The 144179-nt window shown below is 42.3% G+C and overlaps 1 protein-coding gene across 3 annotated transcripts; it reads right to left on the reverse strand.

The window, feature by feature from the left end:
- Positions 1 to 19480: 19480 nt before the first annotated feature.
- On the reverse strand, positions 19481 to 80793 carry LOC121441961 (centrosomal protein of 120 kDa-like). Of its 3 annotated transcripts, XM_041643388.1 has the most exons (21): positions 80617 to 80793; positions 80397 to 80462; positions 76237 to 76393; positions 74651 to 74765; positions 73378 to 73519; positions 68392 to 68540; positions 63984 to 64181; positions 61723 to 61950; positions 60540 to 60756; positions 59145 to 59322; positions 56639 to 56788; positions 55861 to 56043; positions 52561 to 52657; positions 52323 to 52475; positions 51496 to 51585; positions 46875 to 46967; positions 44925 to 45086; positions 41869 to 41991; positions 35109 to 35207; positions 22450 to 22595; positions 19481 to 21220 (listed from the first exon to the last, which is right to left on the reverse strand). In XM_041643388.1, exons 2-21 carry the CDS (start codon positions 80443 to 80445, stop codon positions 20983 to 20985), a joined length of 2967 nt encoding a protein of 988 aa, XP_041499322.1. In that variant the 5' UTR covers positions 80446 to 80462; positions 80617 to 80793; the 3' UTR covers positions 19481 to 20982. The 3 variants fall into 3 exon arrangements, with proteins under 3 accessions (XP_041499322.1, XP_041499321.1, XP_041499323.1); XM_041643387.1 differs by having other exon boundaries at positions 80397 to 80793; XM_041643389.1 differs by lacking the exon at positions 35109 to 35207 and having other exon boundaries at positions 80397 to 80793.
- Positions 80794 to 144179: the final 63386 nt, after the last annotated feature.

Consider the following 144179-nt stretch of genomic DNA (forward strand, 5'->3'; position numbering starts at 1 on the left):
GAGCCTCCAATAAATAAAACTACAGTTAATGTCTGCGGAGGATAACCTATTGCAGGATAATGGAAAGCAGTCCTTTGTTGTTGTTGTTTTAAACAATGGAAACAGTGTTAATACACAAATATGTGAGCTTTCCACCCCAGCAGTGGGCCATTAGAGGGAAGCTACCAATGAGCAGTTCCTTGTGGAATAAATGCTGACTCCAGAAGGAACCAGAGAGCCAACACTATATCCCGGGCTTTGGGCTCCGGGCTCTAGGCTCCAGGCTCTAGGCTCCAGGCTCGAGGCTCCAGGCTCAGGATGGAATTAAAACTGCCTTGAGGTCGGGGCTCTTGCCTCAACCCTCACCTCAGGCTGCAGAGCAGAGAGAAGCACAGCAGAATTTCTCTCCTTTCTTCTTTCTTGTCCTCATCACTCCGCGGTGATTAGCACCTACCTTTTTCTCCTTGGAGGAGACTCACAGGTGCCAATTAACTTGCCAAGGACAACAGTAGAGAGAAGGATTTTACTCTCAGGGATATTAAACCCCAACACAGGTTGATAGGAAAGTGTGTCAAAACATTTCCTCACCAAGTGTTTGAAAATGGGGGGTATCTAGAATGATTCTGAGGATAAAGATTTACCTGAAGACCTGGTAAAATATCTTTAAATGCAAACGCGCGTGCGCGCACACACACACACACACACACACACGTGTATATGTACTTATGCTTTTCATGGTGCAGAAAAACTGTATAATCTAAGTCGACCTAAAGAAAATAATCACTATCTATAATTAATTGCACAATCTAAAAAAAGTCACATTTTGGGCTGGAGAGATGGCTCAGTGGTTAAGAGCATTGCTTGCTCTTCCAAAGGTCCTGAGTTCAATTCCCAGCAACCACATGGTGGCTCACAACCATCTGTAATGAGGTCTGGTGCCCTCTTCTGGCCTGCAGACATGCACACAGACAGAATACTGTATACATAGTAAATAAATAAATAAATATTTTAAAAAGTCACATTTTATAATTGGGTGGATTTCCTTCTAAAAGTTTTCTTGTATCTACTCCCCACAGTCATCCAAACAATGACAAATTCTCATTAAATTCCTGGTGATAGTCTATGAGAATTTGCTGTTCTATATGTTTCTTGTACTATGATAGGCATCTCTTTAGGTTAGGGAAAATTTAACATTTCATTTGATTAAAGTACCCATTTCTTCTATTGTATCTTCAATACCTGAAATTCTCTCTTCCATCTCTTGTATTCTGTGGGTGAGGCTTGGCTCTGAGGTTCATGTTTATGTTCCTAAATTTTTCATTTCCAGATTTCCCTCAGCTTGAATTTTCTTTACTGATTCCATGTTCATGTCTTGAACTGTTTTCTTCATTTTCTACAAACACTGTTTGTCTGTGTTTTCATTGATTTATTTAAGGGATTTATTCATTTCCACTATCACATTCATACAAGCAGTTTTAAGATCTTTTCCTTGTGCTTCAGCTACGCTGAAAACTTCAGGGCCTGCTGTGGTAGGGTTGCTGGGCTCTAGCGTAGATATGATGTCCTGGCTGTGACTGATTGTGTTTACGCTTGTGTCTAGGCATCAGGATTTGGGAAGATTGTAATTCTAGGTGTTGCTATCTGGTCTTGTCTATTTTGGGGGTTGTTGTTGTTGTTCCTTGGTTTCTATTGCCCTCTCTGGTTCTTAGGGGAGTGTGGTAGCTATGTGTTGCTTCCTAAAGAATTCTTATGGGGTCCTGTGAGGTGTGGCCACTGGGGGTTCTGGGTACAATGTGCTTTTAGATATTGGAAGCTGACATTTATGAATGAGGATGGTCTAGGAGAGGGGAGGGGCCCACATGATGGAGGAAAGTAGAATGTTCCATCAGGATACACTTATTCTCCTGGGGCAGAGAGTGAGGAGTCTGCTGTAGTAATAGGAGCAGTGGGGCTGCGTCCCCAGCACCCCGGCAGCCTGGCTAGCTTATGCCCCGAAATAACAACACACAAACTGTATTCATTTAAACACTGCTTGGCCCATTTCTATCTAGCCTCTTCTAGGCTAATTCTCACATATTAATTTAGCCCATTTCTAATCATCTGCTGTAGCCCACGAGGTGGCTTACCAGGGAGATTCTAGCCTACATCCATCCTGGGTCAGAGCTTCATCGCGTGTGTCCCAGAGAGCAGAGCTGTTGCATCCTTCCAGGAGAGGGAGCATGGCGTCTCTGCTCCAGAGAGCAGAGCTGTCGAGTCTGAGCTCACTTCCTCTTCCTCCCAGCATTCTGTTCTGTTTACTCCTCCCACCTATGTTTTAACCTATGAGGCCAAGCAGTTTCTTTATTTCTTAACCAATGAAATCAACAGATTGATATATGACACTCCCACATCAGTCTGCTACCGATTTAGAGATGGGATTGGGGACCGGCTATGAAGAAGAGGAGGGAGACGGAAGGTCTGAACCTTGGCTTTGCTGACCTGCCTGCTTCTCTGGCAGGCTGGGCTTACCAGGTCTTAGGGAATGCCTGTTGGAGTTGGGGGCTGGGATAACAGTGAGTGGGAAGGAAGGTTGGTGGAAAAGATACACGTGATCCATTGGAGGTGGGGCAGAGAGGAAGTGGAGACCACAGCAGGTGTTCTGTACAGAACTGGGCATGAGACTGGGGGATTGGATGTGGAAAAGAGGAGGGAGAAGCAAAGATCTGCAGTTGGCACACCTGCTTCCATGGCCATAGCGCGAAGGTTTTTATTCACATTCTTCCTCTAATGATGAGAAAACAGAGGCTTGGAAAGTAGGAAGACATTTTGTGAAGAAGGGATTCCCCAACTTTTTTCTTGGCAAAATTCAGTCAATATAAAAGTGAAAATAAGATTAGGAGGAAAACTCCTAGTCAAAGGTATCATGCTGTCTCCAACTTCTTCGTGGGCATCGGTTAAAACATTCAGCTGGATTAACCTATAGCTGACGAGTAATGATTCCTGAGTGTCTGGTAATGGCTTATGCTTTAGGCAGCGACTGTACCTAACACAGTTGGTATTCACAGCGTACCACTCGAGAGAAGGCCTCGTCTGAGTCACTACCACTAGAAAGGCGAGAAAGCAAGGCTGCTAAGTGGTTAGGTCACAGGGCTTCAAACCCCACCATCCACTCTTCTCTAAGCAGTAAACATTTAGAGATTTCCCTCTGGGAACTGACATCCTGCACCCCCAAGGTCCTTGTCATTGCTACTGTGTGCTCTGGTCACCTCTGACCTTTTCAGTCAGTCACATACTACATCCCAGACTATTCCTGTAATGACTTCAGCTGCCTGGTACATATTAGACAAGAAATGCTCTCCATGGCCTAAAAACTAATCCAGTTTTGAGCGAATGCTCAACACACAGCTGTAACATTTTATGATTTGTCTTGAGCGCAAGCATATGATTATTTCTGTTTTGTGTCAAATGTATCGTTGCAGATATGATTCCTCAACACATCACTGGGATTGCCTTCATTGTGGAACTGCACACATTTATATAAAAACTGGCTTTACTTGGGGTTCGAGAGATGGTTTGGTGGTTATGGGGTTGGAGAGATGGTTCAGCGGTTATGGGGTTGGAGAGATGGTTCTGCGGTTATGGGCTTGGAGAGATGGTTCGGCGGTTATGGGTGGGAGAGATGGTTCGGCGGTCATGAGTGAGCACTGATCTTGCAGAAGACCCAACTTAGGCTCCCAATGCTCACATCAGTTCTAGAGGATCTGAAACTCTGTCCCGGCCACCTCAGGTACCTGCACGTGTGGCACAAATAAATTCACATGAATATGCTCATATACACATAGATAAAAATAAACAAATCTTTAAAATACCTTCATTCAATTTAGAAAACTACAAAAATTTTATTTAGTACAGTCGGGGACTCTCCTGGAGGAGAAGGCTGTCACTTTTAAACTGCCCCATTGCTGGCACTCCTGAGTTTTCTGTGGGTGCTTTTCTTCCCTGAGCACCCCACCACAGTCTCTGGTTCCACCGCAGCACTGCTTCCACAGCGTACTGGGGAGCAGCTAATTGCACACACTTCTGTTTAGGTTAGTCTCCTTTCGAGTAAGATTTGTTTCTTACTCCTCTCGCTATATCTAGCTGATTGCCTGGCACAAATCTTAATGAGAGGTAATCAACAAAGGCCCAGGTATTGAATAACTGGGTATTTCAGAGGGCATTAGTGGTTTACATAGTTAGAGCACTCATCCACATAAAATAAATAAACAAATCTTTTAAAAAAGCATTCTTTAAGTTTCATATGTTTTTCTCCATTTATATGATTTCAACATTTTCTGATTCCATGGTCAACATCAAAGATTTCAGTGAGCAGTAACGCAATCCACATGCATATTTGGTTGTATTATTGACCAGTAGTGCAGACATAAATGCGATTAAAAGAACAAAGTCATTTACATAATTTACATGGTTCTTTCCATTTGATAACCTCAGTGAAATATCACAACGCAAAGTATGCGTGATCTCAGAATTGTGCTCTAGAAAGGATGCAATCCTTTCTAGAATGTGTGGTTTTATGAAAAATACCTAAAAGATTATGACATTCAAACTACATAATTTCATTATTTATCTACAAATGACATGGAAGGAAAATATAAATTGCAGCTATACAGTATGTTAAGGTTCTTTCCCATCCTGCAGGAAATGTCAATTTGTGAGTGTTTTTTAGACGCTGTCTGTATGTGAAATACACTTTCAGATGAGACCGGGCGCGTTCAGGGTGGTATGGCCGTAGACTGAAATACACTTTCAATCTATTTGAAAATACCCATACAGACAAACCAGGAAACTATGGTGTTCCCTATAAAATGCTGGAAGTTATTTTATAATGATATCGAGACCCATTACTATCCAGATGTGGCCTTTAAATAATGGTTATTGATAAGCAATCTCTATACCACCCAGATCTGCAAAGGTTAATACTGGACTTTTAGTTTTGTTTTGACTTTGAAGCACTAAAGAGTTGGAGACTCTGGTGGCCCTCTTTAGCCTTCCATCCTCATCTGTTTCCTTCCTGTCCATTTGCCTGGATATTCACATGTCTGTTTCTGTCCGTTTTCCTGGATAACTTGCATGCGTGTGAGACGTGAGACAGCAACCTGCATCACTGTTGTATGGATACTGGGTTCCATAATGAGATTGCAACTGGTTTATGAAGCAGTCTCTACTCAGATATAAGCATCAATCCATTTTCTTCTTCTGGAGCGTAGAGCTCATCTGAATGTAACATCACCCCACCAATCACCACGGTCACTTCAGCTCTAGCCTGGGGAGCCAGGCATGACCTCTCTCACTCTCTGCTCCACATGTAACTCCACGTCAACATGGGAGACAGGGCCCTCCCCTGCTGATGAGGACCATTCTTCTGTTCTTCTATCCGAGATGTTGATCTTTGGTAAATACATTCTCTGGGTCCATTTTCCTGGGTTTTTTTTTCTTTCCATTACTTCTCGCATTGTGTTCTGTGAAATCTTTCTTATATTCTCTACAACCTGGATAGGTGTCAGAACTGACTAGTCACTTCCAATTATTGAAATTTTCAATCCTATTTAGTTTAAAACTTAAGTGCTATACTTTATGATCCTTTAGAATATAATTTACAGGGCTGTAGAGATGGCTCAGTGGTTAAGAACACTGGCTACTCTTCCAGAGATCCTCAGTTTAATTCCCATCAACCACATGGTGGCTCACAACCATCTGTAATGGGATCTGATGCCCTCTTCTGATGCAGAGAATCAGAAATATATATATATATATATATATATATATATATATATAAATAAATCTTAAAAATAAATAAATGAGGGGCTGTAGAGATGGCTCAGTGGTTAAGAGCATTGCCTGCTCTTCCAAAGGTCATGAGTTCAATTCCTGGCAACCATATGGTGGCTCACAACCATCTGTAATGAGGTCTGCTCTGCTGCCCTCTTCTGGTCTGCAAACACACACAGATAGAATATTGCATACAAAATAAAAAATAAAATAAATATTTAATAAATAAATAAATGAAAGCAAGATAAAGATTCTGAGACTTCAAAAAAGAACATGATTCACACACAGTAAGATCCACAAATATTAGGATGACAGCTCAATTTGTTTGGGCATAGGCAGGCCATTGTGATCAGCGCTGGAATCAAAGCAGAACATTGAGGTCACTTCTAGGAAGTCCCCTTGTTCCTCTCCAGGTATTATTGTGGTCTGCTCTCCCAAAATGTAAACACTGTTCTCGTTTCTGTCATGGATTGCCTTTGCCTGTCCTTGTATTTCATGTAAAGAGAGGTATTGTGTGTTCTGTGTGCATATTTGGCTTATCTCACAGGCTGCCGTGTTGTTGAAATCCACCCGTGTTTCACCTATCAGTAGTTGGCTCTCATTGCTGTTGAGTGAGGATGTCCTTCCACAGATCCCTAGTTCATGTCTGAGCAGTCACAACCTGTCTACCCTTCTGCAGGCAGCGGGTTGTCATTTCTCACTTCCTGCAGTTGTGAATCAAGCGCCCAGGATCTCTGGCACATCTTCCCATGAACATCTGCATCCAATTGTATTGAGAAGGTGAAGCCGAAGAGCCGTAGGATAATAAATCTTTTCCTTTGCTGCAAACTGCTAAGCACTCCTAGAAAGTGTTCTCCAATGTCCACTCTCTCCCGGCGGCAGCACGTGAGAACTTCTGTACCACTTTCGTGTCGACACCCCACAGAATCAGTCTTCATCATTTCGCTCTGCGCAGACGGACGGCAGCAGAACACTTCGGCCACTGTAGCCTTTAACGTGAGAAGAGACAAAGAAGACATGGTTCATGCTGACTGTTGCTTTCACCTGCTCAGAAGATCTCTAGAAGTGTTTTCTAGAATCAAAACATACTCATTTTCCTTTGAAGATTGCAGAGCCCCTATTTAAGTAGGACATGGGTGTGAAAAATACTGTGTTCTCCTGCCCTGGGGTTGTGTCTTCGTGTGTGTGTCGAGGAGGCTGTTGTGATTTCTTTGACGTGGCCGCTCTTTGATGTGTTGTCTGTCGCAGATCCCAGGCAACTTTTTTTCTGGATTTTGTGGGGTTTGATGAGGGGCAGTCATGACTGGCTGACTTGTCCGTATGTTCCTGAGAAGGGGAGTAAGAACTGAGGAAAGAGACAAGAGACAGACGATAGTGTTGGGAGGGCACCCAGTGACCACTGTAACAAGCCCCAAGTTTATTACTCACAATCCTTATGTAGCCCAATCAAAAGGGGAGGGCGAAAAACTTCCTTACCATGATACAAGGAGCAAGCAAGATTAACTACCTCATTACATCTCAAAACACCTAGTAACCATGCCCTATCCTGCTGTCTGGCCTTTGAGGAGCAAAGCATCCAGTAGCCACATCTTTGGTCAAACGTCCTGTTGTTTGTCCTTGATGAGCAAGAATAGGTTTGAACTCTCTGGCCTTGAGTCAAGATAGAATGGATTCAAAACTGTAGGTTCCCACAAGGGATGAGGAGTAAGGAACCCATGGAATCTTACTGTCTCTGATGTGCAATACCCACCCCTAACTTGGCTTCCTCAACCTCTGCCATTCATGGACTTGGTGAGTTCTAGAAAGCTGACTGTAGGTCAGCATCCTCCATGGTCTCACTAGGCCCACTGGGTCCCCTTCAGGCTACTCTCTGTCCTAACCCTACCCCCACTCACCACATCTCTCCTGCACTTCTCAGTAAGCTGCAATAGGTCTAAAGCCTTCCAGGATGCTCAGGGTAATGAGATAAGGATCTAAGTATCCTCACAGTACCTCCTATATCCGCATAATCTCCTTAAATGCCTTCACTTCAAGATTCCCGATTGTGAGGGAAGGGAGGAAAAAAGCCTTAGCCAGCAGTAGGTCATGTGGGTCATGGCATGGCCACTGGTCCAGGACTCTGGGTAGCTTCTTAAGTACTAATTCAGTCTCAGGAAGCCCCGGGAGTTAGAAAAGGATATTCTTGGTGTCACACAAAAGGACACGTGAACTAAGAGAAAGTAAGCTGATGACAGAAGTTACAAAATAATCCCACATTAGTTCAGAATTATACATAATAAAGGGTTATTTATTTAGGGGAGACTCACAGATCACAGTCCTAGATCACAATCCTCTGCACAAATGGGGAACAGGAACCGAGTCAGACAGAAGCCAGAGCAGGAAGCAAGAGAGCAAGTGCAAGCTTTACAGCTGCATTTATAGTAAATATATATATATATATATATATATATATATATATATATATATATACACACACATACCAAGTGGGCTGGTACCTTAAAGGCTATTGGCCAAATCTCCCACAGCAGTAAGCCTTCAATTTCCTGTTTCAAACCAGTCTAGTAAATACTGGTCTGGGCTCACAAGAGAGCTTTTCTAGGCCTCAACTTTTAGAGTCCTTTGGACACAGTCTTTCACTTGAAGCTACATGGTGCCCCTGACCTCTCATCAGCATAGCATGACAGCATTCTGAAGACCCCTCAGGTTGCAGGAGCTGTGTGCCAGTAAAGGGAGAAAGGACAGAGACCTTCTCTGCTTCTGTCATCTCAATAGGGGTGGCCAGTTCACTACAGACTTGATTTGCATTTCCTCTATAACCTGTGATGTTAAACATCCTGTATTTTCAGCCATTCATATAACTACTGCAGAGAGAGATTTCTGTAAGCCTCTTGCCCACTCTAAAATTGGGTAGTTATATTATTGTTGCTAAGTTGTGCGAATTTGTATGTGTTCTGATATATGACTTGCAAACATTGTCTCACCCTGTATTTTACCTGAATCACATCCTCCCTACAAAGGAGTTTCTCTGTGTGGGAGTCTAATTTAGAAACTATTATTTTCCCTGTTGCCTTTTTTTTTATGTCATATTCAAGAAATTATTGCCAAACCCAATGTTGTAAAGATTTCCCATGTATCATCTTCTAGGAGCTTTATAATTTTAGGTGTTTTACTTGGTCTTTGGTGCATTGTAGTTAATTTTTGAGTATATTGAAGGTGAGAGTCCAGTTTTGTTTTTAGGCTTGGGGTTGTTCACCTTCCCCTGCATTGTGTACCAAAAAGACTCCTTTCCCTCATGAAGACACCTGGTCACGTATTTCTGGTTTCCAGATCTACTCCATATACTGTGCTGAGCCCCATGTATGAGGCTTTATTTCTGGATAAAATACATTCCAGACTCTATTTCATATGCTGCACATATTCAGTTTGCAAGAACCAATGTTTTGATCACTGCTTCTTCGTGGTACCTTTGGAAATCAGGAATATGAAAACTCCAGTTACTTCCCTCTTGCGGATTATTTTCATTCTTCATTGTCTCTTGATGGTTGAGGTTGGGACTTGGTCTTCACCATGATGATGCTGAGAGGCGTGGATTTTGGCAGGCAACTAAACAAGAAAGCAGAGTCTGGACTCTGGGAAGAGCTCCTTATAAAAGGACTCAGCCTGAAGGCAGCCCTTCCCCACTCTGTCATCTGAAGACACAGCATGTGTGCACTCTGAAGGACCATCAGCCAGGCACTGGCTTGAGAGCCTGGAGAAAGCTGCCTTCATTGGACAGCAGATCTACTAGTTCCTCAACTCTGAACCTCCTATGCTCTAGATCTATGAGAGATATGTTTCTGTTCCCTAGGAGTTACCCAGCTTCTGGTATTTTTGTTATGGCAGTATGAGGACTGAAGTAGGGCCCTTTGAAATTCCACATGAATTTTACACATCTTTTCCCAGAAAGCAAAAATAGGTTTTGACAGATATGGCATTAAATTTGTAGATCTCTTCTGACAGCATTAGCCTCTAAACAATATGGAGCATTTCAATCTATAACCATGGAGCTGAGAGCTTGTATCTGATCCAAAAGCCTGAGCAGAAACAGAGAGCTAACTGGGAATGATGTGAGTTTTTGAGACCTCAAAGTCCCCCCACTCCAGTGACACCCCTCTCAACCTCTCCCTAACAGTTCCTCCAACTGGGGACCAAGCTTTCAAACATAAAAGCCTGTGGGTGCCATTCTCATCCAGACCACCACACACCAAAGCAAAGCAAAAAAAAAAAAAAATCGTTTAAATTTATTTAGAAAAGAAACGGAAAAGGCTAGAGAGACTGTTCAGATTTAAGACCCACAATGAGCAACTCACAGTGACCAGTAACTCCAGTTCCAGGGGATGCAACACACTCTTCTGGACTCGGAGGGCGCTGCACTCACATGGTCGCAATGCACACATGCACAAGGGCATTCACACAAGGAAAAGCGCAAATATAAAAATCACTTAGATGTATTTTGTGGTCTAGTATGTATTCTATCCTACATAATGCTTCATGTGCCCTTGAGAAGACCGTCACTTGCTTTTGTTGGCTCAAAAAAAGGTGAAAGAAAACCATCTATTTAGTGTGTGTGTGTGTGTGCGTGTGCGTGCACGTGTGTGTGTGTTCAGCAATGCAGTTGCGCAAGTCGGTTTTCTCCTTCCACCACGTGAGTATAGGATCAAATGCAGATTACCAGGCTTGTAACAGGCATTTTTATTTGTTGTGCCATCTTTTCAGTTCTAAACGGAACATTTTTGATATATCTGTTAGGTCTAGTTGTCTACAATGCCTTTTCAGATCCGTTATTTCCTTATTGATCCCCCCCCCTTATTCACCCATTCATTATCAAAGTGGGGGTACTGCGTCTGCTCTCATTAGTGCTGCCTTTCACTCCTCCCTTTAATTCCTCATGTATTTAGTGACCCTCGTGTTTGGCGCATGTTTATAAATTTGTTCTTCATTTTTTTTGTGTGTGTGTTGTTTCATTGTGTGTGTGTGTGTGTGTGTGTTATTGGAGACAAATCCCAGGACCTAATAGTAATAAGCTATTTTGCCAATAAGCTACATTCTCAGTACCTCCAACCTGTCTATGACCTATCTATGTCTTTAATGGGAGAGTTTATTTAAATCAGAACAATGACAGATACTGAACGTCTCACTGCAGCCATGCTATCATCTACTCTTCATGTCCTAAGGTTTGCTTCCACCTTTTCCTCCCTTGGGAATTTCTGGGTGCTCATATGTTTTGGTTACTTTCTTATTTTATTTTATGTAAATCCCAGAGATACTTTCTTCACTGTTACACTGGGATTATGTTAAAATTGAAATCATCCCATTTTTAAAACAATATATTTTTCTGTATGTGTACATGCCTGTGCAGCTCATATTAGGGTGTGTCTTCCCATCCCAGTTAACTCAGCCTGCAGGTCCCTCACAGATGCTCCCAGAAGGCTGTTTTTATGGGGATATTGAAGCCCAACAAGTTGACAACCAAAATTAATATCACAGATGGCATTTAGCTTCTTGGATTTGTATGTTCACATTTTCTCAGCTTGTAAGTATTTAACCATTGTTCATATACACTCTCTGCTTCTGCCTGTTTCTTCTTTCTCTGGTACTTTCATACTAATACTGTATTGGTCTGCAGAGTGGTGTCCCATAAGACACATTTCTTCCCATACTTAGGCTTGACAATTGTAACTGACTTTCAGTCTATGAATTCTTTCTTCTGCCTGTTTGACACTGACAAACTGCTGGTGAACGCTTCAACGTTATCATTTCTGGCTCTAGAATGTCTGTCTAGGTCTTTTCAATATTTTTACCTCCCTGTTGATATTGTCATTTTGTTCTTTAATGCTTTCCTTTAGTTCCTTGCTCACGCTATTCTTTGGCTCTCATGCATATTTGAGATAGCTGTTAACATCTTGGCCTACAAAGTTTGAAGCCTGTGTTTCTTTACAGAATTGATTCTTGGAATTTTTGTCTTTTTTTTTTTATTTTAGTGGACTATGCCTAGCTGTTTATTTTCATGATTTACGACTTTCTGTTGATAATTTGGCATTTGAAGGAAGAACCATTTCTCTTAGCTTGCAATGTGGCTCCATCTCAGAGGTTGAAAACCATTGATAATCAAGTTGGCATAAAGACTTATAAGGGTCCTTCAATAGTTTTTAAAAATTTTGTTCTTTTCGCTCATTATTATTATTATTAATGTGTTCTTCCTGGCATGTGAATGCCAGCCCTCTTCCTAGTTACCTTGTAAGTATGGCTGTATCCAAGTGGGTCATTCCAGATTCCTTCCCCTGCTTCTTTTCGAGATCCTAGATGTTCCTTGTGTCCTCATGCCCCTAATCCCATCTCCAGCAGTAACTCCAGTAGCCTCCAATGTGACCAGATCGACATCAGTCCTTCTGAGTTCCTCATACAAACCCTATTCTTTTCCTTCCATCCTGAGGCAAAAGAAATTGAATTGTCCCTTCCTGCCCAGACCACTCTGTATTGGGGGTGGGGTGAAGTACACATAGACAAACTGTCACGTTTCTGAACATTTTGGGTTACAATTTTCCTGATTGTCTGTTCCCTTGGCTGCTTCAGACTCTTGACTGGTTGCCAGAGCAACCACAAAATCATGTCAGTTATCTGTTTACTTGATGTTTTCATGAGAATTTAAGCATTTTGGACTTCCCTGTTCACCGCCTTGCCAATGACACTGTAACGAAGTTTGGCAAATGCCATTTGAAAATTATTTTATTTTGTGGAGATTTATAATTTGTTTTGCCATCTGTTTTTCTCTTTGCATGTGATGAGATCCTTTAGGCACTTTTGATATTTGAAAAGTTATTATAATTGCATTAATTAATTACTTATGTTCACATGTATTCATGTGCATAACTGTGTGCCATGGAGCACCTGTGGATGCCACAGGACAGCACGGAAGCTGAGTTCTCTTCTTCCCCCATGTGGGATTGAACTCAGATTGCCATGCTTAGTGGCAAGCACCTTTACCAGGTAAGCCAGACCACCTGCCTCAGTTAGGTAATCTCTATGTTGAAGGATCTTTTGCTCTTGGAATTCTTAGTTTGTCCAAGTCTGTGTTTTTTTGTTTTGTTTTAGGTATTTTAACACTTTCCCTGGCCTAATATAGGCTCAAGATTTCTGAATACTTGGGCATAGTTTGAAGGTTTGCTATCTGTGTCTGTGTATAGAATCCCTATATCCAATTATAGCAGTTATTGCTGTTTCAGTAATCTCAGGCCACTCAGCTAGTCTTTTCTCCTTGCCATAGGTATTTGATTTGTTTGGTCTTTTGGCAGTTCTGTGAATGGAACCCAGGTCCTCACACATGCTATGCCAACTCCCTGCCATTGCCCTATTCTCTAGCTTTATGTGACATTCCAACAATGTCAGGCTGGACTTCTGTCATGTGACGCAGAAGTTAGGACATTAATCTCGCTCACGAATGTTTCCCTTAAATTTAGTGTTTGTCAGGTGTACTTTCTCTTCTTCCTTCAAAAGCTTAATTTCCTTCCGAATTAAGCATAATTTCACAAACTGCTTCAATTTCCTTGCAACGGGAAGCAGAGTATAAACCCGTAAGTCCTATCAAACAATTTCTACAGACAGTATTTGCCGTGGGGAAGCGTCTCAAGTTTGGTGTGGTCCCTCGTTTGCTGCCTATGCTGTCGGAATGCTGTTCACAAAGCTTCTCCCTGCCTTAAGCTTTTTTGAGCTGGTTTTTGCCTGGCACTCTCCTTTTAGCTTCCTGCGCCCTGATGCCGTTTACTGCAGAGACTGTTTTGATCCAATGCGTGTTTTGCTCCTTGTATTCATTGCTTGTCTCACCGCTGTGACTAAACAGCTGACAGAAGCCATTTATCAGGGAGGGTTTTACTATGGTTCTCAGTTTGAGGGTTGTGGTGGTTTGGGTGAGAAAGACCCCCAAAGGCTCATGTTTGACCACTTGGTCCCTGAATGACCATGAGGACATAACTGCCCTAGGTAAGGTTGAAGAGACTGGTTTTACTGTAGATATGAGAGAGAGAACAGCTAGAGGCATCTGCAAGAGTCCAGACTGACCAGGGTGGCAGGGGGAGGAAGAGTAAGGAGGAAGAGGAGCATAAGCAAGCAGATCAAGAGAGGAGCTGTGGACCAAGAGGCCAAAAGAGGAACCAAAAGAGCCCTAGCCAAAATGGCTGGGTTATATTGGGATCAGAAGCTGGGGTAAGAGAAACCCAACCTGTGGGCTGGTGAGGTTTAGGGTAGGAGACTGTGAAAAGTTCTGGGAGAAGCCACAGGTATTGACTGAGATTTGACCAGATTTCTTTGGAAAACTGACAGCCCCTAGTTGGTGGAACACTATTTAGGAAAGAATAGGAAGCGCGGTTTTGTAGGCGTATGGCTGGGAGTGGGCTCTGAGGTTTCAAAAGCCTATGCCGTTCTCACTTTTCTGCATCAGACTTAGGCCCAGTGCCACGCCTGCCTATTTCTGCCATGCTCCCCACATGATGATCATGGAATGTAATTCTCTAGAACTGTGAGCCCCCAGATGAAATCCTTCCTAAGTTGCTTGGATCACAGTGTTTTGCCGGAGTGGTGGAAAAGTTAAGGGAGACAAGAATGCAGTCCAGATCGTATGTGCCCGTGTGTGCAGGAGGAGTGTAAGGAGTGTCAGGGAGCAGAGACACAAGGGAGTGCTGTCAGCTTGCCTCTCTTATTCAGTTGAGACTCCAGCCTATCAATGATGTTCCCACAATTTTGGAGGGTAGGTCTTCTCACTTCCGTTAACCCAGCCTGAAAACTCCCTTGCAGACATGGGATTTGTTTCCATGGTGATCCTAAATTCCATCAACTTGCCAATCAAGTTGAAGCATCATAGTACCTGTTTAAATATTTGTGGATTCTCTATTCTATTGTCTACATGTTGGTTCTTATGCCAGTACCAGGTTGTTTTGTTTACCATAGATTTGTGGTCTAATTGGGAATCGGGTATTTTGATGCCTTCAAGCTTTGTTGGTTTTACTCAAGATCACTCTGGTTACGGGGGGGGGGGGGGGTCTTTTAAGGTTTCATCCGGACTGTATGATTTTTTCCTATTCTTGTACAGAATGTCATTTCCTATTGCTATACACGCTTTAATCCCAGCAGATATTAGATCTCATTGTGGCAGACAATGCAACTTTTACTGAAAAAAAGCGAAAAGCCCATGGGTTAAAATGTTTTTAAAAACTATTCTACACACCTATTTCTTATTCGACACTTTTACTTTCTTTGTGCAAATTTTATACATTTCAGTTAGTTACCTAAACAAACTTCTGCCAGAAGCCAAGAAAGGTCCATTAATCTCATCTGCCAACAAGGAATCTAAATTAGGAATTGAAATGTCCTTCCTCAAAGCAACAATCAGATGGATATAGCAAGCAGTCCACTCAACTATCTCCTCCAATCTAAACTGGGAGAGGCCAGCTATGTGCTGAATACTAATGCCTCAAGGTCTTGCTCTGATGTGCCACATCCAGGACGCTGTATCTTGTGCAACCTCAATTCAAGTTGTGTAAGAATAATATTGTTAGAGCAGTGGTCCCCAACCTTCCTAATGCTGTGACCTGTTAATACAGTTCCTTATGCGGTGGTGACCCCCAACCATGAAATTATTGCCGTTGCTACTTCATAGCTGTAATTTTGCTGTTATTAATCATAGATACGTGTTTTCTGATGGTCTCAGGCAACCCCTAAAAAAAGGGTCGCTCAATCCCCCCACCAAGGCAGCTGCGATCAAGAGGGTGTTAGAGAGTCAGAATTTCACTAGAGAAACTGGATGGGAATTTTACCGAGCAAACCCTTGTCATCTCATTAGATAGCCCTGGAAATGCCTTCAGTCCGGCGTGGTCTGCTAGGGTGAGAACGGGCTGAAGCGTCAGAGTGGACTGCACAGCCTGTGTACTGTGCCAACCCTCCTACAACACTGGCATCGTCACAGCAATGCATGATGCTGCCGCAATGTTTTCTTTGTTCTAGCCAACTTTTAATGTACTTCTCACCAGTCAACAAGTTCCTCGGGAGAGAGCCATGCTGCCCAATTTTTATAAGTTATTTGAATTTGTGGGTGAAATGCTTCCAGGAAGAAATGACAAATGGGTCTCATTTTAGGTCCCTATTATGAATGACAGGTTAAACAACATTCTTACAATCTTGAGAATATAATGACCACATCTTTAAAAGCCTCCAGGGACTATGGCACATTTAGGAATGAGTCCATAAATTATTTATCTATACATTAATCTCTCTAAACCGATCTCCAGCCCTTGCAGTTTGAAAGCTACACTTCTAAGTCTCCGTTTAGGCAACATGGTATCTGAAGGGCCTACATCTGTACAAACATTTCCAGTGAAAACACCAAGACAACCCCCAGAGAAGCAAATAGAAAGAGGTGTTAAGTTTAGGGTGGCCCTCCCACTGCTACATTCCTGACCGTGGTGGATTCCACCTCCCTGCCAAAGGTTATGTAAGAGCAGTGGTTCTCAGCCTTCTTAATGCTGGGACCTTCGCATTGTGGTGACCCCTGGACCATAAAATTATTTAGTTGCTACTTCAAAATTGTAATTTTACTACTAAGTCATGATGCAAACATCTGATATGCAGGATATATATATATATATCTGATGTGTGACCCCCCCCCCAAAGGGATCTTGACCCACAGGTTGAGAACCACTGTGTAAAGAGTGTCAATCTTGCTTGCTCTTTAAGGTTCAGTAAAAATGAGGTCCTTAAGCAAATCTTTCTCACTTACCTTAAGATGGATGAGTTCCATCTCTGTCTCCCTAGTCATGGATCTGCTGCTTAAGATGGATGAGTTCCATCTCTGTCTCCCTAGTCATGGATGCAGATGGTCCACCAATTAGACACAACTGTTGTGGAGAGGGTGGCGGACAAAATATACACTGTAAAGTGCAGGCTCCAAGGCTATGGTCACCAAGGGACAGACATCAGTGTAAGCTTTTAAATCCTAAGGAAAAGTAATTGCAGATTTTGTCATTCCCACCCAAATCATTCTGACAGTTAAGACCAGCAACCAACAAGATGTAGACAAGAGGTCTACATCTAAGACAGACATCTAAAGTACCACATCTAAGGCTGACTACTGGTAATATATAAGAAAATTTTCTCTCAAATTAATATTTAAGGTCTAGACTGCCTGCTATACTTAAAAAGCAGCAGTTTTGGTTTTTTTTTTTTTTTTTTTTTTTGCTTTTTCTTGTTTCCAGGTCTTTAATGTTATATAGCAGGAAGAATAGAATTCTCAGTTTTAGGCTTTTGTTCACAGAGGTACTGTACGTGTGTGAAGGGCTGGCTGGACAGGTGACACCCGGGCAGAGATCACTCGGCCTGGAAGCAGGATATATGAAGGCAGGCAAAACTCAGCAGGCATTTTCAACTGGTGTAAAACATACACCATAAGCTTGGCATTTCCAGCATTTTACTGTGCTGTCCTGCAGCTAAGGAATACTGAGTTGTACACCTATTTCCGTACCGAGAGCAGCAACTCTGCCCTCGTTAGCAGCAACTCCCAACCCTCTGGAAAGCCCTCTTCTGTTTTCTGTGTCTATAACTTTAAAACTTTGATTTTTACCAATCTGGTAAACAGAATCCCCTGAACTCGCAAGGGCAGTCATTCATGCCACAAATTCAGGAGAACCTGAACCTTAATAGGCAAAACATGCATGATTGTCTCTTTATTCACCCCCATAGGGACTTGGCAATGCAGTCCACTTCTGTATCTAACGACTGTGGATCAGAACCACTGAGAAGCTGCATCTGGACGGAACATCTGGATGCTTCTTTCATTGTTCATTTCATGACACAGCAGAACAACAAATTACACAGAGCTTAGTTGTATTAGGGACATATCTTCTACAGGGGAGTTACACACATGGAAGGCCACGTGACAACTTAGTTGTATTAGGGGACATATCTACAGGGGAGTTACACACATGGAAGGCCACGTGACAACTTAGTTGTATTAGGGGACATATCTTCTACAGGGGAGTTACACACATGGAAGGCCACGTGACAACTTAGTTGTATTAGGGGACATATCTACAGGGGAGTTACACACATGGAAGGCCACGTGACAACTTAGTTGTATTAGGGGACATATCTTCTACAGGGGAGTTACACACATGGAAGGCCACGTGACAACTTAGTCGTATTAGGGGACATATCTACAGGGGAGTTACACACATGGAAGGCCACATGACAACTGTATGTGAACACTATACCACTTAATACACGGAACTTGAGTCTTCACAGATTCTGGTACTAGCGTGGCTCCTGGAACCAATCTCCCATGGGCAATCGGTAAGTGTCCTGTCTCTCTGAGACCCGACAAATGGCAAGAACTAGTTTAGTGGGGGCAGAAAGTAAGATAACCCGGTCCCTGCCCTCACAGGACTTACGTTCTGACTGAGTGTCCTTCACATAACCCACAGGCTACAACATGGCAAGTTCGCAGTTCTGGTTGATGGCAGTGGCTGCACACGTTTCCTATCTGTAGCCTAGTTCCAGCAGCAGGATGCTCAACCACGCTATCTTCTTTGTAGTAGTGACGGTTGATATTCAGATGATGGATAAAAGAGCAGTTGAGCCTACTCATATGCCAGCCTTCTCGGTGCGTCTAGTAGTTAACATCTGATGTTTTATACTACAGGAACTACTTTTAGCAAATTTACACTTTAGGCTTGTTAGTATCTTTAGCATAACCTTGTAAACATACAAAGCCATGAAATTATACACCTTGATATTATTTTACATGGAAAATGAACTTTATCAAGTAAATATCATGTTGGAGGGAACTGGCAAGACGGCTCAGGGGACAAGGGTGCTTTCTGTGTAAGCCTGGCAAGCTGAGTTCAACCTCCAGGAGCCATGCAAGGCACAGAGAAAGGAAAGACTCTATGCAGTTGTCCCCACAATGCTCCAGCATCGCAGTATACCACTCCCCACACATCATGCAAACACACACTATTAAATTTCAAAAGCTTTAAAAAATCATCGGAGGTAAGCCAGATGCAGCAGTAGTGAGACCACAATTTAAAAATCCACAGACAGCTATTAGAGACAGGGAGTCCTGCCCATAAGCTGTAATGACCAGGTCAGTCTAGCCTCGGGTGTCTTCACACACACAATAACACCGGAACAAGCTGGGAACTCCTCTGACCAGTCAGTAGAGAAAATCGTTTGGTCAGATGACTGTCACCTCCTCCATTCGTACAGAGCCCCAGAACATGCTCAGACTGCCCCTACACACCGTATCTGCTCCACTGGGATAGCCCTGTAAAGGAGTTCTCAAAGTGCATACAGGCACAGGGCTAGCTCCACCGAGCAAACACGACGCACCCCCTCAGTATCATCTGTGCACAGCTAGAGACTTTGCAAAGACATACTCCTCAGCTGCTGTAGTCATGCCCACACACTGACAACTACTTAACCAAATGACCCGAGTGAAGTGGGAAGCCTGCTGACAGTGTCACAGCCACTGCCGCAGGAATGGCATGTGTACCTCTCGGTCTCTCCTCGCGTGAAGACATTTCAAATGTGCAGCAGAAGTACCTGGGAAAATGGAAATGCAGGAAGAAGCCAGCACCGTACCCACTCAATCTAGAAACAGAGACCACAGAACTCAAGGATCACACAGTTAGGATTTTATTTGTCAGATTACAGTGACTCAGAGATGGCTTTCTAGAAGGCAAAAGCACACACACTTTAGCCAAGTCCTTTCTGTTTACTCTAAGGCACCCTCTAGTGTCTGGAAAGCTCCAGGCTTCTTAAGATCCTGGTGGAGGAGCCAGCGTTGGGCCAGGATCTTCCAAAACAAAAATACTTTTGCTCCATCCATGTGTCAGGAAAAATCAGGAACATGTAACCATAATTCATATTTCAAATCCGTGCTATGATTATCTGTCTCATCACCCTCGCTTCCAGTTACCCTTCTGTTATTTACTCCTGGGTTGCTTTCAGAAGACTAAGACTTCGTTAAAGAAAAGAAGCATATGATGCCTATAGGGGTTTCAATTTCACAAACGAGAAATATACTTAAAGAACACTACCATGTAACCTACTTTGCATTTGTTGAAGTTACTGGTAATTAGTACATCCTTCCTTAAGTATACGCTTAAATCTGTTATATTTGGGAATCAGAATTTTTGAACTTTACATATTTTAAGATCTGACCTGAACTGGGAGTTTGCTGATTGCCCTGCTCAGTGTCAGGTGGAGATAGTGGTTAAGTGCCGCCACGAGGCTAGAGGTGGCTCTGGAGAAGACGATACAAAGGGACTCTGGAGGCTTACAGGACATGGCTCTGTATAAAGTTACTCTCAGGTGTCTTTGAAAAATGACTGTAGAAAGAATAAAAAATAAGCTCAGCTTCACTTGTCTTTTCAGCTAATGCCTTTAGGTGTCTGTCCCCACATTCTATTTCTGAAGCTGCGACAGCGCAGTGAGGAACAAAGGCAACCTATAACTTTGCTAACGACAACCTCACAGTCGTGAGCAGGAGCCCGTAAGGGAAGGTCGGATCAGCTATTACTATATTCTTAGAGTACGATGAAATCTGGTATTCAATTGTTCTTAAATTTACTCTGCATGAACTGCATTTAAACAAATGACTCATTTGTCACCCAATATGCCATACAGCTTCTCTGCCTGAGACTGCAAATGAGGGAAAAGACTGGTCATATACAATGACTTTAAAGAATGGCTACATTTAGAATTGGCTTCAACTTGAAGTTATCTACAATTGAAGGGAGCAGGGCACAGTATTTTTAAAGTGCAACACATACTCATTTGGCTCAGTATGAAAAATTATACAGCTGGAAATTACTGCAGTCAGTTCTCCCAGAACAAGTTGTGAAAAGCTGTTGGTATAGCCAGACGACAGATTTTAAACTGAAGAACACTGAAAAGTCATTTTAAGTGAGCATGTAAAATACAATTACAAATGAAGTCAGCATAGGAGAGGTAGCGTAAGTAAGATCAAATAAATACTATATACAGTAACATATAAAATTCAGCTTATAAAAATTAAAAAGAACATTCCAAAATAGTCATTTTCCTTGCTTTTGAGGATTTTACAAAAAATTAAAATTCAAACCTAGAGTACCTGCAAAGATTTCCCAAATGTTATGAATTACTGGCAATGCTTTTTGCCAAAACCTCTCTGATCTGCCGGTCCAGTTCACTGATTATCCGGTCTTCGTGGTTATACACACCGGTTCTCATCAGAGTGTCCCTTTCTTCTATCAGCCGAGTCAGATAGTCATCCAGGCCATCGTCTGGCGCGGAGCCCCGCGGGCTGCCCAGCTTCCCACCTGCAATCTCTCTGCAATCCTGGTACTGCTTCTGCTCTTGCTGCCTTAACCTGAGGAGTCAAGAACAAACACCACTCTAGCAGACAAAAAAACTATTTTAGCCTTCCTAATAGCACTATTTAAAAGCAAGGTAGTTCACAGGTTTTACTAGTGTTTTCAGGAAGAAAACAAAAACTAATAATTCCACTTGACTGGTCAGAAGTGATACATTTATAAAAACACAGTTGTGTTTGCACTTAGAGAATGCAGGGAAACCGTAAGGCATAGTGCAACATGCCCAAAGCCCCGCATCTGTCAGGGAGACCACAATTCCAGTCAGCCTGGACTGTAGAGCAAGATGGGTTCAAACATAAAAGCAAGGGGTTGGGACATAGCTCACTGTCATTTAAGTCCCTTGGTTCAGCTCCTGACACTTAAAACAAACAAAACAGAATGTAAACACAGACACCACGAAAACCATAGGAGTTATATACCTGTATAAAGAAGAAAATGATAATGATCTTCAATTTTATCCAGATATTAAAAATGAATATTTTGTTCCCAATTAAGATGCATTTATCTACTTAATTTAAAAATATTTATTTTTAATTATTTGTGACATTTGTGTCTGAGTGTGGGGCGTACAGGAGTTCAGTTGCCATCAGAAGGTGTCAGACGGCTGGAGCTGGAGTTACAGGTAGTTGTGGGCCATCTGATGTGGTGCTGGGAGCAAACGCAGGTCCTCTGGAAGGGCAGTGTGCACACTGTAGACCACTGAGCCCTCTCTCTGGCCCCAGACCGTTGCAGTGATACTTTATATGCAGTGCTTCGTCTTATCTTTTCACTTTTACCTCAACTATTGATTTTGCATGGCTGGTCTTCTAAAGCGCTTCTTAGTGCTTGCTCCATCACTGAGATGCATCATCATTTAATCCTTTACTCTGTGTCTTTAGTTGTAACTCAACCTTTGCTATCTGAACACAGCATTTTCTTTAAATTTACTCATCAAATAGCTACTTATGCCAAACAATCTTGGGGCACAAACCTTCAAAACAATTTAAAAAGCGCTATGCTATATGTGAAACAATATTTTGGTAAATGAGGACTGATATTTTTCTATGAAATTTGTAGATAATACAAAAATGCATCTTACTCTTTAAACATGCTTTATATCACATCAACACAAACATGTGCATGCGTGTATTTGTTCAGTACCCTCCTTAATTCAGGAAGACCAAACTGAACGGCTGTCATATCAGACCCATGTTAGTGACAAAGGAATCCTTGTGACAATGGGTACCTGTTCAGTTCGTTCCGTATGTCCAGCAGCTCCTGTTGCTCAGTTTTCACCGTCTCTTTCTCCTCGGCAGCCAGGTAACGCAGCCGCATCTGCTCCAACTCCTCTTGCTGCTTTTTAAGGCGAGCCATTTGACTTTCTTGCTCCCTCTTAAAAGAAACAGAAAAGCTGGCTTGTATCACTGGGAATGCGCCCATTTCTATGACTTGGACTCGGGATAGGACAATATGCTGCCAATTCTGGGTCACATGATACTTAGAAATGCCCCACTTTTCTCCTGATAATCTTTCTATCCGTCTCTCTTTTTGACATCATAAAGCATGGCCAACGAGGATGGGGGTTTGCTGAAGAGTTACAGTGTCTAAGACTGTGAGGTAGGAGCAGCTGCTTGTCAGCACAACAGATTGCAGAAGGACTTGCATCTGTGAGCATCTAGGATCCGCACCTATGCACCACTGTCTCTTCAGAACTTTGGCAACAGTCTCTGATCATTAAACCCAGGAAATTTGGTTAACAATTTTTTTTTCTCTAGGCTCATATGAAATTCTAAGCTCATATTCTTTTTTCAAACAAAACTGGATCAAATGATATACCTTAATTGCATTTAAAAAATTAACAATGAAAGGAATGTAATACTCTATAGGATGAAGATAGTCCACGATTTATAAGGGAGAATCTACCATATAGAGTGCTTCCATAAGAGCCTGTACAATGTAATATGGAGCTTCTAAGTCCACCCACTTATTTCTCTATAGACGAGTGCTATTCTTTCCTTAGGGTAGTTCACACAGACAGCAGGGGCAACATGGCATCCTTCGCATGTGTGTTGTCTTATTGTTGTTTTGAGAAAGGATATTACTATGTAGCTCTGGCTGACCTGAACCTCAAGAAATACACCTGCCTCTGCCTTCTAAGCACTGAGATTAAAAGTGTGTGCTGCCATGCCCAGTTCATTTTTTTCTAACTAAAATAATTTCTGATTATAGCAAATGGAAAACTGACTAGATGCAAGGGATATTTTGCTGAATTTACAATGTGAATTACACACATAAGGGGTTTCCACAATTCCTGAGTCTGCCCTTCCCCATGACACACCCTCTCCAGTCACTAAACTAATAGTTTCCAAACTAGCTCTAACACCATAAGTAAGTGCTGATCGTTCTGAGTTCTGTGTAGGATTATGAAGTCCAGATTACTCTGTGTTGGGCTTCTGTCATTTGTACTGCCCTGTGCGGCTCATCACTCACAGTAATCCACAATCTTTACTCAGTGGACACACAGTTCCAATTTTATAGTCTAAATATGGCAATGTTAAGATGACGATGCATTTCACCTGGCTCTATACCTGGGTCAGAAAACAACAATTGCAGGATTAGGTAATATTGCCCAACTGTGGACAAGGTGGTCCATTACTCAATAGCCAGTGTGAGAGTTCCTGGGCCATGTATTTTTGACCAACACTTAGAGATCTTTTTTTCTTCTATTTAACAATTCTTTTAGTGGTTTGTCCTGATTTTATTTTGCATTTTTTTCAAAGAGTTTCAACACATTTTAATGGCATTTGGATATGCATATCTATAAAGTCCTAACTAAAACCGATAGCTGTTTGTCTTACTGGTGTTATATTTTGAACATTTCCCAGTGCTCTGTTTTGCCTTCTCACCCTTCAGTGGTGTGTTGGGATGAACAGAAGTCCTTCATCTCAACATAACCCACATGGTTCCCTCATTTCCTTCCTAGCAGGCCTTCTCTTTCTTTGCTCTTTGACTTGTGTCAGTCTTGAAGATATTTTCACATCTACTTATTTGTGGGTGTGGGTACGTACTGTACATGAGTGCAGGTGTCCATGGAGGACAGGCCAACGTGTTGGATCTCCTGAAGCTAGAATTACAGGCTGCTATGAGACACCTGGGATAGGTGCTAGGAACTAAGCTTGGTCCTCTGGAAGAGCAGCAAGTGCTCCTAAAAACTGAGCCATCTCTCCAGCCTGGAGATATTCTTTTACAGTACCTTCTGAAAGCATCATTTAATCAGTATGTACACAACTGGCTTTAGGTACAGTGTGAGTTGAGACTTGTTTTTTTTCCCTAAACAACTTAAGGACAGTGTTGGCATGATCCCCTGCCCCATGTGTGAGGGCACGGACAGTGTTGGTGGGGTCCCCTGCCCATGTGTGAGGATGTCTGTGGATGCACAGACAGTGTTGGTGGGGTCCCCTGCCCATGTGTGAGGACGTCTGTAGATGCACAGACAGTGTTGGTGGGGTCCCCTGCCCATGTGTGAGGATGTCTGTAGATGCACAGACAGTGTTGGTGGGGTCCCCTGCCCAAGTGTGAGGACGTCTGTAGATGCACGGACAGTGTTGACGGGGTCCCCTGCCCATGTGTGAGGATGTCTGTGGATGCACAGACAGTGTTGGTGGGGTCCCCTGCCCATTTGTGAGGATGTCTGTGGATGCACGGACAGTGTTGGTGGGGTCCCTGCCCATGTGTGAGGATGTCTGTGGATGCATTGAACCAACACACTTCCTACCCATGCATTAACACAATACTCGACTCCAGTATCTGACAAAAGTCCATCCTTTAGCCTCTGTCAGGCTAAGTTATACCTTTGGCAGTCTTCAAAATTTAAGACCGCATGAGTAGTTGTAGAAAGAATTCAGGGGTACGATCGTAAGACCACATGAGTAGTTGTAGAAAGAATTCAGGGGTACGGTCGTAAGACCACATGAGTAGTTGTAGAAAGAATTCAGGGGTACGGTCGTAAGACCACATGAGTAGTTGTAGAAAGAATCCAGGGTACGGTCATAAGACCGCATGAGTAGTTGTAGAAAGAATCCACGACATTCACGATAATACGTAGTAAACTAAGAGCAAGGGGTCATTTCCTAAATTAAAAATAAATGTTCGCATTAAATCTACAAAAAGCTTCTTTAATAATTTGAGTCCCCCTACCCCTTCAGAACTCCATTTTCTACTGAGAGCATGTTAGAAGTGTTCCAGTGTCGTAAGAAAGAGAGCTAGGGATATAGAAGGGCTGGTGTGTGCCTTACCTAGTATGTACTAATGAGAGAGAAGAGAGAAGGAGAGCACTACAAACTGGAAAGGGAAAGTAAGATTGCTGTTTTCCGTAGAGGACTGTTTCTACAACTACTCATGCGGTCTTGATGTGGGAGTCCCCTCTGTATGCTGTGAATACCATTGGTTAATAAAGGATTGCTTTGGACCTATAGCGGGGCAGAACTTGGCTAGATGGGGAAAACCAAACTGAGTGCTGGGAGAAAGGCGTAAGAGAGGTCATGTAGGCCCACCAGACATAGACATCCTATCCTAACTTTACCCATGGCAATACACAGATTACTATGAGCTAAATTAAGATATAAGAGTTAGACAATAAGAAGATAGAGCTCATGGGCCAAGCAGTGTTTTCATAGTGTCTGTGTGATTATTTCGGGGCTGAGGAGGTGGGAACCAACAAGCGGCCTCCTACGACACTGAACCTCCTGCATTACTTTATACTTTTAGAGACAGAGTCTCTACATAGGCCTGGCTGTCCTGGAACTCCCTATGTAGACCTGACTGGCCTTGAACTCACAGAGATCTGCCTGCCTCTGACTTCAGAGTGCCAAGACTAAAGGCATATACCACCATGCCCTCCTGTATTGTTCTTAGGTAGTCAATAACCTCTGTGTTTAGTATGCAATCCAGGGTTTGACTTCCAGGTTCTGTATCTATTTGAGACTAACTGGCTGGTTTTGCTTCTGTAATTTCTAAATCTATACAGATTAAGATTTAGGACCATGGCTACTGTGCTATGGTCTCTTATAAAAAAGTTCTTATTTGTTTTTCAATGGGGTTAGAGTTATTCTTACACTGGTCACTTAAATTCGAATGTTTGAATCAAGTATTTTTTCTGTATATATTACCCATTACAATTTGTCTAACAGCTATACAATTATTTTTAATTCTTGAGTCATTTTCGTAGGCAGTTTATCAAATCCACTTGCACTTGCTCATAGCATCCTAATCTCTTCATATGCTGGCAGGATCTGGGGTCCTCACTCCTTTATAACATTCTGCTACTGATAGGGAGCCTCACTTTTCTAAGACTTCCTCTCAAAGAAACAACTTTGTATGTAGCAGAGGCAGACCTGGGGTGTGGTCCAGGGACCTTGTATTTTGAGCTGATACTGAGACTTGGGGCTCACTGGTAGGCAGATCTATGTGGTCGGTGTGGGACAAAGACCTGCCTATCTCTGCCTGCCCAGTGCTGGATTACAAGCACATGCTACCATGCCAGGTTTTCTATATGGCTGATGGTGTTGAAACACAAGGCTGTCAGCATGGAGGGTACTTTACTGAATGAGCTATCTCCCTAGCTCTGTCCAAAAACCAGACTCTTATTTTGTAACCTGCTACAGTTAATCTCTCTCTAGGCTCTAATATACTGCACTTTATTGTGTTGCATTTTTATTAGTTTTGAGTTCAAATATTTTCTAATCTTACCATAGTCTTGAATTTAAAATGGGTAATTAAATATAAATTACTTATGAAATGTTTCATGTTATTGAATTTTATTAAAGTTTCCAGCTCCGTATCCCTGTGAGCAAGGCACATTCTAAACTACAATCTCTGTGAGTTCAAGGCCAGCCTGGTCTATCAAGCAAGTTCCAGGACATCCAGAGCTGTTATTTAAAAAAAAAAAAGTCACCTGCTGCCCTTACCCTTGCTCGGTAAGACGTGTGCTCCTACCTACCCGTGCCTTAGGACAGCCTTCAACAAGCTGATTTGCTTTTGGGCAGTTTTAGTATGATGCTTGTAGGTATGGCTTCCTATACATTCATTCTGTGTAGCATTTATAGATCTCCTTGGATATAGGAGGAGGACACACACACACATATATACTTATGTATGTATATAAAATCAAATGCTTCCACATGAAGACATTTCCCTAGTCCTTACCCTGCACTTTATGCTTTCTTTGCTGTAATCACTAGTTTTCCTTTCTCAGTTTCTATACTTGTATTAACCTATCTTCTAATTCCCATAGCCTGTTTCTGTTATGTTAATAATATGCTCTTAATTCTTGTTTAGTTCTCAATTTCACTTACTTTTTTTAAGAATGTCTAATTTCTCCATTATGTCACCTATTTCCTAGAGCAGAGTAATTGTATTTTAAACTTATCTGATGACTCCAAAGTCTAGATTACTTGACACATTTTTATCAAACAAGTGACAATCAGATTTTCCACTGATGAGGACTACTGTGGCCAACGAGCATATAAAAAGGATGCTAATAAGTCATTAGTGAGTAGGAGCAGAGTAATACTTTTGCAACTTTATCAAGCCGAAAACCTAAAGACATCTATAGCAGGCATGGACCGACAACAGCGTGAAGGGAAGTTATGTGCTACCATGTGCTGGATTTTGCAGTACTGGGCTTGAGCTTGCCTTACACATACACATAGGCAAGTGCTCTCCCAAGCCACATCTGCAGCCCTGTACAACTGCTGGAAATTCACAATTGGCACAGTCACTTCGGGAAATAACTGAGCAATGTTTAGTAAAGTTTAAGTTAGAAAAACTGAATGTATTCTTCTAGTATCTGAAATTCTACCTGAAAACTGTTACTTGTGTGAGAACTGTTCGGGACTGCTTTCCATATGGAAACCTGTAAAAAGCAGTTTCACTAAAGATTACATATAGAAGCTGCATAACTGTGGTGCCTTTACACAAGACTACAACATGAAACTATTTCATGAAGATAAATAACGCTATTTACAAAGGTTTTTAGAACTTCAAAATTGATCACTGCTAGGCATTAAACATGGAAGCCCAAGCAGGCTAGGCAGTTTATTCCCACTGCCCATGCAGAGATGACGGAAGGGGTTGACTATGTTGCTCTTCCTCTCTCCTGCTTCCACTCACTGTGGCAAGGCCTCACTAACTTGCCCAGGTTGGTCTTGCAATCATCTTCCTGCCTCATCATCGCGAGGAGTTGGGATTACAGCTCTATGCCACCAGGCTTACCTGAATATACTTTTTAAATGTTTTACATGCTGAAGTGATAAAGATTAATAATAAATGTTAAAATTCAGGGTAATGGTATTCACAAGAAAGCAGGAAGGCACAGCTAAGGAAGGCACAACCTAAAAAAAAGAGCAGCTCGGTCTGGAAAGCGCTGATGCCAAGCCAAAGTGTGTGCACTGGCACTACCATCCTCTTCATTAAATGCCAGGCATGGCGCTGTGCCACAGTGCTGGGAAGCTGGAGAAAGGAGGATCCCAGGGGTTCACCAATAGCCGGGCTAGCCAGCTGGTGAGCCCCAAGGTCACTGAGACACCCTGTTTCAATAGAAATGAAGTGGAGAACAATCAAGGCAGACGTACGTGTGACCTGAGCTTTGACAGTTGCACGCATAAACGCATGTTAGAGAAGTTATTTTAAGAAAGGAAAACGACACGGGCAGACACACGGTAATGATTCTCTCCTACATTACCGAGTGTGGCATCTACACTTGTCTGAGCCAGCATTCTCACTGCATAGTCTCACTAGAGTCCCGTCTCGCCTGGCACTTGTGCTGATTGATTCTATTGCCTCCGCCTCCAGAATGCTTGATTACACATATGTACCACTATAACTGACAAAATCTGCATAACAAGAAAAAGTATGACTAAAAGGAGAAAAAAAAACAGAAGTTGACTATTTAACTTCAGGCTCCTGAAGTTGTTCATAAAATGAACTTCTTAACAACACCACCCAACTTGAAACATTTTTATTCTAAAACATACCAAAAATCTTTGAAATGCCTTGAATTTTAAAGCAAGCATGCCATACTGTTAATAATTACATATGCCTGCAAAAACTGCAAAAACAAGGGCCAGGGCAAACGCTTCCCACTGCCAGGTGCTCCGGGTTAAAGGCTCCTCAATCAAGTGAGTATAATCTTTATTTTGCCCTGCCTGCCTATAAATCCAGAAAGGAGATGTAAACATGCATACACTAGACTAAACAGCGGCTACAAAGTGGCCACTACTTACTCTCCCACTCACACATACCATCCAAGTCTGTGGGAAAAACGCAGAACTAAACTAAGGAGCTCAAGTCAAGTTTTCTGAAAATAACCCAGAGCTGACAAGTCAGTAGGAGGGCCTGGATGGTTTCAAGACACAGTTTTTAACCAAGACTTGGACCTCCAACTGTTTTCTTAAACAAAGATTTACATCCCCATCCTTGGCTAAATTACGTATAAATTAATCAAATTAATTACTCTGAGTGGATACGCAGGAGGCTGGACAAGATAGTGCTGATGTCAGCCGATGAAGTCTGCCTTGCTTTAACTAAATATATTGGCTTAGTTTTAAACACATCTACTGTGCACAAATATGGTAAGGGACCCACGTGCTACTAAATAAAGTCTTAGCTCTGTTTCCTGTCCTGGGAACAAACATACAAGAGTTTAAATATGTAACATAGTGAAAATGTTCTATTTTTATGACTAATTCATATTTCATAATAATGATTCACTAATTTTTAAACAATAGCAGCCTTTATTCTACTTACAGATTGACGTTTAGAATATGAAGACCGGTGCAGACAATCTCGGGGATTTGCTACTATTCAAGCATTTAGGTACCAGTTTAAAAACAGCTCTACAGCGTATTTCCACTAAGAGAAAAAAGAAACTAAATTGCCTCTGCAAACCAAACAAGTACTCCTAATGTCCCAAACCCAGAATAAAAGAGTATCATTTCCTTGTTTTTAAATAGGGTCTCATTTCATGTCATATTTATTACAGCTGCCGCCATCAATTACTAAGAAACAAACAAACAAACAAAAAACCTTTAGAAAACTTACAACTTGGATTGAGGCTGAGAATGAGAAGGAAAGTTTTCTTCTAAACAACTGGAGGACTACAATTTTTTAATTCACAAATTGACTATACTAGGTCACTTCTGAGTAATGGAAATGTCTCTTTAAACATTGTTCTGGCAATGGGCACCAAGCATTAGATCTTATTTCCAAGCCTTACCAGCTGGATTTTGTCATTAACATTTATTAACAATCTAAGATATGGCTTTCACCGTCTAATCCGTACTACACGAATGTTTTCTGTGGCCCTCCAGAGGGATTTGATATGACACATTACTGGCAGGGATTACAGCCTCGTGGCTATTCACCAGAGGCAATGTAAAATTAACATGGTACTAATCCAATTTAAACAAAAAAGCTGCACAAACAATTCTCTGAACAAAAGCAGAGAGACACTTCCAATTTTATATTCAACACAAAATAAATGTGTTTTTAATAAAAGAGTTTTATGGAAAAAATTAGAATTTTCACACATATGAAATGTGCCAATTTAATGAAGTTATTAATTTTAATCTCCCAAAACCAGTTAGTGGCATCGCATAATTCACTATGAAGACCCCAAGGGCTATTGCTTTCCTTAAATTACTGCATCTCAGTATGGTCTGCAAAACATCAGAGGTTCCTAGCGACCTCAAAAGTTGTTTATAATATTGTTTCTAAAGCAGAAAGTTTACAGGATAAGGGATAAAATTAGTCTAAAATAAGAAAGTACTAAACACACTGCACTCAATCAGGGACTGCTATTTTTAAATTAATATTTATTGTGTATGTATCTGCCGTGTGTGTATGAGATGCATACATGTGAGCAGATACCCATGCCTATGCACGCACATGTGCAGGGCAGAGCAGGGCACCGATTCTCTTCCCCTGGTGTTCTTTGCCTTATACGATGAGACAGGGTATCTCGCAGAACCTGTAGAATTCGCTGGTTTGATTAAGGACTGCTGACCAGCAAGCTCCCAGGAGGGACTTATCTCCTCCCACCAAAGTTGGGTTCCTGGTACACATGCCATGCCACTTTTTATATGAGTGCTGAGAATGTGAACTCAGGTTCTCACAAGTAGGGCGGGTGTGTTTACCTGCTGTGCCCTCTCCCCACCTCAAGGTGGTAGCTTTCAGTTTCTTTAATGGACTAAGTTTTGGAGAAATTCAATAGCTTTCTCTCTTAATAAATTTACAGCAACTCAAGAGAAAGAAACTGAATGTGATATCCTCTCGTATTAGAAACAAATAAAAAATCATTTTGCCAGTTTTTTTAAGACAAAGTGAAAATACACAGGAAGAAAGAATGAATAGAAAATAGAGTATATGTGAAGATCTAGAAGATACCAAAATGTGAGGATGCAGGATTAGCAAAGAGGAATTTAGGGGGTGGGAAGTTTTCATAATCTTTGGCTTCGTTTCTGTTCCTTTTTTAGGGCGTGTTTTCATGTATGCCTGTGGAGGCCAGAGGTTAACATCAGTGTCTTCCTCAATCATTCTCCATCTTTTTTCTTTGGGATAGAGACTCTCAAAGTGAACCTGGAGCGTGCCAATTTGGCTAGACTAGCTGGCCAGAAGCACCGAGACCTTCCTCTGTGAGCTTCTCCAGGGCTGGGCTAACAGGCGCCCTGCAGCACCTGGCCCTTTTCAGAGGAATGCTGGTGTTAAAGCTCAGGTCCTCATGCTGGCTCAGCAAGCACAGACTAAAGGAGCCAACCGCCCTCCCCGACCCTTTTACTTTTGGGACAGGGTCTCTCATAATCCCGGCTGAACTTGGACTAGCTATGACTGCACACATATTCAATAGCCTTTTAAAAGGAGCGACTTCATTCCTTTTTTTTTTTTTTTTTTTTTTGGTTTTTCGAGACAGGGTTTCTCTGTGGCTTTGGAGCCTGTCCTGGAACTAGCTCTGTAGACCAGGCTGGGCTCGAACTCACAGAGATCCGCCTGCCTCTGCCTCCCGAGTGCTGGGATTAAAGGCGTGCGTCACCATCACCCGGCGACTTCATTCCTTTTACACTGCATTCCTTTTACACTGGAATATTGAAGAGTCAGGCATTTAGATGTTAAAGCATAACTTACTTATTTTAAAAACAACTTCAGTTAACACACACCGTCGATGCCAGCACTTGGGAGGCAGGTGGATCTCTGACTTTTGAGGCCAGCCTGGTCTACAAGAGCTAGTTCCAGGACAGCCAATGCTACACAGAAAAACCCTGTCTTGAAAAACAAAACAAACAAAAACCTACTTCAGCCTGATGTGGTGGCTTAATACCCATAATCCTTGGGACTTGGGAGGCTGAGGCGGCAGCACTGTAAACTCAGCGCCAACCTGGGGCAGCTTAGGGAGAGCCCTTTCAGAAGGAGCGTGTTACTTTCCGTGCTCCCTGTTCCAGAAGGCCTCCTCCCTACATCTAAAGCCACTTAAGTATCTTGGTATCATGACTATAAGGCCAGCTGCTTCTTCCTCAAAGACAGTTTTCATCCCAACTGCTCTCGCTAACAGACGATCACCTTTTTTTCTACTAGTAGGTGCCAACTCATTTCTTCTGCTTTGTGGAAAACCTTGTCAACTATGCACTGAAACTGAAACAAAAGAGTCTGGACTTCAGTCTTAGTTTTCCCATATTGTATCTCCGTGAGCCTACATGACAACAGTAAGCCTCATTTCTTCATCTGTAAAATGGGAATATGATCGGCTACCCAGGGATTTTAGAATTAAAATGAAAATAAAACAATCTGAGATTTATTTGGTACAGGGTAGTACTACGCCCTTAGGAAAAAAAACACCGTCCCATCATCATGTTGCTCCCTAGTCAAGGACTCCCTCGCTTGAGTTCAGATTTTTAAAAAAAATGTGTATTTTTGGCTACTTATATACTTCTAAATCTAAAAAACTAAAATGCCCACTCATGTTTGCAAATCTTATGTCCTTCCTCTGCTCCAATTAAGAAAGAGTCTTGTTATGATACCCTGGCTGACCTGGAACTCATTACATAATCCAGACTAGCCTCACACTCATGGCAATCCTCCTGCCTCCACTCCCAGAATGCTAGGATTACAGGTATACACTGCATACTTAGCTCCAATCAGCTTCTTTAATTGTATTTCCCAAACCGGAAAACCTTTCCAGAATCTATGGCTGAGCCCTTGGCATCATCTTTCATGAATGATCTTGTTACATTTCTATCACTACAATTAAAGCTCCAAGCGTCCTTACCGGAGATGCCCTGGAAATTGGGTTCTCCTCTATGTTTTAAAATGCTTTCTCACTTCGTGATTCTTTGCAGTAACCACTGCAGTCATTATAGCGACTACTACTTTGCTCTGTCACAACCAATTTTGCTATTAATATCCTAATGACTCATCTCCAGGGGAACTCTACCCTTCTGACACCAGACACCGTCCTAAGTCACAATAAACAATTTTCTCTTCTGTGTGGTGCTCAGGCAATGGTTACAACTGTTTCTTCCTTATTACTAATACTAATTAGCAATAATACTAAATTCTCAGCTCCCTGAGGGTGAGGCCCATGTCTTACTTATGTACATACACTGAGCATGGTGTCTTGATTTAGGAAGACCTTATTACTATGCAAAATGTCTATGCTAAAGTGCCAGCATTAAAATAATATATTGCTAATTTGAAATGCAAAATGTAAAAAGCTCTAAAATCCAAAATTTTTGAGCTCTAGTGTTCATGATGGCACTACACAGGCATAACACTATAAAAAGAAAAAAATTTACCCTTTGGCTATATAATTACTGTAGAACTGAAACACAAACAGATTAAGTTTACACTTAGATATATATCCAAGACATCTCATTACACATATGCAAATATTATAAAATAGGAAAAAAATTCTGAAATCCAAAATATTCCTGGTCCAAACAATTTCAAATAAGACACACAACTTGAGTAAATCCACTCTGTGTACTATCTAATACTTTGATATCTACCTATAATGCATACAATCTGAACACAACGATAAGCTACACTGGCATATGGTCTAGTACTCTTTTAATTCCCATATAGTCTAGTAGTACCCTATAAAAAGATCATAAGCGTTAGCATAATACAACAGATATTGAATAGTATTTGATGTAATTTTATGAAAACATACTAAATCTATAAATCCGAAAGACATTATATACCAGGTTTATTCAGAAATAAAGCTGATACATTTTTTTAAAGTTGGAGTAAATTAACTATTCATGATCTTTTAATAGGTTCAATTAATTATATTCAAAGTAAACTGATTCATATGCTCATGGATCTTAATCATTTGAAAAAACTATAGCCCAAATTAAGATACATTTCTCATGAAAATAACTTTCTTGTCTAAGAAGGGAAAATGCCAACAAGGATTTTCAGAAAACTATTAAGTCTTTTAAACCTAAAATTATGCAAAATTTCTCAATGACAGCTATCACAGTTGGATAATCATGTCTTCCTATAAAAATCATTTTAAAATATGCTCTTAAATGTTAAGAAATGGCAAATTTAGTTTATCCCAAAAGTGTCCCTTTCAGTGAAGCCTAATGAGAATGAGTTCTAAGGGAAATCAGTTGCTTCCAAGTGAAATTAAGTTGCTTATTTCAACAAGACAGCTGACAACTAAGAATAAGAAAGCTTCAGCTTTTAATTGTGAAAAGGGGATTCTGCATATAACACATTAAAATGCAAACCCAAACAGCCCTGATCTTCAACCAGCACTGGAGAGGCCACAGAAGACTTCTAACACATAATGTCAAACATGAAACTTACAAAGTAGCCAGGAGAAGACAGAGTCTGCTCTCAACCACATACCTGCTTGAGTCTGGCAAGTTCTTTCAAAGCTCGTCCCCACTGCTGCTTGTAATGCAGTTTAGACTTGGTTGCAGATTCCAACTTTCTTTCAAGTTCAACCTAACAGTGATTAAAATCATATCAAGTGAAACACTATACCACTGTGTGCAATCACTGAAAGATAATATATACAAAGAGTCGGGCTTAAGAAAAGAGTTTATACAGCATGACATATGACACAGTCTAAAGCTGTTATATAATTTACTATAAATATTATGGCACATGAACATTTTCTTGTTTAAAATATAGTATTATTTTTATTGCCTTGCAGGCTAGACTAAAAAGAACTGAATTAGTCTTAACCTCCAGACAGTTACTATAAATGTATTTAAATGTGTATATTACACAGAGTGAAAATACATTTATTTTTAACAAAAGACAGCTCTGACTGCTAACATTCCTCTTCGGCCTGTGCTCTGATCTCAAAAGGCTGATCTTCCTTTTTGAAGGCCTATGATTAGGTGGGATTCTGTCTTGTAATAAGGAGAGCTGAGATACTTTAACTTTTGGCAAAAAACACAAAACACTGGAAACTGTGCAGTGTTTTATCAGAAAGCAAATTACTAAGAGATGCAAAGTCAAAAATGTAAAAATATTTTAAGAATGTTAAAATAAACCCAAGAGGAAGAAAAATAATGTTCCTTAATAACACACATCTCACTTTTATTTTCTATCTTTCCTGAAATATATAAAGAAAAACACTAAAGTGATTCAATTAAAAATCTGGTTATTTATTTTTGCAGCAGGCAATCTGTTATGCATGAACTAAAGCCAACTTGGCTATGTTCTGGAATGTACTCACTCAGTGCTAAAAACCATGCACCAAACAAATTCATGCAGCCAGCAGACAGTTTTACTATTAAGTGATAATGTAATAACCTGCTTGAATTACAGTAAAATATTGTTACTCTGAACTAGCTGGCTTTTTAAAAATCAAGTTTAGTTTTTCCCATACATACAACTCCTGATGTTTTATGAGAAAAACAAAATGAAGACACTATAAAAATTCTAATGTTGGAAAATTCAGAGCGAAATAAAATGACAGGAAAAGCAGACTGCCAAGTCGCCGTCACAAAAGACCAGAACATTCTCTGCAGTTATATATGACTACTAGGACTGGAGGTCTTTCTGTTTTACAAATCCCTAGTGCCTGGATTCAGATGTGTTGACATTTCCCAACAGACTCAAGCATCTTGAGCTGAATGATATTGCTGAGATTACTGGAGATAATCCCTCCACTTATGCCCGTGATTCATACACTTCACTTGGTAATATAACAACAAGCCGTACCTCAGAGGAGCAGAGACAGTCTCTGAGAGCATGCACATGGGCCTGGACAAGGTCTGCATCCTGGACCAAACCAAGGATGAGGCCTAAGGACCTGCTCCAACAGTAAAAACTAGGCAGTTCTACCAGTTTTGCATAAATATTAAAAAATTCATAATTTTATAGTTATGTATACTAATTGAAAACACATGTGTTATTCTGCATATAGTATTTTTATTCCTAAAAACTTACTGGCACATCTGGGGCACAAATTCATTCCTATCAATAATCCCTAATTTTTTTTAATATTTATTTATTTACTTATTATGTATACAATATTCTGTCTGTGTGTATGCCTGCAGGCCAGAAGAGGGCACCAGATCGCATTACAGATGGTTGTGAGCCACCATGTGGTTGCTGGGAATTGAACTCAGGACCTTTGGAAGAGCAGGCAATGCTCTTAACCTCTGAGCCATCTCTCCAGCCCTCCCTAATATTTTTTTAAGAGTATAGTGCTTGGGGGCTGGAGAGATGGCTCAGAGGTAAAGAACACTGGCTGTTCTTCCAGAGGTCCTGAGTTCAATTCCCAGCAACCACATGGTGGCTCACAACCATCTGTAGTAAGATCTGGTGTCCTCTTTTGTACTGCAGGATACATGCAGGAAGAACCCTGTATACATAATAAATAAAAATCTAAAAAAAAAAAGAATATAGTGCTTGTGACTCTAAAGAATTATATGGACCCAAATGCTAGAATAATATATACAGCCCAAAATTTTAGGTTTATATTTAATTTTATTATTTACTAAAACTAAAAAACTAAAATATACTTTCAATACTTCTCTCTCCTCCCTCTGTTCCCATATCCCCTCTACTCCCTCTCATATTCACGACCTCTTTTCTTTTACTGTTTATATGTACATGTGCATGCATGCGTGTAGAAAACAACCAGGTGAATCCATTTGATGTTGCTTGTATGTATATGTCTAGGGCCGACCACTTTGTATTGGATAACCAATCTGGGGACCATCCTTGGGAAAAGTGATCTCTCCCTTTCTTATTAGTCTTTTGGTGCCTACTGTTCTTTGTTTAGGGGTGGGACCCAGCAGGATTCCCCGCTTCCAAGTTAACATGTCTGTTTATGCTGCCTTTGTTCAGGTTAGGTAGCCACAGTGTTGAGGTGCATGTGGTTAGGGAAACACCTATCTCATTTTTAGAACACGTATTTTTAGAAGGATAATATAATTTCAGGGTATTCAGAAGTCAATTAAAAGCCCTTACTGTTAGTGGTTTCTGGAAGTCTTTTTTTTTTTTTTTTTTTTTTTTTGAGGCAGGGTCTTGCCATGTGGCATCAACTGACCTTGAATTCTTGACCTCTTGCACTAATGGTGCTGGCACTACAGGCGTGCACTACCATCCCTGGCTTGCACCTGTACTTTTACTTAGGGCTTCACTGTTCCAAGACTGAAGTGACACACCATAAGCTAAGTTAAGTACCCCCAAAATGAGATAGCTCAGGTCCCAAGTCAACCCAGACTGCAGAAAGACAAAGCCGCTAGCAGAGACACAGCATTCCCAGGTCTAACTGCTCAAAAGGAGCACTTTCAGGGTTCCCTTTTCTACTTCGGTTGCTACCTGTGCAGCCCAAGCTCTCCTCGCTCTGACTATAACAGGGTCTCTCTTGTAGCATCCCGGTTTAAATATGCCTGCAAGTCTGCAAACTGCTATCGGCAGCTATTCGCCTAGGATCCATAGTATAATTTCTGTACTTTCTGCTTAACCTGTTTCTTCAGGACTTCTCACAGACAATCCAGCCATGTTTGTGCCCCTGTGCCCTACGACCCTCCTCACCCAGCTTCCTGGCCTGCCAATCCTTTTTTTCTTTTCTTCTGCTTTCCTAAATCTTAACGTTCATCTCAGATTTTACCTCTATGAGGTTGTCTTGAAATCTATTACGTATGAAACACAAAATGGTTAGATCAGTCATGGCCATTTATGGCTCAGTCATCTCTGAAACCAAGCACTATGATGAAAGGTAAAGAACCCAGTGCAAACTATGCTTTCTGCCTCTTCTACTGCTCCTATTGGCTCCACAGTGTTCTTCAGTACTACACAAATTTTAGCAGGATTAAAAATGCTGACTTTTAATATGTTGATCTTTCAAGCTCTATATGCCCTACTAAAATATACACTTTCCATATTTTAGTTTTTAAAGCCCCAATAATTTACAAACTATGCAAAGAGTATTTTCTTTCTAGTGAAAGAAAACTCACAAACTTGGGTGCAATGGCTTGCATATATACTTTCAGCAACCAGGACGACCACTAAGTTTGGGGTCAGTCTAGGCTGCTAGACCATCTTGAGGTAAAGTATAAGACCCAGTCTCAAAACAATGAAAAAGGTGGGTGGGGTGAGGGTGCCGTGAGGTGGCTCTGAGGGCAGAAATGCTTGCAGCCCAAACCTGACGCTGAGACCAACAGCGCCCACAGTGGAGGAGGAACCAACTCCCAGGAGTTGTGCTCTGGCATCCACACACACCCCACGGCATTCAAGTGCCTGCCCTCACACATCACACACACCACAGGAAAAGGAAACTGAAAAAAAAAAATCACAAAACTACTTACTTTTGTAATAATAAAAGGAATCATGATTTGGTAAAACTCTATCTTTGTGTTAATTTTAGACTCTTTCGATGAAAATGGATATGCTATGTTAAGAACAGTTAGGCAGGCATGGTGTGACACACCTTTAATCCCAGCATTAATAGGGCAAAGGCAGGCAGATCTCTATGAGTTCAAGGCCAGCCACAGCTATAACAGTGATTCTGTCTTTAAAAAGAAAGAAAAAGATTAATAATAAGCTTTTCCTCAGACTGGTAAGTCAGTTGGGACAGATTCCTTGGCTGGCATTTCTATGCTTTTATCTGTTACTATTTCAGAATAAGATGCTGCCCTCTTCTGGTTCCCAAAAGACTTACAAGGAATTTCCAGAAAGGCTAAGAAGTTGTTTTACTGTATACACTTGCAGCATGCTGGAAGCAGCTTTGTTCTAACAGAGACAGCTCACGGCACCACTTCTCCCAATCCACTCCCGGTACTCTTAATACTTAATGATTAATGACTCTTGTCTACCTGGAAGTTTATATTTTAAATGAATAAATATTCTAATAAACTTCTAATTTTGTTTTTCAAGCAACAGTTATCTAATTAATAACACTTTAACTGTGGATAAGAAACATGTTTTTTTTCCAGAAACGTCTGGAAGGGCTGCGAGAGTAAGCCATTTAGAACTGCTCCTCAAAGGCACACAGGACAAAACTTTTGAGTAGGTCACTGTATTAGGGTCTTTCTCCAAAGAAGCAGGTCATAGGCTCCTCTTCTTTAAAGCAAAACAAAAGGTCTCTGGCTGTCCTGAAACTCACTTGTAGATCAGGCTGGCCTTGAACTCTCAAGAGATTCCCCTGCCTCTGCCTCCCGAGTGCTGGGATTAGCGTGCACCACCATATCAAGCCTGTTCATATCCTCTTAAAGTTGGATTTCTTTTCGAAATGTGAAGATTCCTTACTCTTCTAATTAAAACCCTTGAATAATATTATCCCATCATTTACTTTTATGCTTTTTGTTTTGAAAATATGATTTACACTTTTTTCATTTTAAATAAAATCATTTCTTCTACTTAACTCACAAATAAAAACACAAAGCCACTTAAGGAAGCCATTCCAGCATCTGCCCAGTCACAGGCTCCGTCTCCGCCAACTGCTCTGCAGTTCAAATGGCCACGCGGAAGCCATGCAGCCTCGCTGAGAGCTTCACTCTTTTACCACCACGTCAATTCTCACTCACTTATCAACCACAAGAAAGGAACTACGATGAAAGTCAAGCTAGAAGGAAAAGTTAGCTTTCTACCCTTTCACGGCACACGCACCCTTTGCTTGCACTCCGGCCCTCATCATTTCAAACTTGTCATAAAACATAAAAAGTGACAGCAATGTTAAAAGACAGATTTTAAATAAATAAGTAGAAAATGCCCAGGTTCTATGCTAAGCACTTTGTTCATTTTATTACCCTGTTTAAAAATATGAAATAAATAGGAGAAGCTATCCACTGTGACACAGCTAAGTAGCTGGGCCAGAATGTGAGACAGTCTTGCAGTTATGTGTCCAAGATGGTGACTGCCATTATGCACGACTTAGAACGAAGCCTAACTCCCTTCATGGCTTTAGCAGCCCGTGTTTTAAACCTACCTGGTACACGCTACACTCTAGGCTGGCCGTCTTTCTGAGTTCTAGAGAGTTCTCGCCTTAGCGCCTCTGAAGGAGCTCCCTGGACAACTTCTCACAGCTCTCTGCATTGCTGCTTCCTCCTCTTCTCAGATCTCAATGCATATGCCCACCTTTGGATGGCTGTTGGATATTCACTCTTTTAAAAAATATTTTATGGGGCTGGAGAGATGGCTCTGTAGTTAAGAGCTCTTGCAGCTCTTCCAGAGGACCTAAATTCAGTGCCTAGCACCTGTGACTCCAGCTCTGAGGGATAAGATACCCTCTCTGACTTCAGTGGGTACCTGCACATTCACAGTATACACTCAGGCATGCGTGTGTATGTATACACATTAACGCTCAATCTGATAAAATAGTGTATATGTGCACGCATGAATACCAGTACCCACATGCGGAAGCCAAAGGAAAGCTTGCAGTAGTCATTTCTGTCCCTCCTCGAGCTTGAACTCAGGTGATCAGGCACCTTCTTCCACTGTGTCATCCTGGTGTTCTGAATCCATACTTGGTAAAGCCTAGCCACTGCACATTCTATTTATGGGAGACGGCAGGCACGACTACATCTGAACCACAGAACAAAGTAGGATGAGTGTTCTTCCTTCTAAGCTAAAGGCGTGGGAACGTGAGGATCTGCTCTATGTGAATGGTCCTGTGCAGGACATCGAAGCCAGAAAGCATAGACACAGAGCAGTCACAAAGACCACGACACTCAAGTTCAGCACTAGAGCTCAGACCCTAAACATACCAACAGCAGGGGCAGCTGAGTAGACTGGGACAGGACACTGGCGGGACTGAGCCTCTAAACACACCGACTCACATTTTGGATACGGTTCTTTCACCTTTGACAGGTTTTTTTTTGAGACATTTCTCTATGTAGCCCTGGCTGTTCGGGAACTCTCTATGTAGATCAGACCAGCCTCGAACTCGCAGAGATCACCTGTCTCTGCCTCCCAAAGGCTGGGATTAAAGGAGTGAGCCATCACTGCCCAGCCCTGAGAGTTTTTGAATTCCTTTATCCCTACAGTAGTCAGTTCTGTTCACAATTCAACCCATGTCACACATCTTGCATTCCCTGAAGAGGGCAGCACAGTGTGTACACACGGACCACCAGTGACCACCCAGTGACTTGTTAAGTTGGTCACTGGAGCTAGTTACGCAGACAAGAGTTGACACAGGTACCTTTTCCAAGGTGAGGAGATTTATTTCTGACTGCAGCCGTATTTCTGGTTTGTTGCTTTGTTGATCCTTGAACTGGTGGAACTCTTTTTCCAAAATCTTGTACTTATTTTCAGCATCATTAAGCTGTATGTACAGATAAAGTATATTAGCACCATAATATGTAGCTGTTTGAAGGCAATCATAAGCAAATCTTGACACTGTACAACCTGATTAACAGTGTTATTATTATTCTAAAACATGTTATGGTAGAACATTTGCAAAACTCATGAAAGGAGGAAAAAGAAAATGGTCAGTACTTAAGAATCCAACAAATTAACTAACAGAAAGCTTAAAAATTTAAGGTAAAAAAATTAAGGATCAAGGGGCTAAACACCTGAAGGAATGCCAAAGACCCAAGAATAATCAGGAGCAGAGGCTTCTCATTCTGCAGTACTGGCTCTGATGAAATCTCCCAATACTCTGTAAGTTGGAGAAGGGGGAAGGGAGTGGCGACTTAATTAAGTACTTAGCTGAGGGCAGAAAGATGCCCGTCAGGCTGAGCATGGTGGCTCTGTAAGCTATGAAATACCTGTAATCTTCAGAAGAAGCTGCTGCCCCCGCAACGACAAGTTTCCACCTAACTCAGTCTTCCAAGGTCAGCAGACACCATTCTGAAGTGATCTCACTTTTTACAAGACTTTTGCTCTGTGTGGACGTGTGTGGAGGCCAGAAGTCACCATCAGTATCTCAACTACTCCCCACCATATACTCTGAAAGGAGCTCTCACAGATTGACTAATGGGGTGGGCAGCAAGCTCCAGGGCACCTCCTGTCTCTGCTCCCAGTGCTGATTATAGGTGCATGTTACCATGCCCAGCTTTTTCCATGGGTGCTTGGGACCCCAACTCAGGCGCAGATGCTTGCCTTGGAAAGCACCTTCTCTGACCAAGCCAACTTCCTAGCCCCTACTTTTATATTCTAAACAAGAAATATACTAATAGTATATTTGGTTCTTCACCATTCAGGGACACTGTCATAAGCAATTATGCTGTTACAATCCAGTTGTAAGGTAACAGCTGTTAGGGCATGATGGACTCTGTCCTTGGAAAGGCATCTCTCACTATGAGTTCCAGAGCCTGCTTTTACCTATCGGAATACAGATACTTTTATCTTCATAAGTTCTCTTTATGATTAACTGTCTCTTCTACCAGTCTAAGCAGAACAGCACATTTAATATATGAAACCATGTCAGTGTAATGCCCCGAATTTCTCTTACGCATAAAATGTGGCATGTCAAGGGCTTTGCTCCTTGAGCAAACTGGAAATTCACCAGGCTCCCTCCTGATGAGAACTGTGCATCAAGAATAAAGATGTGCCTTGAGAATTTTCCGGAATTCCTTTCTCGCCAATACTCTTGCTACAGAACTGTGAGTCAGTGACACCACCTTGGGATGGTGTGGGTGTGATGGGGATGGCAGGGTGTGTGCCAAGCACTCCCTTGACTCTGAAGCCTTTGCTCTGGATGACTAAACCTTCTTGAGCAGGAAGAAAAGGCACTATGCTGGTTGAGTCCCATGACAAATACCTACTTTTTGTATGTTAAATGAGACCCACGATAACAACCAAATTCCCATTCACAACCGTGTAAACCGTGGGTGAGAGAACTACTATGGACACTATTCATGACAGACGACCCTGAAGCAGTCAACAGACACATCTAATCTACACTAGAATTTTTCAAGAAAAATACGCTGAATTTTTAACAGCCTGATCTTTCCCTCCCTTTTCTAGAAATATTTGAGTCCCTATCACTGCTGACACCGGGCTGGGCTCCAGGACAGAGCTATAAACCAAACAGTTTTTACGGAGCAACAATCTGAAACTGATTAAATGATCGTTAAATGAAAATAAAAACTGGAACATTCATTGTAAAGAAAAAAGAAAGCGATATTACAGAAATAGATGTAACATAAGCTTGACCTGGACTTGGAAATATTTGGGGTAAGTGACATTTTGCTGAAAGTAAATGGACACAGAATTTACAGGGCCCGTGGGAAACTGGACACAGTGAGGTCTTGTGGGGGAAGCACGCAGGGTGTGTTGACAAGAGAACAGCGATTAGAAAGTGCACAGCACACAGCAGAGGTGAGAGTGGGGGATGATGTCAGACAGATGACTAGAAACTACACACAGGCTATGGGCTAATGATACCCATCACCACCTATGCACGGTGAAAAGGCAGTGGAAGGCTCAAGAATAACCTGCTTCCAAAATTTCACAACTACTGGCTGCAACACAAGCTCAGACAGCCCATCATCCACACAAACACTCAGAAAAGCAAGGTAAGTAAGTATATGGTAAGACACTGCTTTAAAATGCCTTGAAAATATCCATGTAAGGGTATCAGAAAAGCAATCTGAAGTGGAGGTCTAGAGTAGAGAGAAGATCTTGACTAGAAATGTGGAAAAGCAGAAGTAAGCCCTGAGCTTGGAGAAAGCTGGAAGCAGAACGGCCAGATAAGGGAGCAGAGGCAACTACAGGACGGCATGGGAGGAGGCCTGGGGGTGGAGGAAAGTATTGTGTGTGTGTGGGGGGGGTGACAACAGCTAAAATAGAATATTCAACACTGAGAATAACAGTGTTCAGCAAATGTGGGCATAAAGATGCCCATTCCACCTAAGTGACCTGGCTATAGGGGCCTCCAACAACTGCCTGGAAGGATGGGCACATAAAGGGTCTGTAAATCGAGGCAAGGGAGACACTCATCTTACAAAATGTAGGTTCTAGAAAGCACTGGATTATTTTAGTAAACTTCTAGCATTAAGGTCCTAATGAATGTCTATGTTGCTAAAAGGAGATTTACAGAAAAACCTTTTACGTTGCAAGTTACCTGAAATCCTGTAGTTTCACACAAATGGTTCTAAGAGTAAGAAAATTACACTAATACAGTCCTTAGCTTTAACTTAAAAAAAACAAATCCCACTTCAATTGGGCTCTCTGCAGTGAATACAACAGTCCCATCCCAGTGGGTGCCATGGCTCTGTGGGGAAGCAGTTCTAGAACCACTAACTCCAGCACCTGCTGCTGAAGCCGGTGCTTGTCCTCTTCCAGCTGCTTCAGCTTCAGCCTCTCCAGCTCCACCTGGTGAACACAGTCATCTCTGGCCCTGCGGACAGAGTCCTGAAGTTCTTGAAGGTTCCGCTCCCGTTCTGATTGTAGCTCTTTTCTCTCTCTTTGAAGCTGAAAAGAAAAGCACCATTGGGAGGCTGGCTGGTCGCTGGCTGCACAACACTGTTCGTCTCCTAGCCTTAGGTTAGTCAGTGTTCAAACACTTACCAGCTGAGCTGGGGAGATGGTTCAGACCACAAAGGAGTGCCTCCCAAGCACAATGGCCTGAGCAGGACCCCAGAACTCACCTAAGAAAGCACAGTGGTGCACACTGTGCTTCCAGAGCTGGGGAGGAGGAGACTTGACAGATCCTGGAGCTCTACAGCAAGCCCAGCCTACTTGGTGAGCTCCCGGCTAACGAGACCCTGTCTCAAATAGTCTGTGGGATTCCTCCTAAGAACAACTCCAGGCTGTCCATTGGCCTCTACATGGGATTCCTCCTAAGAACAACTCCAGGCTGTCCTCTGGCCTCTACATGGGATTCCTCCTAAGAACAACTCCAGGCTGTCCTCTGGCCTCTACATGGGATTCCTCCTAAGAACAACTCCAGGCTGTCCTCTGGCCTCTACATGGGATTCCTCCTAAGAACAACTCCAGGCTGTCCTCTGGGCTCTACATGGGATTCCTCCTAAGAACAGCTCCAGGCTGTCCTCTGGGCTCTACATGGGATTCCTCCTAAGAACAACTCCAGGCTGTCCTCTGGGCTCTACATGGGATTCCTCCTAAGAACAGCTCCAGGCTGTCCTCTGGGCTCTACATGGGATTCCTCCTAAGAACAGCTCCAGGCTGTCCTCTGGGCTCTACATGGGATTCCTCCTAAGAACAACTCCAGGCTGTCCTCTGGCCTCTACATGGGATTCCTCCTAAGAACAACTCCAGGCTGTCCTCTGGCCTCTACATGCACAACAAAGAATACCTACACTCTTACTTCATGTCCTCTTTAGATATTAGACTTCAATGTTTATATATACTAATTTTTCAATTACTCAATGCTAATAGTATACAAGCCACACACAACTCATATAAATTTAGTTGAAAAGATCCTAACCACTTAAAACTCTCATTTTTATTATATAAAAATGTGACTTGAGTTTCTTTCTTCAACTACATGTTTCTAAATGCCTAACCATTTAGAAGATAGATTTGAGTAGGCCAATACACCTAACTCATTTAAAAACTCCAGCAATGTAAACAATAAAGTCAGAGTATTTACTGATAAAATCTTAAACATTATAGTTAGAGAAGAGACATATAAACAAAATGGAAAGATTATAGTTACTTTTATGTTTTATATGCTTATAATTTATGTGTATTACACACTTATATTTTACAGAAAAGTCCTGGAGTACAAGTCTGTTAAGACCTCATGAACTGCTGACTGTGTTTAATACTACAACATATTCCCATATGTCTTGAGATCCAATTTATTATTATTATTATTACTGTTGTTGGTGGTGGTGGTGGTTAAACAGCCCATGCTGTCCTCCTACCTCTACTTCTTGAATACTAGGATTACAGGTTCATGGGATCGAACCTTTAATGAGGGATATTCTTTTCCCTCTGACACCCATTTGGGTATGTACCCTCAATAGGCCCCACTTGCTCTTCTCCAAGCAGTGAAAATACTAATTCTTACACACAATGGGAAAGAACATAAACCACTGTTGCAGGGTGAGAAAAGTGGTTGAGTGACAGCCACTCTTCTGCTGAATCTGAGCATCCTAACATGCTTTACCCAGCTCTACAGTGCTGTCTCCATGTCTGACACAGTACTCATCCAACGCCTGCCACATTCTGCAGCGAACAAGTGAGAGTACGGACTCCACAACCCAGGGAACCAAGTTCAGAGAGAAGTGGTACCTCCATTTCCGCACTGACAAGCTGCTGCTCTCGGTTCTCTAGCTCAGTTAGGGCTTTTTGAAGTTTGCCTTCTAGGATACTGTACTCAGCTACCTAAAACACAGAAAAAGAAAAATGATCTTCTTCATGTTCAAGACAACACATCCTTTCAGTAAATAAGGATCTGAGAATGAGAGAGAGACATAAAACATGTACCAATTCAAAGCATAAATTCTTCCATCTCCTGAAAATGGAATCTTCTGCAAGGACATCTGCACTGGGCATTCTCCTACTGAGAAGCCAAGGTGCTGGTGAAGTCCTGTGCACGGGCACTAGCGGCCCAAGACCTGTATTTTCGTTGAGACAGGTCTTGGAACTTGCTATGAACATCAGGCTGGCCATGAACTCTCCGAGTTTCAGTCTCCCAAGTGCTGGAGAGGCGCACACCACCACACCCAGGTCTGGTTTTGAGAATCGAGTTCTATTCAGAATAAAAAGCTACCAGCTCAGCTTACTCAGTGTGGAGGAGTTGCCATTCTCTTAGTTGATCATCTGTCTCGGGGACTTTCCAAAGCCATTTTTCTGCCCTCGTTATCACCCAGCCTCTAGAACCCAGGCCTCTCCAGACCCCTCTTCCCCAAGGCAGGTAAGTGCCTGCTGCAGTGCCTCTCAGAAGTGGAAGGATTCTACACTCGGATAGAGAGGAGAACTCTATCTCCACATATCTGACGCTGTGACAGCCTTCTCTTCCCTTCTGGGCTGTTCTTCAAGATCAACACACACTGCAACTGCTTCACATACTTTGAGTTCTACATTCTTTAACGCCTTGAATCTAATGGAAACAGACTCTAGGTTCTGAACTAAATCTTTTAAAAAAATATAATATCCAGATGCAGCCTTACTGGTTCAGGCACCAATAACTGCACTGCCAAAGCTTAGGGAAGGCTGTGTCTACAGGCTCAGTCTATAATTAATCCCCTTTGCTACTTAAAAATGCTAGTCACCACACTGGTGGCAAGAAAAATTTCCAAAATCTGACACCTCAACACACCAACCAAACTCCCATCTCAATGTTTAGCTTTGACCTATGTAAACTATGGCAAGCACAACCGAACCAAATCATAATCTAAAAATACCGAAATATCTCTGTTCACACCAGCATCATCTCAGGATGCTTGTCCCTCTCATGCAATAACCTCTCAATGGCACCTAGCCCTACTGGCCCATATACCAAGGCCTCCCAAACTTATATCATGAAGTCAAGCTTCTTATAATTCCAGATATACAGTTCTACCTTAAACATATCAAACTCAAAATTTGTATGAAAACTTCAAATCACAATCTTTTATTTTAGTTAGGTATATATACCTAACATATACTGGGCAAAATAAAGTCAAGTGGAATCTGTGTTCTGGGGAAGACAGAGTATAAACAAGTGCAGACCTAGTGCTAGTCAGGATCAGGAAGAAGCACAGCCTAGCCAGGAGAGATGTGGTGTCTGTGGCAGGAAAGGGCACTACTGGATATGGCAGTCAGAGAAGGCTTCGCTGAGATTATTCAGAGTAGACAACAAAAGCATCTTCAGGGGAAAATGTTCCCCATATTCCTAGAAAAGGGGGAGACTTATCAAGTGTTGAGTTACAGGATGCCAGTGTGGTGGAGAAAAAAGCAGTAGAAGAGGAAGCCATGGTGCAGATCATATAATACCCTCTATGTTCTGCTAAGAGCTCCACTTTATCCTACGCTGAGTTTTCAACAGAGGAGAGTACACAGCTAAAGATGTGCTCTTTGGCTGACAAGAACACGACAAGGTAAAGAAGCCAGGAAGGAAAAAGAGACACTAAAGAAAAGGTAAACTGTAGTCAGGTGATGGTGGTGTGTGTCTTTAATCCCAGTGCTTGGAAGAGGCAGAGGAAGGCAGATCTCTATGAGTTCGAGACCAGCCTGGTCTACAGAGCAGGGTCCATGACAGGCAGGGATACACAGAGAAGCCCTTTCTCAGGAGAGGGAGGGGGGAGGGGGGAGGGGAGGAGAGGAGAGGAAGAGAGAGAAGAAAAAAGGTAACCTACAGTCTTAGAAGCAAGACATGATAGCTTTAACCAAGGAAATAGTGAGGGATGGGAGGGAAATTGGTTATTTTCCAAAACATCTTCTGATTGTGAAGCCAAAGGTGTGCTAGTGAACTAGGCTCAAAAGAGAACTAGCGATGACTTGCTTGAAGTCTCAACAACCAAGGAAAAGATAAAGTCATTTATTTTTACATGGGAGTCAGGTGGAGCAAACCCAGAGAGAAGGCTGATGAAACCGTGGCTTTAGATATGTTGGACCTGAGATGCATCCTAGACACTCAGCAGTCAGCGCAGCACAGGCAGCTAAGAGGCCAGGGCAGAGGTCAGCAATGGAAGCAGAAAAGGCAGAGCTTGCACATGTGTGTATAATGTACACATTCTGATACACCAAACAGGCAAGAATAGACAGAACAAAGAACACGCACAAGGATGGGGCCCTGAAACAAGTCAATCAATTCCAGTATCGAGATATTGGAGCTGGCATGAAAATCAGGAACCAGACGAGTCAAGAGTAGCATGTGAGAGACATACAGAGAAGGAAGCCCAGTGTCTCCACAGACAGGAATCGCTCAGACAGGGAGAGGATGAACAGGCTCTGTCTAGTAAGAGAAAAGCCATGGCCGTAAGGACTGTGGGAGTCAGCGAGTGGACTGAGTAGAGGAAGCACTGAGATTGTAGGGCAGCACGAGGACCCCTTCAGCTCTTAAAAAACTCATTCCTCCTTCTCTTCTCCATAACTCATTTACTTCTCTGGAGGCAGAGGATGCCGTGGGTGAATGTGTAAAGAACGGAGGAAGCCCTGGGATGTGATTGCTGACATGGACACATGTCAAGGACCCCAATGCATTAACTAATGATTGGCCAGTGTATACAAAAACTAGCAATCTCAGCCCCCTCCCCCTGGATGACTACAGCCTGAGACTGCTCCTCTACAGAGACCTCTCACCTTTCCTCCTGGGCTACACACAAAAGGACCACGTGGCTTCATCAGAACAAGCACAGCCCACCCAACCTCTGTTTTTGTTTGTAGTTCTGTCATTTCCTCATTCCCATGTCATCCTAGTCTGGTTTCTAGGACCACACCATTTAGGATGTCATCTATCAGGATAACTATTCCCTTAAATAAAAACTGAATTGCCTATATCTTTATACATATATTTTTTTTTTAAAAAAAAAACTTCATTTATAGAAGGTTTTCTAAAATCCCCTTTTCTCAACTGGGGTCATCATCCAAATGTCAGGAACATAGACAATACAGTTACTGTCTTCTGTTCCAGAATGCAGAATAGCAACTGATGTACACCATTCATTCAGGTAAACTATAAAAGTATTAAAGAAGTTATACACTGTTAAACTTTTTTTTACCTAGAAAAAAAATGACAGAAAAGCCTCAAACATTCAGTACATAAAAATACTATAGTGAACTTTCTCAAAGAAATTAGCTTTAAAGAACCTCATACCAGAGAAAAGATGTTTGCCCCCCCCCCCACACACACACACACACTTGATTTTACGGTGGTCAGTACAGTTTTTAAGACCAATCACAAATCTTGGCGCTTCCTAGGTCACAAGATGCTTCCACAATAGAGCACTTTAAGACAAATAAAATCTTTAGTTTCAAAAATGTACTTAGGATGAAAGGACAACCACTCCACATCTGCCTTTAAATGTGAGGAGTACAAGGCAGCACTAAAACCTACTTGCTCTTATTTCCAATTTCATTTCTTTATGTGTGGTGTTAGAGAAGGAACCCAGGATGCTAAGTCCCTGCTACACAGGTGCTCTACTCTAACACAGCCTCTGAGTCGGGGCTTTCTGAAGAGTTACTAAGTAGCCCTGGGTTTATACACTCAAGCTCAGGTGCTAGTCATGGTAGTTTACATGGAAACCAATAAAAACGTCAACTGAAAAGAATCTGTACCACCAACACAAGAGCAAACCAAAACTTCCCAGATGAAGCTTTCTGTCCTGTGTTTTGCAATGCTGAGGACTGAACATGAGGCCATATGCATGCTAGTCATGTCTGCCTACCACCGCACTACGGCCTGGTTGGTACTACTAATTTTCTCATTTTAACTTCATGATATTTAAACCAATTTATTTAAGGAAGGCAAAGGCAGAAGCTGGATTTATTCCATTGTGGCAACTTCATTAATTTCTCAAATTAGTTTGAATTTTGCAAACTTTAATATTTAAAAAATTCAATAGCATAAAAAAAAATGGTCCAAGGAAGAACTTAGCTTGTCTTAAAGTAAAACCTACTGTCCAGCACTCTTGAATTAAATAATAGGCAATACATGAGTTCCATCCACAATTCTTATTATATAAAGTTCAAAAATAAAGGAAGACAATATTTAAGACATGTGCAGGCCCGTTTAGATGAACATTTCTTAGGAAAGTAGACTTTAAAGTGTCTTTTTCTTTTGGCTATGCTCAAGGCTCCTTAGTTACTCGTCTGTCGTGTGCTGGGAACTAAAAAGTTTGTTCCTTCCTAAGACTGCAACGCATCTAGAAGCTCCTAACACAAATGCTTCCGTCCCCTCCCTCAGTTTTTACACAAGTTTTTTCTTTACCTTTTTCTTCACTAGTGACTCTCTTTCCCGGTCTCTTTTTTTCCATTCTTCTGCAAGAGCTTGCATGTGAGCCAATTCTTTCTGTTTTAACTGTAATAGGAAGAAAATAGTCACTTGAAAAGGGCAAATATTTCAAATAAGTAAAAAAAGTTTTCAGTTTAGGAACTAATACTGATTATCAATGTCATTTAAAGCATTCTATTTTATTCTTTTTTTTTTTTTTTTTTAATGTGTGTGGATGTCCTGTCGACAAACTTGTCTGTGTACCACATGCCTGCCTGGTGCTCAATGAGGTCAAAAGAGAGTGCCAGGGCCTCTGGGCTGCATAGTTTTATATCAACTGAAACAGCTGAACTCATTTGAGAGGCAGGAACCGCAGTTAAGAAAATACCTCCGTAAACCTGGGATGTATGTAAAACTGTAGGACATTTTGTTAATCAGTGAGTGAGGTGGACAAACCCAACCCATTGTGGGTGGTGTCATCCCTGGTGTCTTGGGTTCTATAAAACAGCAGGTGAGAAAGTCATGTACAGCAAGCCAGTAAGCAGCTCCCCTCTGTGGTGCTGGAGAGAGAGCACCATTAAGAGCTGAGATTGCAGCTCCAGGGGATCCAATGCCCTCTTCTCGTTTCTGTGGGTACTCGTGTGCACATACCCACACCAACACACATGCGTACATATAAAGAATAAAAATAAATCTTTTAAAAAAAAGGTTTTGTTGATAGTCAAAGAAAGATAGACAAGAACATGGAAAGAAGAACCAGTTGTAAAAGGAAAAAATAAACTCGGTAGATGAAATAGAGATTTTAGAATACAATTTCAATCTACCTGAGTTTCAAAAATGTCTTCCTGCATCTCTTTCCACATCTCTAGCTCAAGTGCAGCCTTGTACTCTAAGGTCTCGCGAGGCTCCTTCTGGATCTCAGAAGGACCGGGAGCTGGAAGGGGGGAAGATGGCTTCTGCTGCACAGCAGACAGACCCTGCAATGTGAAAAAAAAAAGCGTACGTGGCACCTCCATATACACTGAGATCCTGGCTAGAGAAACTGATGACACCTGTGTTTACCTGAGATGAATCGGACACAAAGATCTCACGCATTTTCACTAGTCCATAGTCTTCCAGGGTCATCGTGTAAGAAAGATCTAGTATCCTGTTGTTTGACCTACAAATAAAATAGGAATTTTTCAAGTTCACAGAAACTTATTTTTCTTTCTATTCCCTTAGTCTGTAGCACATGGGAGTAACATTTCTCACATCTCACTTTTGCTGTTCACACTGGGCCAGCCTCCCTGGCCTTCGGACTTCTCAAGAGTGCGCTTTTTACTTGATCAACACAATATCTTAATACTTACATTTACGGTTATGTATTTGTTCTGAAAAAATGAAAAGGTGAAGTAAAAACCGGAAGAGTCCACTGATAATTATTGCTAATGGATATTTACTAGCCTTGGCTGGATTGGAGCTTGCTATGTAGGCCAAGCCAGCCCTAGACTCACAGCGATCCACCTGCCTCTGCCTCCTGAGTGCTGGGACTAAAGGCGTGCGCAGCCATGCTGCACCTATTTCCTATCCTCTGTTCCTCTGCAGATGTACATGTATGCTCACTCACAGTTCTACCTTTTTCCTGTTTGAATTAGGAGTGGATTTCTCATGTCATACACATTAAGTAAGATTTTTCCTTAGTTTTGTTTTGTTGGGGAGCGAGGGACTTATGCACACAACATTCTTCCACTGAACTACACCCGGCACAATGATGGGTTTATGCTGCCTCTAACATACACTTACTGGATTTACACAGTGAGATGTACTCAGCAGCCCCACTCTTGCTTATGTAAGTTATTCACAATTTGCCTCCTGTCTGGAACGAATACAAACATCTATTCCTGGATATAAGCAGTGCTTCAAATTAAACCATTTAAGACAATTATATGCTATTTGTCATAATTAGCATCTTCTGTATCACAGAACTATATTATTTATAGCAACTAAAAAAAGTAATATTGTCTAAAAATGAAACTCTGATAAACTTCTCATACAATCAATGGCCCTTTAAGTAACCAAACCCACATTTTGTCTTCCAATTTTACTATTTAAAACAAAAAAAAAAAAAGAAATGAATGATGTAAAATGAAGTACTCAGGCCAGCAAAGACGGCCTAGCAGGGTCAGGCACTTGCACCAAGCCCATGACCTGAACTGAATCCCTGGACTCCAGAAGAAAACCAACTCCACAAAGTGGTCTTCTGACCTCTGCATATACGCCATGCCATACACAAAGTAAAAGAAAAAATGTTTAAGCAAAACACTATTATGTTCAAGGAAAAAGCTTCAACACAACTGAACAAGTTCTCAGGTGAATCTACAACTTCTCTCTATACAAGGCAGAGCAATAAAAAACAACTACAGAAGCATTAAGACAGCTTCAACTAATGACTCGATTAAATACTTCTTATGACAGCAGAAGAGAAGGCCGAGCTTTAAGAGAGTTTTTTCTGTAACAAGAATGAAAGTAAAATGAGCTCTCTGTTAACAGATAACTGATTCTCTGGGCGCTGTTCCATATCCACAAAGGGAAGGAAGCTTTCCACAAACCTTCCAGTCTGTGGATATGACTCTGGGTGGAAAAGAATAAAAGGGAAATTTTTAGCGGTACTTTTAGATCTCAAATTTTTGCTCAATCTTATTTTTTCTTTTTATCTTCTCAATAGGTTTTTATCCAAAGGAAATTTTTTTTCTATATTCTCACTAGGTTTTTATTTAAAGGATAAATGGTATATAATATTAACTTGGACCTCAATTTTTATTGTTAATTCAAAAAAAGTAATCTGACAAATTCCAATTAAAATATGAAAACATGTTTTCACTATAGCAATAAAGTTCAAGTAAAAGAAACATTACTCTAGTTTGCTTTCTGCTTCTATGATAAAACAATAACCCAAAGCAACTCGAGAAGGAAAAGGTTTATTGGCTGACAGATAACAGTTCATCTTTGAGGGAAGTCCGGGCAGAAACTGAAGAAAATACCATGCAGAGTGCTGCTCACCAAATCTTTCTCTCATGCTCAGCTAGCTCTCTTATACGCTCTAGGCCCATCATCTTAGAGATGTACCACCCACATGGGCTGGGCTCTCCTATCAGTTAGCAATTATGACAGTGCCACACAGATATGCCCACAGACCTAGCTGACCAGAGTCCTTCCTCCACGATGGCTCTAGGTTGTGTTAAGCTGTCAGAAACTAACCAGAGTATTATTGTTTTTCTTTCCTAGGTTTTGGTGACTGAAGCCAGGGATCTGTGGACGCCAGACAAGTGTTTTATCACTGCTATATCCCAAGCCATTCATGATAATATAATTTAATAACTGTCACTGAAAGCTAGCCTTTATATCAGTCTTTAAACTTCAGGCAAATTTTAAAACATTTTCAAGTGGAAAAAAATCACAGCTGAGGAGTAGATCTGCTGCGTTGTTTTTATCTTGAGGATATTAATAAAACTTAGGTGAAGTTTGACCTTTTCTGTTTCATAGTTGATTTCCTCAAAGTGCAATAAACGTTATATAACAACAAAAAAAGATCACAGCATTTCTAATGAAAAATAACACAAAATATATCATAAACTTACGTTAAAATAAGGAAATCAAAGAGCAGATCTTAATAACTGGTCTAGAGCTCAGGAGCAGAGCTTCAGCTCAATGTATACAAAGCCCTGGACAAGCCCCCAGCATTCTAATAGTGAGAACAGATAACAGGTCCTTTTTAAAATCATCAGGCTAAAAGGCTGGAGAGATGGCTCAACTGTCAAGAGAACTTGCTACTTGCAAGACCCAAGTTTTGTTCCAAGCACCCAGATCAGGCAGCTCACAACAGTCCGCAACTACAGATCCAAGGAATCTGACGCCCTTTTCTGGTCCCCACATGTGGTTTACACATATAATCAGACCCACACACATATATAAAAAAACAAAAAACAACAACAAAAAAACTGCTGGGCTAGGGGCAGTGATGGTTCTGGGAGGTTCTATACACAGGACTGACAATCTGAATTCAATCCCCATATCCACAAGTGGCAGGAGAGAACAGACTGACCTCTATACACACACACATGTACTCCTTTTCTCTCACAAACAATAAGTAAAATTTACAAACCACTCAGCAGTCTGAATAAGAATCATGATATCATATTTACAAACATTCTTATACTTTTCTAAGTAAATGGGCATCAAAAAACTAATAAGCAAACAACAATAAACACAGCCCCAGGTAAAAGAAAAGCAGCCAGAAGGAAGATAGGCAGGACCAAGGGTGTGGGTTCTTAGGCAGATGCATCGCGAGCATGAGGAGCACAGTGGGCACCGCTGTCGGCTTACCCCTGGGCCGCGATAACAGGCACGCTCTCACTGTAAGTCTGCCGCCAGCACTGTTCACCATTAGCGTCCAAAAACCGGGTCTTTTCTGCAGACAAGACGTTAGAAAGCTGGATTCTTGCAATCCCAAGGAGTAAGTCTTTACTCATTTTATCCCTGTGCCACAATTCCACCAGCAGTGGGATCCTAGGGAGAGAAACCGTGTCCACAATTACAACTCTGAAGCAGTTCCTTCCCAATGACAGTCTTTGAATGCCTTCATGTACTTAGACTTTGCTACCTGGGAAGTTATTTAACACAATGGCTAAAGGTTCAGCTCCCCAGAGAACAAATATTTGTCTTTGTATCTCTAAATAATAAAGAAAACTCTTTGAACATTATTATTATTTTCATAAGTCATTACAGAATCTGAAGCTAACCTTCATTCTTCCTTTAAGAACATGATACTCTGAGAAAAGCAGATTTCATAGACCTAAATTTTCCTTGAAAAATCTATTTCCCATAACTAAAATGAAAATGAAGAAAATACACTATGCTCGGTGGCTCAATGGTCAAACTCAAATATTCTTACTCCGGGCGAGGCTCTCTCGTTCCTCAGATTCCCCCAACACTTCAACACCTAAGCTGGGACTTACAATAAACCATGTTAAGCTCTGCACCAGGATAGATGTTGCTGGCTCAATAAACTAATTCCTGGATTCTCCAGTGCAGCTATGACTGTAGGTTTAAGATTGTACAGATTCACGTAGCAAAGGCATCTCATTTGCGAGGACTATGTTACCGTAGGAAGGTGTCCTGCAGCTGGTGAGGCATAGTTGCAAAATCAAATGCACAGTAAGACTGGGGAAGAAAAACTTCCATGTTTTTCCGAACTTCTACAGGAGGGTTAGTCATAATAGGAGCCGCACTGCCGAAGAAGGGGTAGGAGTACCTAGAATGTAGGAAATGCAAAGTCTTGGTATAGTCTACAGATGACATGGAAGACCAGATGTTTGTAAAAGTATATATTATGAGCCAATATAAATTTTAAAGTAAGATAGAAACACCAGACTGACTGGTTTAAAGCATATCCTTTTTATCTTGACAATCCTAGGAACAAGCAAATTCTGACATATAGTAGGCACTCAAGAAATGCTTGATATACTGAATGATAACATATATTAAAGGCCTACTTTCCTTTATACAATAATGTCCTGTTATGTATGGGCTAAAAAGCCTGTAGGCCAATGGTTCTCAACCTTCCTAATGTTTTGACCCTTTAATACAATACAGTTGCTCATGTTGTGGTGACCCCTCCAACTATAAAATTATTTTTGTTGCTACTTCATAACTATAATTTTGCTACTGTTATAAGTCGTAATGTAAATATCTGATATGCTGGTTATCTGATACAGGACTCCTATGAAAGGGTAGTTCTACCTGCAGAGGGCTGTGACCCACAGCTTGAGAACTGCTGTCCTTAGGCAATGCCAAAAGGACACTTCTTAGTACTCTGTCTTTGAACAGAGAATTAAGACAAACGAGATCAAACCTATTATGTACACACCAAATGAATGACACAGTTTCTTCTTTTCATCATAGAAACCACATGAGATTAAATGTAAGCCTTACTCTGAATTCATACACAAATTTACAGATATTGTAATGCTTGCTTAAACTTCACCCTGCTGCTATTCTTTAGTTCATCTTGTTATTTATATATGAAACTATAATCAAACAAACTCAAATAGTAAAAATCTGATTTCCCTACAAAAACTATATCCTGTATATCACCCTAATCCAATATAATTATTGACCCACTGAAGCAAGTTATCTCAGAGTTATTTATGTCCTGCGATTTCAACTCCTACCATCCCACTATAGAAGAAAAGTATCCCAGCAGACCTGCAGGTTCCACGTATTTTCAAATAGGAGTCTTACCTCCCAAATCCCATTACAGCTGCATATGTAGAGCATAATGATATAGCTGTCAAAGGGAACAAACAAAAGGCCACTACTCTAACGAATCAAACACCAATCCAGCATCCGGTAACTCCATGTCAAGTGCCAAAGAGGTCATGACCAAGTGCTTCCTGTTTGGAATAGTATCTCTCTCTTTCTTTACCAAATGAAATACTATTCTCCTTCATGTACTGGCTCACTTCTAAATGTGCCATCCTACTAAACTGATCAATTTCTCTTATGTACCCTAATACCAGATACATCATTGATATAATGTGGGCAGTTAACCATTAATCAAATGATCCTGACAGCAAAATGCAAAAATTACTATTAGTGCTTTCTAAATGGGACTGTGTAAGGCTCCTTCTCATATATCTAGCCTTGTACCTATGTCTATGCCCTTGGCCAGCATCCTCTCTGGGTGTACTAAAACCATACTCTGCTGCAGCAGCAAAGATCTTAAGACAGCAAAACGAAAAAACAAAAAAGAGAAAAAACAAACAGTAAATAAGTAATAATTCTATTTCTAAAATAAAAAAAGCAAACCCTTTGAGAAAAGCTGCCTTTGAGAGACAATCTTTTGCCAGTCTTCTGTGTCTCAATAGGTGCATCTTAGTAATAATCCCAAGCATTCTGTATATCAACTGCAGAACTGAGCAGAGGTGGAAAACTTTCATTCATGAGTTCACGACCACACCCAGTGCTGGGTCTCTGCTTCTGTGCATCGTTCATAGCCAAGGATGGGAGGTGCAGAAGTAACTTGAGTCAAATGAAAAATTGCACTCAAGTGTAAACTGATTTCTGCAGCTGAACTCAGGCATGCCTCCAGTCACAGCACTGTATGTTTAACTTCTATCACAGTCTGAAATGCCTATGAATACGCAGCCTTAAAATAGACGGTGGTATAAAGCCATTTAACTGATTATATGCAGTAATTCTTTCTATTGAATGGACATACTTCATTTCAAGTTCAAGCATGGTTTTTATACTCACAGCTATAAGATGCAAGTGTCAGGAAAACAGCATCCACTGTAATACAGTCTTACAGAAAAATCAAATACAAACCACAATTTCCACCTGTAGTGCCTCTTTCCAGAAAATAAGCAACCAAAATTATATCTTAAATGGCAGCATCAATAAATGATTATAAATGCCTATAACTATTACAACAGAATAGGTAAGCCTGGTACCCACTCCCAGAGCCACTCCAGTTCAAACCTAGTCATCGGGATGCTTTACTGCCATTTAGGCCACTGGTTTCACAACAGCTGCACTTTCTTTGGCAACATTTCTTGGCACTGCTTAAAGATGAAAGGCATTTTTCCCAGAATGAAATCAAACCACACCTCAATATGCAGTTGACTGGAAAACTAATCTCTAAGCCATGGATGCTTCTTAAATCTATTGAAAAGCAAAAGTGATGTGATGTTGCTGGAACAGCAATCTTCTGTCCTGATGTCACCACTTCTGACGCGTTGGATGTGGCCACTGGCTGGGCCTGTGAAGCAGGTACAGAACTAATGCCTAAAGGAAACATTAAAACAATTAAAGCTGTCATCTTATATACCATCAATCACAGAATGTGACAGGTCTGCTTTGTGAACACATGAAATGAGTCTATCACGGGCATTTTAAAAAGTGGTTTGCTCTATACTGCCAAATTCCTATTCTAGAACTACATAAAGAAAAAGTTGGGGTGAGGCATGGTAGAACACTCCTGGAATTCCTTCCTCAAGGGCTGAGGCAGGAGGATCACAAGTTTAAGGTCAACTTGGGTTTCACAGTGGGAGTAAAGCTACTCTCAACACATACTGCAAAACCTCGGAACAACCAGAACAGAAGCAACAATGTCTGCTCAAAGCCTGTCAGGCAAAGACTACGTTCAAGAGGAGCCTGTGCATGGACATCCAATCACTAGAAGGGTTAGACAAGATTTACTGCAGATATAATTTTAAGACTTTTTACAAACTAATTGGAGTGATTTGCACATAGAAAATAGGTCAATAAAAGTTATATCTTAGAAAGACAAGAGCTATGTAATCTAATCCTATTGTGGACCAGAGATGCTTAATGCGTGACTAAGTCACACAGTTACTCAGTGATGGAGGTGAGCTTAGACTCCTAGTCCACACTGCCTACTTATACAACTGGTTATAACTATGGAGCCTTAGTAATGGAAACAACATCTTTATGAAAGTAGAAACATATGGTGATGGAGAGATAGCGCAGTGATGGTTAAGAGCACATACTACTTTTGCAGACAAGTTCGATTCCCAGAACCCGCTGACAAGTGCCGGTAACTTGGGGATATGATGCCTCTGATCTCTGTGGGCACCTGCACTCATGTGCAGATACATACACAAACAACTATACATAATTAGAAATCAAATCTAAAAAATAAACTACACAGATTCTCAAACTCTCGTATTACAAAGTTTACTGTGAAGCCATTAATGGCTCTATTCTCTAAAATTTTAGTATAACAAAGCTACTTGAAAGATATATATTCTTTTATTTCTTTTGAACCGACTACTGACAATAAAAAGCAGAGATTTATCAAACCCTTATTTAAAAGTTTAGTAGGCTAAAGTGACATTAAAGTGGAAATTCTGTATCTTCACACATTTGATTCCCAAATAAAGTTCTGCAGTTCTCACTAAGCCAGCCATGAATGTTCTCAGCCATCTATCAAATGACGGCAGAGTCCAATTCTGTCAGTGCGTGCGAAAAGCACGCCTTACCCTTTGCGCTTTGCTTGGGATCCTTATCGTACTGCAGGCTCTCCACTTCACTTTCTGTTGCGTCATCCTTAACTGGAGGAGTCTGGTTTTGAGGTGGCAGAGGGGACACACTTGGTGATTTTGGTCCAGCGAGTGTCTTCTCATTTATGAGGGTTAAAACTCTCTTCTTTGAATGCTCAGGTTCATGTCCATTCTGGGTCTTTAATTCAATTAAAGACTAAAAACAATTTTTAAAAATAGAGTATAATTTGCAAAACACTTTCCTTCATAATTAAACAAAAAACTTGGCGTTGCTTTTTTAGAAAGTACATGCTTCCTTTCCCAGTCTGGACATTCCTAGTCTATTTTTCTTCATAATTTGCAAATTTCCTTAAAGCATCTAGGACCAGAAAAAGGAAGATGAACAGGAAGGAAATATAATATCCAGAGCTGAGTACCAAAATGCATCCTGATGGCTAAGAGGCCTACAATGTGACCCCAGGAACAGTTACTCCTACCTAGACAAGCAATGGCAGCAAACCCAGACATCTGGGGTGACGTTCTCCCACTCTTTTGTCCCTCTCCACCCTTCTTCTCTTTACATGTGCACACTTTTTAAACTCTCATTTCAGTTTTCCTGTCTTTATAGGCAATATAGGTTATATGTAACCTACATATAAATTCTTTGAAAGAACAATATAGTTGTTTATACGGATAGACACAATAAAGTTCATTTGGGTAAATTAAAAAGAAAGAGAGAGAGGGAGAGGGAGGGAGGGGGGAGGGAGGGAGGGAGAGAGAGGGGGAAGAAAGAAAGAAAGAAAGAAAGAAAGGAGAAAAGAAAAGAGTCAAGGAGAGAACAAAGCTCACACTGTAGCCGAGGCTAGCCCAGCAAAGGAGCACTACTACAGACTCCAGACCACACGCCTTCCCTCACTGGCTGCTGTCTGGCACAGTAAATAGCTCTAAGCTGGGAGCAGAAGACATGATTTCCACTACAGAAGACTGTCCCTATGCACAGTCACAAACTGCCAAGCAGAGTCACCATGCTTTCCGAAAGTTGATGCAGAAAGAAGATACAGTAATATGTGGGCGCCAGTGAAGAATAAAAGACTTGTATGCCAAGGAATTCTACAAAGGTTCAAATGTGTAATCATGAGTGACAGTGGGGAAAGTGACGAACGAAAGCAGAGTCACCACCTGCCTGGGAATCGATGCCTTCTCTCTGCAGAGCCACTGACACACCCACTGTCGGGGCCAGCTCCAGAGGAACAGGCGCAAGCTTCTGCTTGGCTCGGTTCGGAGGGTCAAGGGTAAACGCACCCTCGACTGTGACTGGATGCTGGTTGATTTCTGTACTGCCCTTCTTCAGTAAGCCATTTAAAGGTATTTCTGTGCTTCCAAGTGACTGATCTCCACAGCAGAGATGAATCTATTATGAGGGGGAAAAAAATCAAAACATCACTTTATATTTTCCCCTTTTCCTAAATGCCATAAACTTTAAAACAGGTCACAGAATGAGAGCAGGAAGTGGGCTACCTTACTGACCTTCACAAAATCACTTCAAGTGATGACGATTAACACTGGTCCTCCTGCTTCTGTCTCCTGAGGGTGGTAACACAGATGCGTGCAACCATAACTGGCCTGCATCTCAGTCTTGTGTTAGTGGGTTTAACATCTTTTGTGAAACACTGTTTCTCGTTCTCAGAGTGTGTGGAGGGCCAGCAGTAATAAACACCCCTTTGTGTGGGTACATGAGTCTTGTGTTAGTGGGTATAACTTCTTTGTGAAACACCGTTTCTCGTTCTGAGTGTGTGGAGGGCCACCCACGTACATGAGTGCAACTGCATCCACCTTCATCAACTTCCACCATGTTCTTTTGAGGCAAGGTCTCTCCTTGAACTTGGAGCTCATGTTTTTGGTGAGGCTAGCAGCCAGCAGGCCATAGCGGTCATCCTGTGCCCACCCCCATGGTAAAATTACAGGGTGTGAAACCACTAATGACCTATCTGGGAGCTGAGACCCAAACATGGGTCTTCATGATTGTGTGGCAAAGCAAATGCTTCTAGCCACAGCTGTCTCTCATCTAGGTTAGCATCTTCTGAAGAGTAGAAATAAAGTCACTACTGGACTATTATGGAGTCAATGTTACTGAATGATTTTTTTTAGTTTATTCATTGTTAGTGTGTGTGTGCCCACACACACATGTGTGATATATATGTGGGTATATGAGGGCAGAGGAAAGTTTCATGGAGACACCTCTTGTTCTACCTTTACGTAGGTTCCGGGGATTTAAATCTGGATGCCAGGCTTCAGAGGAGAAACATTTCTCTCTGAGCAACCTCACCGGCCATACACCAGAAACAAAATATTTTCAAACATGAGTGTGTCTGTGTGTGGGTATGTGCACACGTGAGTGCATGTGCTGAGTCTAGAAGACGACATGGGGTATCCCGGAGCTGGAGTTCCAGGCAGCTCACAGCTGAGAAACACACTCTTAACCACTCCAGCTCCCAAACAAAGCATCTTTATAACTTTAATGGTCCTTAGAAGCAGGTAAGTCAAAGGTCTTGGTAAGACTATGATACAGAATAAAACTAAAAGTGCTTTTTCTCAAATTTTAATATGTTATACAGTCTCTAGTCTTCCAGATATCTTGGGTTTAACAGAACCACCTTTAAAGTTTAGTACCCTAACATGTAATGCCTCTTCTCATGAGCCACCCAGAATAGAGTCTAACAGCTGAGGCTTTATAAATGGCTGTGTAACTATGCATGGATCGCATACCCTACTCACCTGTTTGATCAAAAGCCAACAGCCATAAAACAGAGCCGAGTGACTTCTACTACTCTCAAGATCTGTATTTAAACAGGATCCAAATGAAATGTACTTATAAAAAAACACTTGTGGGCAGGTTTTTATAAAAATGTAAATTCTGCCACCAAGAATCAATCTGTGAGGGGTGAAGAAATGGCTCAGAGGTTAAGAGCACTGGTTGCGCTCCCAAAGGGCTCGAGTTCAACGGCCAGCACCCACATGGCAACTCCAAATGTCCACAACTCCAATCCGGGGGATCCTGCACCCTCACACAAACCTGCATGCAGGCAAAACACCAATGCACATAACAGTAAAAGAAAAAAGAATCAATCTGTGTACAGACAGCTACCACCTCCACTAATAATATAAACACTCTGCCTACAGGCACAGGCTCAATTAGCTTTAAGTAACTACCTCTTATTATGTAACACTGATAACCGATTTATCTCTTAGTAACTGAGTAGTAATGTGTTAATCCATAAATTGTGAAGCAACTGTGATTTCAATAATTTCATGACTTAATAACTAAAAAATTAAAGCAAAACCATCTCTGCTACTAAAACACAATACAGGTTAGGGCTAAGCTCAACTTTATGTTTAATGCTTTAAAAACATCTCCAGTAGGAAACAATTTGCTGAGGCACTGACCTGCAGTTTCGAATGGAGAGCCAGGTACACACGCAGAACCTCTACATTGCTGCGTATGCGAACAGACGCTCTCTCGGGCTCAAAGTTTGGGTTGATCAAATCGTTGAACGGCTCATTTGTAACATCATTTCCCAGTAAAGAATAGTAAAAGAAAAATTCAGGTTGCCTTTCTGGAAGCTTCATGGTACATGGAATTAACTAAGCATGTAAGGAAAAGAAGAACATTAGAATCTAGGGCACTCCACATGTGTCTGCTGTACTCTAAAAAATCTTTCCAAGAATGTTAATTTCAAGTCTTAAAATTAACCATACAAAATTTCAAAGTCTCTGCCAAATTACCTTTTTTCCCTCTTTCTTTCTGGCTAGTGGTTTCTTTCGATGGTGCTGCTGGGAGCCAAACTAAAAGTCTTAGAGATGCTAGGTAAGTGCTTTACACCTGAGTCACAGCCCCAGTTTTGGTTCTTTGTGAGATATGGTCACAAGCTGCTCTGAAACTCACAATCCTCCAGCCTCAGCCTCCCGAGTGGTGGGTTTTAGGCATGAGTCATACTGCTTACTTCTCTAACTGCTCCCAAATTGATGGAGGTGGGTTTTGTATCTTATCTGTTGCTTTCATTGGTTAACTAGTAAAGAAAATTGCTTGGCCTGATAGGACAAAAAATTAGGTAGGCGGAGTAGACAGAACAAAATGCTGGGAGAAAGAAGCCGAGTCAGGCAGTCGCCATGATTCTCCCACCCGACACAGCCGCAGGTTAAGATCTTCCCTGGTAAGCCACCTCATGGGCTAACAAAGAATATTAAAAATAAGTTAGATCAATATGTAAGAGCTAGCCAATAAGAGGTTATAACTAATGGGCCAAGCAGTGTTTAAAAGAATACAGATGCCATGTAATTATTTCGGGTATAAAGCTAGCCGTGCAGGCGGCCATGTGCCAGAAACACAGTCCACAGCACCTCACAACACCAAATTACTAAGTTGATTAATTTTTAAATGATTTATTTACTTTCACCTTATGTGTGTGAGTGTTTTACCTACATGTATGTAAATGCACCATTTGTAGTCAATGCCCATGGAGGCCAGAAAATGACAATGGATTCCCTGGATTGGAACCATAGGCAGTTGTGAGTCTTCTCCAGCCCCTAATCTTTTTGGGGGACGGGGCAGGGTCACACTGTGCAGTGCTGGCTGGGCTACAACTTCCTGCGTAGACCAGGCGGCCTTGAACTCGAGAGATGCGCCTGCCTCTGCCTCCCTGATATTGGGATTACAGACATGTGTCACTACACCCTGTTACCCAACTTGATTTTTTTTTAAATGTGCAAATAAGTTGTAAGGCAAGCCTGTAATTCCAATACTTGATGGTGAGGGCAGGAGTGTCAAGAGTTCAAGGACATCCTCAACTGCACACTGAGTTTGAGGCCATCATGGGCTACAAGAGACACTAAATAATCAATTAATTAATTTAACAAAAGAAAAGTCCAAAGAGACAAAAGACTTGTTTTCAGGTTCTCATTTCATTCAACATGAACATGTAGAAGTTATTTTTGAAAGGAGTCAAGTATTTTAAATTAAGCTTTTCTTATTATCATATACTTTATATCTGATTCTTATTCTAGCAAAAGTGGCACTGTATAAATGAGAAAATGTTAAAAGCCTTAATCCAAACTAGTCAATATATTAACATCTTAGTTCATGTCCTTTATTTAAAAACAAACAACAAGAAACAGCTTTAAGACCAAACCATTGGTAGCTGCATAATGTAATAGGAATGTCACCTTTTAGAGCTAACTTTTGTGGCTAAAAGATGGTATTTTTGTTTATAAGAGAGAAAACATCATCCTTCTCATCTTTTGTTTCCTGAGATTGAAGGGATCAATATTAGCTCAGGACCCCAAACCAAGTTCTCAGCACAAAGGAGATTTGCCCCAGAGGGACAAAGGGAATGAAATAAGACACAAAGATCGGAGATGGAAGACAAGGGAGAAACGGAAGGGAACAGGGAGGGGAGCAGGGTATTTCTCCCAGAGGAACAGAGATGGGACAAAGCACGCAGGCAAACGGTGATTTATAAGGGAAAAGGGAAACCCCACATTAGGATGAAGGGTTTGATTTTAACTGTGCATGTTAATTAGGTCAGCCAGAGGGGGCTTCTGATTGCTGGGCTTCAATACTTTGATAGCTGGACCTTGGTAGTCAGTCTAAGAGGACAAAGTGACCAGATACAGACCTTGGTAGGCAGCTTTAGGAATTAATCTAATGGTTTTTAACAACGCGGGGGGGAACAGAGGAGAAGGGCAAGGCCTGCCACCAGGGCTGTGTTTGCCATGCTTGTGCTGGCTAGAGGCCCTTCAAGGTTCTCACGCAGCCCCAGGCTGGTCTCAACTTTGCCTCAGCCTCCCAAGTGCTATGATTACAAGCACTGATGAGCCAGCATATCAGGCAAGATATAAAACATTTTCTAACAAATTCTTAATATTCATTATGAACATTTCATGTCTCAGTAGGAAATGCCTTAAATACAGTCAGATATCACAGAAAATGGAGGATAAATTACACACTGTCATGAAATGAAACTTAAGTAAAATGTACTGTTAGGCTAAAAAATTATAATACAGGGTTAGAGAGATGGTTCAGTGGTTTAGAGTAGCCATTGCTTTTCAGAGGACCTGGTTCAATTCTCAGCACCCACATGATTGTTCCCCATTACCCAATCCCAGGGACTCTGACGCCCTCTTCTGGCCTCAGCAAGCACACAAATGGTACATGGACATGCACACAGGAAAAACACTCTTTCGTATCAAATAAATAAATCTAAAAATTATTTTTAATGTTATAATATAGTTCATACTTGAAAAAAATCTAAAAATGACAATTCTTATAATTACAGCACAGCATTGGAATCTAATATTCAATAAAAGTACACTGATTATTTTAACCTACATTTTAATATAATTTGTTTAATCGAGAAGATTTTAGTCACATGAACTGAGATATAGAACTGTAAAGAACATCAATTCTGGAGTCAGACTCCAGCATCCACGCCTCAGGCTAGCTGTGAAGCCTGGAGAAATGGCTTGTTTCGTCTCCGTCTTGCTCTAACAACACTGAAAGGGCAGCGCGCAGGACAGCGCCCATCTGAGCCACGGCTGCCTGTAAGAACAAAACAGTGTCTGGAGGACCTCGCTACTTCTCTTGACAACGATTACCTCAGGGGAGTTTAGTTAAGTGAAGAAGTATTTACTTTCTTTCACTGATGAAAAAAAGATAAAAATGTATTATGGCAGCTTTTATATATTTCATAGTACATTTAACTTCCAAGTAATTTCTACTACAGGCAGAGAATGAGATATTCTTTAACATTCTAGAATTCAGAGACACTGAGGTTTATTCAAAGCTTTCAAGACTTTAAGAAGGAAGGACGATTAGTCATCCAGTCCTGAAGCAGCCGCCCTCTATGATCCTGAGAGCTCTCGGCATAACCTTCCTCAGCGGCTGCTCGGCCTCTGCAAAGGCAAGCTTGTTTGTCTAGATGCGATCTCCCTGCCTTTGAGTAAGTGCTGAGAGAAGACACTCAACACCTTAGAGTCACCCAACTGGAAACAAGGTAGCCAGGGAGCAGGCACAACCACTTTTTCCCTGTTCCTGTGCACAAAAATCACCAATCTGCTTCCTACCAGCAGACCTGGCACTTCCTCTCATGTCCTCCTGCCACGATGGCCTCCTATCCCTCTGGAACTTTAAACCCAAATAAACCCTCTTCTGTAAGGTGCCTTGCTCACGGTTTTATCACAGAATAGAAAAGTAACTAAGGATGGGTAAGAAAGGCTGAAGAGAATAAACCAGATTTTCTGTTGTCCACTCTGCTGAGTGTAAGAAAGTCCTCTGATTCTGACAGAACACCTTATCCTCTACTAGCGCCCCTGACGATAGGCCAACGCTTGCGATGATATAAACAAAGTAAAATGCAATCCCCGACCCAAGTGTTCCTGGCATTGCTAATTTCTTCAAAAAGTCTATTGTTCAACAAAGCAAATGTAGCCAGGTGGTGGTGACACAGGCTTTTGAACCCAGGCAGATCTTCGAGGCCAACCTGGTCTTCAAAATGAGTTCCAGGACAGGGTCCAAAGTTACACAGAGAAAAAAAGCAAATGTAGAAGTCCCTTTCATCACAAGTACAAACGCTGCCTGATGGTCAGTCTCTGCTGCTGCCAACATATTGAAACATATCAAAATCTATAGCAAAAAATGTTTGCTAGCATGAAACATTTTAAAAGACTTTTGTACTTATTTGAGCATGTGTGAGAAGTGTTTGTCTATGTGGGTTTGCACATGTAAATACAACTGTTCACAGAGGTCAAACCTGATTCCAAACTCCTGATAAAATCATTAATCTGAGGGGTACCGTACCTGCTCCAGCTGGGTGGCAAATGCTATGGTCACTGACAGAATAAAGGGATCAGTACAATACTCTGCTGGTCCGATCTGATGGTAGCCTCCCTCCTCATTCAACACAGCAACAACGTCCTTCGGGTCGACTCCAGACAGGCCAGCAGGAACTTTACAGACAAAAAAACAAAATTATACTAGACTGTAATTCCCCATAACTATTTTGCTTCATTATTTTTAGATAAGATCTTGTGATATAGCCCAGTTTTGTTCAAAATTTACTATGTTACCCAATCTGGCCCAGAGCTTATTATGTAGACTAAAATGGCCTTGAATTCACAATCATTCTGTCTCAACCTCATGTGTGCTAGGATCACAGGTCCGTCTCACAGTGCCTGGCCCATCAGAAACATTTAAAAGCTTATTCTACTTATAATTAAGAAATTGGCCATTTTCATGGACACAGTATTTCAAAAGGATTCCTCTAGGAAGCTTTAATTTTATTTTTCTGTACATAGAAACAGTATTCTGAAGTAAAGTGTTTTTTAAGTCACTTAATGGATCACACAGAGAAGAAATGTACAGCTCATTTCTTTATCAACTGTGCACTGTGGAGTGAAGAGTATGCTTGACTTGGCTGAGGGCTGGGTAAATGAATAGAGACCATAGGACTGGAAGGCATGCTCCACACAGAGGGCAGTATGTAACAGAGCCAGCACGGGCAAGTTAACAAAGCCAGAGAAATGAAGGTTGAGGAAGCCTCGTGAAGTAGCTTAGAATCCCAGATATAGAGGGAGCAAAAGGACTCCATATCCAAGGCCTGCCTGCCTGAGCCACAGGGATAGTTTAAAGCCAGCCTGAGCAACTAAGAAAATGTGTTAAAACAAAACAATACAAAACCTGGGCTGAGGACACAGCTCGCCAGCAGGACACCTGCCGAGAATGTGCAGTGCCCACTATTAATACAAGAACAAAGAACTGAGGCAGGAGAGACAGATCCCCGAGTGAGGACTGACTACAGAAAGAGCTATGGAGACATGAGGACAGAGCTTGGCACACTGAGTTTGCTCACATAATTTTTATGGTTTTGTTTTTTAAGAGTATGGGAAAACCATCAAAAACTTTTGAGAAGAGACCATCCCAGTCAAATGCGGGTCAGTGCGAAAAAATTAGATAGTGTTGAGAAACTTGTAAACTGATTAAAGAAGGAAAAGAGCAAGATGGTCACAAACTAAAATTAGGTAATAGTGCTGGGGAACGCAGGAAGTGAGCACTCACAGGGGGAAATGTCTCATGGCCGATGAAAACCTATGTTCTCAGACCATCCGCAAGCAGGCCTCTCCTCTAGGGGCCCACCCCAAAGGAGTGTGTTTACTCAGCACTGGCTGAGAATGGCCCATGATTAAGAGCACAGACACTTAGCCAAACGCTGAAATTCCAATCCCAGGGTCTTTTAGTTGTATCAGAAAACTGTATGTTCTTCAGTCTTTGTTTTTCCCTTCCACAAAGCTTTTTATGTGGTTGTTGAAGATCAAATTAAACGCTGAAAGCAAAGCACTTAGCACGCTACTGGACACATGAAGCACTCTGACATGGGTAGTCATGGTGAGAGAAGCCCACAGAGCTCAGGAGGTAAAACAGAACTGGTAATGGGCTTCTCTGGCTGAGCACAGCGGCTCACGCTCTAACCCCAACACTAGGACGCTGAAGCAGAGCTGTTACAAATCTGTGGCCAGCCTGAGCTACACAGTGCATACCACACTGCAAGACTGTCTCAAAACAGGAGAAAAATAAAAAGAAAGCACAATCAAAGTGACAACCTGTATGTTTGGAAATAAAGACAAATGAATCTTATGACACAGAAAAGAATTAAAAGTTTCAATTTGAATACAAGCTATGCAATATTAAAAACATGAATAAATATATACAAAAAGGTATTATGTAAGTTATAGTTCATGTGTATCTCTTCCAAAATTCAGGAGTTGAAACTTAATGATGACTGTGATAATGGTATTAAGATCACAGTCTCAGTCTCAAGAGAAGCTCACTGGTTAAGAGTATTGGCTGTTCTTGCAGAGGACCTGGATTCAGGCCGTATCACAACCGTCTATAACTCCACTTCTGGGGGATCCGAAGCACTCTTCTGAAAACGAAGAACACTGCACATACATACATGCATGCAAACACTGACACACATGCATGCAAGCTAACATTCACACACATACATGCAGACAGACACTCACACACAGAAAAATAAACAAATCTTTTGAAAAAGTAATGAGATGGAGAAGTCAAGACAGTTCCTTCAAGAATGGAACTAGCTGTGTTCATAAAAGGGCTTGGCAGAGGGGGTGCATTTCCTGCCTGCCTGTGACTCTCATATGAAGAACATCAATAATCCCCATCAGATGCTGGTATCTTTGCAGCCTTCCAAGCATTCAGAAATGTGAGAAATTAACCAGTCCATATTCTGTTCCAGCAGCACAGACTAAGACTATTTACGTATTCAAACAAATGCACATGTCTATGTGTATTAAATGCATGTATACACATTACATAACTTAGCCCACAAAATGGGTCTGAGAGCAATAACAATTTTCTTAGTAAAAGGAAGTGAAGATCCTTAGAGAAATGGCTGAACTGAGAGCTGAAACACAGGCAGTACAAGATAAAAACCAGCCGGGTGGTGGTGGCGCAAGCCTTTAATCCCAGCAATCGGGAGGCAGAGGCAGGCGGATCTCTGTGAGTTCGAGGCCAGCCTGGTCTACAAGAGCTAGTTCCAGGACAGGAACCAAAAAAAAAAAAAACTACGGAGAAACCCTGTCTCAAAGAAAAAAAAAAAAAGATAAAAACCAGATTATCTTCCTGTGCCAGAAAATATGATTCCAGGGTATGACATGAGAGACAGAGCCACACAGACAGCAAGAAACATCGGAGCTGTCCTAGTACACCTGCTGTTACTGGATCACAGTACTTGAGACTAGAGAAGTTAGAAAAAAAATGCCTGACAATGCTCATGGCAGGAAGACATGAGGAGACTTTTTTTTTAAACTAAGACCCTTATTAATGGGGATTCTTCAGAGTCCTTAAGGCAGTGTAGGGCAGAGTACTGGGAAGGAGTTCGTGACAGCAGAAGTGACTTCAAAGACAGCCCCACTCTAAGGCTAACCCACCCCCCTGGTGACACAGGAATCCATTGGTCATGAACAGAATCCATCGTTCATACAGCAGAGCCCTGCAGCAGTCTGTTCTCAAAGGGCCCAGCTCCAATTTCCTTCAGGTCTTTGGAGATTAAGTATCCATCACATGAGTTTTCTGGATGTACCTAAACATGACCAGGGACCTGAGGGAAAGGAAGGGTGAACAGGCAAAGCTCAAAGGACACCAATAACAGTGAATCTCTTCTGAGTGTGACTTCATGGGATATGTAACATAACCAGAACCAAAACCCACCGACTTAGCATGCAGTTACTAAAACCCAAAGAACAGACACTGCCAAAAGTAAAATCCAGGTCGGAGAGATGGCTCCGCACTTAAGAGCACTGGCTGCTCTTGAAGAGAACCAGGGTTCAGTTCCCAGCACCTAAGTGGCAGCTCATAACTGTAAATCCAGTTCCAGGGGATCCAACACCCTCTAACTTCCACTAGCACCAGGCACACATGGAATACACAAACACACATACACATACACACATACACATATACACACACACACACACACACAGACTTCTGGTGAAAATGTACCAATGACGTTTCATCAACTGCACCAACAATCGAGTGCTGAGCTGTCGTGAATGAGTTATCCTGAGGGTCCATACACAGGGAACATTCTGCACTCCCCAACTCTGCTATGATGTTAAAAGTGCTCTATAAGGGTGCCGGGTGTGCTAGTATATGTCTCTAATCCCAGCCCTCAGGAGGCAAGGGTAGAGGCAAAGACAGGCAGATCTCAGTGGGTTTGAGGCCAGCCTGGTCTACATAGCAAGTTCCGTCCAGCCAGGGCTACACGGTGAGATTCTGATTCTAAATAAATAAATAAATTTAAATTTAAAACATGTATTAGGCTTTGCTAAACTACAGTTAAATAATAAACATACTATAGTTGAGAGCTTTTCTATGCTCATCCTGGAAAGAAAATGTTTCTAAGTAACAATTTTTAAACGACAAAATTCTCTGTTCAAGTTTAGAAACTAAAGCTTTCCCAGATTCTAAGATTTTTAAATAAGAGCTAATCTCTGTAAACAAGTTTGCATGTTACACGTGTTCACAAGTGCTGGGGGATAATGCTCTCTTGTACACTGTAAAGATTTTTGTCACTCATATTGGTTTAATAAAATGTTGATTGGCCAGTAGCCAGGCAGGAAGTATAGGTGGGTGACCAGACTGGGAGAATTCTGGGAAGAGGAGAGGCAGAGACACGGTTGCAAGCCAGACTCAAAGGAAGCAAGATAAGAATGTTTACTGAGAAAAGATACCAAGCCACATGGCTAAACACAGACATAAATTATGGGTTAATTTAAGTTGTAAGGGCTAGTTAGTAATAAGTCTGAGTAATAGGCCAAACAGTTTATAATGAATATATAGTAATATAATAATTATATTATGTTAATATAATTAATATAATGTGTGTTTCTTTGAAACTGAACGACTGCAGGACCAGGTGGGACAGAAAGTTCTGTCTACACACAAGATCATATTTGCCTATAAACAGGGTAAATCAGCTTATGTTCCTGTACACAGGTCCCATGACATCACCCTTCCTAAAGTGCTAGTGCAGAGGAACTTGTGCAAGAAGGTCTCTAAGGGAAGATGCACATAACTACATGTGCCAGCCCACACCTATAACACAAACAATCGAGAGGAAGAGGGAGGAGGATGGAAGCATAAAGCCAGCCTCAGTTACATGTGAGGTCCAGACCAGCCTGGTCTACTTGAGACCCTGTCTCAAAACAAAATAAAACAAAAACAAATCAACCAAAAACCCACAAGAGACAGAGGAGAACAAACCTTTTCCATCCCGAGGAGGGGCTCCTTTTGCTTTAAAACTCTCCACCTGTGCCTTTGTATCTGTTTCCAAAGTGATACTTATCTGTATCTCAGACTTGAACTTGGTGTATTTGTTACTCAGCAACTGGTACCACTTAGGTGCCTAGATAACAAAATAGAAGGCATGGTGAAACTTAAAGGGAAAGTACTCAGCATGTTACTTAAGGTTTTCACTCTTTTCCTACAGCCTTTTCAGTACCTTTCATCTCTTAAAAAACAAAGGCCAGGCCAGGCATATGGTGGCTCAGCCTTTAATCCCGGCACTCGGGAGGCAGAGAAGGCAAATGTCTGAGTTCTAAGTTAACCTGGTCCACACACTGAGTTCCAGGCCAACCAAGGCTGCAAAGTTAACACCCTGTCTCAGAACGCAACAAAATGTCTTTCCATATTTTCTTCAAAACAAATGAATTCCATTTAGGAAGCCAGCAACTAAGTTTCCCTCTGAGAAAAATACTGAAGCCCTCAGACTGTCTTCTTTGCTCTCATTCCAACATTTCACAGGGGAAAAAACAACACACGTCTATCTTCAGTCTCCAATCTCACGACAACCTTTAATAACAAAAGCGTAATTAATCATCGGTTTCTTTAACTCCTGATATTAGGTCTCTTCTTGTTCTTCATATCAATTAAGAAAAAAGAAAATGTTACTACTCGTGGTGGTTTGATAAGAGTGGCATCCACAGGCTCATAAGTTTGAATACTCAGTCACCAGGGAGTTGAACTGTTTAAAGGGTTAGGAGGTGTGACACTATTGGAGTGGGTGTGGCCTTGTTGGAGGAAGTGTGTCACTGGGAGTGGGCTTTAAGGTTTCAAAAGCCGACACCAGGCCCCATTTCTCTCAGTCTGTGGATCAGGAAGTAGCTCTCAATTACACCTCAGAACCATGCCTGCCATGCTTGCTGCCATGCTCCCATCACGGCAATGATGGACTAAGCCTCCGAAACTGAAAGCAAGCCCTCAGATTAGATGTTTCCTTTATAAGAGTTGCCAGTGTCTCTTCACAGCAATAGATCAATGACTAAAATACCACTAAGAAATAGCATAAAATGTCAAGGCAAAGGACCAAAAGTTGTGCTTCATGAGCCATTGACTTGGCAGACGCTGACAACAAAGACCTTCTCAGAGGACACGGTAGGTTAAACTACCTGACCACCCCACAAGACAGCACCCTCAGGAATCCCAGGGACCAGACCAGCCAGAAGACATGGTCAAGCCACAATCAAAAGCACAATACCTGCTTTGTTTCTTGAGCGGTTCTTAAGTCCAAAACAATGTAGCCTATGGTTTCCTTGGCAGAAGACAGAGGGTCCAAGGCAAAGCACTGCAGTTTGATAGGAGTGCGCTGTAACCTACACGAAGATGTGTGTGAGCAATACATGAGTCTTTCTAAAGTTATGTTTCTAGCAGCCTTAAAAAAACTTTATTGTCCAGATTACATGTCTGTCGGGCCAAGCATTATCTAGTCTGTATTTTCTAAAAGAGTCTTTAACTAGAAGTCTTTTCCTACACACCTGTGATGTACTTGGCCTTCCGCAAGTCAGAAATTATCATGAATGTTTAAGAAAGACAAAAAAATTATCTTTCTTATACAGTACTATCACATATAAAATCTTGGCAATGCTCTGTGAGCTGACAGTGATGGCAGTGCGGACTCTGTGCAGCAGGGAAGCCCTGTCCAGTCACGCACAGAGCTGAATAGATGCTGCCATCACTTAGCTAATGGAGTCACTGTTTAACACCACGTAGTACTAAATCCACCTAGGAATTCTTAGCCTAAATAACCAAAGTAGTATATCACATGGTACTAAGACAAGTACAAGAACACAGCAAAATCAAATATTCTGAATGCCAGGAAAAAGACAACATTTTAACATTCATTAAGAATTTAATAGTCCTTCAGATAGAATCAACGTATAATCCTGCAATAAAAATAGTAAGAATTCTGTTAATTTTGTCAATTTTCTGTCCTGACTTGATCGGACTGAAATGATTTGTGGGAGTTTGGATGGTGGTGGTTTTCCTTTTTTTTTTTCCTTTGAGACAGAATTCTAAATAACCCAGGCCAGCCCTGAACTCTTTTTGCCCTTACGTCCAGACTATTGGGATTAGAAACAAACCATACTATGCCCTGTTTTTAGAAATATATTTTTAAACCGGGTAGTGGTGGCACACACCTTTAATCCCAGCACTCAGGAGATAGAGGCAGGTAGATCTCTGTGAGTATGAGGTCAGTCTAATCTACAGAGCTAGTTCCAGGACAGCCAGGCTACACAAAGAAACCCTGTCTCAAAAAACAAACAAAATGAAACAAAAAAACTGTTTTAAAAAACATAATTTGTCATTTAACAAATAAAAGTACTTCTGTTCTTGACTATATCTAGTCTTAAAGTTCATTGAAGAAAAGATGATGTTACACTTCAGATCCATCTGAGGTGGGAAGACTCACCCACTGTGGGCAGTACCAGTCCTCAGGCAGTGTATCCTGAACTGTTCAAGAGTGGAGAGGGTGAGCTGAGCACACGCATGCAGACATTAATGCATTGCTGTCTGCTCTTAACTGCTGATGTAACATGACTGCTTCGTGTCCTGCAAGCCTGTCTTCCCTAAAGCGACATCTGTGACCCGGGATTTCCCTTTCTCCCTAAGGGGCATTCACCAGGGTGCTTTATCACAGCAGCATGAAACGAAACAGAGAGAGAGCCTGTCTCAAACACACACACTCAGCAAACACGATGAGCACCATAATCAGGAAGTTATAAGATGTACTTAAAAGCTATAAACAAGGACAAAGATGCTGACACAAACTGAGCGGAGCCTCACCTGTGCTGATGAAGAACTTTCCTGTCGATTTCCCAGGCTAACTCGGTAGCAAATTCGGGCTGGTCAGTGTGGTCGACAGGATCGGTAGCCAGCTGCTCCCCATCAAACTTCGCTTCTACCACCAGCATATGTTTTGGACGTTTGGGGAAATGGCGGCCTGAAGAGAGAAGATACGCACATACAGATCACACAGGATCACAAAGCACCTTTTAAATATTGGTGCGTGTCCAGGTAGCTGGCTTGCACACTGCATACACTACTCCCAAATGCACCTGCACTTGCTTCCATAAACTGAAAGCCGTCACTTAGCACTGAGTGCTTCTCCTCCAACACTAATGTGCATATGAATCACCTGGGGACCCTGCACCAGGGCGGAAATCAGCAGGGCAGGTCCAGTGGGCCTGAAAGCCTGCATTTCTAACAGGTGATCAGACCCTGCAGCATGCTTGTGGCCCACAAATGAGTACATTAGAAAGAAGAAAAGCAAATGGTAAAGTAAGTGGCTTCAAAAAGAAAACAGGCACTTAGCCAAAAAAGAAAACCAAGGGTCTAGTGGAAAGAAAAATTTCAAAATTGGAAGAAAGTAAACGGCAAATAAGAATCCCTAACAATCTTGTGCCGAGGTGATTACTTTGATTTTTCAGTCTGGTGAGGGGGATCATATGGAGGGAATTTTAACCATTATTAAGTAAGCAGCCAGCCCCCTGCTATTTACCCCGATTAAAGCTACTTGGCGAGGAATAAGATGGACAGGAAAGGCTGGATTTGATGAGCTGGTGGCACACATAGATAGCCCCAGCACTGGGGAAGTGGAGGAAGGAAATGGACAGGAAAGGCTGGATTTGATGAGCTGGTGGCACACATAGATAGCCCCAGCACTGGGGAAGTGGAGGCAAAGAGCCTGGATGACATGACAGCCCAAATCAAACCAAAGCCTCTCTGGCCCCAGCAGAAGCAAGCTGAACCGTAACTGCAGTGTTTGGAAGCACTGCGGCAGGACACACACTGCGCCACTGCTGTGACCCACGGGCCTTAGGAAGTCAACCTGTGACCGACATGGCCTAACCCCCGGCGGAGGAAGTAAAACTGGAGTAAGAAACAAAACAGCACAGGACTCCATCAGTGAGGTGCCTGAGACTGCCCAGGGATGGATTCCATGAAGAACACGACCCAAACCCAGAGGGAGACTGATCCAGCATCCAGTTCACCTTGACAAGTTCAACTATCGGTCATGAATTAAATGCTCTGGTTTGAAGAAGAAAAAGAGCTGAGTGCAGCTGACTGCAGCTGAGGGACAGGGACAGCGAAGAGCAAGCATACACTCACACAGATACAAATGAAATAAACACGTCTGAAAGTGTCCTTTAAAAACGTCAGCCAGAGGCTCTTATTTAAACTCCATACTGGTTGGTTTCTTGCCAACTTGACAGAAGCTGGAGTCATCTGGGAAGAGGGATCCTCAGTTGAGAGAACGCTTCCATAGATTGGCCTGTGGGTAAGCCCGTGGGATATTTTCCTGACTAATGACAGTTGGGATGTGGGGTGCACCACCCCGGGCAGGTGGTCCTGGATGGTATAAAAGAGAGCACGCTGAGGAAGCCGTGGGGAGCGAGCATCTTTCTCCAGGGACTCTGATTCCCACAATGACGTACTGGGACTGGACTGTGTAAGAAGAGATAAGTCCTTTCCTCCCTCCAGCTGTCCTTGGCCACAGCCTTTTCACAGTAAAGTAAGACAACAGAAGCCTTGTTTTGTTTTGTTTCTTATCTTGGAACCGAGCACACCGTGAGCACACACATTCTAGAAATGTAGCTAGGAAATTCTAAGTAGCTCGATCTAACTGGAGTTCTGGTACACAGGAAACCTAAACGGGCGGGCAGAAGTCGTACCACAAGGGCCCACGCTTGCTACTCTAGGAGTGCAGACATATGGGAACTCTGAAAGGTTTTAAGACAAGATCTGTGGATCAGAAAGATCACTGTCAGGAAGTTCAGGGCAGTAGTTGCTTCTGGAAGAAAAGAAAACCTTTAGGAAACAGAGACTATCACTACAGGCAAGGTGATGAAGGTGTGTAACCAGGCACACCTGAGCGATTGTAGCACCTATAATAAAATCAACAATTGACAATTCTTTGGAGGACACTGATGAATCCCAGGCTCCCGGCTTAACTGTAAGCACTACCAGAGCCGAGGAGAGGACCATATGCCAGTTTTAGGTGTGTTTGTGGTAGCAACCTAACTGACATCCCTGACTCCAGGTCCAAAAGCTAAGACGAGTCAGGCTCCTCCTTTTAGTTAGGACCACAGCCACCAACCCTCTCAGAAGAACAACTCTAACCTCCTTGGCTTCCAGGGTCCTCCAGAGCCGACTCATTCTAGTTCTTTCTGACCGAGGACAATATTCCTAAACACTCACCTTTCTCTACCACAGTCGCCTTCTGGCTTCTCTCCTCCCACCCCGTTCATTCCTGTTACCTTGGCTTACCTAGTCACCCGTCCGTCCGGCTGAAGCTCTGGGCGGAAGGCACCTCAATCACTACTTCTATTCTGCTGCCAAAGCTACACTGACGCTCTGTATCAAGTTTTGATCACAGTGCTGCCCAACATACCATGTCTTACAACACCAATCTGTCCATGCCAAATAAACAGACCCCTCTATCATGAACAGCAGGAAAACCACGAGATTTTTTTTTCATAGAGAAAGCCCTGTTCTAAATTTAAAAGCCTCTAACAACCAATTAGAAAATTATTTCTGGGAGGCAGAGGCAGAGGCGAGACAGAGGCAGGTGGGTCTCTGTGAGTTCAAGGTCAGCCTGGTTTGCAAGAGCTAGTTCCTGGACAGGCTCCAAAGCTATAGAGAAACCCTGTCTGGAAGAAAAAGAAAATTATTTCAGTCTTGGGGGAGGGGGGGTTGCTTATTTGTGAGGGCTTGGGTTTTTTTTGTTTGGTTGGTTGGTTGTTTTTGTGGAAGGAAGGAACTCACTAGCAGACCAGGCTGGCCTTGACCTTGCAGAGATCAGCCTGCCTCAGCTGAGTGCTGGGATTAAATGCAGGAGCCAACCACTCCCTGCTTGATCTTGTGTTTTTAAGCAGTGAAAGAACAATTACAATTGTCCCTATTATTTAATAGTTTCTGGTCAATTTTTTATTCCAAAACTCAGAAACCATTTTTACCCAGTTTTTCTTCCCTCTTCTCAACAGCAGCAGACCTCTCCTGAGGGGATGGGGTCTAGCCAACACCACCTGGGGATAAACTCACACGATGACTTCGTGTACTGACAGCTTACTCCAATTAACCAAACAGCTCCTAGCTCCTCCACTTTGCTGCAATCAGCTAACTACACTGAACAGAAGCAACGTTTGTGGCGTGAGTTTGAGAGCAAAGCAGGCCTCCTTTTCCCACACCTTAAGTGTGCTTTGTAGCCAGACCATCAGCCCAGCCTTTGGTCCTCTGACCCATCCCTTTAAGACCCAAATAAATGTCATCTCCTCAGGAAACATCCCCCAGAAGAGGAGGCTGTGCCAGCGTGACACACTCCCCCCACTTAACTCTCTCAGTATCTAGACTTAGTGCCACCTGCTTTGCCAGCACAGAACCTGACATTCAGTAGGTTCCCGATAAACAAATGTCATTCACTCGACGAACAAGTAAGGGTCATTTAATGCCTTACCGACGGTAGTTCCCTAGGTACGCGATCAAGACGCGTAACGGGAACAGATTCAGCAATACATGGAAATGGTACGAGGCTTGTGCTCAAGTCAATGGCAAAGTTCTTACGAATGGCATTAGCGAGGACCTGCTGCACCGAGCGTGCTTTGCAGGCACTTTTAGCTCGTATATAAAAGCCATCGACAGGCTGCTTCTGATGGAAATCGGTTTTTTTCTACATTCTCTGGGGCTACGGCTAGTCACGCTAAATATCACTTATCCCTAATAGCACTCACGCTCCCCGGAGAGATGTTTAAATCAATTGCCTAACAGCCCTCGCTCCATGCAACTGAACAAGTCCTCGGGGACCACAAAAGCAGAGATGACAAGGTTCGTAAGGTTAACAAAGCCGCAGTCATACACTACTCGGCTGAGGTCCGGGAAACAGCAGTTGCAAAAGAAAAAGAGAGAGAGAGAGAAGAAAAAAAAAATAAACACCGGAGGCCGCTCACCTTCTAGGATGGATACAACGATGAGCAGCTGGTCGGATTTGGAGACCATGGTCGCGGCGGCGGGGTCTGCAGGGAAGGGAACCCCCGTGATGCGTGCAGCCGGACCCCGCAGGCCCGGGAGCCTTCGCAGCGCCCGGCCCCGCTCCCCCCGGGCCGCCGACCAGGCCCTAACCCTACCCCGGCTCGGCGACCGCGCCCCACAAGCCCGCAGCCCCGGCACCTTTTGCCGCCTGCTAAGCCGCTTTTCAAACGCCCGGGCAGCCGCAGCGGACGCCACCGCGCCCCGCTTCCGCCTAGCAACCAGGCCCGCAGGCCCAGAGCCCGGGGGAGGCTGGAGGACAAAGGGCGATAGAGACCAGGGCAGTCGGGGATAGAACGTCCACCAGCCCGCCTCACCTCCCGCCCTTTGACGCTCTTTCCCGGAGCCCTAGGGAGACACGACTGCGGTCGCCCGCAGCGTCGCCTGCTGGTCACCTGCGGAAATGCAGGAGAGTTGAACCCCCGCAGACTGCGCAGCCGCACCACTGCCCTAAATGCTTCCTGGTCCTGCGTAGCTAAACTCTCTTTAAGGAGTGGGACGGCCGCGTACTGTAAACGGTATGCTCAGTTTTAATCTGAGAAATAAAACGATAGTTTGTTTTTTAATGCTCAGGCACCTGACATCAAGACAACTGACCATGTTAAGTCACAGAAAATTAATGACCCGAGTGTAAACTGTTCTTGCGCATCTCTTTAAATATTTGTCCTATGACCGCAAGTCCTGTCAATACGGTAGTTACTGTAACTGCAGACGCTGACGTAATCACTCCCAGAATAGGCTGTACCTTAGAAATACCTCTTCAAAAGGAAAACAAAATTATCACGTGGGCGAGAATGTTTAAAGGTGTAGGTTCTACCCAGACGTAGGAAATTAGCAAAATCAAGGCTGAAAGTTAACGTCTGAAAATGCTGTAAACCCACATTTTCCCTCCCATTTTCAAGATTTGAGTTTTTTTTAAATGCAAGATTAGACATTTTAAAGTTTTCTCTAGCTTAAAACCTGGAAAATTGAATGGATTGGAGCCTTCGTGGACTCGTTTAGCGTTCAAATTTGTGGGAATTTCTCTTGGAAAATCAAAGGCAAACCACGATATATATAAGAGGGCAAAAAGTAAAACAGCTGAGCCGAGATCTCACGAAGCAGTGGGCCTTGGTGTGCTGACTCTGGCTGTTTTCCTTCTCTGTAAAGCTGGGAGACAGTTGGAGAACAGTTACAACAATCTCTGAGCCCTGCTGCTATTTCTGCTCCTCTGTCTTTCTCTTCTTTGTCCCTTAAAGAAGAGGATGTGGAGGCTAGACCAGATTGTCTCTAATGTCCCTTCAGGACTCCTGAGAGGTTTTTCTGAAATGTGCTCTTTATACAAAACTAAACTTCATGTGCATTGCTGGGCACTGTATTCTTTTCTGAAAGATCTCTAAAAGTAGACAGGATCATACGGTGGCCAGGTGAGTAGGTTTTTTTCTATCAAAGGTGTGATGTCAAATGCTATATGGTTATCTTTTTACATGAGTAATCTCATCACTTAATAGCTATAAAAACAGTTTTTATGATTTATAACTTTTTATTTGAAAACAATACACTTATTTTCCTTTAGGATACCCAACAAGGCTGAAAACCCAGATTAGATTATCACTAATGCCGGAAAAGTCTCATCTAAAACATCTGTAAAATTAATCAATGAACTAAGATGAGGGAATAGAGAGATGGCTGAATGATTAATATAGTACTTGCTGATCTTCCAGAGGACCTGAGTTCAGTTTTTAGCACCCATGAAGGCAACTCACAGCTATCGCTAATTCCTGCAGGTTGGAGACCCAGTGACCTCTTTTGACTTCCTCAGACGCCTGAACATATGGAATACACACACACACACACACATATACACATACATACACACAAACATGCATGCACACACCCACACCCTTTTTCTTGTAGAAAAATTTTTAAAATAACTCTTTCCAAAAAATATTTTATTATGTTTTATTTATGTGTGTGTTGTGTGTTATGGGGGGGGGGTCACACTTAGAGGTCAGAGGACTGCTTCTGCAAGTCAGTCTCTCCTTCCACTGTGTGGGTCCTAGGGATGAAACCTGGGTCACGAGCAGGCAGATGCTTCTGCTCGCTGAGCCGTCATTGTCCCTGTCTGAGGTCTCGGCATCTGGCTTTCTTCCCTGAACAACACGATCATGTGTGAAGTCCCCCACTGGCCTTGCAGAAAGCCTTCAGTAGCATTTGCATGATGCCTTTGTTTTCACAGACTGTACAAAATGGGTGATCTGAAAGTTGCCGTCTAGAAACGGACTGTAATTCCATCATCCTCTAAACCCATGGTCCCGTAATCTAATTCCCGTGCTCTGGTGCTCTGTTAGACGGCAGCAGCTTCAGGTCCAGCGTAAAGCATCACGTGTTAGTTTAAACTCATGAGGGGAAATGTTATTATAAGTTTATGAAGTACCAATTACTGTCTCCAAATACATAAGAAAATGTTTACAGCATATGTAAATTGTATCTATGAGACAATGGAAGATTCATTGCACTAGGAACATGTAAGTATGCAAATTTAAACTGACAGGTACTGAATTCATTAGTTTGCTAATCATATTATGTAGCTTTCTATTTCTATAAATTTCTGCAAACAAAAGGGCATCTTGGCTCAGATCGAACATTTCTTTTCCTATATCTATTTCACATGTTGAATAAACCCTACTTTGTAGTATTTTTATGTTTCATTTTCAACAACTTCTATGGCCCACCTCAAAAGAGATTGTAAATTTTATTATATTTCCCTTCTTTATTTCATCTCCCAATATATCAACAAGCCCAAATATATACTTAATAAAATTAAAACAAGCTCTCAGGACTAATAAAATCAACATGCTTATTGAATAGCTGCTATTGTAAAAACATAGTACCAAAATTTGACCTTCAAAAACTGCTTAGATAAGCAGCCTCCATTTGGAAGATGGAGTGAGCTGGGTGTGGAGGAATATACCCTTTTTTTTGGATTTTCGAGACAAGGTTTCTCCGTAGCTTTTTTGGTAGGAATATACCGTTTTATTCCTAGTACTCAAGAGACTGAGGCAGGAGGATTTCTATAAATTCTAGGCCAGCCTTCACAGAGTGAGACCCTGACTCAGAATCAGAAAGACAACCTCTCTGCAGCTTAGGGAATGTCACTGGAAAGAAGAGGGAGAAAATGGGAGAGCTGGAGAATAAGGTGGACAATGTTGTCACGTATTGGAATGACATAGCCATGGCAGCCATGAGCTCGCTCCATTATAGCTACCTGCAGCAGACCTGCATAGGGCCAGGAGACAACATTAGCCAGCATTCTGGCAAGCGACATTAGCTAGCCTCCGTGGTTACAGGTAAAAGACAGACAGACAAGAAGGGAGGGGGGGGCAAACGTATCAGAGAGTGTTGGGAGGGGTGAGAGAGGAGAGTTTGGCATACAATCAAATACATCATCTGCATGTATGAGATTATCCAAGAATAACTAAATGATATGCAAGAAAGAAGGAAGGAAAGAGGCAGGAAGATGAAGACTAGGGAGGGGAGGAGGGGAAGGATGAAAGCAGCACTAATTTAGGGCCAAAACAAAAGGCCCTTTAAAACAGGATCTTGTATAAATGAAAGCCGTAATTTCTCTCATCTCACTGTTTCGCCTGTGTATGAGTGTGTGGTGTGTACCAGTGTGTGCGTAGTCATGTGTGTGAAGGGGCGTGTACACAGGTCCAGCCCCACACATGTGTGGTTTACCTTAGACTGTGAACAAGCTCCGTGAATAGGCTTCTTGCTCGCTGGCTGGCTGCCTAATTTACTGAGTCTGGGTCCCTCACTGAACCTGAGCTCACTGGTTCTGGCTAGTCTAGCCTACCTGGTCTTTAGGTGTGCTCTGGGGATCCGAACATCAGTTCTCTTACAGTCGAAGCAAGGGCTTTATCCACAGAACCATTTCCCTCAGCCTCACATGACCACATCCCTTCTGGGAGGAGCCCAGGCAAAATTTAAATCTCTGAATGTGTTAGGCTTTTGTTTTAACGTCAAAAGGTCATCTGTTACAGAGTTATCGTCAGTTTTATCCCTTTTTCTATTAGGGCAAAGATAACCAAACTCTTTATATTTTCTCATGTTGGCTTAGTCCCATATTCTTGGGGTAATGTCCCCCAAACCATGGTTCTCTCTGGCTTTTATTTTTATTTTTTGTTTTTTTAAATATTTATTTATTATGTATACAATATTTTGTCTGTATGCCTGAAGGCCAGAAGAGGGCGCCAGACCTCTTTACAGATGGTTGTGAGCCACCATGTGGTGGCTGGGAACTCAGGACCTTTGGAAGAGCAGGCAATGCTCTTAACCACTGAGCCATCTCTCCAGCCCTTCTCTCTGGCTTTTATGAAGCCAGAACATCTCCATAGGTCAAAGCTGGAAATGAGGGGTGACCGGGCAGGGCCTGAGCTCAGACGGAACACCATAGCTATGTAGGAGGTGGCAGGGCCTCAGCCCTGGCAAACACCACATCCAGGTAGGAGGTGGCAAGGACACCACAGCTGTGTAGGATGTGGCAGGGCCTGAGCTCAGACGGAACACCACAGCTGTGTAGGAGGTGGTTCTACTCCAGCTGGCTGTTGGCACACAGTTGTTTACCGAGATCTTCAAGTTTTCATGAGAAGCCAGAATTATAGTTTCTGTGGTGAAATCATCCAATTTTTAAATGCTGGGGATGAGTTGCAGTGTAAAACAGCAGCAGTAACAGCAAGGTGTGCTGCATGCAGGCTGGTTACCTCTAGCCCAAACTGACAGAAGTGCTTATTATAATAACCAGGGCCTCCAGGGCGCAAAGAAAACTGTAATCAGGAAGAGGTTACCTCAAACCAGCTAGGAAAGGGCTGAGTGCATGCGGTGGAGATTAACTCTCAACTTCCAGGCAGACCCCATGAGGGCAGAACAGAAAAGGGGACTAAGACACTGATTTAGTATCTTTGCCTCAATTTGCTATTCTGCCTCTGTGGGACAGAATCAACACACCAGACTTCCAAGAACCAAGCGGGTTAAGATGTTTGTGGCCAGCAAAGCAAAACCTGACAAGACTTCCCCTGGTACTTACTCTCAGTGAGAACACAGTATGGGATCGGCATTCTCTGTTTCCAGTGAAAAGTCAGTGATGACAGGGACCAACTTTTGGCTTCAGTGGAGCTGGGGTTGAACTTTTACACGCATAAATAAAAGCAATGTTTTTTGTATGTTGTCCTTGTGGTATCAGCCTCATGGGTTATGTTAGGTGTGAATGGGCTCTGAATAATCCTGCCGTGTTTGTCACCATGGTTCTCTCAAGCGCAGGGGTAGAGTGGAAGGTGAGAGATGGCCTCTCATTCTGCAGAAGGAGGCAGATCTAGAGAAACTTCTGGAACTGCGGCAAAGGAATAGAAAATGCAGTCTCGGGGGTTAGGAACGCAGCTCAGTTGGCAGAATGCTTGTTGTAGGGGGTTGAAAGAAAAAAAATGGGCCCCCAAAAGGAATGGCACTGTTGGGAGGTGTGGCTTAGTTAGAGTGGGTGTGGGCACACATGATAAATATCATCAAGTAAATGAGCGAAGAGACTGTGCCACTGGTAGAATAACCACATTCTTTTTTTTTAAGATTTATTTATTTATTTATTTATTTATTTATTTATTTATTATGTATTCAATATTCTGTCTGTTGTATGCCTTCAGGCCAGAAGAGGGCACCAGACCCCATTACAGATGGTTGTGAGCCACCATGTGGTTGCTGGGAATTGAACTCAGGACCTTTGGAAGAGCAGGCAATGCTCTTAACCTCTGAGCCATCTCTCCAGCCCCAACCACATTCTTGAGACCGCAGATTTGTTCATTTGCCTGTTACTTTTAAGACAGGATCTCACTGTGTAGCACAGATTGGCCCAGACTTACTACTCTGTAGCCCAGGCTGTCCGCCAACCGAGGCAGATTGCTGAGAAGGTTCCAGAGTGTGGAACTGGCCATGGGTGTCAGAATGAAGGACTCACCACCACCCTGTGACCCTGTGGGGCTTTGATTCTCCAATCAAAGCAAGTTTGATATGATTCCTCTTCGGCAGAGCTTCCTTTTGTCCACATGACAGCAGTAACGGAATGTGGGACCAGCCATGAAAGCTAAGTCTGGGCAGGTCATCCAAAGGAAGTTCCTTACTTCCAACCCTTATCACCTGGGACTCTGGCCATCAATAAATTTAAATGGAGTCTGGAGTCTCAATAGTTTACCCTGAGACAATGCCTGGCAAGCTGAGATTACCCAACTCCCACCCACGAGCAGACCATTCAAAGGAAATTCCTGGCATTCCAAGCACTATAGATGGAAACACCTGTCAGTACTTCACCAGAACACCCCTAGACAAATGTCAGCCAATCAGGGGTTCTGAATCTCAGAAACCCTTCACCCCCATTTTTGCTACTATAAAAATCCAATTCTAATTGAGCTCAGGGCTCTCCGGATATTCCAATGTGTTGTACATGCGGGGAGACCGAGTTTGCAAACTTGATTAAAATAAAGGCTCTTTGCTTTTACATAGGGGACTCGGTCTCCTTTGTTGGCTTTTGATTTGGGTATAACACAGAACTCACACCAGCCTGCTCCGCTGTGTGGCAGGGAAGTCTCCAGGCGTGGTCTGAACAGGAGCCGGACTCCACAGAATGGTAATGGGGTCTTCTGGTCGACCAAGGTCATGTCTGCTACAGTCCTGTTTAATGCAGATATTATAAATGGACTCGAAGTGTATGATCCGGGAAAGAATGACTTCAGCAAATAAATGACAAAGGGAAACTAGTCAGTTCAGTTCCAGGTAATGTTCTAAGCATGTTGACCAGGTGTAGAGAGGAGGCGCACCTCCTTCAAGGGCTACAGATGGCTCAGGAGTAGGCTCGCTTGCCTCGAGTGCTTGAGGCTCTGGGCTCAATCCTTTCTTTGTCTGTAAAAATAAAGAGTTAGGGGAAGGAGTCTCCCTCAGTTTCTCACACACACCCCTAAGCGACAGCACAGAAGGGTCCTGGCCAGCATCATTTCAGAAAAGATCTAATAACAGGTATCCTTCAGTGAAGCCATAAACCACAACACTGTCTTCAATTGAGGATGGTCTCACTGTCAACATAAAACTTCATGTAGTCCAAAGTGTGTACATTTTCAAACAGATTTAGCAGATGCTGAGAACTTGAGGGATGTTGAGCAGAAACAGGAGTGTTGGCTTCACTGTTATTGCCACAGATGACCCAATGGAAGCCAAGAATGCCATGCCCGCCTTCTAAAGATAATAAATACATAAGGTGAAAGGGTTTCTTTTCCTTACCCGAAACCAAACGAAAAGAGTAGGTTTAAGGGACAGTCTCATAGGGATTAATGGGCTTGGTGGCCATCACCATGTGTACTTGAGAAAAAGAAATGCATGTCTGTCTGTCTGTCTGTCTGTCTCTCTCTCTCTCTCTCTCTCTCTCTCTCTCTCTCTCTCTGTGTGTGTGTGTGTGTGTGTGTGTGTGTGAGAGAGAGAGAGAGAGAGAGAGAGAGAGAGAGAGAGAACTGGTGGACTGAGTCACAACTTGCATCTGCATTTTATACATGAGAGTCCTATGAAAGAAGAGGGCACCCGACCACCTTGACTGAGCCATCTTGGTGTCCAAAAAGATGGGCCAAGGAGTGGAGAGACCGCAGAAGCAAGACACCAAGGACCGGAACGCGAGATGGGAGCTGGGGGTTTCAGAAGCGGCTCAGTGGGAGGAGACTGCTGTGAGTGAGGTGGTCTCCCAAGACAGAACAGATGGTCTTGGGAAGCCCCTCCTCTAAAGTCATTCCCAGAACAATTCACTCTGGAGTCCTATGGGGACTGCATTTGTCTGGGAGTCACTCAGAAGGCATGGGCGACTAATAGCTCTTGAACAGAGAAAAAGTAACAAACAAGGGAGGCTACTAAGTTAAGGATACTTAGCTTTTCTCCATATCGGATCCCAATTCTTTGGAAGAAAAGGTTACCAAAGAGGAGAGGAAATGGAGTCCATTCGTACCCCAGCCTGAGCCTTTATGTGGAAACTTCGCCTGCACTGGAGGCTGTGAGCAAATTCCAAAGTAAGAGTTAGAATTTGAAACTGGTTTATCTTGGGCTGCTATTAGCAGAAAATGAACAGAAAGCTCAGGCGTCCAGCCAACTATTCTTCAAGGATGAGGGAGTAAGAAACAGATGTGCTCTTAAAAGCAGGAGCAAAAGAAGAGGACCATTTCCACCTGTACCCGACACAAGTTCAGATGCACAAACCCAGTGCATGCATTGATCCTCTTCCAGTCTTTCCAGCTACACCATAGGCAGTGAAGATGGACTTCACCTTTGCACACCTGTGAAAGGCTGAAGCTAGAAGGCTTGGGCCACCTGCTCACATCAGAGTGCTGGGATTCGGGACACTCGCTCTGAACTACCCTAGTGGCTCTAATTCTGGAGTCAACATGTTACTCTGCGATCATGGAGCTGGGTTAAGACACTAGAGTAGAAATATACCATGTCATGCTGTTGGGGAAAGCAGGTCATGAAAGCTAGGAGGTTACATGCTGTCTTAAAAGGAATGCAAAGCTAGGTGGATAAAATAAACATTTGCATGGTTTTGGTCTTTGTTTTTGAATTTTTGGGGGTTTCTTTTTGGTTTTTGTTTGTTTGCTTGCTTGCTTGTTTTTGTTTTCAAGACAGGGTTTCTCTGTGTAACAGTCCTAACTGTCCTGGAACTAGCTCTTGTACACCAGGCCTCTACCTCCTGAGTGCTAGGATTAAAGGCATGAGCTACCACTGCCCGGCAAACATTTGCATGGTTTTAAAAGCAACATAAACTATCCTAAGAAAATTTGTTTGGAACTCATCTTTAGCTTTTAGTCTACTCAAATCCTATCGACATTAACCAAATGGTGGCCCTTTGGGACACTCATCACCTACACCATAGAGCCAAGATCTCACTAAAAACTGTTCGCAATAGGGAAGGGGGGGAAAGGTTATTCCTAGGGGGGGGAAGTGATGTCCTACTTCTGCATAATGTTCATAGGGTTGGTTAAGATTAAAATGATTGCCCTCATTATCTAACGAGGTCATTGTTTTGTGCATTCTGTAAATGCTGGATTTAGGAGAATTCACTTGGATATCATAGGTTTCCGAGGTGTACTAAGTGGGATGTCGCTGCACAAGACTCTCACCTAAGATAAACTGCCACCATCCTCAGCAGTTACCTGGGCCTGCTCACCAAAGATCATCACAGATGGGTTTGTTGTCTATTTACCTAACTCTTGGGAGGAGGAGACTCAAGGGACCCTCAGCTGAGCATCCAGCTACTCCCCCAACCAGTTGTGTGCAGTTCTGCCCTAATGGCACATGGCCCCGGGGTCTCTAGGGAAGGCTAGAACTAGGCAAGAAAGAATTAGGGGAGGGGGTTCCATCTACACAGCAGTGAGGGAGTCATTATCTATGCTGGCTGCTTCAAGGTCTTTCACACTCCTGCCCATAACCCTCCCCCGACTGCTATACAAGTTAGTCTAATAAACTCAATGGTTCCTCAGAGTGAAGTTCGGTGGATCACATCTTAGCTTGTCTAAAGGAAGAGGGGTAGACATTATTACATCTTTCCAGGGGGTGAAAGTTGTTTCATGTATATGGTGTTTTGTCTGCATGTAGTCTGTGTACCCCATGCATGCCTGATGCCTGATGAGGGGATCAAAAGAGGACATGAGATGCCCTGGAACTGGAGTTATAAACAGCTGGGAGCTGCTATGGGAATGCTGGGGCTTGAACCCAGGTCTTCTTCAAGAACAGCCAGTGCTCTTAACCAATGAGCCACTCCAGCCCTAAGGGAAGGGATTTTAGCAACAGATCTTAACCTGAAAGTTCCCCTTATAATTGTTGCATGTGGTAATAAAATGTTAGTGTATGTCTTAAATTGCTGTAGATAAGAATTGCTTTTGAAATCATAAAAATGATTAATGTTCCAGATAAGAATTAAGAGTGGTTTTTTTTTTAAAAGATTCTGGCTAAGAATCTTTAATGTCAACACTGACTTGCTGATTCTAATATTAGCCAAACATATATAATATTCTAAAAATTGATGCGCATGACTTGCAGTAGGTTATTTTCCTTACTACTGTTGACCTAGTGCATAAAAGTACCTTGAGGATATGTGTAGTTAAATGCTTGGTAAAGCTGGATGTGGTGATGCATACCTATAATTAGGATATGCAGGAAGTTGAACCAGGAGGGTCACTATTTGAGGCCAGCTTAGGTACACAGCAAGTCCTTGCCCCACCCCCCTCTAAAAGAAAGAAGAGTGTAAAAACCTGCCTGGAAAACTGCCAACTACGCAAGCCAGGATCTGGCCTGGAGACTTAAAATCATATGCACGCACGCACGCGCGCGCACACACACACACACACACACACACACACACACAGGCACAGGAGTGACAGAGACACAGGTCATCCTTGATACAAGAATGCCAACTTTATTGAGCTCAAGGGAAACTAATATAGGGCTCTGGCCACGCCCCAGCTCTCGAGATCTTTCAGCTGCAGACCCATCAGAACCCACTCCCCCGCCATCAGGGTCTCGTGCTCAGAGCAGAGGAAAACAAGTTGTTTGCAGGAAATTCAGGGTCTGGGTCTGCAGCCCTCACCAGCTCCCAACAGAAGAGAATACCCAATAAAGTCTTGTTTTAAAGAAGGTTTTAAAAACTAAACTTACAATGCTAGAATTATATCTATACCAGGGATGGACAGTAGCAAAGATATTTTATTTCTTGGTTATGAGACAGTGTTTTGCTATGTAAATCAGGCTGGGGACTCCGGGCATTGCTCCTGCCTCAGCCTCCCAAGTATTGGGATCCCAAGTATGCAGTGCCATGTGCAGCTAGCTACATAATCAGCGCATATATAAAGGAATACATTATTAAGAAACACTGGGTAAAACTGTCTACATGTAAGAAATAACACGATCCAATTTCTGATACACTGAGGAAAAACATTATAATTTATTGACTTCAGAACTTTTTAAAAATAATGTGAAAATAAGGCATTTACTGGTCTGGAAGAGAATGGCCTGCAATGATGCTTTAGGAAAACATTTACAAGGTAAGCTGAATCACAGAAAAGCCCATTGCTGGTGAGGACATGGGTGTGTGTGTGTGGGGGGGGTGACCACTGCTCTTTTGCTACATGGACATGGTGCCACACTACCTCCTGTTATGGAATATTACTTTAACTATGTAAAAATGTGTTGCATTTGTTTATGCTGCGTTTGTTTAATGATGTAGAGATGTGTTGCTTTGCCTGCCTAAGGCACCTGATTGGTCTAAGAAAAAGCTGAATGAATGGCCAATAGCTAAGCAGTAGAGAAATAGACAGGACTGATGGCCAGAGAGAATAATAGGAGGAGAAATCTAGGTTTGAGAGGGAAGAGAAAACTAGAGAGGAGAGAATGAACGAGAAAAAGAGAGAGACACCCAGGACCAGCCAGGCAGCTGTCAGCTAGTCAGACCCAAAGCAGGACATACAGAATGAAAGAAAGGTTTAAAAAAAAAACTGAGGCAAAACGTAGATGAAGAGAAACCAGTTAATTTAAGTTATAAGAGCTAGTGGGACAAGAATAAGATATGCTTAGCATTCATAACTAATACTAAGTCTCCAATCATGATTTGGGAGCTGGTTGGTGGCCCAAAAGAAAGCCTGATCCATCCTCCCAAGGACTTGTTGATTGGTGGTACCCACAGCGAAGCTTCTGCTTTCAGTGAGCACGTCCCCCTCCTTGACGGAAACACTCATAACTGGTCCAATGCTGAGAATAAATCACTGTTGAGTGGTCAGACCTAACCGGGACATCTACATCAACTCCTTCAAGACTCTGAGAACACAGAAGAGGGGAGAGAAAGAACGGAAGAGCCAGTGGACGCAGGAGTACTGTGACATGTCGTCTTCTGGACGACACGGCTGGTGCACCCATGAACTCACAGCAGTGATGGTCACCTGCACTAGTACCACACGTGACGGGGACCCTCCATTCCCTGAGGAAGTATCAGTGGTTAGTGACTGTGGGGAGAAAGGGAGTCTCAACAACTACCCTTGCTCAAGTAAACACCCCCACCAGGCAGCAAGTCCATGCAATAAAATGCAGTAGGGCACATGCCCAAGAGACACATGGAAGGTGGAGGGGGACTTTGGGGGGAAAGGAAGCTCGGAGGGAGGGGAAGGTGATAATAATGATGAGAATATGATCAGCGTACATTAACATTATTGCGTATGAAATTGCAATAAACAAAACCCCACAAAAACTGACTATAAAGGGATGACTTTGCAGGGATGTCAGAAGTGAGAGCAAACAGATTGATTCAGACAGTGTTAACGTGTCTGTTTTATAAACGCTGAGAAGGCAGAAACTGGCGAGGAGAGATGCTGTTAAGCTTCAGTTAGGCAAATATCATCAGCACTGATCGCCAAGGAGGGCGACTTCATTGAGCAGCTACAAGAACAGAAGCAAAGAACCCAGGCCTGAATTGAAACAGCACAGAGTGGTGCACAACTGTGATTCTAGCAATCGAGAGGTGAGGGCGGGAGGATGAGGGGTTCCAGGATTGCCTGGGCTACAGAGCACATCCGAGGTCAGACTAGGCAGCATCCTAAGACCCAGACCTCAAACCAGAAGTCGAAGAAAAAGACTAGGTGGGTAGTTAGCTTAGCGAACTACAAAGGGACAATGTGCAGAGAGTGAGAGACTTTGGAGCACTCAGTCCTAAATGGGGTGTCCTTATCAAACCCCTGCCTCAAGCCTCGGGGATCCATGTGCAAGAGAAGAAGAAAGGTTGTAAAAGCCAGAGCTGGTGGATAACACCAAGGAAATAGCATCTTCCAGACATAAGAGGACATGAACTGAGAGCATGACAGCATGCACAGGCTGTGCACAGGTTCACCCAGGACCCAATCACAGCACAGAGAAGGCAAAGTTGACGTGAACTCCTTCCTCTAACCAAATCGCTGTTTGGAAATGATGCCTGTTGGGAAAGGGCGAATCAGTTTGTTTTTTGAAAGAAGTAACACTGGGTGTGTCAACCACACTCCAGAATAGACAAGCCCCATGCTCAGGAGGAGTTGGCAACACAAACAGACTCCATAAGATTTTTTGTTTGTTTTCTGGTGTGTGTGCGTGTGTGTGTGTGTGTGTGTCCCCTTTTCTTTTCTTTTTGTCTTGTTTGTTTTTTAAAGAAAGAGAAACATAGTCCAGTGGTTGGGAGAGGAGAGGATCTGGGAGTTGGGGAGAAGAAAGAATATGATCAAAATATGTTGTATGAACTTCTCAAAAAAGCAAACACAGATGTCAACAGTATTTTGCAAGTTGTATCTGTAAAGAGGAGTGGGGAATAAATGTCTCAAATGTGAGAACATTTGCCTAGAATATATTGAGCCCTAGATTCAATCCTCAGTACTATATCTTACAAAAGGAAGAAGGAAGGAAGGAAGGAAGGAAGGAAGGAAGGAAGGAAGAAAGGAAGAGACATAAAAAAACTGATCTAGGCAGCTATAAAACTTCAACCTATACCTGTGGATACAACAAAAAGAATTTTATAAATTCACTTTTGAAGTACATATCTGTCAGCCATTCCTATGAACGAATCTAGTGCTTATGTAACAGTAGCTCTGAATTAAGATCTGGGTGTGAGATGTTTCTCTGCCACACGGATAGTGCTTAGTTACAAGCTGGCTTTGATTAACGGGATGAAGAAATATGGACACGACAAAATGAGTCCTTGTCAACAGATCAGAGTTAAAAGGCTATTTTATGGCTTGTTATTTTGCTGTAGACATCTTAACACTGTTTACAAACGCTGCATTTCAAAATTTTGGTGAAAACTAACAAGTCATTGAGTTGCTAGCACAAGACAATGAAATGTAATGTTAATAGGATCTGTGATACAGTGATCTTGCTTGCTTTCCTCTCTGTCCCCAAGACCTAGAGAAGTTCTTGGAATGCAGTAGAGGTTTAGTATATTTATTAAATAAATAAAAATAATATACTTGAGAATACAGGTTCCAATCTAACCTGACACAATGTATCTGAACACTCTCCTCTATTGTACATTTATCAAAATCACAAACCATGTCTTAGCCTATTCATTTCTTCAAGACAGAAGATCATGATAACAGTTTGTTACAGGTGAGTAACAGGGTTGTTTTTTTAATTATTATTATTATCTTTTTTTTTCACTTCAATCTTTTCAATTTAGAAAGCAGAAAACTTCCCGAATTTTCTCCTTCCCCTTCACTGAACCACCGGGCACTGTAACATTCCCAACAGTTTCTTCAGATTTCGAATTCTAAGATCCACATAGTTGTCGATCTTGATAAATCAGTCTCTGAACCAACACGAGGGAATTGAATCAACTTGCCATATATCTGTTTCCAGCAGCGTTCGCTGGTAATTTCTGTTTTTAATTAAAGCAAGCTTCTAAGTTTTGGGAAAGCTGCGTGTATTTTTCAGGGCTCGAGCCTGCTCCCACTTAAGAGTATTAAATGCTTTAACAAATGCATCTCAGCGGACCCTGTTATCGCTCCGTCCGATAATGGAGCCCTTCTGGGAGTAGAGCTTAGGGGACACTCGTTTTACACATGTGGTCGAGTTTCTTCTTTCCCTGCCCTTTACCTTGAAGCGTTTCTGCACGGATCAATTAACCCTCCCCCGTCCAACCTTTTCTCAGGAGTGTGGGTCCCTCATGCTATCGTTTTGATAGGAAAGGGTAGAACTGCCGAAGGGTCGGTTCTTTGTTCGCTTCAAATCCAGTGGGGACAAGCACGGCTTAATTTAACACCTGGTATTGAGGTAACTGCGTTCCGCTCAGTATTTCTCTCTCCTCCTAGCCCTAGATAAGTCAACCACGGCCATTTTAAAAGAAAATAACATCCACAGACATTATTTATTTAAGTCAAAATTTTACTCATTGAGATATTTTAATGCACTTTTTTTTCCTGTTCTCAATGGATTTGAGTTTTGGAAGCAGGAATCCCAAATTAACTCATAGGGTTCGTGTAGACCTGATGAGACACTACCTTCCATTCCAAAAGCTCCTCAGTGAGCATCTACATGAGAAGAATGGATTTTAATGAAGTTATCCTTTTTGTTGTTTGTTTGTTTTTTTAAGACAGGGTTTCTCTGTGGCTTTGGAGCCTGTCCTGGAACTAGCTTTTGTAGACCAGGCTGGTCTCAAACTCACAAAGATCCGCCTTCCTCTGCCTCCCAAGTGCTGGGATTAAAGGCATGCGCCACCACCGCCCAGAGTAACGAAGTTATCCTTAACTCAAGAGCTTTCTGTTTTGGCGTAGCTAATTCTTTTTCTCATTTGCTGTGTCAACAAAATAGAAATCAATTTAAATCTTGTTGATAGTCACTCAGTCAGCTTAAATATGTTCTCTCCTCTGCTTTTGCATACTGTCAAATGATGTAAAAACAGATAAGGCTGGAAAATTAAATACAAGTGATAGACAATGGGGGGGAGGGCAAGTGGATAAGGATTTTTCAGGACACAAAATAAACACTGTCCTGTTTATGGAAAGCAAGTGCGCTGGGTGGCGGTGGTGGTGCATGCCTTTAATCCCAGCACTCTGGAGGCAGAGGCAGATGGAGGGAGTTCCAGGACAGCCAGTGCAACACAGAGAAACCCTGTCTTGAAAAACAAAAACAAAACAAAAGGTATGAACGCCACATAAGGGTGTATGAAACTTACAAGATTTTTCTAACGACTATAGCTCAGGTGTCCCGTGGTTATTTTGCCACTAAGCTTTTCCATCGTTACTTTTACACTAAGCTACTTGGATGTAACTTAACAGATAATGAAATAATTTCATTTCAGAAAGAGATCGTTTCACACGTTCCTTGAAAGGAACTGTGGTAGTTTGAATGTAATTGGTCCCCATAAGCTCTCAGAGAGTGGCACTATTAGTATTTGGAGGTATTTGCCCCTATTGTAGGAAGTGTGTCATTGTGGGGACAGGCTTTGAGGTTTCCTGGGCACAGGATACCAACCAGTGTTTAGGTCGACTTCCTCTTGCCTGCAAGATGTAGGACTCTTTGCTACTTCTCCAGCATCTGCCTGCCTGCACGCTGCCATTGCTCCATGCCATGATAATAATTGACTGAGCCCCTGAGAGTGTAAGCAAACCACCCCAGTTAAATGTTTTCCTTTGTAAGAGCTGCTGTGGTCATGGTGTCTCTTCACAGCAGTAGAAAATCTAAGACAGAGTCTCACCTTCGTTTTCTTTCTTCCTTTCTTTGGTAGGGGGAGAGTGAGAGCCGGGTGCAGCCCACTATGCCCTTTTTAATTTCACAGTTTTATTCCCATGCTTGTGTTTTTCTTTTATAGTGTTAACATCAGTTTAGCTTTCTCAATCCATTTAAGAGAACAAATGATCTGACACCAAACTGCCTTCAAAAGCACAAGGATTTTTTTTCCTGTTCCCCTCTGTAATTTATCTTCAATGTACTTCTTCAGCTTGATGATGCAATACATGAATTATTCACCAAGAGATGTATTTTAATCACTTCTTATCAGCACTGATATTAGTGCCAAGGACATACAGGTAAAACAGATGCTAAGCACAAGTCCTCACACTGAGATTTGTTTTGAGGTCATTGGCATTTTGTGATGGTTAAAAGCCTTATTCTTTATCTAACCATAGCCTGCTGTATTTAATGGAAACCTTTATAATGAAGAATTAGGGTATCATCAGGAAGGGAGAAGCAGGAATAGACACCGAGAAGCACTATATATTTTGAGTAGTACTATACATTTGTGAAGGGGGCAGGGCTTATTTGGTAGAGTGCTTGCTTAGCATTACTGAGGCTGTGAGTTCGATCCCCAGACCCAATAAATTACACAAAATGGTGCGATTCTGTAATTCAAGCACTTGAGAGGTGGAGGCAGGATGATCTGATCAGGAGTTCAAGGTCAACCACAGATATAAAATTTTTTGTTTACTGTGGTGTTCATCTAAATATCTATCAAAATGCAATCATATACTAAATGTGCTAATACAGCTTTACACTTAAAAACTTTTTTAAGCCGGGCGGTGGTGGCGCACGCCTTTAATCCCAGCACTCGGGAGGCAGAGGCAGGTGGATCTCTCTGAGTTCGAGGCCAGCCTGGTCTACAAGAGCTAGTGCCAGGACAGGCTCCAAAGCTACAGAGAAACCCTGTCTCGGAAAAACTAAAAAAAAAAAAAAAAAAAAAAAACTTTTTTAAAAAAAGAATATAAAATTAAATCCCTCATTCTTCCACTGAACAACTACTGTTAACTAACATTTAGTACAGTTAGCATAGCCTTCAGATCATGCATGAATCCACTCTGAATATATGTTTTTAAGGTTTAATAGTCTTTCCAGAAATAATATTTTCTTTTTTAAAATTACCATGAGCAGTTTTTCATACACTAATAATTCTGCTAAAAACTGTCCCAGTTTCACAGATAGATCATTTAACCAGTTTTAAGGATAAGCCAAACTCTCCAACACAAACAAATCCTAGTGTCCTAATGGGACTGCCTGGGCTGTACACATAGCATCAAATCAGAAATCCAGAGAAGGAGCTGGGTGGTGGTGGTGCATGCCTTTATTCCCAGCACTTAGGAGGCAGAGGAAAGCGGATCTTTGTGAGTTCGAGGCCAGCCTGGTCTACAGAGCGAGTTCCAGGACAGACTCTAAAGCTACAGAGAAACCCTGCCTCGAAAAACCAAAAAGAAAAGAAAAGAAACCCAGAGAAGGAAGGGATGAAACACCCATCTGTAAAACAAAAACAAACAAGCATAGGAAAAGATATGAATAAGATAGGGGATTTTGTTTTTTGGGATACAAGTAAAAAAAATTATTGCTTGTCTGTATAGTACTGTATCAAACTGCATTCAGTGTTCCTTCATCAGACGAGGGCCTTCCTAATGTTAATGAAACCAGAAATGGAGGTGCTACTTGCTTAGGCAGTGCATGTGGCCGTGTTTGGAGTCACTGAAGCAAGAGGCAGTCCCTCCCTGTTCTGTTCCCCGTAGCCTCAGTGGAGCTGGAAGTCCCTGGAGATGAGTGATGCTTCCCACAGCCCCAGTGGAGATCCAGGTCCCTGGAGATGAAGGATGAATGTAACACTGGAAGGGGAGGAACAACAAGCATCATCACTTTAAAGAATGTCCCTTAAAGAAAGAATCATATAAATAAGACGAGTTCGCCTGTTTGTGTCACACAGTGGGGCAGCTTTCCAAGACTTCAGATCCTCCCAGGCCACCTTCATGATTTTGTGCTATTTCCCTACCAATTTTGTTCTTAAACATTATTGCTTTGTTACACTGTTTCGATCAGAAAGCAGTATCATCCGGCACAGACAGAAATGCAAGGGGACTTTGTGAATTCGTTAAGGGTAAGTGCCCAACAGAAAACACACTTAGGGGCTAAGCAGTTAAGAGCACCAGCTACTCTTGCAGAGGAACTGGGTTCAATTTCCAGCACCCACAAGGCAGTTCACAGGCCACTGTTACTCCAGTTTTAAAAGATCCCACGCCCTCTTCTGGCCGCTGTGGGCACTGCATGCACATGGTACATAGACTTAAATGCTGATAAAACAGTCATACATATAAAATAATAAAAATAATTTTGAAAAGGTTTTAATTAGGGCTAGATGCTGTTGCTTCTGAGCCTGAAGACAGATTTCTGCTTGTTTTAAAAAGACAAAGAATTGTCTGAACCTGCTAGGGAAGAATTAACAAGGGTTAAAGCCATTACTGACAAACCCAGACTATCAGTCCAAACACTTCCCCAGAACTACAAAATTAAATCACTTTCACTATGTTGCTCAATGCTATTTATATCACCTAACGTCCTGCCCAGGGGCCCACATCCCTCTCCAGCAAACACTGTCCTAGGTAAAAGGAGAGTCGCCTCTGGTGTCGCCCGAAGCCAGCCTTTCGAGCCTTGGAGGAGTGGAGGCATCACCTTCTATTTTGTAACTGTAGGCCATGCTGGGCGGAGTATGGTCCTCCATTTCTGAGCTCCCCTTCTGTGGACTGGATCAGGTAGTTCAAAGCTGTTTTTGGTTTTGTTTGGTTTCCTCAGGAGGGGGGAAAGGGCATCAAGACAGTCTTGTGAAGTCTTTCTTCACGTGGCCGAGGATGAACTTGAATTCCTGACCTTCCTGCCTTGACTTTCCGGGTGATTTCCAACATGAGTCACCACGCCCAGACAAATCGCTTCTCCTTTCGTTCTAACCTCCAGTAGCCGAGATGGGGGCTATCGAAAGGGACTTTGAAGAGGAGGCATACTTGTTAGGGTGAGCCCCACCTCAGTGTGACGGTGGTCTGAAATCAGGCTGCAGACACACAGAGAGAAGGAAGGCCGTGTGAAGATGTGGGAAGACAGATACAGTCTAGACTGAGAAGAAACTAGGCCAGCTCACAGTTTCACCTTGGTCTCCAGCCTCGAGAATTGTGAGAATATAACCTTTCTGTTTAAGCTGCTCGGTCGGTGCTTCACTGTTAAACCAAGGTACTTCCTGAATGGAACAAATTCAGAAGACATGGTTTTGGTTTTGGTTTTCCTCCATCACTTTAGCTTGTTTCTTGAAATATGACGGAGAAATTGAAATCCAGAACCCATGTAGTCACAATTTGTAGTATGAGGCGCGACGGGCTGCATCAACCTGTAGTATGAGAAGCGACACAAGTTGGGCTCCACGCCGTTGTACGGAGGAGCGGGTTGCACCCCGCCACCCGGCTAGCTTAACCCCCAAAATAACCATAAAGAAATTGTATTAATTAAAACACTGCCTGGCCCATTAGCTCTAGCTTCTTATTGGCTAACTCTCACATCTTGATCTAACCCATTTTTAATAATCTGTGTAGCATCACACTATAAACCATTTAGAGGTTAAGAATGGAACCATAGCTCTCACAGACAGTGTCCTCAGAGGTGGAACCCTTGTCACAGGAGGCAATTAGAACTTACGCAAAAAAATGATGCAGGGCTAAAGAGACAGCTCAATTGTTAAGTGCTGGGGAATAATCCTTCTGTACACTGTGAAGACACGTTGCTCTCAAAATCAACCTCAAAAGCTGATTGGCCGGTGGCTAGGTGGCTAGACGGGATTTCAGTGCAGAGAGAAGGCTGGGGAGAAGATACACACCAGCAGGATGGGGAGGGCACACGTGAGGCAAACGATCCTCAGGGCAGTACATTGATGACTGGAAACGGGCTGATTTCAATTATAGGAGCTAGCTAAAAGCAAGCTTAAGCTATGTAGTTTCCAATCACGTAGGGCCGTGGAATGAGATCCTATCTTAAAAAGTTAAAAACCGTTGGTGGCGCACGCCTTTAATCCCAGCACTCGGGAGGCAGAGGCAGGCGGATCTCTGTGAGTTCGAGGCCAGCCTGGTCTACAAGAGCTAGTTCCAGGACAGGAACCAAAAGATACGGAGAAACCCTGTCTCGAAAAATCCAAAAAAAAAAAAAAAAAAAGTTAAAAACCAAACAAAAAAAGAAAAGTATTATCTAATAGAGTGATGGACAAAATAGTTAATGAGCAAATGAAAATATGTTACTACTTAAAAACAAAGACACACAACTCATATACTATTTTTTCGCCCAGGTTTGTTGTTGCTGTTGTTTGAAATAGGGGAGGTGTCTAACTTTGTGGCTTACACTGGGCTTGAACTCACAGTGATCTTCCTTCCTCAGCCGCCCACAGGCTGGAGTTACAGGCACGAAGCTTCCGTGCCTCACACAGCCAAGTATGCTTGGTAATGTGTTTATTTATAAAGTGCAAACTCTTCTGTAACACTGGGGGAGTGTAGATTAGCACAGACATTTTGGAGGACAATTTGGCAGAATAAATTCTCCAGAGTATTTTATAGGTATATGAACTTTGCACATCAAATCAAGAAATTAGAATAATCTAATTGTTTCTCATTATAGATTTTTAACAAAAGTTTATTGCATGGTAAATAGAATACTACACAATTGAATACTATGCTGTCATTAAAAGTTATATTCCAAGTTAGTATTTGACATAGAAGTGTGTATAGAATATAGCATAGGTTTTAAAACACAGCTTATGCTAAAACATACATAATACTATAATTCTCTGAACTTATGAATTAGAAGTGCCTGGAAGTATGTTACAAAGTTATTTATAAAACTGTCTCTTTGTGGTAAAATAGGAGTGTAGTTTAAAGATAATATTTGCAATATTCTTTGTCTTTATTTAGAGTGATAGTGAGCATGTTTTCCAGTAAGAATAAAAGGTTGTTGATCAACCCTCAGTTTTAAAGTAAATCTTTTCTTCCTGACAATGGGACTGTTTAAGAGCTGGGGAACACCTGAGCTCTGGGACCGTCTGAGGAAAACATGTGGATTGTAATTACGCAGTATTTTTAGCAGATAGGCCTGAGTGTTTGTACTTGACGCTTTCCTGGAGAGTCACCAGCTGAACAGGTGTGCTGGGTGGGGCGGACCATCTGTTTCTCTTTCTGGAGATATTTTTTTAAGGGACTAGAAAAGGATTTCAAAATCCTATCCTCACTGCCTGAAAAGCAGGGGGAGAAAATTAATGCCCGTCCTATGCTCCAGTACTGCCTTCTTTTGTTATTTTCAGTGGGCTCCTTAGAAAACACCAACCACTGTGCCTAAGGTGCTGGGATTCCACGCTATGACTCAGCCTCATTTCAGTGTCAAGTGTCCTTTTGCCAAGAAAGTTAATTAGTATCTGAGGTTAAGGTGGGAACAGCTGTAAGCCTTCTGTTCAGAAATTCTGACTTTGATTTTAGCTTTGTCTTCTCCAAGGAAGTCTTAGTGCTCTTTTGAGTCTGGAATCAAAGAAACCATTCTTGTTTCTCTCTCCTTTATCTGTTTGCTACCGGGTTTCCTGTAGTAGTCCAGGTTGACCTTGAATTCCTGCTGTGCCACCACACCCAGCTCTACGTGATTTATTATTCTCTTCTGCATGAAGGGAAAATTATATCTGAGTGTCTAAGTTGGTAAGACTTTCCAAAACTGTTATTTTTTGCTCTTTAAAATCAGAATAACTCAAAAGAAAAAAAAAAGGAAGGAAGGAAGGAAAAGGGAAGGGAGGGAGGAGATAAGGAGGTAAGGTTCTTGGTGTGGTGTAACCACTTTCAAAGGTACCTTGGCACTTTTTTTTTTTTACAAAGTTGAATACAGTTCCTACATGATGTACTGGAATCTATCATACTCCTTGGTTTTAAAAATGTGTAATGAAGTGCTGGGCAGTGGTGGCACATGCCTTTAATTCCTGCACTCAGGAGGCAGAGACAGGCAGATCTCTGTGAGTTCAGGGCCAGCCTGGTCTACAGAGCCAGTTCCAGGACAGGAGCCAAAATTACAGAGAAACCTTGTCTCGAAAAACAAACAAACAAACAAAAAAAAAAACCAAAAAGGTATTGAAAACATATCTTACATATAAACAAAACCTTCCATATGGTGGCAGTAACGGCTTTATCCAGAGTTACGAAAACTTGGAGGCACTAAAGTGTCCCTCAACAGGTGTTCACATAAACCTTTTAGCCTTATAGACTTCTAGTAAGATCAAAAAAAGGTGACACCAACTTTGAAAAGACTTGAGGGAACCTTAAATCTTATCACTTACATTGTATCTTCAGTGCACACTTGAGAAGGCTACCGACTGCATGATATCCGCAGACCACAAAAACTACAGTGAAGAGGTCGATGGCTACCAGGGTTTGATCTTCATTATCAACTGCACTGGGTCAAGAATCACCATGGAGCTACATCTCTGGGTATGCCTATACGGGTATTTCTAGAATGAATGGTTTGAACAAAAGGATGGGAAGACCTACTCTGCAAGCCATCAGCACCATCCCAGGGTTAGGGACTCCAGACCCAATAGAAAGCAGAAAATAGCTGAACACCAGACTTCACCTCCGTTTCCTGATTGGGGTCCCAGTGGGACCATCTGCCTCCCACTCCTGCTGTCACGCCTTCCCGTAGCGCACCACGCCCATCTGTACTCTATGTGCTACCAAACAGTTTGTGAGCTGGGCAAGGGGCTGGAGATTGAAACACACAAAGACTCAGACAGAGACACGGGCCATCCTTGAAACAGAAATGCCCCAAGAATGCCCTCTTTATTGTGTTCAGGGGCAGCTTATATAGGGATAGCCACGCCCCAACCAAACCCACCAGAAACCACTCCCCTGCCATCAGGAACTCCCGAGGGTCTCATGCTCAGAGCAGCTTCAGGCTGTCTCAGCAGAGGAAAACAAGTTGTTTACAAGAAATTCAGGATCTGGGGTTCACTGCTCCCAACACCTTCCCTGTCATGATGGACATTGTGACCTCAGAAATGTCCCTTCTGAAGCTAAACTGAAATAAACCCTCCCTTCCTTAAGCTGTTTTTGCTGCATATTTTGTCATGGCAACAAGAAAAATAACTAACAGGTGGATAAGGGAGGAAGTCCACACTGGCACACTGAATATTTAGGGCAATGAAACCATTCTGTGTGAGACTGTAATAGTGGGCACATGTTATTAGGAATTTGTCAAAACCCATAAATCCTACTTCTGAACAGGAACTCTTGATTTTTAGCTAGCCCTGCATTGGAACTGACTCATTAAACATACCAGGCTAAGCCAGACATCTAAAATAGGAGAAACTCCAGGAGGTGAAGAGAAAGCAGGAAAAATGGAGTGCCTTTGGTAATTTTTACTCATATTTTCTGTAAACCCCCAAACTATCCTACACGTGTGAGCTGATAAATTATTTTACGTATATGTGTGTTTTGCCTGCATGTATGTCTGTGCAGGACATGCATGCATGGTGTACTGGGATGCCAGAAGTGGGTGATGGATCCTCTGTAACAGTTGTGGTTACCCAGGTTCTCTGAAAGAAGAGTCAGTGCCCTCAACCTGTGAGCCACCTCTCCAGTCCCAAGTCTAGTAATTAAAAACAAACAAGAAAAGTCATTAGCAGCTTCTGTTTTAGCAGCTGTGATTTTCTGCAGAAGACAAGACCAGCAGAGGACTGGGCCACCAACATCCTGCCGAAGGAAAGAGTGGGGTTCCATAGGGACCTGCCTCCCTGAGGATTTGCACACAGTTAAGGGCTGATGGAAGAGGGAGAGTCGTTTTCTTGAGCGGTGTAGGCACTGGCAAAGGTACCCATGCTCTGGTGAACATCCCTAATAAAATTTCTTGGGCCCCACTAGAAGGAGGAGGAGGAGGAGGAGGAGGAGGAGGAGGAGGAGGAGGAAGACGACGACAAGAGAGTAGAGGCTCAGCCAGTTGTTAGGAGGAAGAGGAGTACCAGTGGAACATGGGAGGGTGATCAGGATCAGTGAGTAGAGTCAAAACAAATTATACACAAGTATGAAAATATCTTAAGGAAACCCACTATTATGTATAATTAATATGTGCTAATAAAAAATTCAAAAAGTGCTGCTAGACCTGTGACTTTTCTTTCTTTTTCTGTCGTGAAGTACACAGAATGTGAGTGGCCTACTCAAGAATTATTAGATGCATGAACGTTGTGATCCGATTTTTACCTTGGGATGCAGTAGTAAATTTTCATCTCCGACTACCCGCTTTTTATTGAGTGATTGTCTTTACCCTTTGAGGTGTGATGCGTCAATGAATGTCTACAGAGTTACACCTGTGCTTTTGTGAATGAGACCCTGAGAGTCGTCAGCTGCCAAACTCTGCTGTGACAGTAGTCGGAGACCCTGTGCAATTTTTCATTTTGGGAATAATGGCTTAATTGTTTGTGACTTGTCATTACCATTCCCAAGTGGACACTGGAACTTTGTAAGAGAGACGGTTCTTGTTTTCCCTCTCCATGGTATGAAGAACAAACACACTACAGGCGTCTCAGTGTAACACCCGCTGCCCAGTCTGCTCTCTGGTTGTTCTTTTAAGTACCATGAGAAAAGCTTAGTCTTCCATACAGAAGTCAATATATTTAATTATGGAAAATCAGACTCTTTTGTACAGGGAGGATTTGGGTGAGGGAGTTGTGCGTGCATCTGTGTGTGTGTGTGTGTGTGTGTGTGTGTGTGTGTGATCTGCGTGTGTTGACCGTGTCTCATTGTGCAGCCCCAACTGGCCTGGAACTCTCTGTGTTCTCAGGCTGGCCCTAGACCATAATCCTCGTGCTGCTGCCCCACATTTCCGTGCTCATCACAGGGGTTCACAGACACGCCCAGACGTGGTTTCTTTTTAAAGATAACGTTTATCTTGAAATAGTTATTGCTTCACAAGTGACGAAGACAGTACAGAGGCAGCATGTATACCCCATTCAGCTTCCTAGCAATAGCAACAAAGACCAACATAGATTTTTTTTTCTATAAAGAGAAGTATTTAAGCTCTAGGCATTAGCTGATGTTGGATTTATTCCCAGTTAAGCAAGTCCGATATTTTCTAATATTTTAATGGTCCTTTTGGAATTTACTTTATTCATCTAATGAGATTTGCCTAATGTGATGTCTTTGGAATGCAGGACACGTCAAAACACTTACTAGAGCTCACGCCTTCAATTTCAGATTTAATGGACGAGGCTGGAGCCTTAGGAGTGGCTGAGTGATGGTAATGATGGGTCCTGGGGACATGCTTAAGAACCAAAAGATGAAAGTCACATAGCCTGTGGCTCGTTTCGTGTATTTAACATGCAAGGCAAAAGTAACTCTGAACTCATTTGAAATCAGACGCACATCTGGTAAAAACTAATCATTTTATTATCTCTAAATGTGTGACAGGAAAGACCTGGGCAGAGCCAGTTCTGTCCAAGGTAAAAACAGATTGTGTGCAGAATGAAGTGAAACCGGTAAAAAGCAGTCATGACGAAGGAAAACCTAAAAGTGAAAGCGTTCTGTGCACATCTGTAGAGATTCGGGAAAAGAAACCCTCCAGTGTAAAATTTGTGGTTATTCTTCATTATCGGGGAGAACTTCTTTACCAATTGACGTGAACAGCCAACCTGGAATACAACATAAAGTGGTCTGCCATTCACCTTAGATGACGCCCCTTTCTCATTGCTATGAGGAAATATAAATGCGACTGAAGAAGGAACGGCTCAGTCCCTCAGTCAAGGAGACATAGTCCCTCAGGGGGAAAGCAAAGAAACGTAGTAGCAGAAGTGGGAGGTACTAAATAGGTCTTGGCTCTACTTTTAGGAGGCATCAAGTGAACAGGAAGGGGAACAGAGGCATCAAGTGAACAGGAAGGGGAACAGAGGCATCAAGTGAATAGGAAGGGGAACAGATCATAAACTCCAAGGACCACACCCAGTGACCCATTTCCATTGATGAGGCTCCACTTACTAAAAGTTCTACAGCCTTCCCAAACAGTACCACCAGCTGGGGATCAATTGTTCCAACACCTAATCCTTAAGGGGGTGCATTTTTTAAATTATTTATTTATTTAGCCTGCATTCCTGTGTGCACACCAGAAGAGGGCACCCGACCTCATTACAGATGGTTGTGAGCTACCATGTGGTTGCTGGGAATTGAACTCAGGACCTCTGTAAGGGCAGCCAGTGCTCCTAACCTCTGAGCCATCTCTCCAGCCCAAGGGGGCATATTTTACATTCAAACCACAGCACATGCATCAGACTTGATGATATTAATCATATACTTATCTCTTCAGTTCTAGTTGCTTTGCGTATGTGACATGTTGCTACCTGCCTTTGTAGGCAAATTCTCATCGACTTGGAAGGTATTCTTATGTAAATGAGCACAATTAATATTATGGACTGTGTACCAGTTTCATGTGGGTTTGGTTAGTCCTCTGAACTGTGTCAGCACGGAGACCCAGGAGATGTAGCTCCCATGGGTATGTGGGTCATACTTCAGGTTTATCATCATGCTCAAACAGATCGACCACGTCTCTTCTCCAGAAGAGGAGTGGAGGTTTTCATTATTTCCCAGAACTTCAGAGAAGCAACTATGCTGTTTCCACTAGTCTCAAGAACTCTGAGATTCTGAGATCTTTCTAGATTACAAACTCTGCTCCACAATGTCAGTGAACACTGGAAGAAAAGCCCAGCCCGGGGCTTCTACTGAATAGCCATAGTGGGAACATGGAGTGTTGTTGCCTTTGTGAGTTGCAGTGTTGACTGTCCCAGGACAACACAAGTTCAGTCAGATGAGAGTTGTAATACACTGTTGATCTGTTACAAGAAAAAGAACCTGAACTTAACAAGCCAGAATATATCTTTTTAAATTTTAAGCACAATTCTTTATTGATTCTTTGGAAACTTTACATCACGCACTCCAATCCTGCTCACCTCCCAGTTCTTCCATATCTGCCCCTCACTCCTGCAGTATGCCCTCAAATTAATTAAAAACAAACAACCAAAAAAAAAAAACCCACCTCATTCCTCCTTCTCTTCACCACTTCCTCCTTCACCCTAGTGGCATCAGGAGCCGTGGTGTGTCACACAGTGTACCCTTTTATGTCCAATCAGCCCCACCTGGAAAATGTTGCAATGAGTCATTGGTCTGGTTCAAGGCCTCTGGTACACCATCATCACTGGGCAAACCAGAATATTTTATAATGGACAGTGAGCCTGCCTGCCCTTTGCCCTGGAGAATGGTTCTATCCTTGTTGTACCTTGTGCATGCCTGTTCAGTGCTCCGGAGTTTAATATTGTTGCTTCAAAAGCAATAAACCAAACTGTACTTTGTTCTGAAGGACACTTTGTCTATTTTTTCCCACATGTGTTTCCCACACACATGTCCTTGAAAAGGTGCAGAACAAAGAGAAGCTGCAACAGGTGTAGAAATGCTGCCTCCTCTTTCTGAGTATCGTGACCGCTTTCATACAATCAGCGTTGGTTTAGAAGCCTGCATGGAGAAATTGTGTTCCTTTATGGTCTCATGCGTATAAGTTAGAGCTACGGAAAAGCCTATTGCTCAGACCTGTGGACTTTGAGGTAAAGTCATGTTTGTTTTAAGAAGGTATATGTATATGGATTAGGAGCTGAAGATGTCACTCTGTTAGGATAGAGCTTGCTTAGCACTCTAGAAGCCCTGGCTGGATTTGTGGGGTTTTGTTTTGTTTCATTTCCTTGGCCTCAGGTGACTGTGCAGGTTACTCACATCGAGCTGTTCCTCTCCACCCTTGCATCTCTGGTTCCACCTCTGTCAACAGTGCACAAACCGTTCTGTTTCCTTCTCTATCATCTCTCTATCACATGCCTGTTCATCATATTGATGCCCGCCCCACCCACACTGTGTGGCTGAGGGCTGGGGCCCTTCCATTGTCTCGCACCTTTGTGACCAGAGGCCCTGGGAACCCCAGGGGCAGCCCTTGGTGTCTCCTCACTTCTGGAACAGCACCGGGACCCCACCTTTGCTTGCAAATACTGACACTTTCTCCTCCACATCCTTTTGTACTTTTCATTGTCAAACTTCATAAAAATCACTGTCTTTCTAGTTCCCCTTCTTCAGGATTGTTAGACATAGCCAGATTCTGGTCTTATTTCCACAAACCAGCCAGTTACCAATCTAGATTCACTCTTGAAATGTGAGCATTTTGAAAGAGGACTAAAATGCTATTGTTTCATTATCACGCCAGTGGCTACAATGTCTGTGTCCCCTCTGTAACTTTGCTTATGTCCTGCTACAAAACCCTTTTGATCCTGTCTTGCTAAGTGGACCAGACACAATGTCTCCTATGAGATCTAAGACAACAGGGGGAGAGGGAATCTCTATTGTCTGCTGATGCTAATTGGAACATACTGTGCTGTTCTCCTTTGTCAATGAGATGCAGACCAGATAATTTTACTGTGTTTAATTTTTTTTTAAAGAAAGGACTTGGCATTTTATGTAGAATTAGAAAATAGTTGTATTTAAAAAAAATACAACAGGTAATAGTGGAAAAAAAATCCACGTCATATCTGGGTAAACTATAAGTAAAAAAATATAAACATCATTTCTATTTTTTGCAACCATGATTGTTCATGGCGGATTCATTTGATGTGAAAATTAGATTTGTAGATGCTGGTAGCATGCTTCTTGGAGTCAGCTATCATCTTATTACAGGCTGACTGCTCAGTGTAGATATAAAAACTGCTTAGCCTCTTCAGAAGCTCATTATTTTGAGGGGTTGACTTTGGCTCGAGAGCTAGAACAAATTCTGGCTCATGGACAGCTTTGTCTCCTTCCACACAAATATTCGGTGACAGAGGAGGTCGGCAGCTTCAATATACGAAAGATGTGTTAGGGATCGTCCAGTTTCGTTGGCTCTCTCTCTCTCTCTCTCTCTCCCTCCCTTCCTCCTCCTCCTCCTCCTCCTCCTCCTCCTCCTCCTCCTCCTCCTCCTTCTTCTTCTTCCCTCCCTCCCCAAGTTTGTAGCCCAAGCTGGCATTAAACTCACTGTGTATTAGATAATGCCCTTGAACTCTTGATCCTCCCACCTCTACCTCCAGTATACTGGTATCCTAGGTGTGAGTCTCAGCTCCCATTTTACATGGTACTGGGAATCAAACTCAAAACGTCATGGATAGCAAGCAAACACTTTATCAGCTATGATGTTATGAATTAGCAGTGTCCCCCATAGGTGGATATATTTGGACACTTGGTCCCCTGTTGGTGGTGTTGTGTGTAGAGGCTATGGGAGCTTTAGGAGACAAATCCTTGCTGGAGGAATTACATCACTGGGGTGAACTTTGGGATCTGTTAGCCTTGCCCCACTTCCAGTTCTCTGTTTCATGCTTGCCGTGGAAGGTGTGCTTTTTCTCAGTTTCCTGCTACTGCCACCATCTGCCATAATAGACACTCCTGGAACTGTAAACCAAGTAAACCCTTTCTACTATAGAAAGAAAAGAAATACCTGCTCCTGGTATTTTATTACAGCAACAAAAACTAACATACCGACTGAACCACATCCCGAGCTGATCCATGGATTTTAAATCTCTGAAGTGGTATTGGTCCCCAGGCTCCTGGGGTCCTGATGTGGGATTCCCCTCTGTATGCTATGAATATGTTTTATTACCATTGGTTGATGAATAAAGCTGTTTCAGCCAGGGGCTTAGCAGAGTAAAGTCAGGTGAGAAATCAGAGCAATAGAGAGTAGGCAGAGTCAAGGAGATGTCATGTAGCTGCCCAAGAAACAAGAGGTAACAAACCATGAGCCTCGTGGTAAAATATAAAATAATAGAAATGGGTTAATTTAATATGTAAGTGATAGCTAATAAAAAGCCCGAACTCATAGGCTAAATAGTGTTGTAATTAACAGAGTTTCTGTGTGATTATTTGGATCTGGGTGTCTGGAAAATAAACAAGCAGTCTGTGTTTACAGGTTCCCCATAACAGGAAAACCAATAGACAATAATAGCAATAAAACCTCAAACTCAACATTTTCTCTGAGTTTTATACTTTTTTCTATAGTGATGTCTCAGCATTTGTTCAGAAGACTCCTGCACGCCTTCCGTGCTAGACCAGTGCTTCCGGTGAACCATGCTTGGGGGCTGCTGCTGGCTTTAACCTGGACTGGCTGAACTGACAGCTCTGGGTGGCAGTAGACAGGATTCTGGGGCACACCTCTTCACTAAGCCACATTCTTCAGCATCTTCTGCTGGCAGGATGAGCAGAGGCCTTGTTTCCCCTGGAATGACCTAAACCCAGCTTCTATTTATAGCTGTGCTCTGGGTGGAACTTTAGTGGAAAAATGAGCTAGCCTCAGGAATATGTCAGACCATTTTTATTGATGTTTAAAGGTCACGAGGGTACAATTTAGTAAGCGTTTCTGTTTTAACTTAAAAAGGACTCTACTAGCCCAGAGGACTTTATATATCTTTAAGCATGTTGAGTAGGACTGAGGAGCCAGTGAAACGATTCATTGGGTAAAGATGCCACCAAGCCTGACAACTTGAGTTTGATAAACACACACACACACACACACACACACGTTCACACACACCCAAATTAAGTAAATGAATGAATAAATATATAAAAATATAAATAAGTAAATTTAAAGCAGAACTGATCACTTAAGGTTTAATAATTAAAAATCCACAACGTAGTTTTCTATTCAAGAATTATTTTAGAATCTACCTTTTTTTTAACTTGTTGAAAATTCATATTTTCTTCATAGAGTCACCTTGATTTCTATTACTGAATCATGGATAGGCTGTATATTGATTCTTCTGTACCCCTTACTTTTATCCATTGGCAGGAGCTTAAGAACAAGACAAGTCCAGCTGTAGTAGGCCTGGACTCCCAGCTACCAGGGAAGCTGAGGGAAGAGAATAAGTTCAAGGCCTACCTGGTCTACAGAGTGAGTTCAAGGTCAGTCTGGACAACCTAACAAGACTATTTAAGTATTAAAGTATTTTTTTTAAAAAATTAGTGATATGCATCCATGGTGGAGTGCTCGGCTAGCGGGCATGGGGTCCTGGGTTCAGTCCTCAGTGCCTAAATAAATAAGTAAATAAACGAATAAAAGAAACCTGATACTCCCTAAAGCCAAGTTACCCAAAAGCTGGGCAAGAATGAAATATAGAAACAGAAGTCATTGCCTGGGATGGAAACAAAGAGAACAAAAGACTGAAGAGACCTAAGAGCGTATGTTATGAAATTGAAACTACTTCTATTGAGACTTGTATAGACTGTTTATACAAGATAATCATGGCTATTAATGTAAAACCACAGTAAGCAAATACAATTTGCCGAGCTACTAAGATGGCTCAGTGAGTAAAGAGGCTTAAGGGTAATGCCTGGATCTCACATGCTAGAAGGAAAGAACTGAATCCTACAAGTTGTTCTCTGACTCTACATCCATGCTGTGGTGTATGCACACATGCACACACTCACACACACACCAAATACATAAATATATACATACACGATACAGAAAATACACTTTTGTATGTATGTATATATAACCATATAAAATATAATATATACCAGGCAGTGGTGGCACACGCCTTTAATCCCAGCACTTGGGAGGTAGAGGCAAGCGGATCTCTGTGAGTTCGAGGCCAGCCTGGTCTACAAGCGTTAGTTCCAGGACAGGCTCCAAAAGCTACAGAGAAACCCCCCCCCTCTCTCTCTATCTATCTATATATATATCCATATAAAAAGTTATATATCTTATGAATCAAACTATATCTAGAAATCTTTCTATGATAATTAATCTGTAGTACTTTCACTGATTTATAGTCTTTTGCTGAGATTTACAAGAGCTAGATGATATTACTAAAGTCAAATAGAAAATGTGAGCCAGGTTTCTTGGTATCACACTGCAAGACAGGTCAAGAAGGGAGCAGGGATTGGAGTCTGGATACAAATTGCCATGGGTGGGTAGCATGGGGAGTTCTACACTTATTTACTCCACCGCTCTAGGCAAATCATTTCACTTCCCCCCTCTCCGCCTCAGTTTCCTCATGAAAGATAAATGACTGTGCCCATCTCATGGGGTGATGACATAGTACAATAAGATGACCAGGATATTTATGATTTACCATTACTACATGTGGGCTAATAGTCAAGGGATGACATTGGCTGATAGCTGTTGCCGGGATTCTAGGTCCTTCTAAAATTTCAGCAGCAGTTTGTTTCGGGGATTCCAACTATGGTTTTCTTAAGTTACACAATCCACCCCCCCCCCATCCATGCCCCCCTAATTCTCTCACTTTGGTCCTGTGCTACCTCAAGGAATGTTTATCTTCCCTGCTACTGCCCCTACAATAGCCAGATGCTTCCAAAATCAGATCTCCAGAAGTTACACTGCACCAAAGCCACAGACCTTCGCATGCAGACAGGAGAGAGATTCCTCTCCCTTCTGTATATCATGTGTTAAAAGTCTTCACTTTTAAACCCCGTGACTACTGCCTCCCTCCTCTTTGAGCTCCGTGCTTGGGGCACGGGCTCACCAACAATGGTGAGTGAGGCAGAGGTTCCCTCGTCGTCTCTGTCTTCTCCCCGTTCTCCATGAGAAAATGCCTGGAAAATATGCTCAGGAAAGAGCTGTGCAGAAGTTCCTCAGAGACCTTGGATGGCCCAGGCTCTGACGCCCTCCTTCTTGATAGCACAGAGATGTCAGGAAATGCTGAAACCTCATTTAAGCAAGCAATGGGGTAAATGTCTGCACAGTGTTCCATTTTGGGCTGTGGAACATTCCCGTACTATTTTCCATGTATATATTTTCTAAACAAAGTGAGCCTTCCATATGCTTCGGTGATATTTTTGGCATGCCACTAAGGGAGCACAGGAAAAGCCTGAAGTGTCTACTGTGCTGTTAAATAGCCCTGAGTGTGTACACATCCTTGAAGCCGGTTTCCGTCACATTTTTTTTCCATGATAGCACCCATTAGCAAGATTTTAAATTAACTTTCAAGAATCAAATGCTTAATTCAAAGTTATCCCAGCTGAGGCAGTGGACTGATTTAATATTACCTAGGAGGCAAAATTTTCTTTGCGATACAGGATGACAGGCAGCGAGAGGAATGTATATGGATGAGGCTATCTGGAGAGCTCTTCTCCGGGGTGAGGGGCCACGTAAAGTGTTTTTCTGCAGGGCTTTCTTGATGAGTGTACACACAGGCCAGTATGCCTCCATCACTACATGTCAGCACGGTGTCATCAGAAGCCCAGTTGGATGTGGCTGCTCATAATAATCTAAAGGCCATCTCTGACTCTTTCTTTGGATTTCCTATTAATTTACCTCACAACGGTGACTGGGAATCTCTCATGCGCTATTTTCTATGATGAGTGGACAGTTATACTATTTGTATTTTGGCATTGCTAATATATCCTAAGGCATAATCTGTTTCCACTTACGTGCCCTTGTGACTCTTACCTCTGAGTTGGCGTTAATAGACAAAGACAGCGCCTGACAGCACCGGTAACAGCTCAGTTCTGGAATGATCGGTCTCTGCATTTTAACAATGCATACAGTTATTTGGCTGCATGAGCAGGGAGCATGGATGGAGGCTTTAAATAGGGAGTCCCTAGATTTGCATGACAGCCGCCTCAGCCTCGAGAGCAAGTATTGTCAGAAAAGAGATGGCACAGCCTGGCAAAAGACACTTAAAAACAAGGTAGCAATTAAAACAAAAGTTGAGGAGAACCTAAGGAGAGAAAATGCCTCATCAGCAAGAGCAGGCTCCATGCGTAATAGAAAGAGCCCCTGAACCTCAAAAAGGACACATACAGACTGAGAGGGCAAGGTTCATACATGAACCTCACAACCACTGTGAGGACACAAACATCCTGGTCCATACAAGCATTTATGTAAGTATATAGCATGGAGAAAGTAGGACACGTGTGTTCATGTGAAAGCTGACGGTGTGGTAGAGGGGGGTAGATACTATATATACATTTTATTTTGCTTTTTTTGTTGGTTTGTTTGTTTTTGAGGCCGGGTTTCGCTGTAGTTTTGGAGCCTGTCCTGGAACTAGTTCTTGTAGATCAGGTTGGCCTCAAACTCACAGCGATCCACCTGCCTCGGCCTTCTGAGTGCTGGGATTAAAGGCATGCGCCACCACCACCTGGTATTATATATACATTTTAAAAGGAAGAGAAAAAAGCAGGAACTGTTTGTCATTATGGTTTGGATGCATTTTTGTCTCCCAAATACTTGTTGGTTCCTATTGTGACAACAAAGGAGGTGTTGGGATCTTTAAAGGGTAGATAGGGCCTTGAGGAAGGTTGCAAGAAGACCTCCCCCTGGCTCGGCTTCTGGCCTCACCCTGTGATCACACCTTCCCCAGCAAGTTCCCATCATGGGTGATGTGGCTAAAAGGGTCCTCACCAGAGATAGTATTATGGTGTTGGGATTTGCAGCTTCTGACATGAAAATCTATGCAAACCTCTTTTGGTTTGGTTTTACAATTTATTTATTTGTTTTGTATGTATGTGTGTGGGGGGGTGAGGGTATAAATGTGCCAGTGTGTATGTGGGGGGGGGGTGAGGGTTAACTGTGCTAGAGTGTTCACATAAAGGTAGACAAGAACTATTAACAGTCAATTCTTTCCTTCCACCATGAAGGACCCAAAGATCAAACTGAGGACACCTAACTAGGTAGCAAGCCTCGCTATCCCCTACACCCTCTGGCCAGTACCCCTTTCTTTAGAAGTACCTAGCTTTTCATAATTTGTCACAGTAGCAAAACCCAAACAAATACATCCTTTGTGTAGAGGGGAAAGACAGTGAAAAGAGCAGAGAATGGGCCAGTATGCTGCAGTCCTGGGGAACCAACGCTTGAGATCCTGAGGCAGGAGAGTCAGGAGTTCAAAGCCAGCCTCACTTACATAACAAGTTTGAGGACAGATGAAGCTACATGAGACCCTGGCTAAAATAATAATATAATATATATATAATATATATATATTAAAAGATAAAATATTGGCCCTGAATGAAAGCTTAGATATTTGAACTTAATATTTTCTGTGCTTTGATGGCTTGGTACAGGTACAATGGATGCAATTGGTGTCCACCCACCTTTGGTATTTCTTTCAGTTTATTCTTCGTTGCCAGTCAGATTCCCATGGAAACACCACACAGAAATCGCACCATGCCAGGCATGAAGATACATGCCTTTTAATTAATCCTAGTGGTCAGGAGGCAGAGGGAGGCAGATGTCTGTGAATTTGAGGCCAGCCTGACCTACATAGCAAGTTCCAGGCCAGCCAAGACTGGCTATCCTATCTCAAGAAGGAAAGAGCACACTATGATGTAAGCATGGGATTATTTATGTAGGGACACTTTGGTGATGAAGACATCATTCCAGATAAATAGCTATTATTTCATAGAAAGGTATATATATGTAAATTATATATAACATATATTATATATGTGTGTGTGTGCTCATTCGGTTCCTTCCAGTAACAAAGGCATACTTCATGCCAATACCCAGAGCATGGAGTACACTGTCTAATCACACCAACAGAGATTATCCTCCTAGGACTGAGAGGGGACCCATATGGAGCGTGAGCCCTTGACCCAAGACTCATAAATTACAGTATCCCTGCCCACTAAACCGATTAGCCAAAAAGAAAGAAGGCATTTTTAATCAGAAAACAAGCAGGTTTTCTCAACATGGCCTGCTGAATATTAAATTATTCTCAGCACCTTTGTCTCAGATTAAATCATTCTCTTCCTTTTATCCATTACTCAGAATGGATACACAATCTCCGGAGTAAGCAACCAAGCCTCACTGAACCTTGGGAAGATATTTTGGGGTTAATTAGAAGAGCTCAAAACCATATTAGATGGTTACATTTTTTTTAGCAGCAACAATGTTATTATGGTTATAGATACACTTTTATTTGTCATTTTGAGGAGTGTCACTATATATCCAAGGCTGGCCTTGATCTTTTGACAATCCTCCTGCTTCAACTTCCTGAGGAATGCACCACAATACACAGCCTAAATGCAATATTCTTAGAAGCTCGGAGTAAAGTATGATGAACGCAGAGGTTTTTGTTAGGTTTTTTTGGGACAGGATCTGGCCACGTAGCTCAGGCCTTGAACACAACTTTTAGTCCCAGGCTGGCCACAAAATTATGATCTTTCTAACTCTTCAGTGCTGGGAGCATAGGTGAGTCACCATGTTCAGTTCAGACACTGACAGGCAGGCAGGCAGGCAGACATACATACATCACGCACGCACACGCACACACACACACACACACACACACACACACACAAACGGTGGCAAGAGAGAGAGAAGAGCAGATTATCGAAAAGATTGGTTATTCTCTTTTTTATTATATTCAGGGAATTCCTAAAATAAAAATTTAGGAAAATAGTCTCACTTTCCCAATGCTATAGATCTCAATGTAAAGCAATCCTAGAAACATCATTGTTAAAATCCAATATAGTAAAATGGAGGCGAGAACTATCCTCCCAGGTTAGGTTACAAAGAAAAGCAAATCTGCCTGAATTTAGCTTGCATAAAGATACAAATATTCATCAAATATTTATTGAGCAGGCTGTGTTCTATGAAGAAGCAATAAAAGAATAACTAGGAAATTATAATTCAGTAATAAACACCCTCAAATCCTGTCCCCACCATGTGACACACTTCCAAAGAAAGTGTGGTCCAGAGTAAAGGTGTGCCCTGCAGCCTCAAGGTCTGGATTAGACGTGTGTACCATCCAGCCTCCTCCAGTAAGATCACACTTCCTCCAACAAGGCCACACCTCCTAGCAGGGCCACTCCCTGTAAATTTATGCGTCAATACATTCAAACTACCCCAAACACTAAACATTGCTAGTCTATCCCAACCTCTTTCCAAATTCCTTCAAAACCCCTTGATAGTCATCATTTAATTACCACTGTGACTACTGCCCCAAGTCTATCAGATCTCACCTCAGCACCCAGCTCAGACCCGTATTTGACTTTCACAGCTCAGACCTCAGAGCCTATGCAGCAAAGATTCAATCACTTCTTGTTTTCCACATTGCCATGCTACTTTCTGCTTTTTGGTTTATGTGTGTCTCATTTAAAGTCATCTTCACTCCACCTGTCTCCTTGCCTGGATATCTCCTACAAACCCTGTAGGCCTCCTACCTGTGACATTCGCTTGCAGGAAGCTTCCTTTGACCTTCAAAGTCTTCACCTTGGCAACACTGCCTCTTCCTTTCTCTAATGTTTTACATTAGATGTTATCCCATATCATCCTGCCAATTTAATGACCCGATCCATGCTTAAAAATTAGCACAGTGCACTTACCATGATGAACTTTGGCACTGTCGATAAGACAAGGTTAACAATTTTGAACAAAATCATCAACTGGATACTGGAAGGTGTTCTGTTTCTTTATGTGGAGAATCTGGAAATGGTGGCCAGCATTCCCTGCTGTCCTGGGGGAAGCTGTCTAGTTAAAAACTTCCAAGAGAGGCAAGACTGGCAATAGATTTTTCATTTGGAACTACAATGTTTGTAGGAATGTATAACCCTATTATACTTGCCTAATATAGCACCTTTAAGAGCATCCCTGTATATGATTAGCATGAAGGAGAGTCAGTGAGAAACATAGAACCCGACAATGCGCCCCTCTACCCCACGGCCATTTATTGGGCGCTTCACTACAAAGCCTTCCCCAGGTCCTCTGGTATTAGAAACAATTCTAATTATAGGACGCTTCTGATCCACTGTGGATCATGTTACTGACTGCTCTCTCCTGCTTTTCCTTTCTGTCATGGATTATTAATGATGGCTGGCTGTGATTTATTATCTGCCATGCCCAGTGTTTCTTAAATGTATCATTGACATTAGCTAATTGCCAATGCTGTACCCTTGCCATACTCTCTGTCAGGCGGCTTTCCACTTAGACACTGGCCGTTGGCCCTCCCTTCATTCATCTCTGGTCCTCTACAGAGCAAATGAATGCCGCATTCTCCCGCATGCTCTATGCTCCGTGGCGCTTTGACTCAGCGTATTTAGAGCCTGAAGATTGGGCTTCAAGGAATTTCAAATATCTCATGTATTTTTGTGCGTATATCTTTAAACATTCCTTTCAAAGCTTTAAAAGCTAACTTGTTGGCAAAGTATAGAATTTTCTAGGCTTTAGCCATACTGAGTGTCCCTTGGATAATGAAGGGTCGCTCAGTAATTTGTACCTTATGTTCAGGGTGCATGTGTGACTAACTGTGGTGCCTAGAATTTGATCCTCTGACAACTCCAAATATCTATAACAAATGATATTCTTGATGATAAACTTGAGAACTCTACCAAACCCTGAAGACTGCGATAATAATAATCTATCTTGCTAAATACTATTCGTATTACTCTTAGCCAGTGGTCCATAACCTTCTTAATGCTGCGACCCTTTAATACAATTCCTTGTGTCGTGGCGACCACAACCATAGTTCTTTTCATTGCTTCTTCATAGCTGTAATTTTGCTACTATAATGAATCATAACGTAAATATCTGATATGCAGGTTATCTGATACGCAGCCCCTGTGAAAAGTTCAATGACGGTCCAGAGAGGCCGCGATCCACAGGTTGAGAACCACTGCTCTAGTCCTTGTAGACTTAGATCCATGATTGCTAAGCCTTTCACCTGCTGCTCAGAGTTCTATGGCAGCTGCCATCAGTCTTTTCCTTCGTGGATTAGCCTGTGTGCCAAGCTGTCGTTCTACCCTGGGCATTTACTTCTTACTCATTTAGATGGAATTTTTGTGTTTGGAAATAGTCATTTCAGAATCTGGTGGGAAAAAATAAACCACATCGAATGAATCGATGGAAATGTATTTCCCTATGGAGCAACACATCTTTTTAACGTGTGACAGTTTCTCACTAGGAACACGCTAGAACTGCCAATGCTTCCATGAGAATAGAGAATATTCTTCCTCCCTCCCCTTCCTCCTCCCTCCACTCATCCTCATCCTCCCTGTCTTCAAAGAAGTTTAGGAACTAGGGCAAAGCACATTATTAGTGTAATCCAGAGAAGAAGTCGTATCCTAAGAAAGCTTAAAATCATTTCACAATTATAATAGGCTCAGGTGTTTTAGCATGGAGATACTAAAGTTTATAAAAATGAGAAAGAAAAAAACGAGTCAACTACAAAAGAGAGAGTGGGAAGAATGTATTTGTCACATTAGCAAGCTGGCGAAAGAGCCCTCCCTATACCAGTACGGAGACCTGTCCCAAGAGTGACATCTAAGTTATAGAGCTTACCCTGAGGGAGAGGCTGAGTAGGGGATTGGGAGGGTGAAGTGTCTATAAACTAGGCAACTGAGTTCATGACCACGTCCTGAGCTTTGTTGATAGAAGTCTAGATGCGAGAGTCACTTCATGAGAAGATTTTAAAGCAAGTGTCATGGCAATTCCCTGTAATCCTGGCATTTAGGATACAGACATAACAATGCCCCAAGAAGTTGAGGCTAGCCTGATCTACGTAGCAAATTCCAAAGCAGTCAGGTGTCTTAAGACATTATTCTTGGGGAAAATGTGAGCAAGCATCTGTTCACTCTAGAGAACAAATGACCGATCAAGGTAAGGATACCACTGACGTTCACCAAGGTTCTAAGGTCCATGAAGCCATAATTTGATGGCATTATTTGAAGTGCTAGAAACTTTAGGATTTAAGATGTACTTGGAAGAAGTAGGTAACTGTAGACATCCGTTAAAGGCGTCTCTCTTTCCCTCCCTCCCTCTCTTCCTCTTTCCTTTCCTCCCTCTCTCCTTCCCTCCTCCTTCCAACACTCAGCTCCCAAGCCAGCAGGAAGTGAAAGGCTTGCTCAACCAAGGTCTCCCACCATGATGACCTCCCTCACCACAGCCCCAGCAGAGCCAAATGGCCCTGAACTGAAATAAGGATCCAAATCAAATTCTTCCTCTGTAAGTTATTTTCCTCAGGCATTTTGTTGTTTTTTCTCAGCAACTCAAAGACACGTCCAGAAGCTGGATATGATGAACTAGCAACAATAACAAAAACAGTTGGGAATGGAAAATAACAACTGTCCTGGAGTAAATCAAATCTATAGCTCTTCCCGAGCTACTAAAAGTGAAATAAGGAATAATGTCAGAAAAAAGAAAACAGAGCAAAACTGAGTTTTCAGAGGTGGAGACAGGAAACCCAGAGCTTGCCTGGGTTACCTGAGACCCATCTTAGCAAAAGAAAAAATTAAAATTACTGTCAATGTATGGGTTGCTCTAACGCATGCTGAAAACTGGAGTGCCTGAAATGACAGAGACCTGTTACCAAGTTTCTGAGTCTAAAAGCCATGATACCAAGAGGATTGGGTTCCTGGAGAGGTATCTATCTTTCTGACTATGTCCTCAAAGAGTTTTCTCCATGCATGTCTTCAGAGAGATCCTGTATTTCTTCGTTTTATGAAGACATCAATCTCATCTCAGGGGCTCTGTTTTTATGACTTCATCTCTATCTTCCCAAAGGCCTCATCTGAGAATACCATTGTTCTGGGAACTAGAGCTTCAGTGGGAATTGGGGAGGAGGGAATCAAGACACATTGACTCCATAGCAAATGCCAACATAGCTTACAAAGCCAGAAACCCCTTAGTTATGTTATGAAGGATCACAACTAGGTGATGGCATTGTTTTCCTAAATAAATAAATGGGACGAGTAAAATGGGGTTGGAATCGTGAGTGTTGAAAAAGAGACGCTAGCCAGGCGTGGTAGCACAGAGACCTGTAATCCCAGGGAGGCTGAGGTAGGAAGATCTCAAGGTCAAGGCCTACTTGAGCTGCTGAGAAAGTTCAGCCTGTCTGGGAGGGGGAAAGTGGAGGGAGGGGAAGGGAGGGGAGAGAAAGTATGAATGTGAGAGGCAGAGGGAGGACAATCTGGCAATGCATAGTCAATGTTCGGTGAGTTGGTGATACTTGAACCCCAAGGCTGTACTTTGGGTCCCTGCAACACATGACCTTACACTGAAGGCTGAAATATCAAATTATTGTCGAATGGTGTCATTAGGTATTTAAACATTGTCCTCCCCCCTCTCCCTCCTCCTGTAAGCCATCGCCACCCTTTCTCTCTCATTCCATTCTTCCCTAGACAAACGCTGATTGTAGTGTGCTTCCCCAGGCTCATTTCCCACAGGGAAGGAATGTGCTGCCCTTGCAGCTTGGACAGTCCACGGGATTGCTGCCTTTCTTTTCTTAGCTAGCGATCTGTCATTTCCATTTATATAAGCCATCTCTTTGTGAGCTCTGCTGGCGTACGCTGGATACCCAGAAGCTAAATCTAGTCCAGGGATGCTCGCCCAAGAGCATAGACTTTTCTTTCTCACTCATTCACAGAATTTCACTCCTTCCTCAGTATTCTTCCATCCCAGACTCTGACATACCCCCCAGTGATTTATCCATTCAGGTGTTTGTCCCACTCTGCATTCTAGCATCTTGGTTCTGTTGGCTTTTTCTCCACTTCACCTCAGCTACCTGCTCATGTGATCATATCTTGCACACTGGTACCATCTAAAACTGTTTGGCCCTGCAAATCATTAGCTTGATTGCCTTTTATGAGTACAACCTGTCCTTTTCTAGGGCTAGCTCATTCCTTGCAAGTTAAATGCCTCATAAGGTTAAGGAATCAAAACAATACAGGGTTTCTTTCCAGTGGTTTTAAATGTCCTTTCCTATAGACTGTCTCTTGTTCATTGGTCTTTTGTGGTAAAATGTACTAACATAATATTTACTGTTTTAATATCATAATAGAAATAGTATTTGTGCATGTGCATGTGTGCCTGTTTGCTTCTGTATGTACACCATGTGCATGTAGTGCCCTTGTACACCAGAAGAGGGCATGAGATCCTCAGAACTGGAGTTTCAGGCATCTGTGAACTACCTGAAGTGGGTTCAGGGAATCAAACCCAGGTCCTTGGCAAGAGCAACAAGTGTTCTTTATCACTGAGCCGTCTCTCCAGTCCCCCTTTCAAAACCCCCTTTCGGGTTCTATGTGCCCTTTTTCGATAGGCACAGAGTATATTTGGAATGAGCAATCACCTGACTCCAGTCCTCTCTGCATGTCCCAAACTTCAGCACCATACCCATTGAGTAATGCCTACATTTCCTCCTCTCCACACCCCGTGGCAACCTCACTGTCCCTTCTGTTTCTGTGAACTTCAATACTTTAGGAACCTCATGTAAGTGGGACCATATCATATCTGTCCTTTTGTGTCTAGCCTATTTCATTAGCACAATGCCCTTAAGGTTTATCCACATCATACCATGTGTCAGTATTTTCATGCCTTGATGATAATGCCATATTTTTTATATAATTTTCTTATCTCTTGATGGACATTTAGTTACTTTTCTATCATTGTGGCAAAACCCCATGGCCAGGGCTACTTACAAAAGAAAGTGCTTAGTTTATCTTCCATTTCCTGTTGTTTCGAGTCCATGATGACAGAGCAAAGGTGGCAGCAGGAGCACCTGAGAACTCACATTCTGACCCACAAGTAAGAGGGAGAGAGACTGAGTTGGGAATGATGGGAGGTTTTGAAGTTTTAAAGCCTGCTCTGGTGTCATACCTCTTCCAAGACCACACCTCCTCTTCTTTCCCAAACAGTTCCACTGACAGAAGATCAAGTATTCAAACACATGAGCCTATGAGGACATTCTCATTCAAAACATCACAGGGTGCTTTCGGTTTTATTTGTTTGTTTGTTTGTTTGTTTTTGTGGACAATGCTGCTATGAACATGGATATACTAATTTACCTGTACTTTATTTTTTATTTTTTGAACCAAGGTTTCATGTAGGCCAGCAGTCCTCAGACTCAGAGGATAACCTTGAGGTTCAGATTCTTTTGTCTCCACTTCCCTGGCATTGGATTATAGGCATGTACCACTATATAAGTTCAATGTTATTTTGGCAATTGAACCCAGGTTTTTGGGTTCAATTGCTCTCTAGCAAAGGAACTACATCCCCAGTCCCGGAGGTGCTTTTACAACCAAGCTATAAAGTTGTAAAGTAACAGTTTAGTAGTTATAAACTATAAATTATAGTTATAAAGTAATGTTTGCTAATTGAGTATGTTTCTCGTGGGTATAAGTATTCTATTATAGAGGGCTAGCTAACCCAATTTCATTGAACTCAATCACAAGAGAGAGAGAGACAGACAGACAGTATCTGAACTCAGGTTCTCATGCCTGCACAGCATATACCTTACCCAATGCATCTCATTGTCTCCTCAGATAATGAATTCGGAAAAAAATTGTAAACTCTCCCCACCTTCACACACACAACAGAATCCTACTTTCCTATGATCCCTGCAGTTAGAAGAATATGTGGCTAGTTTTGATGAGTGGATTGCAAGAAAAAGCACATGTGTGCACCTCTTTTAGGCTGAGGCGATTGAGTTTATTTCTATGTCAAAGCTCTCTCGCCTTCTACCCGTCAACCAAGGAGGCCCCTTGCTCCAGATGGCACAGCTGTAGGACGACTGAACTGCTAACAAAGAGTCACCAAGCAGACACATGGAAGACATTTGCCTTGGAGAGATGCCCAGAACGTCAACAGATATTTTGCAAGAAGTTCAAAGCAAGAAGTAAACAACTAAGATTCATGGAGTTGCTTCCGTGATATCATCTAGCCTATCCTTACCAACATAATAGTAAAATATTTAAGTAAATTGCTAGTTGGCACATAGTCATTAAAAATACTTCTACTAAAATAAATGAGGCCGATTTAGAAAAAGCCCCCAAAGAGTAAGGTACAGAAAAGGGTGTATAGCATGTCATTTGTGTAAAATACAGGTAAAAATCCATGCATGGAATATGCATCCAGATGCCCAGAACTCTGGTAGGAGTAGCTGTTCTGCAGTTATAAAAGGTGTGAGTCTGAGGCCTTTTCCATTGTTTTCTCCTGACCCCCAATTATGCACATGAACCATCTGGAAATGAATTAATGAATACATAAATTTAAAAATGCCAATGAAAGCCTGGTATAATGGTACTTACCTATATTCCCAGCAGCTGGAAGGCGGGGGCTCATGTGTGTAAGGCTAGATTTTTTTTTTTTTTTTTGGTCAAATAAGGGTACTCTCTTAAATTAAAGCAACAGTGAAATAGTTTTTTTTCTTGAAGATGAAATCAGATCATAGAAATATTGAGTGAAATATAATGATTTAGAACCTACCAGGAATAATTGATTGAGAATGAAATGTCTTTATGTATTGATAGAAAAATGTGATCTGGGTAGGTGAGATGGATCAGAGGGTAAAGGCGCCTGTTGTTCAAGCCTAATGACACAAGTTCAATACCCAGAACCCATGAAAAGCCTGAAGGACAGAACCTGCTCCAGGAAGTTGTCCTCTGATACACGTTCTATGACAGGTACATCTGCACTCATGCTCGTATACACACAACAATAAATATTTTTTTCAAAACCATTTTGTAATGATTTCAGCATTGTTAGAACAGCATGTCTTAATTGTGATCCTCTTACTGTGATGAGACAGCAGGACAAAGGCAACCTATAGAAAAGGGCATTTACATCAGAGGGTTAGTCCATGATCAACGGAACAAAAAGCATGGCAGCAGACAGGTAGGTATGGTGCTGGACCAGTAGCTGAGAGCTTGCATCTTATCTGCAAGATAGAGGCAGAGAGGGCAAAGACTAATACTGGCTTTAGAAACCCCAAAGGCCAATCTTAGTGACACACCTCCTCCAATAAGGCTACACCTCCTAATCCTTTCTAGAGAGTCCTCTGATTGGGAACCAAACATCAAGACTGTGAGCCTATGGGGAGGGGCATTCTCATCCAAGTCAACACAGTTCTCAAACGTCTAGGTAATAGTACTCATTCATTCCACACTATCCATTTTCCTAGCGCCGGCTTTGATCCTTCCTCTTCTCTCTTGGCTTGTTGGAATTTTGCACTGATGTAAACAGCATTTGTCATAGGAATGTCACCGATCTTTTCCCCTGAGAATTCTGAAGAGGAAGACTTTTCAACTACATGAACCGATGGTACCAATTCTTCTGTGCGTCACTGAGCATTTTCCAGTTTCTCCCACAGGTAAGAGAGCAAACTGGTTGGGGCGTATGCCGAGGTGCAGGGGCCTTTAAACAAAAGGAGCCATGCTCTACCTGGAAATGAAAGCTGTAGAGGTGTGGAGAGTACACCAGTAACTTGATGAGACAGAGGGAATCACCTTTCTTTCTCACAGGCAAAAGTAGTCCGGTGACCCAGAAAGGGGTATGGGAGGCATCCTCCAGTCCCAGAGCTCTGCCTCCCAGTAACTGCCTTATGCATGCAGGTCCAGCCACAGCATCACTGACTTACAGATGGTTAGGCTTGTCACAGCAGAGCCTTTAACCCTTTAACACAAAGGCGTTTATTAACACTCCAAACTGATGATTGTAACTCAGATCAATCTTCCTTTCCATCCCAGACAACTTCCCACTATTTTCCGCTCCTATATGGTCTCATCATTTTCTAGACTGTTGCCTGGTGGCATCTTTTCTAGATTCTATGCTACAAAGCTTTTCTCCAGAACTTTCACTTGCTCGTTTGATCCCACTTTCCCCGTATATGACACCATTCCCAGTTTGTTCTGAGCTTTTGCTATCCCTCTCCCATCAGAGCTGATACTCATCGCTTGGTTATGGTACATCCCAGGATTCCACAGGAACATCTTGCAGAGCGTCCCATTCTTGGGTGGAATTTAGACAAGGAAATAGGGGGATCATTTAGAGAGAATGAAGCTACCTAGGAAGTTACAGAACTAGTCATTACTGGTACGGGAAGAGGGATGGTGGCTCATCATTGAATTTGCCTGTAGTATATGAAATTCAACCCTCAAAACTCAAATCCTGGGGTTAGGGGGATGCTACAGTCAGTGAAGCACTTGCTGGCAAACATGAGGATCTGAGTTTGATCCTCAACACCCATAACTCAAAACCAGGCATATTGTAGTTTGAATGTGAAATGTCCCCCACAAGTTCATTTATTTAACATGTGGTTCTCAGCAGGTGATGCTATTTAGGAAGGTAGTGGACCATTTAGGAAGTGGTGCCTTGTGGAGGAAGTGGGTCACTGTGGGCAGGAGGCTTTATAGCCAGACCCCACCTCCTTTCCACATGGTTTTCCTGTCACCATGCCTTCCCTGCCTGCTACCATGTCTCCCCTGCCATGATGGACTATATCCATCTGGAACTGGAAGACAGAATCAATCCTTTTCCCCTTTTGTCAGGGTGTGTAACCACGTCAAGCAACGTGAAAAACAGACAAAACAGTAATGCATACCTGTGATCCCAACAATCAAGAAGGAGAGGCAGGAAGTTCAGTGTTATGTTGGACTATGAAGTGAGTTAAGGCCTGCCTAGGTTAGATGAGAAGAAGAGAGGAAAGACATACAGAGAGGGGGGGGGAGAGGGGGGGAAGGAGAGAGAGAGAGAGAGAGAGAGAGAGAGACTTGCACAGAGAGATACAGAGACAGAAAGATGGAGATGGGCAGAGGCAGAGATATGGAGAGAGAGAGAGACAAAGAGGGAAAGGGAAGCAGGCAAGCTAAATTGCATTTTAATAAACTGCAAGAGTTTGTAAAAACATTTTCATAATGCTGTAATTCTGTTGTGTTGAAGAAAAGTTTCTTTTAGTATACATGACTTTCATGGCTTGTTATAGGAGTCTGCTTGTGTGTTCCCAGCTGCCCAGACTCCCAAAATAACCACACAGAAACTATATTATTATTATTATTACTCAGCAAGAGGTGTCTTTATTGATTACAATATTGTTTGGCCAATAGCTTAAGCATATTTCTGGCTAACTCTTAAATCCTAAACTAACCCATCTTTATTAATCTGTGTATTGTCACGTGGCTGTGGCTTACCAGCAAAGTTTTCACATGTCTGTCTCTGTTGGCTGCATGACTTCTCCCTGACTCTGCCTTCTTTCTCCGAGCGTTCAGTTTTGTTTTCCCTGCCTGGCTCTGTTCTACCCTATCAGACCAAGCCAGTTTCTTTATTAACCAATGGTATTAACAACATGCAGAAGGGAATCCCACAAAAATGGCTCACAGATATTTTTAAAAGATTCTTTTCATTTTACATTTCATTTATAAAGTAGATCACATGCTAGTTTTACTGAATTAGAGAATTGGTTGTTCTTATTTTTGTTTTGCTTTTTTTTTTTTTTTGCTTTGCATTGCTCTATTGTAAGGTGGAAGAAGGTTTCCACTAAGTCAGTCGGAGGGTGGAGTAGAACTCCCAATTGTATAGTCCATGTTGTTCCTTTGCAAGACTACAGCTCCCAGCATTCTCCTGGACTCCCAGAAGCCTTTGTATTCCTCATTAAAAAGCGAGGGTCCTACGACCCCCCCCCCCTCTCTCTCTTCTTTCCCCTTCTCTCTCCCCGCCTTTCCCATCGTGTCCGCACACCTTTTACCTGCCTGTTACCCCTCCCCCATTAAAAGTGCACCCACATGGGACTGCTGCGTGTCTGTGTCTTCTTCCTCGTGTAACGTCTTTACCCTCTAACCCACAGAATTAGGAACAACAGTCCATCCCATGGCAGAAACCACAAGGGCTGAATATCCCATTTTCACACTCATAGACACTTTCACTCAGCTGTGTGATCAGGTCCTTTTTATCAGATTTGTCTCCATGAAGCAGAAGCACTGAAGAATCGTCCATGGTGCTTTACTTTAGAAACTTAACTTCAAAGAGGAAGAAAATTCCTTTCTAGTGTCATCCTTTATACCTTGTCAGTTGAGACCCCTTTGGTGGTCAAATGACCATTTCATAGTGTTCTCCTAAGACAATAAAACACTAGACACATACATTATGAATCAAAACAGTAGCAAGATTATAGTTATGAGGTAGCAACAAAAATAATTTTATGGTTGGATGTCACCACAGCATGAGGATCTGTACTAAGGGCTCACCGCATTAGGAAGGTTGCGAACCACTTGTCTAGACTATCTGGAGAATTGCATCCCAGAATGCTATGAGTACATGCATACAGGAGAAGACATTCAGCATCTCCAAAGTGTTGTGTGACAAGGAGGCAGCCTAGTGTGTCACCTACATTATGTGTCACTGCCTTCCAGGGCAGAAGCCACATGCCCTGACTATCCCCTGGGACTCCTCTCGTCTATGCCCTTATGTAAATCAGGAATGGATGCTGCTGCTCGAGAACCTTTTTCTGGTATCTGTCAGAAAATTTTTGTAACATGGCAATCACAAGATGTGTCACTGCCTTAAGCTAAAAAAAAAAATTACCACAATGTATTGATGTACGAGCTCATAAAGCAAGCAGCATGTCTTCCTGTGCCAGATATGAGCATAGTTCTCTTCTTCGCCTGCTTTCCAAAGGCCTGGGCAATGAACTGCTAGATCAGAGTTGCTGCTTCCAATTCAGTAGGGCGAGAGTTACTCTATGGGAGTGGAGGACATCTTAGAACATCAAAGATTCTAATGTAGCAGAGCAAAAAGATGGACAAATGAGGCCATTGAGATGACTCTGTGAGTAAAGGCACCTTGCCGCCAAGCCTGAATTCAATCCCTGAAATTGCCATGGTGGAAGGAGAGAACTACTTTGTTCTCTGGCCTCTGTGTATGAATTTATGCCCCCCCCCCAACACAATGTAATTTTTTAAATCTTTGCAAAACAGGACAAGAGGATCATTAAGCTTCTTATATTTTCCTTCCTTCCTTCCTTCCTTCCTTCCTTCCTTCCTCCTTCCCTCCCTCCTCTCTTTCTATAAAGACAGGGTCTCACTATATAGCCTCAACTGTCTTGGAACACAGTGTAGACCTGGTTATCCTTGAACTTGCAGAGATCTTGCCTCTGACTCCCAAGTGGTAAGACTACAGGCATCCCCCATCACACAGCTGGATCATTAGTATTAATAGTAAGAGATGCTACTCCCAATTCTAAACATTTGACTCTTAGACTCAATATTAACAGGTCTTCATGTTGTATCTCTTACAAATTCCTGTGTTCAAACCTAGTCCTCAAAATGGTGGTATAAAGAGATGGAGCCCTTGGGGAGTTACCGACTACTTCTGAAAGGGATACCGAAAAGAAACCCTGTCCTCTGTGAGGACATAGAAAGAAGGCACTACTGGACATGAAATCTGCTAGCACCCTGACCTTGGACTGCTCCAGGCTCCAGAACTGATAGAGAAGGAAAAACCTTATGTTATGCATGAGTAACCCGTTCTAAGGTATTTTGTTATATAGTTGTCTCAGCCAAGACATTGTGGGTGGAGGAACAAAAAATACAAATTGTTTCTGGTTCAAAGTTGCCAGGCTCTTTGGTTACAGCTAAGTTTGTGTCCCAGAGATTAGTTGTGGAGTCTAGTTCTTCACTGTGTTAGTAAGACCAATAAGAGCCAGAGCCAGGTGGGAGCTGTTGGGACACTGGAGACATGCCCCTGTGATAGTTAGTGTTGTCATCTTGACACAAACTAGCAGTACCTGGAAAGGGGCTTCTGAAACTGTGAAGGATCATCTTGATTATGTCAGTTGAGGCGAAGATTCCCTCCCTCCCACTCCTGTGGCACTGTTTCATTCCAAAGAGTGTTCAGCCTGAGAGTGGAGAAAGCAAGGCCAAGTGCTAGCAAGCATGCAGTAGCTCATTACTCCCCAACTGGGGGTGTGATGTGACTGCTGTGCCAAGTTTCTAGAATGGGGTTGGTCGCTCCCCCTGAAACTCAGTCAAATACCCCCTTTCTTCCATGAGCTGCTTTGGCCATGATGTTTTGTGACAGCAACAGAAGAAGCTAAGACAGCTGGGAAGGCACTGTGGAACCCTGGCCCCTACTCCCTCTTTTGTCCCCCTGATCGAGGGGTGAGGGTTTCTTCACTGCCTTAATGCTTACGCCATGATGTGCTGCCTCACCACAGGCTTAAACTAACAACACAAATTGATCATAGACTAGGACTTGCAAAGCTGTCAGTCAAAAATAAACCCTTTCTCTGTATAAGTTGATTACCTCAGGCATTCTGTGATAGCAACAGGAAGCGGATGAGTAAGAATTTACTATCTCTCCTTCTGTATTTAGGTTTGGTTTCATGCTACTCACTCCAATCTACTTCTTGATCTCTCCCCTTTGAAACACAATGTTTATCTTATACATACTCCACTATGTCTTGAAATTGTGTAACTTGTTATGTTTTTATTTTACAGGGACTAGTAGGCAAAAGAGGTCTTATTCAGACTCAGAGGAGACTTTCAGCTTGTACTTTTGAGCAACACTAAACAAATCAGGGCTACTGGAGAAAAGTTTTTTTTCATTGTGAGGTGTGCATGAACTTTGGAGCTTGTGGGTACAAATGCTATGATTTTGGGGTATGGTCTGAGCCCAAGGTTTGTCATTACTGTGAAATTTTGGGGACATGGGACAAAGAGGGGGGTAGCCATTGCTTGATCTTCCTCTTGCTATGGTTTTAGGTTTTGTAAAATGATTTCTTCCTCCTACCTGAGACCTACCAGTGTAATGAGTCGGTAATGAGATCCTCTCCTCATAGAGTTAAGCTAACCTAATTCTGGTTGCTTTCACCTTAAATGTCTAGAATTTTGATCTTAATAAACTTTTTTCTTTATGACATTAGCTTGTCTCGGGTATTTGGTTACAGTGGCAAAGGTGATTTAGAAACACATACTGCATCTATACAAATGCATCACAGATTGCCAAGACTGCATCTATGAAATAACATCCCAAATAGTCCAGATGTTATTCCTTAAACTATAGAACTGATTACTTGTTGTATAACTATTTCTTCCAAAATAGAACATTCCCTCATGTAGGGAAGCTCCTTAAGTAAACAACCCTCACAAGTCTCAGAAAGTTCCTAAATTTTACAAGATTCACAAGACCCTTCTCCAATAAGCAGTAGCAATTGCTTCAGAGAGGAGACTTTCTAACCTGACTAGTTGCTTCAGGCTGTGTAAAGAGTTCCATGGATGCAGGTTTGGGGCTCATCACCCACCCTACCCTGGGGCAGGTTTTTGATGATCCTATAAGCAAGTAACCCCATCAAGTAAATGAAACGAATCACTAGCTATCCTTGGATAGAATTTTTTTTTTAAGATTTCCTTTTTTTTTTTTATTAGTAGCAGAATTGTTTCTTTGCTCTTTCAGTGCTCTGTCTGTGGTGAATAGATGTTTGTTCATGTCTTCCCAGGAAAAAGTAACATAACAATACTCCATTGGTTTTCTACCATTTTTTGAAGGCAGCGAGCTTTCAAGTGATGTGGCAATGTGATGTCTGTGGTTTCATGAACGTTAGTATGCTCCCTAATTTCGCTAAGAAGAAAATAGATCAAAAGATATTTTAAAGAGATTTCTAGTGAATAAAATGTTCATTAAGTCCACAGATGGTGGTGCCTGCAGCTATATGGTAAGACAAGCAAAAATTGCAATCTAAATGAAATGTCTGTTCCAGTAGCGACAAAAACTGCCTGTTCATAATGGCTTGTAATCACAGTAATCCTGTGTACCTTTTGTTTCCACTCATTTTGGGTACCTCATTGGAAACTCAGGTTTAATTAATGCAGATGTTAAATCAGATACTCATCAATGGCATTACTGGGCCAGCTTTGAATCAGGGAATGTCCACATTTGGAGCTCCTGCATAGCTATATTCATCTCAGTGTGGCCATTGTTCTCAGGAGCTTATGGACCAAGCACGAGTGTGTTTCCAAGAATATTGTGTTTCAGTGCAGACCTCTCTCACTCACTCTTTACCAGGAGCCAATAGCGGCTGCAGTCTAGTTGTCGGAAGAATTATTACTTGGCAAAGAGGATACGCTTGCGCTCAAATACCCGAGTGGCCTCTGCTGTGATTCTTGTATTGGCATTTTCACAGAGTTTAGAATACATGCCGATAGACTACAGAAATGTTGGGTTCTATTGCAGGCCCAGTATCAGAAGCTGCCTGCAGTAAAGACCACGCAACTGTGATCGCTAATCTTGTTTATAGCCTGACACACCAAGAAGAGCAACCCACCCTGAAGAGTTCCTTCATCAGATTGTCCTGCGAGCATGTCTGTGCAAGCATTTTCTTGATTTCTAATTGATGTAGGAGACTCAGCCCTATTGGTGGTAGCATCCCTCAGTGCCTGGCCTGGCCTGCATAAGAAATACAGCTGCATAGGAAAGAGAGGGTAAGCCCACCCGAAGGCAGCATTTTCCTGTGGTCTCTGCTTCACTTCCTGTCTCCAGATTCCTGCTTTGAGTTCCCGCTCTGGCTTTCCTGGATGACGGACCGTAACTAAACACCTTTTCCTTTAAGTTGTTTTTGGTCAATAACAGAGAGCAAGCAAGCATGGCCAATTACCTAGTGGTTTGTTTTGCTTCTTCTTCTTCTTCTTCTTCTTCTTCTTCTTCTTCTTCTTCTTCTTCTTCTTCTTCCTCTTCCTCTTCCTCTTCCTCTTCCTCTTCCTCCTCTTCTTCTTCTTCTTCTTCTTCTTCTTCTTCTTCTTCTTCTTCTTCTTCTTCTTTTATCTTAGGCCCCATTCAAAGCTTGAGGCCATTCACGTCACTTTGGAAAGGGATCAAAGAAATACACATATTATCTGTTGATTTCAAAACCCAATGAGGTGTATCAAGGACTGTGTGCCTTTCTTTAATGGTTTTTGTGTGCAAGGTAGAGAGGCATATCCCTCCTGGTAAGAAGTTTATGTGCTTCAGACAGATCCAAGGCCCATACAAGGTCATTGCTTGTTTCTATTTCTGCATATTAACAGCTTGATCACATAATGTAGCTGACTGGCAGAAATCCCTATAGAATAGTAAGACAATTAAGAACCCTATGGACTAAGTTGTGGTCAGAGCTTACGTTTGTTTTCATGAGACAAAGAACTATATTGCTGTTTCTGCCAGGTGCAAGGGGACTGTTTCTGTGAGTTCTTCTTTTAAAAAAAATTTTTTTAAATGCTTGTGTTGTGTGTGTTCACACATGCACACACATGCAGGCATACACATGCACACATTTGCATTCATGAGTGTGGAAGCCCAAAGAAGTTCAGAAGAAACTGTCAAATCCCAGGATCTGGAGTTTAGGTGGGTGTGCTGAGAGCCAGCCTCTGCCCTCTGTAATAGCAACGCACGATCTCAACCATGGGGTGATCGCTCCAGCCCCGATTCTTTAATTACTGAAATACTGTCTTCCAGGTCAGAAAGCATAAACCCTAAACTGTTCTTACCTGCTCCAACAAAGAAATTTGATTTGATCTGGATTGGCAGTGATGATTTGATTAACTTTGTGATAACCAACTCGACAGGAATGTCTATGGAGCATTTTCTGAGCACCCAGTGAAATCCACACTGGTTAAACAAGGTTCTTCAGTACTTTTTAGTGTCCCACAGTGGCATCGCTATTGCTTCCCTTTCTTACTTCTTGGTCCCCTCCTCAGTACATGATATATTAGTTACTCTCTGCCATGCTGTGACAAAATGCCGGATTCAAACAACTTTAGCAAAGAAAGGGTTATTTGGGCCTATAACCTTGGAGGAATTTCGGTCCATCACTGTGGGAATGGGATAGCTACGGAGAAGCTCTGTCCATAGCTGCAGGAAGGAGTTGCCAGAGCAGCTTGCATGGCAATGAATCAGGCACAGAAAGAACTAGATCAAAGGCACCATCTTCACCCAGCCTTCAAGGCCCACCCTAATTACCTGCTTCCACAAGCCCCACTTCCCAAAGAACCCACAACACCCCAGCAGTGCTGCTGGCAGGAGACCAAGGGTTCAAACTTAAGCATCTAAGGAGCATTTTCTATCCAAACTGTAATATAAGCTACAGCTCTTCTTTTACTTGACTACAGAGAGGAGGAGGGGGTCGAGGGCTTTCCCTTTGTCCTTTCTACCTTAATAAGTGTGGTGATCATATAATTTAAAAAACTAGGATTTTATTTTTAGTTGAGGCAGGGTCTTTTTTGTAGTCTGTGGTGTTCTGGTACTCACAGAAATCCACCTACCACTGCCTTTTGAGTGTTGGGGTTGACGTCATGTACCATCACACCAGGCTAATTGTTTTTCTAAGAAAGAGAATAACAGTAATAATTGTTAGGAATAAAACCAAATAGTTTATTTTTAGAGGTCCACCTAGGGTCCAGCTGCAGATGAACAGAAAACACTAGGTTCCTTCTAAAAGCTGCTAGTTTTGCTCTTACGCCATCGCCACCAGATTCTGCCAAGATCAGCAACCACCCCCAACTACGAACTTTAGAGTAGAAAGTGACTAACAGCTAAGTTTGTCTGCAAGGTCATGTGTCTGATAAGTTTTAAAATAAACAGGATGTAAACTTGTAGATGAAACCATGGACCATTCATAGCTCTTACTGCGAAAAAGACAGATGCAAATAACAAAGGGAAGGATATGACCCAGACTACCTAGGTGACCTGCAGACTGTTCCTTCCTGATATGACCCAGACTACCTAGGTGACCTACAGACTGTCCCTTCCTGATATGACTTAGACTACCTAGGTGACCCACAGACTGTCCCTTCCTGATATGATCCCAACTACATCGGTGACCCATAAGATTGTCCCATCCTGATATGACCCCAGACTTCCTAGATGACCCACAAGACTGACCCTTCCTGATATGACCCAGATTACCTAGGTGACCTACAAGACTGTCCCTGATATGACCCAGATTACCTAGGTGACCCACAAGACTGTCCCTTCCTGATATGACCCAGACTACCTAGATGACCCACAAGACTGTCCCTTCCTGATATGATCGAGACTACCTAGATGACCCACAAGATTGTCTCTTCCTGATATGACCCAGACTACCTAGGTGACACACAAGACTGTCCCTTCCTGATTATTCAGAAAAAGAAGGAAGCCCCATGTGTCCCAATTAGTGTTCAACCATTCTGAGCTGACACCTGAATTGCAAGTTCATAAGGTAAACAGCCTCAATTTCACTATACTGTCTCCAGTGCTTTTATTGTGAAAGAAGGGTGCTCTTGTTATGAAGTGAGGATCATTGTTCTTCACAATCATATAGAGAAACACTGAATTACTTCAAGGGTAAAATGTGGAAACTTGACAATTTGTTGGTACTATCTACAGTGATAATACATTAGAAAACAAGGAAAATACCATTATATAGGTTTAGGAATGCTTTCTTTAAATCTGTGTTCTAACCATTGAACCTCACCAACAATCCATCTCCACCTGCTAGATATACTATTCACAGACCAAATCCAGTAATCTCTGAAAGACCTGAGGGTTTCACATTCCCTCTTGCACAGTGATTCCCCTCAGTCACTCTGGTGAATGATTAAGCTTCTTTATAAAAAAACTACACTACGTAGCTGCTATTACAGGGAACTACCCACACATAGCAAGCCACATCCCAGTGCTCTGCGAATATCTGTGCAGACTCAGCCTGAGTTGAGTGAAGGGAGAGCTCTGACTGCATTCAAGGCAGACTCTCCAAGTACAGAGGGCTGCTGTTCTGTTCATTACATAGCACATTTGCGGTGGGTTCTCTGGGTACTCTCTCCAGAGTCCTGCAGACAATCAGTGCCAGCAGGGTCCCGCATACAAACTCGGTTCCACTGTTTGATGTCCTTCTTGAGTTGCTACAAGGTCTTCAAGGAAGGGGAACAACCTTCATCATAGAAAAAAAGAACTCCAACCCTTACAAATATCTCTGTCTTGGTTATTACAGAAACATCCTTTCTAAATAACGGCTCCATCTTTTACCCAGGAGACCCCAGAGAGCTAAGGATCCAACCCACACTATTTATCACCCCACTCACCAAATTCTTGGTTCTATAAAAATAAAACTCATTTCAGTTAAACTATTTCAGAGATAAAATATTCTGGTTTTATTTTCTTGTTTTAGAGCAAGCCAGTTTTTACTCACAATGCCCAAGGTGTCTCACACAAATGAAGCAGTACCGCACCTTGCTTTTCTTGATTGCCCCTTCCTGGGACCTACTGTCCACCCCAGAATGCTGGACTACATGAGCGGATACTTGCGAAAATCATACTGGGGCAAGAAACATAAAGCATCAGGACACTGCGCATGTAATTGTGCCCTTCCTAAGGTCGCTCTGACATTAGCCAAATTCTTTTCTCCAGTGAATACTCATTATGGGTGACTGGAGATGGTAACTGACTTTAATTTGAATGGCTAGGTTGTCAAAGTAACTGACTTTAACAATAGCTTGATTCTTTTTCTGATACTCTAAGAGTCTGTTTCTAGAAATTTCCATTACTTATTCATCTTGCTGATGTCTTAGCAGTCATAGTTCTTTGTGTTGGATCATTCTTGATGAAGTAGGGGGCAACCTGGGTTCTCAATTGGTAAGCATTTACTGGACAGAATGGTGTTTTCTGGAATGGCAAGAAAACCTGGTATGGAATCACCTGGTTCACTGGTGCTTAACCCCAATAAAAGATGAACCATAAAGATAGCACAACAGGTTCTTTCAGTTATATTTTGGCATTATTATTACTATTGTATGCTCATGTGGACTCCAGGTTATGAGATTACACTAAACATTAACTTTCTTTGACCACACCGTACTCAGTCATTTTAAGTAGGTATTTTAGTCAAGGCAAAGTATTTGTGTAATTGCAGTGTTGACTGTGTAATTTAGAGAAAAGTCTTTTTAAGAAAACTAGGAATAAAGGAGCAATTCTGGTGTGTGTGGAAAGACTCTAACAGCTCTAACGAAACGTCAAGTGTGGCAAGAACAATGATTCATGCTTTGGAGGGAAGGGGAACAAGACTAATCTGCTAGCTCTAGGACAAAATTTTGCCTCAACAGTAAGTGAAGACTTCCTCTAGGTGAACTGCAAAATGTTGTTCAAATTTGTTATTCTGTGAGTCTACAGAACACCAGCATGACATCTAACCCAATGTTAGGAAAGCATAGTTCAGCTGGGAATTCATCTTAATTCAGTAGAGGTCTTGCCTGGCAGGGAGTGCTGGGCCCAATCCCTAGAACCACATAAAGTGAACTTAGTGACAGGTTTCTATCGTCCCGTGAAGCGCGATTAATAAAAACTCTGGGTCAGATATTGGGGTTCAACCTGAAGATCTGAAAAGCAAAACAATCAGCTACTGGTTCTTACCTCGACCTCAGTCTGAAATTATAATTCTGCTTCCAGGAATCTCAGAATGAGACTGTCTGAGAGCTGTTTCCCCCCTTGCCCCCCCCCCCCGCACCCTGTTTTATATTCCTCTCTAGGGCTGGGATTAAAGGTGTGCACCACTGGGATTAAAGCGTGCATCACTTGATTTCTATGGCAACTAGTGTGGCTACTGGGATTAAAGGTTTGTGTTACCATAACCTAGTTTGTAAGGCTGACCAGTGGGACTGTTTAAATCTCAGATCCTCAGGGCAGTCTTTATTTATTAAAATACGATTGAAATGCCACTACAGTTCCAGCTCTTGGAAGATGGGATCAGGGAGATCAGAGATTCAAAGGGCATTCTTTGCTGTAGAGTGAGTTTGTAGCTAGTCTGGGCTACTTGAGGCTCTGTCTTAAGCCCACCCCCCAAAGGACAGTTTATTGAAAATGATAAGCTTATAAAGTCTAAAGGCAGTTTGCTTTTGTTTCTGTTTTCCTGTTAGAGAGGCTAATTGGCAGGCGGAAGGGCTGTGGGGCTTATTCCATACTTTTGTCTTCATGTAGTTCATGTAGGTATAGCTAAGAAATTATTCTGTTATATCTGGAAGATGTTCTTGTTTCTCTTTTTGAGACTGTGTTTCATTCTGTATCTCAGACTGGCCTGGAACTCAGGCTGGCCTCAGACTCACATGAATGCTTCTGTTTAAGCATTTTGAGTGTTGGGATCATGGGGTGAGGCGCTATGCCTAGCCCATGAGGACTGAAAAGTATGCTGGCCCACTCCCTCATTCTTGATATGGATTCTATCTGTAATACTCCAAGTGGAAGTTCCGGTCACTATGCCAACTATGGAAATCTTTACTGTTTGCAACAAGCTTTGTGAAGAATAAATGTCATCCTTGCCCCAAATGCTATGCTCTGGAAAATTAAGTAATATTTTCATGTTACTACGTTGAAATGTCTTTGACCACTGTTTAAATGACACATCTGGGTATCTTTGGTATGAAATGATGGTGGCTTTGAGACAGCAAATATTGCCCAGAAAATATACTTTCACAGAGACGATGTGGGAAAGAACACTTTGGAAGCGGATGTCCTCCAACCATGGTGTGACTTACAGGTAGATGCAGTTCACTTGCTATGATTTCTTGGGTGGGGGGCATGCAACTCTTGAATAATAACAATGAATGTAATATCAAGAAATGAGGTTTGAGAAGTGGCTCAGCAGGTAAGAGCACCTGTTACTATGTAGAGCCCCTGAGTTTGAATCTCACATAGTAGCTCACAACCACCTGTTGTTCCTCCAGTTCCAGGGGATTCAATGACCTCTTCTGACCAACAATTATGTATAAATACGTGTAGGCAAGCACTCATATGCATAAAACTAAATAAATATAAAAAGACCAAGAAGGCCTATGTTTTCTTTGAAAGTAGTTTTTGTTGATTCTCTCAAAGGTACTTTAAATAATATTTATCAAATAAAACTATGATTTGGTGTTCCTTTATTTAGAATCCATTTTCCCCAGTGGAAAAATCTGAGCTTTGATTTTTACTGGTGAATCACTCAACAGAGGCTTCAGCGAGTTCGCCTTTATAAGGAATGACTGCGCTGGATTCTGGAATGAATTTCCCCAAGGCTTCTTTAATGGCCTGCATTCAAATTCATGATAGCTTTAAACCTTTTTTTAATTTGATCGATTCCTTTTAAATTTCAATGAGTTCCTGCTCTTCCTTACAAACTCGGACAAGTGCTACTGACTCAGAGGCTTGGGGCCTGCCCTTTGGGTTAATCAGTCCAACCCAGACACCCCCACCCAGATCTCCATGTGACTGAAGATGCTCCTGACCAGCAGAGAGACCGACCTGGATTCTGGCCTAGAACAGAGCGATCCTTGGAACCTCCCATAGGACCCACTCATCCTGGGCCTCTGTGCTATGATTCCAGGATCAGCAGATTCCACAGATAGTAGGAATGTCTTTTATCTCAGAAGTAGGCCTGGATTTCTACTGCCTTATTTCTCTCCCCATAGCTTTAGCTAGGAACTGTTTTATTTGCTAATATTCCCTAGCTTAGGTTGGGTTTCGAGCCAAGGACATTACTGCAAGAGAAGCAAGAATAGAAAATCAATATTGTATTGATTGCCTGTGAAAATGGCTATGAATAACTTCAGTTATTTTTTTTTTTGTAGTTTAAGGATCATTGTTCTAGCTTTCTTGTTTATGGGTCTCCCCGTTTTTATAATGAAAACGTTAAGTTTGAGCCAAGGACCCTAGGAAATATAATGTTTATTCAAGTTTGTAAACATCAATAAACAGTGTGTTTAAATAAAATCTCTCAACATTGGCCTAAGTAATTTTAGTTTCTTCTTTATATTTTTAAGAGATATTTTTACTATTTTTAATTATGTGTAGGAGTGTGTGTGTGTGTGTGTGTGTGTGTGTGTGTGTGTGTGTTGGTTATGTACCTGTGAATACAAATGTACTCGAAGGCCAAGAGGTGTCAGAGCTGGAGGTAAAAATGATGGTGAGATGTCAGATGTGGGTGCTGAGAACTGAACTCGAGTCCTGAGGAAGGGCACAAAGTGCTCGTAACCTCTCAGCTGCTCTCCAGTTGCCCCTCTCTTCCCCCCTTTTTTAAAACAACAACAAAAAAAACCCCATCATTTTCTTGGTCACATCAATAACACAGTAGCCATGCTTGCTGATCTGATTTACTGTGCACAACATTTCCATTTCATTTCAGTATATCAAAGACATATTGTTCATGTGATAATGTATTTATTTTAGATCTGACATTATGTTCAGATACTGAATATAAAAGGTAGCATTTGGCTGACTGTTGACATATAAACGCTTTAGATTTCAGAGAAGCCCCAGAGTGCTATGTCATGTCTTCAGCATTTCAGAACACAAGGAAATGTATTCGTTAGTTACTGGAACAGAGAGTTGGAGTAGGAGAGTCAGCCTGATGTGCTCAGGAGGTTCCTGGAGAAATACGATGCTGCAGCTAAGGGGCAGCTCTTGGGGGGGGGGACCCACAATGTGCAGATCCAGAGACATTGATCCTGGCTCTACCTTCAGGAAGGCAGATTCTGGAAAGAACCGGAATCTTGCTGTCATTTTTGATAATGAATCATTTGGTTGCAAGTAACAGAAATGACCTCAGCTGACTCAAATGAAAGAAATATACACTAGAGAAATATGAATAGTCTCAGAAGACAGGAAACACTGAAGACCCAGACTTCAGAAAGGACATGAGCTCAAAGAGAGTTGGCAACTGTATGCATGGAAGCCTACACTTAGCAGTGAGGTAGCATCCGTTAGGTACCATTTCTTCTTCCGCTGTTGTTATTCAAACTCTGGGTAAGAGCAAGGGATGTAGCTAGGGTACTGGGCCTTGGGTGGGCAAGTCACTTATGTGATGTGTTAATGGGCAATGGGTCTCAGAGAAAACCTGGGAAACCAGAAGGGCAGGAAAACAGAACCAAAACAACATTAACAATAACAAAAACCCTTATATTTCCAAAAGGTGGCATTTTTCTTATCCCAACTTTTCAAGGCTGTGTCATTCATTGTTCCAATAGCACCCTCTCTTCATAGCAGCTTCATTATGGACTTGACTTCTAGAAAGAACGTCAAGCCTAGTTCAGCTTTGTTTAAACTGTGCTTCCAGGAGCCCTTAGCTTTGGTTTGGCTAACGCCTAATGGTCTGCTTCTAGCATCATTTTTAGGACACAGCCTGTTTCTTTCTTCTTTTCCAGTAAGCATCAACCCTGAACTGCTTCTAGCTAGTCTGTCATCCTAACAAGAGGCTTGGCTGCTTTCCCAAACACCAGCACCTGGCACTTTTCCCTGATATCGAACTTCCCTGAGCTGTTCGGCACAATCCCTTCCATATTTCACAGCACTGTGCTTCTTCTACGAGAATATTTTGATTTTCCTGGTGGGTCCAGCTAATGACAACTGTTTGTCTGCCAAATCTTCTCTCTCTCTCTCTCTCTCTCTCTCTCTCTCTCTCTCTCTCTCTGTCTCTCTCTCTCCCTCTGTGTGTGTGTGTGTGTCTGTGTGTCTGTGTGTGTGTGTGTCATAAATTCAGCTCTTTACATAGCTTTGGCTCATTCATTATTCTATTTGTCTTTTAAAATTTATTTCAGTCAATATTGAGTTGTTACAAAATCCTAAAGAGAGTATATATAAGATTTTAGGAACTAGAAAATAATCAAAAGTACTGGCCAGTGCTGGTGTTACAGCCAGGCACAGTCATGTCTGTGCCTAACTTTTTATGTGGGTCTGGGGATTCAAACTCAGGTCCTCACTCTCGGATTACAAATGTTCTTATGTACTGAGCCCGCTCTCCCCAGTCTGTCCATCTGATGTTTTTGAACACAGGCTCTGGGCTGAGCCTGGAGTTCATCTATTTGACTAGGCTGGCCAGTGAGCTTCCAGGAAGCTTTGGGCCTCTCCTTGCAACTACCCCTGATAGGTTCATATGCCCTCACTGTGAAACTCAGCTTTGTATTTTAGTTATTTTTATTTTGGAGATTGTAATATAACTACATCATTTCCATCCTCCCTTTCTCCCTCCAAACCTTCTCAGATACCCTTCTCTGTTCTCTTTCAAAATCATGACCTCTTTTTTTCACCAATTGTCGTAACATACATATATATGAATGTATATATTTACACATCCTTTTTAAAGATTGATTTCTTTATTATGTATACAGTGTTCTGCCAGCATGTATTCCTGCATGACAGAGCTCTTTACAGATCCGCATGACCAGATTACATTACAGATGCTTGTGGGCTGCTATGTGGCAGCTGGGAATTGAACTCAGGACCTCTGAAAGAGCAGCCTGTGCTCTTAACCTCTGAACCATCTCTCGAGCCCTGACTTACACATTCTTAAATAGATAACTTCAACCTGCTCAGTCTGCATAATGCTACTTATAATTGTATTTTCAGGGCTGATTGTTTGGTATTGGATAATCAATTGGTGTGCTCTTCCCCTGGGAAGACTCTGGCTCTCAGTATTCCTGTTGTTCTTTGTGTGGGGTTGAGGTCTCTTGGGCTTTCCCCAGTCTGTGTAAGATGTTTGTTGTTGTTGTTCTTGTTCAGGTCATTTTTAGGCAGTCATGCTGGTCAGACTTTATGGATGTATCTTCTGACAATTCTAGGAGACACAATTTCACAGCAAACTCCTTGGCCGTCTGCTTTTTTTTTTTTCTTTCTGTTTTTTTTCCAATCTTTTTATTCCCTCTTTCACAATGTTCCATGAGCTGTTTTGTAGATGTATCCACCGGGAATGGATTCTACAAATCTGCATTTTGATTGCCTGTGGTTTTCTGGCATTGCCTCCATCTGTTGCAAAAAGCAGCTTACTTGACGAGGGATGAAGACTACTCTTATTTGTAGGTATGATGACAGACCCTTAGAATGTTCTCACGAATCATGCTGGTTTAGTAAAGTGGTACTTGTAGGTTCTCTTCCAAGATACAGGCTTTTAAAAACCCTGGATAGTTGGCTTGGTTTCCAGTATCAAGCATCATTTCTTTCTTGTTGAGAAGACCTTAACTTCAATTAGAAAGCTGTTGGTTACTGACAAGGTATGGATGCCACTGCTGAACCTTAGGGTTGTCATGCCATGCTGCTATTGTTATGGTTTGTAGGAGTCATAGCTGGGTAAGACTTTAGGTTGCTTTCCTTCTTTGGAAGCTTGCGTAGTATCTTCTGGTGTCATGAAAGCTAGTCCTAAGAGAGGAGGTTTTCAAATCAGTTCTAGCTCAGGAACCTTGGGGCCTGGAGTCTGAAGTACATGGTATCTTCAGAAGCAGAGACTTAGGGGCTGGAGAGATGGCTCAGTGGTTAAGAGCATTGCCTGCCCTTCCAAAGGTCCTGAGTTCAATTCCCAGCAACCGCATGGTGGCTCACAACCATCTGTAATGGGGTCTGGTGCCCTCTTCTGGCCTTCAGGAATTCACACAGACAGAACATTGCATACATAATAAATAAATAAATAAATAAATAAATAAATAAATAAATATTTTTTTAAAAAAAAAGAAATAGAGACTTAGCCTTCCATTTTGGGAGGGCAACCAGAGGCAATAACCTGTAATATTTTGGGAGTCTGATCAAGAACTCAAAAGAGGGCTTCTCATGCTTGGTGTTGGGGTTTTTGTAAGATGACGTTGGGCCTTTGGTGGAAGCACTATCAGCCCAGATAGGAAACT

Source organism: Microtus oregoni, unplaced genomic scaffold (genome assembly GCF_018167655.1).
Source record: "Microtus oregoni isolate MIOR12 unplaced genomic scaffold, Mior012 000085F_ref0000168, whole genome shotgun sequence".
NCBI classification, from domain to species: Eukaryota; Metazoa; Chordata; class Mammalia; order Rodentia; family Cricetidae; genus Microtus; species Microtus oregoni.

Bases quoted from the DNA above. Each gene is read 5' to 3' on its own strand.
- LOC121441961 (XM_041643388.1), bottom strand. From the start codon at position 80,445: ATGGTCTCCAAATCCGACCAGCTGCTCATCGTTGTATCCATCCTAGAA. The intron at 64,182-68,391 runs GTACGGTACCCC...TTACATGCTTAG, and splicing joins TTGCCACCCAGCTGGAGCAG to TTAATTCCATGTACCATGAA. The intron at 56,044-56,638 runs GTAACATAGTCC...TTCTCTCCCTAG, and splicing joins CTGCAGGACACCTTCCTACG to GATCCCACTGCTGGTGGAAT.